The sequence below is a fragment of the Eupeodes corollae genome, chromosome 2 (genome assembly GCF_945859685.1).
Source record: "Eupeodes corollae chromosome 2, idEupCoro1.1, whole genome shotgun sequence".
Classification (NCBI taxonomy): Eukaryota; Metazoa; Arthropoda; class Insecta; order Diptera; family Syrphidae; genus Eupeodes; species Eupeodes corollae.
In genome coordinates this window covers 114373124-114517302 of record NC_079148.1, presented here as the reverse complement: position 1 = coordinate 114517302, position 144179 = coordinate 114373124, and the positions used below count along the sequence as shown (strand labels likewise).

The 144179-nt window shown below is 34.2% G+C and overlaps 7 protein-coding genes and 2 long non-coding RNA genes across 16 annotated transcripts in view; 4 read left to right on the top strand and 5 right to left on the bottom strand.

Moving 5' to 3' along the window:
- LOC129948580 (transcription factor dcp-66) overlaps positions 1-50014 on the top strand; it is a 67893-nt gene extending 17879 nt beyond the window's left edge. Inside the window, exons 2-10 of one of the 3 annotated variants that reach the window (XM_056059688.1) lie at positions 40854-41522; positions 41578-41839; positions 43244-43360; positions 43473-43574; positions 43645-43846; positions 43918-44033; positions 44111-45074; positions 45138-45224; positions 45316-50014. In XM_056059688.1, the coding sequence (XP_055915663.1) occupies positions 40894-41522; positions 41578-41839; positions 43244-43360; positions 43473-43574; positions 43645-43846; positions 43918-44033; positions 44111-45074; positions 45138-45224; positions 45316-45473 (2637 nt within the window). In that variant the 5' untranslated portion in view covers positions 40854-40893 and the 3' untranslated portion in view covers positions 45474-50014. Of the gene's footprint in view, positions 1-40853; positions 41523-41577; positions 41840-43219; positions 43361-43472; positions 43575-43644; positions 43847-43917; positions 44034-44110; positions 45075-45137; positions 45225-45315 lie in introns of all 3 variants that reach the window. The other 2 variants (XM_056059687.1, XM_056059689.1) reach the window with 2 other exon arrangements.
- Positions 50015-54567: 4553 nt separating this feature from the next.
- LOC129945326 (uncharacterized) lies at positions 54568-56336 on the top strand. 2 transcript variants are annotated; one of them, XM_056054996.1, is made up of 2 exons: positions 54568-55462; positions 55537-56336. In XM_056054996.1, the coding sequence occupies exons 1-2, from the start codon at positions 54887-54889 to the stop codon at positions 56089-56091; spliced, it is 1131 nt and encodes a 376-aa protein (XP_055910971.1). In that variant the 5' UTR covers positions 54568-54886; the 3' UTR covers positions 56092-56336. The 2 variants fall into 2 exon arrangements, with proteins under 2 accessions (XP_055910971.1, XP_055910970.1); XM_056054995.1 differs by having other exon boundaries at positions 55534-56336.
- Positions 56337-64347: 8011 nt separating this feature from the next.
- On the bottom strand, positions 64348-65129 carry LOC129945366 (NADH dehydrogenase [ubiquinone] 1 alpha subcomplex subunit 5). Its single transcript, XM_056055055.1, has 3 exons — positions 64988-65129; positions 64678-64839; positions 64348-64619 (listed from the first exon to the last, which is right to left on the bottom strand). Exons 1-3 carry the CDS (start codon positions 65006-65008, stop codon positions 64428-64430), a joined length of 375 nt encoding a protein of 124 aa, XP_055911030.1. The 5' UTR covers positions 65009-65129; the 3' UTR covers positions 64348-64427.
- A 6935-nt stretch (positions 65130-72064) lies between these two features.
- Positions 72065-73125, bottom strand: LOC129945704 (brain protein I3). Its single transcript, XM_056055567.1, has 3 exons — positions 72982-73125; positions 72812-72907; positions 72065-72745 (listed from the first exon to the last, which is right to left on the bottom strand). Exons 2-3 carry the CDS (start codon positions 72891-72893, stop codon positions 72444-72446), a joined length of 384 nt encoding a protein of 127 aa, XP_055911542.1. The 5' UTR covers positions 72894-72907; positions 72982-73125; the 3' UTR covers positions 72065-72443.
- A 1928-nt stretch (positions 73126-75053) lies between these two features.
- On the top strand, positions 75054-75902 carry LOC129945965 (tax1-binding protein 3 homolog). The gene is made up of 3 exons (XM_056055962.1): positions 75054-75258; positions 75382-75510; positions 75573-75902. The coding sequence occupies exons 1-3, from the start codon at positions 75205-75207 to the stop codon at positions 75759-75761; spliced, it is 372 nt and encodes a 123-aa protein (XP_055911937.1). The 5' UTR covers positions 75054-75204; the 3' UTR covers positions 75762-75902.
- A 3265-nt stretch (positions 75903-79167) lies between these two features.
- On the top strand, positions 79168-80588 carry LOC129947969 (arginine kinase 1-like). Its single transcript, XM_056058758.1, has 2 exons — positions 79168-79312; positions 79370-80588. The coding sequence occupies exons 1-2, from the start codon at positions 79248-79250 to the stop codon at positions 80517-80519; spliced, it is 1215 nt and encodes a 404-aa protein (XP_055914733.1). The 5' UTR covers positions 79168-79247; the 3' UTR covers positions 80520-80588.
- Positions 80589-84085: 3497 nt separating this feature from the next.
- Positions 84086-126868, bottom strand: LOC129944415 (voltage-dependent calcium channel subunit alpha-2/delta-3). Of its 4 annotated transcripts, XM_056053826.1 has the most exons (23): positions 126509-126868; positions 126358-126439; positions 119863-119967; positions 119534-119801; positions 119071-119462; positions 118559-119008; positions 118350-118490; positions 114581-114664; positions 114234-114290; positions 106541-106621; positions 106400-106474; positions 106231-106335; positions 106085-106156; positions 98653-98855; positions 98444-98586; positions 97771-97821; positions 86853-86949; positions 86213-86323; positions 85994-86112; positions 85793-85932; positions 85494-85736; positions 84959-85435; positions 84086-84892 (listed from the first exon to the last, which is right to left on the bottom strand). In XM_056053826.1, the coding sequence occupies exons 1-23, from the start codon at positions 126610-126612 to the stop codon at positions 84800-84802; spliced, it is 3693 nt and encodes a 1230-aa protein (XP_055909801.1). In that variant the 5' UTR covers positions 126613-126868; the 3' UTR covers positions 84086-84799. The 4 variants fall into 4 exon arrangements, with proteins under 4 accessions (XP_055909801.1, XP_055909802.1, XP_055909803.1 ...); XM_056053827.1 differs by lacking the exon at positions 97771-97821; XM_056053828.1 differs by lacking the exon at positions 114234-114290.
- LOC129944416 (uncharacterized) lies at positions 87904-92799 on the bottom strand. Of its 2 annotated transcripts, none has more exons than XR_008781431.1 (3): positions 91701-92799; positions 90228-91629; positions 87904-90176 (listed from the first exon to the last, which is right to left on the bottom strand). It is a non-coding gene; the product is annotated as an uncharacterized LOC129944416 (long non-coding RNA). The 2 variants fall into 2 exon arrangements; XR_008781430.1 differs by having other exon boundaries at positions 87904-90398; positions 90455-91629; positions 91701-92798.
- A 5208-nt stretch (positions 126869-132076) lies between the features above and the next one.
- On the bottom strand, positions 132077-133077 carry LOC129947999 (uncharacterized). Its single transcript, XR_008781814.1, has 2 exons — positions 132611-133077; positions 132077-132549 (listed from the first exon to the last, which is right to left on the bottom strand). It is a non-coding gene; the product is annotated as an uncharacterized LOC129947999 (long non-coding RNA).
- Positions 133078-144179: the final 11102 nt, after the last annotated feature.

Here is a 144179-nt window from a genome sequence, read left to right as displayed (position 1 = left end):
TCAAAAAGTACCTAAAAATTTGTTTTTTTTTTTCAAGAAAATATTTATTTGTTTTTGTCCAAAAATAACGAAGAAGCAACGACGAGCCATTAATTGTTTTTCTATGAATCTGACCCTTTTTTTGTTGGATTGTATCACGCAAACAGTGCATAACTTCAAAGTAATACTCCTTATTAACCGTACGATGTTGTGGTAAGAACTCTTGATGCACCTTTTTATTATAATCGAAGAAAACAGTAAGCAAAACCTTCAGATTTGATCGAACTTGACGTGCTTTTTTCGCTTTTGGTGACGTTGGATGCTTCAAGATGGACGATTGTGCTTTGGTTTCGACGTTATAACCGTACACCTATGTTTTATCACCAGTTATGACCCTTTCAAGCAAACTTGGATCGTCGTTGACGTCCTTCAACAGCTCCTGAGCGATGTTTGCGATTTTTTTTTGGTCAAAATTCGGGCAGTTTCAGCAAAAAATTCCGAGCTCATAAAAACACGTCGAACCTTGGCAACTACCACAGACAAAGTAAACAGTGAATATAGCTGAAAATTGCATCATACCTTAGGGGCGTCTATACCTACACAATAAAAACAAATTTTGACCTTCGGACCCTCCAGACCCGCGAAATTTAAAAATTTCGGGTACCTATACTTTTTGAACACACCTCGTATGAATGCATTTCATATTATAGCGAGTAAATCTTTTTTTCAGTATTTGACATTTCGATTAATTTTAAACACTTCCACAAATCACTAAAGTCAAATAAATAGGAGCTTTGCTCAGTGACTCAATAACTTTCAGTTAAATTTGCCCAACCTCTTTTGAATTCAATTTGATTTCAATCGAAAGTGAAAAACTTAACACTTCGCTATAAAATTGCAAATTTGCACTTTTTGTATTAGTGCACAGTTTGGCATCTACAGAAGTTCAATGAACTGTCCATATTTTAGGTCTGTTCAACGTTAGGACGTTATTGTTCATTTCTTGTTTTGTGTAAACGCCTCTGTTCGTTTTCATTTTAAGAATTCCAAATTCATTCTTTCACCAAACTTTAAAATTATATCTGTTTTCGAGAAATGTTTCTAATAAGATGAAGGTATTCACTCAACTCCAAATTTGTTGTTTAATCAGACTGATTTGGCAAGAATGTCTTCAATATGGAAAGGTATGCAACAAATTAAAGAAATTCAAAATGGAAGAACACAATTTCCCCATACTAAGGAATGAATTCTTGTTGTGCATGTTTGGAATGTGGTTTTAACTTAATTATAAATAGATGCATACCTAAATCCCCAAACCCTTTGATAGCCTTATGACCATTCAAATCGATTTTATGTTGGCATTTAAAAACCATTCACATAAAAGTATGAATTATAAATATTATTTCTTTTAAAGAACAACACAATAATTAAAAAACATAATGCATTCAAATTTTGTATTTTCTAAACAAATCCTTGCATGACGCAAACAACAAACTAAACTTTTGTGTATATGAACCAAAGAATATGAAAACATGTCTTTTGGCCTAGATCAAAAAGTTTTGCATCAAACTTTTTTCTTCCTCTCCCTAAACAGTTTCAAATATCAAATTGTGGACCTGTGGCCAAGACAAAAGAAAAAAACTAATTCCTAGGTAGGTACATATATAAAAACAAGTCTATAGGAACCTAAAGCAAGACCGAAACGAAAAACCCTTATAGATGCAATCCTACAAATAAAAACAACAACTTTGCAAAACTCTACTTAGAAGAACATCCTTCCGCTCCGCATGTGCGTTCTTCTCTTTTCGGTTCTATCGATTTCTCACCAAACATGAACTTCCTTTAACAAAAATCGATATACACACAAGTTGAACGAAACTGATATAAGAGTTCACGTTATTAAATTTCATGGCAGAAATGATGAAGAAAAAAAAAAAAACACTGAATGAAAATGAAAAGGAAAGAAAAAAAAGAAAGAGAGACAAGAAAAAAAAAGAAGAAAATGTGAATTGAATACGTTTTTGTACTTTGATTTCAAGAAATACAAATATATTATGTAGTTACCTAAATCTATAGAGAGTATATTCGTACACTGTAGAAACTTCGAACAACATTCTTTTCTTCCCCCCTTAAGTCGTTAATGTGATTTCCGTATAATAGTTGTTTCGTTTTGGGTGAAATTGATTTTGTTATTTGCACATCAGGACATTGCAAGAGTTACATCATTAATAGAAAGGATATTTGCATTGGAATTGTAAAGTACGGATTTGAAGTTAAGACCCAACTGTTTAATGTATTTATAAAAGTAATTTATTTAATAATATTTCTAATGTAATTCCATTTTAAGAGTAATTTACTTTAATGACTCATTTAAAAGAGTTTCTTCAATATCAGTTCATTTTTTAATACTTCGCTTTACAATTTATTCTTGGAACATAAATTGTTGGTGGAATTAGTTTTCTAATAAATTGGATTGGTTTTTGAAAAAAAAAAAAAAATATGAACTCGCCCAGAAGCAAGCAAGGACATTAAAAACGTGATAGAATCCTTAAATAGAAGATAAAGAAGTTCACACGTCAAATAAAGTATAAATGTCACAAACTAGAATCATTATTAGATGACAGTTCTACTTCTGAACGGAAGAGAATATAATCTGTATTTGCAGATAGATAAACAAACCAAAATATTATGTAGCTATGTTCGTGCTTCTGAATAACTCAAATGTCAAAATCTTGAATTATTGTGTTTGGTAGTTTGGGCTGTACCACAATTAAATAGAGAAAACTTATATTTTAAGGCTCAAAATCACCAAGGTGCAGAATTGGTTTTGATAGCAATTTAATGCCTTAAATTTTGACTTACAATTTAAAAAAAAAATGAATAAAATACTAAAACTAACCTGTTTTGCGTGTCCATCAAATATATATACACGCATAGAAAATCATTTCGGGAACGCGTCCTAATTTAAAATCTTCAACAACAAGTCCAAAATATGATTGAAAAATGTAAGGTATTAAACCCCGCTCTTTAATCAATAGACCGTATTTTTAGTACAAAATGTACTTTTAGAGAAGATACTAAAAAACTATTTATTATTAACTATTAAAATGGAAAATTAGTTTGTCCAATACCGCAAAAGTCATTTCAGTGAACATATCGATAATCGATCAAAAATAATTTTAAGTAAAGCCAGCCATTCGGTGTCAAACGTCAGTCGAGGAAGAGAAAAATAACAAAGCCGGCTGTCAGAGTATTTTTCGTCAAATAAATTATATGTAATGTTAAGTACCTTTCTATTCATTATTCGTAGAGCGAACATCAATAGTCATTTAATTATTGATTGAATTCTTTTTTACCACTCGAAATAAAAACGAAACCTCAAATGTGTTCCTATTGACAAAGTCATATCGCATAAGATGGCCGCCGTGTAATCAAAGGGCGCTCTTATTTCGTCATTTCGTGAACGTTCATTTTCCTTGTAGAAGATTTTGTATGTAATGTTTCCATTATAGCTTATTTAATATACATTGATACATAATACACCCATGTTATAAATCAAAGCTTAAATTATTTGTTATGTTTTGTTCTCGTTGATATTATCAAACTTAGAAAAACGTTCCCGAATTTATGGTTTCTATAAGATATTTAATACTAAAAAATATTTCTAATAAAGTACAGAATTCTGTGCACTGCCCTGTCAAAGTTATTAATATACAAATTTTAAAACAGTATAAGCTAAAAGCCATTATTTTAGCTTAATTTGCAAGCTTGGTGATTTTGACACTACTTACCATTAGGTAAGCGTCAAAGTCAGGCAAATATTATTTTGACACTTCTAGCAGAGGCAAAGATGTCAAAAAATCACTCTGAATCCATCCGAAGCTAATTTACCGAATTCTGTAATCAATTAATGGAAGTTACTAATTGGCTATCTTAGGCGCCAGTTATAGCTATCATTGAAGTCGACCCGGAAAATATGTTTGAATCGATATTTGATGTTGTTTCCCTTTGATTAGAAATGAAAATTATATACTGATCGATCGGAAATCACACAAAGAATTTTTTTTGGAAAAAAAGTGTAGCTCCGCATTTATTTTTCTATTTTCCGGACGGAAATTCATTTTTCTGAACAGCTAATAATTTTATTTTCAAAAGTGAAACGAATCATTCCACTAATTTGCGTTCCGATTCCAGACAATTCCAATGACAGATTTTTGTCAGTAAACATTTTTCGGTGAATTTCAATCGGGAAATCTTTTTCAATGATAGACATTTTTAAGGATAACTATAAACGACCTGTCAAAAAAATTCCAATGTTTGTTTTCAATGATGAAAACCAATGATAGTTATAACTAGCGTTTTATACCAATATGACACGTGGAAAGTTTGTGGATTTTTATGGCTGAATCACAAACACGCTTCGGCTTCACCTAACGTTCAGGAGTTCAGCCATATGAATTCAATACATGCTATCACAATGTAGCTTCGACCTCAAGTTTCGTTTGACAATCGTAACTAAAAGAACGTAAGTGTAGAGTAATGTTACTCCAAACGGAAGCTCTAGTTCAATTATCTGAACATTTGCTTTGTCTGACAGGTCAACAGCTGTACAAAAAAATGTCAACAAACAAAATATTTGCTCTTAAAAGGGTAAAATAATAGAAATGTCATTCAAAGCAACCTCGAAACAGGGCCACCGTAACGCTGACGAAGCCGAAGCTGAAGCGTGTTTGTGATTCAGCCATTGAGGTGCGTTCAGTTGAATTTTATAAATAAAATTGCTTTAATGCAATGTAACCTAAAAATGTTAAAATACTTATGTACTAGAATGACAATTTAAAAAATAAAATAATATATTAGGTTTTTATTTAGGTAGGTATAAATAAAAAGTCTTCTAATTTTACCTCTTATCCTATTTAGCTGAAAATCAAAGTCAATGCCATTTTAATTGTTATTACCTTTTTTATTTATTTCTTGAACTGATTTGATATTTACTATCCAAAAAAGTAAAACAAAATTCATTTCATCTTAATGACTGTTCTCTCAATAAACAATTTAGTTATTTTTTTATCGTAATACCTAATCATATTATTCTTTTTTTTTTTGCAGTAGAAAATTAATGTTCGTTTATTTTTTTGATAACTTCCTTATACATAATACTAAACAAAGCCCTCATATGTTTATATAAGAATATACAAGGTATATGCACAACCTTTTAAAATACTTTATAGCAATTTTGTAATTAATCTAGGCCACCACCGCTGGCATCAACGATGTGTAAAGTAGCAAATAAATTTACATATCTCGGTTCATCTGGCAGCACTTTTTCTCAATAAGCTAGTTAGATCTTTTTTTTATCGCCTTAACGAAGGTTTCTTTTGGCCTTTTTTGTAGAAGTTGTTTTTGTTTTCTATGCTCTGTTAGGCAAATGTTATTTTTTTTGAATAGCTTTTTTATATCTTATTTTATTTTCTTAGACTTTAACTGCAAGTGAAGGGGATTACGATATACACACATATGTACATTAAACATTGTTCAGGTCCATTTATAATTAGAGATTATTTGTTTTCCTAAGCAAACAACTCTACGCTCCATCATTTGTCCGGTTTGGCAGTCAAAATGAAAACGCTCATCGCTATATCAACCCTCTAGTCTAGATAACCGATTTCAGAACAAGCACAACATTTTAACTCAAAGAATTGAAATACAATTTTTATTTGACCGCAGATTAAAAATTTTAACTTATTATACATGACATTAAATCCGTAGCGCCTACCCTTTTTTCTAGAAGGTCATTTTGAATGTTCAAAGGCTATTTGTCCAAAAAAAGAACATTTAAAAGCACAATTATTTTTCTTTTTTTCCATTTGCACTTGAATGGGGCATGTTCAAAGACAGCAAACTCAATGTGACAGCTAACTTGCTGTTAACTGATATCAATATTTTTACCGAAAACTTGGACGTTACCATTATTAAAGGTGAACTTAAACTGTTCTGTTTATTTAGTCAAATGGTTCAAAAGCTATAGTTTGTGCATGTTCTATGTAACAAACATAAAGTCGATTTGTTGGCTTTTTGACTTTCCAAACTTACAACCATTCAATTTTTCAAACTTTTAACTATTTAACTTTTCGACTTTTTAAACTTTCAATATTTGTATACTTTCAACTGTTTGACTTTTCAACTATTCGACTTTAGGTATAATTGTTCGTCTTTTGTTTTTAAATCCTAAGCAATTTTTTAATATTCGTATGGAATGTTGGCATATCAATGTTATCTTTTCGATATGTTTGTTGATACATACATATGTATATGATTCCAGATAAGAAATAGAATTAAAAAGTAAAACAACAATAATCACATTGGATAAATCATACATAATTTCCAATCTTTTGAGTATTTCATCACGTTTTAGCATCTACATATACATACATACATACATTTTCGTACATTGCTGAACAAAAAAAAAACGTAGTAAAAAGTATGTGTGACTATTAGTCTCAAGTTCTGTCAATTTTGTATTTTGAATATGAACTTGACAGAAATTTGCATTAAATACAACAGGAAATCACACAGATTTTAAGTAAGGAAACAGATCTACTTCTATTGAAAATATTAATATAATATGACAGATATAAATTATAATCACCTGTCACAGAACTTCTAAAATGCCTTGGTTATGAGTTTATGACCATGTCCAATGGATAAGATGAAAGGCGATTTCTATTTCATTCATTTATTTAAAATAAATCTATTTTGTGGTATGAAAACCTATTCATTACGTTTCTCCTACTGATCTATGCATTTAAAAGTGACGAAAACACTTGTGATGATCTTTGAAACGTGAAGTGGATCATAATGTGATATGAAAGCTTCGTTAAATGACAGTTAAACTGTCAAAATGTCAAAGAATTATATTTGACATATCAGAAACGTGAATTGGTTATTGTTATGTGGCTCACTGGATGATGCATTTAATGACAGTTAATTTACCTCCATTTTTTGTTTTAAACAATGATGATGATATTTTTGTTGTTGTTTTAATTTATTGATCATGGTTGAATGAAATCTTTGATTGTGCGTGCAACAGTATTTAACCATGAAAAGTGGCAGCAATGTTTACCAACAAACAAAAAGAAAGATATAAATAAAAATACAAAAAAATATTCAAACGAATTTAAAACAGAAAAAGCAACTCGGTAAAAGTATGGAAATGTTTATACACATATTTTTCGTAATTTCAACTATATTTTCCGTAATATTTCGTAGATAGTGCGAAGAAGGCATAAGAAAAAGATGAGCGCCATTATCAAGTGTGTGTGAGATTTAAGTACCTAAATAAAAGCGAGTAAATGAGGTTTTCTTCTGAAGACACATCTGTGCATTTAAAATGGCAGTGTCTTTGTCATTTCCAATTGAACAATGTATTTTATGTTTCACCTACCTGTTTTAGTATTTTTTTTTAAATACATCTGGAAAACAGGATTTTGCAACAATTGTATTTAACAAAAATTAAGTAGATACAAATCTACCTACACGTATTTAAAACCTATTCTTGGAAACCCATTATTAAAAAGCACGTCTATTATTCATCATTACTCTATTGCGCGCTATTAGATAATCAATAAATTCTTTATAATTATTATTATTTTAACTGTATATAACTATAATAAACCTCTCAAAAATCAAATAAAACAAAACAGCAACAACAACAAAAAGTTGAAATCACCACAGAGTCACAGAATAATTGCCTTTTTTTAGTACCCTCAAAAAGATAACGAAAAAGTCGAGAATTCTGGTGTTACTCTATAAATATATACACGCACTCTTTTTCTGCTTATAGCCTGGTCTAGAGGTAGATAGGTAGGTACAGTCTCTGCAAAACGAACGAATCCAACAATAAAAATAACAAGAAATTGATTTCAAATAAACAATGACATGATGTAATAGACACAAGATGGGGAGTGTTTGTATAAATGTATATATTGTTGTTGTTGTGTGTCAGACCATAAATGGTAATGCACAAAATACATACATACATATATGTAGGTATATTTTCCTTTTGGAAGGGTGTTGAAATAAGATTTTTACTTTGTATTTTCTTGAACCATAACAGTGATAAAGGTAGAGAGATATTCGATTAGACAATCTTTTTTTTTCTAAAACCATTTAATTGGTCAGTTTAATTTAATGTAAAACTAAAAAATTATTAAATACCCTTGACATGATTGTTTTTTTTTTTCGACGATATTATAGCAAGCTATCATCTCAGAGATACAATCAAGTGCATTATGTAAACACACATTCAGTTTATATATATACAAATTAGCAGCAAGCACATAAGGTAGAGGGAGTGAGTACTGATGGGTAGGTAGTTATATACTTGTACACAAATATGTATACATATAAATCTGATAAAACTCAAGACAGTGCCGGAATAAAGCAAAAACAGAAGCCAGGCTATAAAATTTTAAATTTTATTTTGTCAAATCTATAAAACAATGCTTAGTAAATGTGTATGATGCTTCAAATTGTTTTCAAACAATCGAACAAGCCTTTTCTTAAAGAGTTCTGAACGCACTCAATAGAATATCTTTATTTTTTCATTCCGGAACATTTGGAACTCATCCATTTTATGATATGCGATGACCGCGTTCAGTAATGCAATTTATGTAACTATTATCATTAAGTCAGGTTTACACCGATGTTATTTTACCATATTAACTTTTTTGTTTCTTAACCTCTTCATATTCGTTCTTTTAAAGTTAATCCTCTTAAAGATTAAGTTAATCTTCTTTTTAAGGCCCTGTAAGGCACCTGCTACACCTCTGTTTTAAACAAATGGAAGCAACAACAAAAGAAAAATGAAAAGAAAAAGAAAAAAACAAAAACTCAAATTTGTCCACTGCTACGAGTGCTTCGATTAAATTGCGCTGATAAGCATTATTTCAGATAGAGGTTGTCCCGTAATAATAAAAAATAATAATAATAAAAAAAAACTCAAGTGCAGTTCACGAAGTTGATTCATCGTCATAAACTAATTAAGGGCAAACGATTTTTTTTTAAATAAAATAAAATTTTAAAATGATTGTTAATTACAATAATTATAAATATGTACATATGTATATGTATTTGAAGTCTAGAAATAGATGGAAATTCATGGACCTTTAGATAGTGATGGTCACCACATTGAAAATTGCTAATCATTTTTTTTTTTTAAATTAAGTATTATTGAAATTATGACTTTAAGGAGTATATTTTATTTTTAATTATTATTATTTGCGCATCGCGAAACAAAAAGAAAATAATCACAAAGAGTATAAGTAGGTAGGTAGGTGAAATCTATTTTTGGGAAATTTCACTCGATGATTGGTTTAGATGTTTTCGTTTTATTTATTCGCTCACCTCCTGCTATAGATACATAATGGAGTGGAATAGCATTAGCATCATCGCACTCGATCAATTGCTTTAGATATCTGTAGGAACAGAAAAAACTTGCTCCTCAACAGTTAATTTCTCTTCTACACATTGCATATGTTCCTATAGCTATAAAATAATATTATGCCGGTTGGTCGGTCGGTCTTGATCGTGGCGTACTATTATTTATGTACATAAACATACTTTATTGTATGTGGAATTATGTCATATAGGGTGACTCAAAATAATGTTTTTCCTTATGGATTTTAAACGGTTTATCTTTTATCTAAATAGAAGACAAAATTATGTGCATTTGCAAGTGAATATTAACTTGATTGCATTTGAGTAATTAAAGAAGAAATAAAATGTTTTTTTTTGAAAATTATTTGTTTTTGGATTTTAAAACTCAAGAGTGGTGGAAGCATAGAAAACATCGGTTTTCTTTTTTTCAACATTTTTGAATTACAATTTATTTGCTTCTTATTGTTGTAATTTATATATATTTTAAAAAAATGCAAAAACTAGCTAAAGAACTTATTGGCCAACGCACACAACACATTTTCTTCAAGATACCCCCAGGAACTTTAAACAAAATAGAGCACTTTCACCTTCTGAGTTGCTTCGAGCAGCTAAAGAATATTCTGTGAATGAAAACCGTCTATCATTCCCTTTTCATTGCTGTGCCTATCTTTGAAAAAGACCAATTTTACAACAAGTTATGGGCAAAAATCCATGTTCAAACTTAAAAAGCGAATATCTCGCTTAATATGCTTCCTAGAGGGTCAAAAGTCCGCTCCCAGAGGGCTATTTTTGAACTCCAATTCAGGATTGTGATCTAGGAATCATTCCCTTAATGCAATCTTATAAATGTCACAGATTGGTTGACAAAACTGCAGGTTCAGTGTCCTTGTCGCAATTGTTAATGATGGAGTTAACGAACACGATGACAGGAACTACCCAATGCAAATACTTAATGTTTTACCTAGTTTGGAATATTTTGATGGTATCCAAATAAACGATGACTAAGAAGACATCATGACAAAGTCAATTTTGTTTAACTCTCCTTAAAAAAAAAAAAAAACATTCAAAGAAAAATTGATTAGTTTTATTAATTTTCCAATGTAATTCCATAAAAACTATTTGTCAAAAGACAAGCTAATTGCTCATTTTATTGCTAAAAACAAAGGTTTCCGATGATCATAATCATAAGCATGGTTTTTATTTATATTTAAAATTAAATAAAATTTGTATGTTTTAAATAATGAAAAATTGTTCAAAAATTCTAATGATAATCTATATAGTAAAATTTAGAATATTTAATTCTAAGTTATATGAAATAGATCTAGAAATTGAATTTAAAATTCATTCCTTGAATTAGATATTTATTTTGAGAATGAATGATCCGATCAAGGTGACAGCTATATGATTTACTCATCTCATTATTGGCTTGAAGCAGTCCATGACGTGATACATATTTAGAAAACTAAAATGAGTAAAAACCAGAGTTTTGAGAATTAAGTGGAATACTGTGAAGAATAAAGATTAGTTCTTTTGTCGTACTACCCGAATGTGAAATTTCAAAACCAACGCACATCAACATCTCCTTTCTAAGCCCTTCAATATTCCTGTGTTAAATTTTCGCTGTCATATAAGAGTGTAACTGTGTGCTTGGAATATTAATGGGATATGTTTGTTTAATAATTACCCACTTAAGGCCGATTCTACACAACGTTTCAGAACGACTTGTTTGAAATAAAATAAATTTGGAGGCACAACAGTTTGCTTCGAAACAGACCTTAGTGACTTACTTCTCTCAACCATTCCTTTGAACAAGTGATGATAGGAATGAAAGGGACCTACTGTTTGTTACTAATCTAGGATTTGGCAGTTCTTTGCAAGAGGCGAAAATTAGCAATACCTCTGGATTGACAGTCCTACGCACTAAACGATGCACTAGAAGTACTAAAGAAAGGGCTTGTTTAGTTTACATTTTAAATCGTTTGACAAAATGAAAACAAAGCCATATAGATAAGCACAGCGTTAAGTGCATAGTAAACACAAAGCTAAATCCACGTGAACACTTTCTTTTCAACAATTGACATTCTGGATGTATTTTCGGCGTGTATTTTATTACACGTGTGTATCCGGGTTACGTGTAAATGCAAAGTAAAAATTTTGTTCACGTTATTATAAAATCGAATAAGTGTACATGTGCATTAAGAGGATCTTATTTTGACAGATTTATCTGACATTCGTTACTGATGGTATCTTTGGCAATAGTTTTACTTTGCCTCAGACATTTTTTAAATCAGACAACTTATGTATGTACATAAATGTGAAGTAATAATTTTGTACACGTTTAAAATACTTACATATGTCACTATAAAATCGAATTAGTACATTAAGAGGATCATATTTTGACAGATAAATCTGACATATCGATTTTTGATCTTTTATGTTAGCGTTAATAATGGTATCTTTGGCAATAGTTTTACTTTGTCCTGGACTTTTTTTTAAATCAGACAAACATACCTATGTAAATGTGGAGTAATAATTTTGTACACGTTTAAAATACTTACATATGTCACTATAAAATCGAGTTAGTGTACACGTGCATTAAGAGAATCTTATTTTGACAGATATATCTGACATATCGATTTTTGATCTTTTATCTTATCGTTACTAACGGTATCTATGGCAATGGTTTTAGACTGTCTTAGACCTTTTTAAATCACACAAAACATACTTTGAACAAAAAAATAAGATAAAGCCTACCTTATCTACTTGAGAGTTTGGGACACCCTATTGAGACGATCATTGTTGGTGATTGTCCACGTCAATCTCGTTTTTGCTCAGACGCCTTCTGCTTGCTGCTGCTGCTGTTACTTCTGTCATCCCCTTCTCTCTCGCTCTCTTCTATTTTTCTTCTTTTTTTAATTCTGTTTTATTCATCATCATCATCAAGTGATTTTGGAATTCAAAGTAAAATAAAAAAAAAAAAACTGCCACATAGGTATATTATACAGCACTACACGTATCACATAAATTATCATTTATTTATTTATTATTTATATTTTATGTAGCACCGTTTGTGTTGTGATATTGTTTATACATATGTACAGTTGTATATATGTATGTATGAATATTAGACCATAAGACAGACAGAGAGAGAGATATATATGTGCAGTGAGAAAGAGAGCGGATGAGAAGTCGGTACAACAACAACAACATAAATAGATATAAATTACCTTTAGTTTTATAGTGACACAAGAATTAAAACAACACAAGAAGATATATTTAAGGGGGAAACAGGCCAAGCAACAATATTCGTCGTGGACTTAGATTAAATTGTTTTCTGCTAATTAATTTTACTTTTCTTGAAAAAATAAAATAAAATACATAAAACAAAAAACAAAAACAAAATGAACACTGTAGGTGCTGTAGTGTGATGATGATGATGAGAGGTGTTGGGAGGTGCTATGGCGTAGTTTGGTGTACCATGTACATCTGTTTGCATGACGATATACGAAACGACTTCGAAAACGACGACGACTACGACTACGACGCGCTTAACTGATACTTTGTGTATTATTTCATGGGGCATTGGGTTTATTGAAGTTGAAGATATAAAACACTTGAATTAGATGAAATTGTTTTGCATGAAAATGTTTGCTTACTTACTCAATACTTACTTATCTGATTTAAAGTTTTTTTTTGGAGCAAAATATACGAAAATTAATCATACTTCTTTCTAATTTGTATGTTTTACCAAATTTAGTTCTATAAGCTTTGTTAAAAATTTAAAAATAAATTGTTAAATGTATATAGACAGATTTAAACAAATATTACAAACAAAACGTAACTCCCTTCAGAGTTATTCCCCTGTGGTTTTTTAACAGAGAAAAGTTTGTAATATACATTTGGAGTTAAAGTTCGATCACGTTTTTTGTTTTGTAAATTCATATTTATTAATGCAATTTTAAATCTACTTAAAGCTAGACAAAAATTCATAAAACTAGCCTAATTAACCATAACTTACAACTAATTTACTAGTCCCATACGGACACTCTAAGTTAAACGATAATACTTAATGCTAACTAACTTCAATTCCATTTTATTTATTTTAACTTAATACTTAAAACCAAACCCTAAAACTATATAAAACAAGTACGAAAGTCGGCCAAGGCTTAGAACCCCATCCTACACACTGTCAAGTGCCACCAAAACTGGTTCTCCTGCTTCACCCTATCAGTTCGGTCCCGTTTGGACACAGCCCTACTGAACCGAAGGAGCTCTACTCCGTACAGGAGTCGCCTATCCACGGTTCGTCGTTTCACGTGGTAGATTAGCGGAACTCGTCTTTCGGATAGAACGCCCCGAAAATTAAATTGTTGGTCAAAGACACAGCTCTTGCAATGTGACCTCGAACGAGTTTTATCACGAAATTGTCAATTCTGTTGATTCGAACCCCGTTGTATAGGACCTCGTTGGAATAGTTATGCACGTAAGAAGATTGGGCTGTTCGATATAAGCCGGTACAGCGTCGTAAACACTGCCACTCGAACACCCGAAACTTCTCCATCTGGGAAAGGGCAACGTTGAACCACACAGGACAACCATAAACGATCATTGGCCGTACGAGGGCCATGTAGCAAATTACCTTCACTCTGGGGTCAAGCCGACTGCTACAAGACAGCCCTGGTCAGAGCAGCATTTATATGTCTGACGAAATATAAACACTGATCAAACCAGATACCGAGGTACTTCTCTACACTTTTGCTCGCTAATGGCTGCCCGTGAAGACCAACGATAACCATCTTGCGCCAATTCTTGCACGTATCCCTCGTGGCCCTAGCCAACGGAGTCCGGAACAGAATTGTCTCCGACTTCTGGACATTTATTTTCAGTTTCCAGTCGTCGCAATATCGCTGAATCTTGTCGAAATCACGCTGCAAGAGAATTCTAATAACCTCAACCTTTAGGGCAGTTCTGTACGCAATAAGATTGTCGGCGTACGCAATTGCCTTTGTAAACTAACTATCAAATCGCTGGTGTAAATGCTGAAGAGAATCGGCGAAATTACCGCTTCCTGTTGAAGACCATTTTTAATTGAGAATTTTGTGGTAGAAGTTACATTGCCACTTTTGACAACAAACTTTCTACCGTTAAGCATACCATAAAGTATACACAACAATGGCTTGCTTATGATAAGCCTGCTCAGTTTTAGGTAAAGACCCTCTAACCATACGGTGTCAAAGGTATTTTGCAAATCAACCAGAACAGCACCTGTGCATTGTTGTTTTGATTTATTCGATTGGATATCAAAAACGGGTTTAGACGAATTGTGTCATGACCTGCCTTGAACCCGAACTGTTTGGTCCGGAATTATTTTGTTGTCCGCAGCCCACTAAGTCAGAGCACTATTGATGATCTTTTCGAAAACTTTGCTGATGCTCTGAAGAAGACTTATTGACCGAAGATTTGACGGGTTGGAGTTGTCCTTTATTGAAGAATGTGGTGTAAATGTCAATTGCCTCCATCGGTAAATGTCTTAGTACACCGTTGGATATACCATCGACACCTGCTGACTTTTTATTTTGTATTGAATTGAAGATGAGCTGAAGCTCAACCTTCGTCACTAACAAGGGACTTGGTCCCGTTTGCTCGGCGATTATGGCATTTGCCAAGGAATCGTCATTGAACCGCGTCAAACCGCTCAGATCGCTTTTGTGTTATATCGTTTCGGAGGTAAAAGTAATTAAGTAGGGCTCTGTTTTCCATGTCGTGGTTGGGGCGAATGCTAATATTCACCTTGTACATTTGCTGGAAAGCAGCTCCCATCGCCTCCACTTTTTTCTCCACATCGTCAAAGATGGCTTCCTCTGGAACTATTTGCGCTGTCATGAGTACGTCTCTGTTTTCTTCATTTCTTTGGAGTTTAAGACACGGAAGGTCATTATCGTTTTTTTCCTAAATATCACTCGAATTAACTGACCGGATCTTGCGGTCCCAGTACTTGTTAATTGATAGCCTGTAGTTCTCCTTAATCAACAGATTGACATTTTTTATTGACGACTTCAGTGTCCTTACCTCGCCTGTACCGGTTTTTGAGACTTGTCAGTAAGCCACTCTTGTGCCTACGTAGTGCATCAATAGTCCCGTTTCTTTTAGCGTCCATTTGGTCCCGTTCTTTGCACTTTGGTATTGTCCGTTCCATCGTTCGTTTTTTTATTCGTCCATCAGTTGTAAATGTTGGTCAATTTCTGTATTTGTCAGGTTTCTGTTGTTTGGTGGGGCTATGTCACTCGAACGAAGTTCTCTCGTTAGTGCGTTGGTGAGCTTAAAATATACATACATATACGTGATTTGGACTTGTTTTTGAAATCACTGAATTATAATTTACTACTCAAAGTTATTTCCGGTCAAAAAAAACCATATCTAGGTTGAACACTTCAATAAAAAAACAAATATGAAACCTTAGAAAATCCCCCATCATCAACTTAATACGTCAGACAAAGACTTTTGTTTGTATTTTTATATGTTTTCATGAAAACTCATTTAAATTTCAAAATCAAAGTCTATTAGGATACATTCAATGTTTCGTGATCTGTCACTATCAGGTTCAAAGAGTCTTTGCTATTTGCTTAGAGAATAAGACACCTGTCAGTATATTAAAAATGAGAATGATGACAGTTCAGTTTGGGGGTGTTGTCATATGTCTATGAACGAATTATCAAAGAACATTTGAAAGTTAGTTCAAATTAGGTGTGACGCAAGGCGGATATAAACATACATTCTCTTTTCTTAAATCCTCAAAATTATACTTAAACTGCGTTTTCCATTGTTAAATTTAAATTTCCATTAAAAAAAGTATATTTTTTTCGTGACATATAGAACAGCAATTCAAATTTTATTTATTTCATTTGATGTTCCCTGTCACCGACAGATGGAGATTTGCACATTCAAGTAAATTAATGCATTTTGACAAATAGAATAGAAACAAAAAAAAAACAGAAAAATCAGTGCTGTCACAGATTCAAAAATAAATAAATTTATTTTTTTAATGGAAAATACTACTTCTCTACTACTTTTTGTTTAAATACATGTTCGTCTTAATTATAAATTGTTTTCCCTTTTTTCGTATTAAATATGTTTAGGATAAATTATCAGGAACTCCTAAAGGTGTAAATCGGTCTTATGACATCAAACTGATGAAGAACTACTGATGAACATCAGGGCCTTTATGTCCATTACAATACTTTTTTTTTATTCTGTTTGCAAGGATTTCAATTACTTTACTAGATACATGTACATTAGGGTGGGCCACGCTTGTATGGAAAAAAAAAGAAGTTTGATTTCTCTAGGGGCACAGTGATGAAATGGTGCCAAACAATGAGGAAAACAATGGTATTAAGTTTGGCTGTCATCAGACTTTATCTTCTGCCCCCGGTTTAATGTTAAAGTTTGCTTGAATCGATTCTAAATTTCCATCTCCTTTTTGTTCAACAAACATTCTGAGATTTTCCTCGGTTATGGATTTTAATATCGTTGGCTCAGTAATTTTGTCTTGCCAACTCAAAAGTTCGTAATATGTTGAAGCATTGAAATTTACCTTCGGGAGTTGGAACAGGCCCAATTTTTTTGAAGTTGTTGATCTAGCTTTCAAAATTGTACGAGCAGCTAATTTACGAATATGGGGTTGGGGATCTGTGATCATTGCAAGCAATACATTTTCCGGATGTGCGAAAAAGCTGTCCCTTTGAATAAAAGGTTCGATAACAGCTTTTAAATTTGTTGGCAGATATCTGGTTTGCTCGATGAGTTTGAACAAGTGTGTAGAAAACCATTCCGAAACGTAAACCTTGATGATGTACGTTGGAAGGGTGATAAGATTTGCAGAAGCAGACTCTGTTGAAATATAAAGCCGAAGAATTCTGTTGCCACGAGTTAGCAATCGGGCATGGGACATTTTGCCTAGTGATTTGTTTGCTAAATCACTAGGAATTATGCCGGATGAAACCTGCTTCAACTATTTTCTATATGTATTTTTGGTCTGTGCTAATATCATCAGCATAAAGTGCAGTAAGGTTTTCGAGGTCTTTGCCAATAACGAATTAAAAGGTCTGTGGCCCAGAAGTACTGCCATCAATATGTTGAAAAAGATGCCTAAATGGTAGCTCATGGCCTATTTAATCTGTAGCAATGGCCTATTTAATCTGTAGCAATGGCCTATTTAATCTGTTTTCCAGCATCTGTATGATTCCACCGTTCTTACCAACAATAACATTTGTGCCATCACATCCAATTGCAATTAAACTATCCATTAACATATCTACATTCATATACAAAATGAATATTTCTTGAAGCAGTTGCAAGGTTATAGTTATAGGTTATAGTGGCTGTCCAAGATGGAACGGACACACTTAGGCCAGTTTAATGGCCCATTGTGAAGCAGTTGCAATGTAGCCTAAAAACTTCGCGTCAGGATCTTTTATCAATGAAATGTGTTCCTCAAGTATACGTTGTCTGTATTTTTTGCCATCTTTTTCAGATAAAGTTAAAGTCTGGTCCTTTCTTCCATCAAAGTACAATGCGGGAATCAGTGAAACAGGTTTTTAGTCTTTTATTTCGTCGATCTAACTGCTGAGGCAATGGCTGCTCCCGCCCTGTCTGCCAATCCAAATCTATAGCATGTTTTTGAAAGTAAAGCGAAATCAACTAAAATTTTAGAAATGCTCGCTGATTCAGTCACTGGAGTCGCCAACGTCTCGTAATTCGAAAAATTTTCAAATTTGCTACTCAATCTTTCCGTAAATGTTTTAGCTGCTTTTTGTTGTTTGTTCTCTTCTCGTAACGATTTTCTTTTCAGCGCGTTTTTCATCTCTTTTGTTGTATCACCATTTGCCTAGCTGTTCGCTTGTCTATTATGAAATTGCGCTCCCTAACAGGTACTTTTTTGTTTTTAGAGTTTTAAGTAAGTTTTGGCATTTGAAAGCCGAAATATCAAATAAGACTTCCAACTTCTTTTTCGGTATTTTTGGGTGAGACTTAAGAAGGTTCTTGTACTTCAAATGATATGTTTGTAGCAATACCTTGATTCGTTTCGATTCTGCTGTAGTAATAGAAGATTTCGGCCACATGTCTGCCAATTTTGCAACTACCACAGCTTCTATTTCTTTATATACTGGTTCTTTTTTAGTTTCCTTTTCATATTTAATTTAATTTCGGGTCCACTCATAAAACTGCATCATCTCTTCGTAGGTTGGCAATATGTTGTCTTTCAATTCGCCAATATTGATGAAACACAAAACAAATAAACTTTTTCTTTAACTTAACACAGAATTAAATCAATAATAATCGGATGCATTAAGAGCTCAAAATTACCTTTTTTTCTTAAATTCGAAGGCGAACAAACGGATTAACTAAAAGAAGTGATGAGTGGAATGAAAACTTATTTAGTTTTCTTCTTCTTCTACGTTTTAATAAATACTAATTCACAATAAGTACATACAATAATTAATGTTTTTAATTTAGTTTTCGAATTTTCGAAAGGTTTTACCAAAAAATCAGTCCTCACTTCTAGTAAAATCTGATAAAGGCAAAATTCAGATTTTCTTCAAAACTTAAACAAAAATCCGGAGGCACTTAGGCTTGAAATAATAAAATGAAACTTCACGTATAAGCTAACGTGAACATTTAGCAGCTTTTAATCGTTGAGCGCTGTTAAAAATCCAAGAAATTGAAATTCGGCCCACCCTAATGCACATATTTATGTATAACTACTTTCTCCAATTTCTTGAAATAAAGGTTTATGAATTAGAAAAATTGTCCTTTTTTATGAAATCTACACAAAAAACACCTACCTGTTAATGACCCATAACACAGCATAACATTTATTGATGTGATGTATTTTGTGTTTATTTCCCATTTTTATATTTTTTGATTTTATTTCATTTTAACATCTGCAGTTAATGTTTTTTTTGTTATCAGTTCCTTTTTTTTTTAAAATAAGAACAATACTACCATCTGGAAATATTTTTTGAATTTAATTTGTCCTGATGGAATCGGTATAGTTTGGTTTGAGTTTGGAGTATGCTTTGCTTTTTTTATCTGCTTATATTTATATGAATATTTGTTAGTTTTATTTTTATTTTTTGAGAAAAAAAATGATATTTTAAAGTTTACTTTCTCCATCGCATAATTCGTTAAAACAAAAAAATTTGAAGTTTCTATTCTGAATGGGCCTTGTGATTCATATGTCTTAACGCTGCCGATTTGTGTTATACACCGTTTGTTAATTTTCATTTTCAATACATAAACGGACGACTACACTGTTCCAAAGTGCTTACCAATTACTGATCTGACAATCCTGTAGTATCTACCAACCGTGTAAACTTAGCTTCATTAAGGTTAGGTTTTTCACAACTTTTTCAAATGTCAAACATATAAGTCTTTCCTTATTGATGGTCAATGAGATTCATAAAATAAATAAGTTTAATGACTAATTTTACATTTTACTTTACTTTGCATCGGACAATTCACAATAAAAATTAATGTGACACATTGCTGATAGAACTGTCTTCTTATTCTTCATCTGCGCATTAAATACATTTCATTCAATAATACAGATTTGCAGTAGCTTCTCAAGAATAGAAAACAACTAATATATGTATGTATGTACATATAGACATTTTCACTTATACATAGGTATGTACTTTTGAGTGCGGTCAGTAAATTGTAAAATAAAAATATCAACCTTCTACGTGACAGATAATCTTATGTGCAAAATATCGAGAGCAATTTCACATTATCATTTAATTTAATGAACACTTCAAAACATATTCATTATTCATGTACTAGATAGCTACTTGACATTGCTGCGTCATATTTCACTATAAGATAATGTGTACATAACAATAGGACACTAAACTATACTGTTTTGCAACAAGCTTGTTTGAAACTATTGCTGCATTTCTCAGAATTTTCGGTGATTTTTTTGTCTAGCTATAAAACAAATTTCATAAGTAAGACTATAAACAAACAAACCCAATTCTTATCCCTTAAAACATGATAAGAGTAATTTTGATTAAATTCTTGTTGTTTTTTTTTCGATCTCTACAAAAAGGTTATTTGTTCGTTAAGTTTTTATTTTTCGTCAAATAATATGTCTGTTTATCTCTAAACTGTCATTTGTTTGGTATTTATTTAATAGATAGTGTTTTTTATTAGGTAGGTATGCATTTCTAGTTTTTTTGTCCAAGGCCCAAATAATATCGACATAGTAAACATTGATATATAAGATGAATTAGGTTTTGTTCCAAACGAAGGTTATAATCGAAAATTAAATTAATTAAAATTCAATAATTAAATCATTCGAACCACATCGGAGAATAAGAAGACGACAACGGCAACAGCAACAGCAATAGCAACTACTACGACGAAAACGAAAACGACAACCAATTTTTAGAGTGATTGGAACCTGCTTTGTTCTTAAAAAAGAATGATGTCATCCGGGTTCATGGCGAGTCGTAAGCATTTTTCACCGCCCATTTCTGCCTCCCTCTGCTGCCCTACCTGAACAAACAGCCACCATCAACACCGCAACTTATAACAAAAACAGTGGCTTGCTATTTATTTAATCATTTAATTTGCGGCATAAGTTTGGCACTGATACAATATTTTAATAGCTGATATCGATTTTTTTTTTGTATTCTTTGTAGATATTAATAATATAAACGATCAATCGATAATGTCACTTTGTCTATTATACTTCATGATTCGATAGCAAAAAAAGTCATTGTGAATCAAATTTTGAGCTGTCAATGGATGAATAAAGAAAAGTCAATATGGCGTAAACCTAATCTTAGATGTGTCAAATATCTGATAATATATTCACTGTGAACTATTATTTACTCTAATAATAATAATACTTCTTTCCATATCCCTCTACTGTCCCGTTATTTACGCTATCGCTTTTTTTTCAATAAGAACCAATTTTATTGAATTTTCTCACAAAAAGCTACTTGCCTGCTTCGGAAAGTGTTTTGGCCAATTTCCAGAATTCTTCAGATGATTCGGTTAAATAAAGTATTCAACAAATTGTTGGCGGCTGTTGATGCAAGATATTTTCTCTATAAGCATTTTGCCGCACGAGTTTATCCTATATAACTTACCTTCATATATTAATGTATTCTTAAGCGATTCATGTTTTTATTTTGTATTTTGTAAATTTCTTTTGTTGTTTTTATTTTCCTTTTGGCTGCTTAATCTTTTGTCTCACTCATTGTTGTTCTATATTCCAACACAATTTGCACGATACTTAAACTCAAATAGGTGAACATTCTTTTGACAGAAAATTTATAGTTCACAATAGCCCATTATAGATGCGTGTAAATTTGCTAATTTTGTTCTGATACTTTTTTAAATTTTAACTTATGTACATATGTACATCGTATGTTTATAAAATTGTTGCTAATAGATAAAGTAAACACAAATTCAATTTCGTTTTGTTTTTATTATTTGTACTTATTATTATTAAACTTCCAATTGAGGGGTGTAGTAGAATATTCAATCGGATTTTTTTTTTGACAGATTGTTTGTTATTTTACCTTGGAGCTATTGGAGAAAGTGACAGCTGATTGTTTTCTGTTTATTTTAGTTGCAGCTTTGGTTAAAGTTCTTCTTGTTATTTTTTCTTTTGTTTATTTGAACAACTTAAGAATGTTTAAAATAAACTAATAATATTAGAAATGTGTTAATTTATAGTCATTAAATGTATTTTGGTAGCAGAGTAAGGTATGTACTGTACATACATAAGGATTGTAGGATTGTTAGATTGAAATAGTTCGTATTTTTGAAATTTTTGAGGTCAAAATAAAATGGATTTTCATTTTTTTCTTGACACTTGTGTTATGATTTTCATTTTTAAAGTGATTCAACACGTTTTTTTGCAAAGAATAAGTAGAATATTTTTTCGCGTAAATAATTCGGTCACGAAATTTTTGTTTCAATCACTTTTGAAACATGATAGTTTAATTTTAGAATTTTCATTACTTATTAAATGTGAGTAAAGTTTTTCACGGGTAGTGCCTCTTGCGAGGAATTGACAAATTCTCCAAGAGTAATTCTTGTCATGAAAAGTGCTTTCTCAAATTTGACGTTAGGATTCGGCTTAAAAACTGTAGGTCCCTTCCATCCCTGACAACAGTACTCGCACACGGGAATGGTTGAGAGTTGTCAGTCACTAGGCCATAGTTCTCAAACGGACTGTTGCGCCACCCAATTTATTTATTATATAGATTTTATTTTTCGCTCTCCAAGTAGGGTAAGGTCACTTTGTAATTATGAGAACCAGAACCGGGCCTTTCTCTACTCCGTCTTACTTTAAATTTAGATTCGAAGACTTGCTGGGCCTGATCATTGATGTCAATGTGCTCTACGTGACCCTGGCACCTCAGAAGTTGGACTTATCTTCCTGGTATTGCCCTACCTTCGGTCGTCGCTATACACTTTAAGGAGCTTGTCGTTCTATCTTATCATCCACTTGACGAAATAGCAAACAGCCCTATTAAATATATTGAAGAGCAAAAATGAATCACTTCACATAAATTAGTCCTCTCATATTTTAAAATCGAATTCTTCAAACAATTGTCTCCAAACACTAAGAAGGAAATAAAAGAGTTCTGTTTGTTTCACTATTTCCTCCACCAATTGATGTTTATTCATTTTATTAAATTCACAATTAAAAACACTTCATAATTAATTCATTTAAATTTATAATGTTTTTATGAATATTTATAAACAATAATTGAAATGTTTAACGAATTGATATTGAATAACGATGGGTGCTTTAAGATTCAAAATGATTAGCTTTGTTAGTGTACTTTAAAATCATCAACGCTATAAGTCGAACTATTAGCGAGTCATTGCTAATTATTTTTATAAGCGCAATGTCAAGAATAAATATTTGTTTTCTTTTATCCAAAGGATAAACCAATTAATTAGAGTGGCACATAGTGACAATAACCTACATAAAATATATAAAAGTAATTAGGTGGACAAGTTGAAACTCTTATTCAAGGATAACTCATTTCAAATTAATGTAGAAAACAAAACTAATTGACATGCATGCGCCTAACCAAAGCACATATGCAACAACTTTGCCTGAAATAAAAAGTATCGGTCCTAAAACACAATCTTGTGGAACATCTACTTAGGGTCCCATTGTCCGTAGAAAAATGACTTCAACAACCTGTGATTTTAACGTTTAACGAAAACTTATTAAAAAATTAACAAAATTAAATTTACCCATGTCAATAATTTAGAAAGTTTTTATTTTCTATACCTATTTGTTATTACTAAAAACCAGCACTTTATACACACAACAAAGGTTACAGAATGCCGGAACTCTATTACCAAAATAATGTTTTCTTCTCATGTAGAAAATTTAAATTTTTATGAATTATCATTGTGGATTCATGTTTTTTTTAAGGCCATTCATTTTTACCTTAACCATTCGCATCTCGCTTAATTTAACTCGATAAGCTTTAATGAAGTTAAGAAAGAATACAAAAAAATACGTAATGATTGACTATTTATTATTTAATTTTTTGTTATAACTTTTTTAAGTGTTACTCAACGTTAATGATAAAATTGTGTATATTCCACCTTCAAACCTACCAATCATCTCTTCAGAAAGTCTATACTATATACAGTGGTGGCCAACATAAAAGAGTCAAACCGATTTTTTCCATTAATTTGCTAAAAAGGCTTTATTTGTTTTTATTAAAATTAAAATAATACATTTACTTTTCCGAAATACTTCTTCTCCCTGATTGAAAATTTCGTTCACAATAAGAATAGTACCGCATTGCATCTTCTTGGCATAGAATCAATGAGTTTTCAGCATGTTTCCACAGGTGTAGAATACAATGCTTAGGTTAGGTTAGGTTAAAGTGGCTGCGGATACAGAGCCCACACACTTAGGCCAAAAGAAAAGGCCCATTGCGACACCATTTTGAGCTTATTATAAAGCGAAGAAGATATTTGATATCCTTTTTAGTTAGTTCACTGGGATTATCAAAAGAGTAGTCTCCCAGATGACGTCTGAGTCTTAGTGAAAGAGCAGGGCAAGTGCAGAGAAGGTTAGAGATTGTTTCCTTTTCTTCCCCAGATGAAATAGGTATGAAGCTTCCATTTTTAGCGAGTTCATCTACAATTTCCTGTGATGTCTCTATGGCCCGTCACTCAATAGAGGTGAATGTTAAATTGGTGCGCCATCTCCATAAGAGACGATCGACAATCAAGGGCTGTTTGAGATTTGGTTGATACACCGTTAAGAAATTTAATAGCAGCACTGTCAGAGAAGATACGGATATCAAAAGTTGATATCACGTTTCGTCTTAGCCAGGAGAGAACCTCTTTGATCGCTAAAATTTCCGCTTGGAAGACGCTACAATAATTAGGGAGGCGGAAGGAGATGCTTAGATTAAGCTTTTCTGAGTACACACCACTTCCATACTCCGTAGTATGTGACTTTGTCCAGTGCAGTCCACCATACTGCAACCCCGTACATAAGTATTGGTCGGATGACCGATGTGTATAGCCAATAGGTTATGCGAGATTGAAAACCCCATTTGCTTTTTATGGCTTTCTTGCAAAGAAAAAGAGCTACTGTAGCTTTTTTAACTCTTTCCTAAAAATTGGACTTCCAACTTAATTTTTTGTCCAATATCAGACCAAGGCTTTAATGGTAAAAATTAGTGGTACACCTTTTATTGAAGGAGGTACAATTATTGGGATCTTGTATTTCCGTGTAAAAAGGACGGTCTGTTTTTTTAAGATTAATACTAAGTCCGCAGTGATCAGCCCATCTAGTGAGCATATTAAGTATGTTTTGGAGGAGGTCTCTCAGTGTATTAGGAGGTTTTTCCTGTGACGGCGATAGCAACATCATCTACATACGGAATCACTCTGGAGCCTTCTCTCTCAAGGGTTATTAGCAGTTCGTTACCACTATGTTCCACAGGAGAGGGGACTGAACACCAATGGTTCCTGTATTTCTTTCCATAACGCCTGTTTATTAGTGGTTTTTTTTCAAGACCCTATTCTTCAATTCTTTCCAAAGATTCTCGATAGGATTTAGATGCGGAAATTGAGAACGTCATTGCAGTACCTGCACATTGTTTTGCTGAAACCACCTGGTCACCACCAAAGCTGTGTGCTTGGGGTCGTTAGCTTGCTGGTAGGTCCACGCTAAAGGCATTTGGAAGGATTACATTTTCCAAAATGTCCAAATAGGTTTCCTTGGTCATATTTTATCCAATAGATAGGACCTACTCCAGCATAAGAAAAACAACCTCGATTTTGATATTGCCGCCACCGTGCTTAACTGTTTGTATAGTGTTCCTAGGATTCAACTCTTCATTGGTCCTCCTTCTCACATAAAGTCCGCCATCAAAACCAAATAAATTTATCTTGGTGAAAGACTGACTTTTGAAAATCGTGTACGCTACTTTATGTTCTTAGAACTAAGTAACGGAACCTTCCTCGAAATTGGAACATGTAAATTTGTATCCTGCAAACGTTTTGCGGATTGTGCGAGAGCTGATAGCCAATGATAGATTTGCTTTTATACCGCTTGCTGTTGTAAAGGGATTTTTAAGAACCTCTCTAACAATCCTTTTGTCGATCAAAGTTGTTGTTCATTTTGGGCGGTTTTTTTTCGGTGACATTTGTTGGAAGACTTCGCTCCTTTAGCACCCTAGCACACATTGAGATCGGTCAAGACCATCTGCAATGAAACTGTATGTTTTGCCTTCATCTCTTAGTTTGAGAAACAAAGAGAAAAAATAAATGCACTTTAAGCACTTAAACAGAATTTAATAAATACATTTTTACCGGAAGTGAGAAATGCCAGAAATAATGCAATTCTACACAGCACTATTATTTGTTTGACCATTGCAAATCTGACATTTGTAAGTAAAACAAACGATTGGTAGCACTGGAAATGTTTTACAGTCAAGTGAAAAAATAATTGTTTGGTTAATTTGCTCCAATTAAAAAGGTTTAAGGCATAGATTGGATTATGGGAAGACAAAAATAATATCCACTCTTAATATTTTGGCCACCACTGTATGTACACGTACATATGTAATATGTTTGTATCTACAGAGAAAGATGAAAAAGAGAAACATGAAAACAGACCCATTAAGCATTTAAAAAACATCGATCATCTCAGACAAGAAACAAAATTAAAAAAAAACTAAAAAAAAACACAAAAAGTTAAATAACTGGTTTCTATGTTAATTTCCATACGTGTCGAATTGAGATTTTCATGGATGTTTTTGCTTCTAAATTCCATTGAAAACCTGCTGAGATAGATATATAACTTAACTACCTACCTAATATAGTATACCTAATTATTTTATTTTTACTTAACCTTTTCGCAACTGATAACAAAAAAGATTAAGTCATTTTGATATTAGAATTATTGTATGTACAAATGTTTTGCTCTTTGCAAACAGTCGATAACATTACCATCTTGTCAAGTTAATTAAATTTTGTATACCTATTTATTTTAAAACATAAATAAAACAAAACAATAACCTGATAATAAATTTAAAGAAGAAAAAAAAAGAGACAAAAATAGAATCAGGAATCTTTTGTTCATCTTTTTGTTTGTTACTTTATTTTGTTGATAAAGTGGATTTCTCCAAAAATATCATCAATACTACAAAAATGTGTCCTTCATTACATTCTCCGGTTTTTTTAATTTTATTTTTTGTTTAAAAAAAGAAAATCAAGAAACTGTTATCGATGCACAACTTCAACTAGGCACAACCATTTGCAATCATGGTTGAAGTGCATCGATGTCAGGCGAGGCGTGATGTGTGTGCTTTTTTTGTTTGTTTATTTTTAGATTTAACCAAAACATTAAAATATTTATTACACTCTGCTGCCGCACACCGCGTCGCGCGCTGTAATGAACTCTCGAGAATATTCTTTCGTACCTAGGTAGATGTATGTACATATGTATGGATGTACGTATGAATGTATGTGCATTTAATATATCATCACGATGATGGTGATTGGATGAAACTATACTCGTTCATTTGACATCATCGCATCGTTTAAGAAGATCTCGCGTGCAGTTTGCAGTATAGAACGAGAAGGTCGCAAGTGCTGCCCCCTTGCGTTGGGCGTTCGATTTAAATTTGTTGTTCGTTTTTGTTTTATTTGGCATCTATAAATCTTATCTCTTGTCATTGGAATCAGCAGAAGCGAATACAAATAACACAAACAACAAACAAAAGCAAATTAAAAGTTCGGACGACTAAGTGGTGATGAAGGAACGGGAATGAGGGGTCAGATACAAAACAAAAAAAAAACAAGAATTCGAGAAATGTGAATATACTTATGTGTACCTATACCTATCTATAGTTATACGCAAAAAAATAAAGAAGGCAATAGCTTTACAACAAGAGCAATGGTTGCCAATTGGTATTTGTTTTAAAATTCAAATGCTACTTTTGCTTTTAAACAGGTGCAATTCAGGCCAACTTGTCATCTTTCAAGATGTATTTTTTCTATTGTGAATGGTTCCAAGATACATGGAATTTATCAGGTTTTATTATGAATCGAAAAGTCTAAACATAAATCTTATCCAATTTTGTTAGGATTAGAAGTTCTTGAAATGAACTAACCTATCACAAATTTGCACTGAATGCATTCATTGCTATTAAAAAGGAGATAGGAGTATAAAGGTATCTATCTCCATCTGCTGTCTCTTTGATTCTGTTTGTTTATATCTGTTCGGTAATGTGAAATTTCCACCAAGATCCGGAAGTAAGAGTTATTATGGATTTTGACAGGAAATGGTAAATGTCACGTAACCAATTTAATTCAATTTATTGAAATTGCATACATTTACTTATATTTATTAATCCGCAAAGTGGCAACCGCATTTAGCAGCGCAATGCTGGTCTCTTTGTCCTGTTTTATTTTGTTTTTGTCTCAGCTGCTATTTCTACTGCCGTAAAACTGATATGATTTTAGGTCGTCGTCGTCGTTTTTTGTTGTCCGATGTCGTATGACGAAGAACATAGTCGGTGGAGTGGGCACTGTACCTCTCTAAATTGTTACCTCTGGTCAAAGCATTCATATATGAACATTCATATACACATTTGTATGTATATATAGAAAAGTGAGAGCCATTAGAAGGAAAAAAGAGTAGTAGCGGGGAAAGGAACACGAGTACAATACAAACAGGGTGTTTGAGATTTTTTTTGACTCTTAGTTAACTAGACATCGTCGTTGTAGTCGTCGTCATTGCACAGTGGACCGTCTATAATATCTTAAAAATGAAATTAAAATCACAAGACAAAACCATCGCAATTGATTTTCTTTTGTGTGCAATGTATAAAATGGTCCACTGTACCCCGTTGTCGTCGTTGTTGTCAGTCTGACGTTTGTCGCCGATGGGCTACTCGACATCGTGAATGAAAATCATCGAATCCGTTGGTAGGTTCATTACATACATATCGAGTTTTTTTGTATTCATATGCAATGCACAGGCTAGAAACAGAGGAAATAATCGTCGTCGTCGACATTGTGTCTTCACTATAAAGTTTTCGCTTTCTTGTGTATAAAAATATACGATATTTTTACTTTTTTTTTAGTTGATGTTTTTTATATTGAATATCTTTTGTCCTATTCTAAAGTTGCATTGTTGTTAGTGTTTTTGGGTAGATGATTAGTTTTATAATTGACATTGCCAATGATTTAGTGGCTTTCTATTCATTTTGTATAAGAAACAAAAAAAGATACTCGTACCACATATATATCTACTATATGTATCTATACTTGCTTGATGATTTCTATGGAAAACTACACATAACCCTTTTTGTTGAATAAATTATGCAGAAACACTTAATTTGCATAATTTGAAAACAATTAAAGTTTTAGAAATACGAATTATACAAAAAGTTTCGATCTTTTTTTATAAACACGTAGGCATATGTAGTTACCTATTTATTGCATATTTCTTTCTTTTTGTTTCATTTGTAATAAAAACAATTGTGAGTGCATTGTCATTCAGCTGAATTACCTACACGTGTCTATATCGAGGTTTTCTTATGCCATCATTTGAATATTTTGAAAAAGTTGAGTTAAGATGTCTTTTTTATTTTAATTTGTTAAATTAACACAAACAAATTTGTGAAACGTATTATTACTTTAGGATTTTTAGAAATTGATTTTTGGCAGCACTGTTTTAAAATGCAAACAATGCTCAATTATGAACTGAATGTTACATTAATCGAAACAATCGATGTTTTAATGAACGCATTCAGCCGGTTTGTTGATAGACTAGTTCGAATTTTAAAAACTGAGTTCAGAGACTTAGGTGGAATTAAATATCGCCGAATTTACTAATAATAACCTTGTTAAGGGCATATACCTATGCATTATTGTGTCGTGAGAAGTAGGAAATGTACCATTATTAGTCTCTTTGAAATAGTTTTCTTGTTACTTTTAGAAAAATATCTCAAAAATATTAAGAAACTTCTTGTCTTATGAATAGTTTATAGATTTGTAGAAACTGACATATTTCCGAAATGTTTATAGAGATTTCTGAGGACTTGAACTTCTAAGTAAAGTGCACACAACCATTTCTATCAAAATTTGTCACAAAACTTCCGGTGTAGTTCTGAAAGTCTAAAGCACGATAATGCCATTTTTATGTAAATATACATATATGTAAATACGTATTGTGTTAGGCACTTAAACATGTATATTTATTCTTAAGTAAACATAATCTCATCTAATACTTAAATATGACTTCTGAAAACAAAAAAATAATACGACTCATCAATTCGGGTCAGCCAATTAAGGTTCACTCTTAACAAGATCATTGTTTTGTTTCCCTTATATCCATTCAGCTAAACCGGCAACCTCTACTTGAATCTGCTTCACCAGAAACACTTGTCATAACAAGCACTCCATAAATACACCATGCTGTATTTACGAAGTACATGTGTATAATAAGTTTCCCTCTCTATCGCACTCATAGTAACTATATATATCGCTTGCTCCAAACCGAACTAACATATCCTACAAAAAATGACACAAATGATGCACATTGTTGAGACTGATTATTATTATGATGATATTTTTTTTTTCACAGCTCTCTATGGCTTATAGTATAAAATATGTACATTTATGTGGCTACAAGTATATAAATAAATATAATTTCCTTTTCCTGAAGCGAAACCGAAAGATTCTTTTCATTTACCAGTACGGAACCCGACCCGATGATCATCTAGATTCTAGATGACCATCATAAAACCTAAAAACATCTTTCATTCTGCAGTTATATCGGGGTCTCTTTTTATTTTTGTTAATTCATTTGGAAACGATCGCGATAATTCGATGAGGTCGATGTCGTTCGGTTCTTTCCGCCATGTGCCTAGTGCCTGGTTCTGGTTATGGTGCTGGTGCTAGTGCTAGTGCTGTGGCTGTGGCTGTCGTCAAAGTTGTTGCTTTGGTTGTCGCCTTCAAATTGTGCGACTGTAATCGCATACTGATCATTGTTATAACTTACAAAAAAGCAGGGTAGAAAAATTACTACATTATTCCCTTTGTTCATCCTCTGTCTGTATTTTACCTGTGAATGCACTTTTCACTTTTCTACTTAACTGTCAAGGTCATGTAAACAAATATCAATCAACAATACATTTTTTTGAAATGTTGAGGCTGAAAAAGCACTGAATAGATAAGCTCAGTAATGTTGAATTGACAGGTGTACCCAGTGGTTAAGATGAATAAGTAACTTCAAGTTAGGCATAGTTTTTAATTTCTGATTGGCTAGATGTCAAATGTTGGACTCGAAATCAATATTGACAATTCATTTGTATAATCATGTCGATATATTAAATGACATTCAAATTCTAGTTCAGTAAACTCCATTGAACTCCATTTTTCGGTGATTTTTGTATTAATTTGATATTAACTTACTTTCTTACTTAAGGTGTTGCTACAGTCCTGTGTGAACTGGGCTCCCAAGAAATGCCTCGGTTCGTAGCTAAATCTTTGACATAAGTTGTATCTAAAAAACTGACTTCATTTCTAATTATAAGTGCCAACTGCAATTGACTATATTATTAAATCTTGTATGTCCTCTGAACTTAACCAATGTTTCATGCAGTAGATAATATATGCATCACTTTAAGGTTTGACATTCACGCGCGCCGCAGCCCTTAGTTTTTAATTCATGTATTTCTTTTTCGTGGTTGGTAATGCCTTAGAACTTCGGAGGTGACAAATTCAATAGCTAATTTTGTTTGTTTATTTTAAAATTTTCGTTGTCATCCCTGCTTACAAACAGACAAGCTCCAAGAGTGCTACAGCACACGAGACGGGACGGAAGAAGAAAAGTTCGGTGGTGTCTTGTGTTGTTGAATTAATGAGAAAGACGTACACAAAAAAAAAGATAAAATAAAACAAAGTCGATCGTTGTTTTTGTTGTTGTTATTATTATATTTTCGTAGGTAAGTTCGAAACGGTCTTAATGTCTCTCATCTTGGGGTTTATTGGCTTAACCTGTTTTCTAGACTACTACTGGAGAATGTTGTGTATAGAAGTCGTTGTCGTCGTCTTCGTCTTGGTCTTGGTCTTCGTCGTCTGCGTTTGTCGATCGACATGCATGCAGCAGGCAAACAAATAAGCAAGCGGCGGGGGAGCAAGAGTGAAAGGTAGTTGGAGCAGGTCAAATTCGAGAGTATAGATTTATTTAATCGTTTTTATGAAGCTATAAAACTCGTATACGAGTCGAGTATATTATTATCTAGTAGGCAGGCATGTGAACGACCAACCATAAGAATGCGCATGCTAAGGAAGGTATGTGCAACTAAACATTTTGCGCACAGAAGAAGAAGTGTACGCATAGGCAGTATAATGATTTAGGTAAGGTACCTACCTACCTAAGCTAAGTTACTCGCTAAATGTGGGAGTTTGTTATAGGTTTATGATCCATCCACTTCTTTTAAACGTACTTACATAGTATAAGTATAAATATTTATCAAAGGTACCTTCAAGTTAGATGCAGTAACTTCCTTTCAAAATACAGACGTTACTTTCTACAGTTATACAAGAATTTGAGTTTTTTTTGTTTTGTTTTTGCCATGTTACATGTGGCCATGGCACAGGAACTGCAGTACATTAAAATTCATAAATATCACGCAGACAGATACCGACGAATGTTTTATTAGGCTATCTAATTTATGGCATTCTTCTTGTCACAAACAGGCCGTTTGTCGCCGTTACTTTCTATTATATTAGAGTTCCAAAGTCTATATGCATAGTAAAACATAATTTACATTATGATGTTTTTTTTGTAATGCAAAGGAGATGTAATGCACGATGGCTGGTTAAAAAACCGATTATATCAAAATTTTATCGAAATTGACAGACTGAAAAACTTGACAGTTGATAGGTATCTAACATACATGGGCTCTTTTGACGTGACTCATTTTGACATTGCTTCGTTTCATCTCGCTCTTAAAATTTTGTTAAAAAACATTGTTTTTTTGTTTCTAAATACAAAGATGGGACGTCAAAATATGTCGCCTCAAAAGATTCCAATGTGAACACTGTCTTAAATAAATTATGTGGTGTAAGAGCTTGAAAATCACCGAGTCCTAGTGCGAGTATTGTCATTGATGGAGGAACACTGTCTTGCGATTTTCAAACATGTGGTATCTTCCTTTGCGTGCATATACAGATGCATGCAAAAATGTGCTATTACTTTCTGAAATTCTGAAATGTAAAAAATTAAGTCTAGAGTTCTGGCAAAGTTTATATTTTAAAAGTTAAAATTGACAGAACTTGGAACTAGAAAACACAGACATTCAGTGAATTCAAATTTATTTTACACCGAGTTTCTTGTAATCCTCAGAAACCAAAATACAGTTAAAATCATGTCATTGTGTCATTTCTAGCATAATTTTCTCAATAGCTTTGGATACAAATCTGAACGCACCAAATTTCTCTGTTTAGCTACTGTCAGTCATTAGCAAAAACTTGTCATAAAGCTGTTATACATACATTCATAAGTTATTTCACTCATTATTCCTTATTAAGCAAAACTTAGTAATGTTGCCTTTTATTCAATAAGTATTTGATATCAAAAATCTTAAATATCCATCTCTCAACCCGTTGCGGTGCAAAAATTCATGCGCGCTTCACTAAGTATTATGATGCGTACATATTATATTTTCCTGAACGATTTACTCCAATTAAAATGTAATTTCAATTATTGCGTAGATATACCTACATATGTCTGTCGTTTCTCGTTTCCCCTATTTGGTTATTCTATCCATGATGTTTGTGTTTTTTTTTTGTATTATATATAAAATTTGCGCACCTCATTATCATTACCAGTCTTGCTTGCGTTCTTTGTACAAGATACCTGGTGTGTATAAAAATGTTCGGGATTTAAGACGAAGAAAAAATGGTGTACAGTAAAACCTACATAAAATAAAAATTGAGAATTAATTTTATCAAATTTTAGAAACCAGAAACAACCACTCAAACACACCCTAAATAGTGACAGTAAATGCAAGAAACTTTCTTAACACACCATTACACTTTTGACAATAAGATTGTCACATTGGCTGCGTTCTATCTCGTGTTGGATAGAGTATCTTGGATAGGTGGATTTTTAGATACCTTGTTGAACGATTAGGATAGCTGTATTGAGATAGCTGTCAACAAATAAAAACAATTTTCAGATGTTCATAAAAAGCAGAGAAACATTTAAGAATCGAAGTCAAAATTGTTGTACTAGGGAACTTATTTTTTTGGTGTCACTAACTTGTGCCTCGTAGAGTTAAATTTCAGCCATCATCTCAAAGTATGGCCACTTCATTCGCCCTCGACCAATTGACGTTTTCTTGTTATTGTCTATGATAAAATTGTAGCGCTTTTTTTAATTTCATTTCTAATTCCTTCTCATCAAAAATTGAATCGTGTTCTTCAAGAACTTTTGCAATTTCTTGAAAAATTGATTTTCGTGGCGTTTTTTGGTCTCAGAGCTGATCTTTTCTCTTTCTGCACTCCTCCAGGAAGAGCAAAATGGATTGATGTTCCCAATCTTAAAAAAAGGGAATAGAGTGGTTCTTATTTGGGTTTTTGAATCATCTGAAAGAATAACTTACCTTTCCTTTCAGCGACCTTTTTTGCTTGTAGCTCCACAAGCTGTCCGCCTCTGTCTGCTTTATTTTATTTATTTCCACAAGATTAATATATACATATTTACCTGTATTTTGTTCTACTTCTGGAACAGGATGAGGTCTTCAACTTCAAAATGCTGGACAATAGACTGAAGACAAATTGGTCATCTACAAAACGAAAAGACAATCTTGAAGTTTAAAAAAATAGATCATAATTACCTTAAAAAATTCGGAGGAGATTTCAGAACATCCTCCAATACAACATCAACTTACATTTTGTATCTTTTTGTTTACCAACAAATACAAAAAGCTGAAATCAATTTTCAAGTTTTTTGAAATTCAACCATGTCTTGAATCAGCTGTTCTGTCAGATACCTACATACCCCAGAAATTCTTGGATACCTTTCGATTTCTTTTTTGACATCTCAGGTGTTTTTAATCAGCTGTTATTTTACACGTAAAACACTAACAAAAAGGTATCCGGATACCCTATCTGTCTGAGATTGAACGTAGCCATTTATACATATGTAAGTGGAGTAAATATTACTTCTGTTCGATTACATCTGAAGCTTACGTCGGGAGGTCATATTTATAATAGTCACGGAACACAGTCATATTTAATTTCAATGAACCAAAGACAAGTTATATCTAATATTAAATATTTCTTATGGAAAGGTTTACCAATAAGAGATTTTATTTTGAGTATTTGGGTAGCTGTCACTCTTGAAGCTGTCATCTTTTTACATTTGGTAAAAATCAATATAAAAATGGCGCTACTTCCCACACAAGAAACGGAACAGTCGCAATTTTACAAGAAAAATTTCTTTGATATCACAAGAAAAATTACGTTTATGCCATAAATTGTGCAAATTGGTTATTAAAAATTTCATAAATAGAATATAGTGCTGCAATCTTAATCATTTCATACTCCCTTCTTTACAATGAAAAAAAAACACCCTTTAAACTTTCTTAAAAAATACTAGTTTCCTAAAATCCCTTTTATTTACGTAAGAGGCAATAGCCATGAAAAATTGATAAGATTAAAGACTTTTCTATTTTTCTACCAATACACGGGTGCGACTGTATGTCAGCATTCTTCTAAGCACATAAGTATCTCAATGCAGCCAGCCAGCGGTATAAGTATAGTCTACGGTACGAGTATATATTTCACTCTTCACGTTTACATGCGGCGAAAGCTGATGCTACTCGTAAAACTGCTGCTGCTCTTGCTTGTTGTTGCTGCTACTTCTGCTGACTGACCACAAGCACCAAAACCAAGCTCCTCTGGCCAGACCAGAAGCGATTAGGGTTGTTGCTCTTTTCAACTAAAACAAAAAGCAACAAACAAAAAATAACAACAAAAATACTTGTTGTATGCAAAGTTTTATATTATTTTATTTTTAATTTTTATTTTTTTTTCTTCTATAGGAAGGTACAACTTTGAATTGAATACTTGAACACTTATTTGAAAAATGAAAACTGCAATTATTTTTTCTCGATTCTTGCCCATTTAATTTAAATTTATGGATTTTTATTTTGGCTTTCTATTCATTTATTTTTTTGAATCTCACTTTACACTCTTGGTTTTGAGATTCTCGTAGTCGTCGTCTTCTCCGCGTCGCGTCGCTTCAGTCGGTTTGGTGGGTCGACGACGACGACGGAAGACACGACGTTGTAGATGATTTCAAAAAATATCTCACATCAAGACCATTACTCTCGTTCGAATACGCTTTTAGTAGTCGTGAACTACGGAAATTATATTTCGTATATTATGAACATGACTACATAATGATTTTGGCCAAAGCCAGCGCAGCACAGGCGGCTAACAACACGTGTATCATTTTTATGTGATCACATTTTTCTTTTGGGTTGGAAAATGTGAATTATGTTGAAAAAAATCCACTTATCATTTCTATATTGAGTCAATGTCAATAACATCGGATTATGAGACTTGAAACTGATGTACATACCTACCTTCCTATACCTAACTTATTTTCAATTGTTTATTGTTTTTTTTGGTCTGGTTTTGGCATAGGCACAGGTAAAGATGTTAATATGGAAGAGACATCGATATAAAGTGACATTTAATATGTTTAGGTAGGTAAACCTACCCACATATATATTTATATATGTATGTTTTCTTCGTTTCATTTCGTTTTTTTTTTTTATTATAATTTTATTCATCATTTCGTTTCATTTTTTGTTTGTTGGCTTCTTTCTTTTATAATAAAATATGTATATGTGGTTTTCTTTTGTTTGGTTTCAGTTAATTGACTTCGTGTCGTCTTTTACGTTTATTCTTTTTTTTCATAAGATTTGTTTTATTGGAGAGATTAGGTGGGGGAAATATGTTGCAATAGTAGTTTTTGGAATAACGTGGCTAGTTGTAAAAATCGTATAGTACTTTAGGCATATTCAAAAAATGCACTGAATATTTAATCTTTGGTAACAATACCAAAAACATAGACTTTAATGTTGGCCAATGTGCTAAGAAAATCCAAAAATCGTTCAAGAAGTGCCACATTCTTGACTTCAATTCTTAACTCTATCAAACAAAATTGAAAGATTTTATTCTCGAAAAGCCCAAAAACAGTCTTAGAAGGTCTATTTTGTTCTGTTACTAGTATCTGTGTATTGGGCTGTACAAGTCGCTGCCAGAACTCTATCCCTACTTGTTCCACCTTTAAGTTTTCTAACGCCTTTTGTGAGACGTTCAAATTTCGGTATACCTACTAAATTGTTATTGTTATACAAATTAAACCTAAAAAAATGATAAAAACTATACTTTTTGTCGTCCATTTCACTAATATTTAGTTAAATAGCCTTTGTTTTAAACGGCTTCACATCGCCTGATCATGGAATTGATCAAGCCTTGGCACCTTTGGACTGAAATACTCTCCGAAGACATCTTAACTGCATCCCAGAGTGACTGATTGCTCGTTGTTTTAATTTGGGAGACAGATTTCTTCACGTCAGTCCATACATTTTCAATGGGGCTTAGGTCACGCGATTGCGCTGGCCACTCCATTACATTAATTAAGTTGTCCGCAAACTATTTTTGTGCTTTCTGCTGGTCGTTATCCTGTTGGAAGACCCACAAAAGCGACATTTCCTCCTCTGAATAAGGGAGCATAACATTTTGGAGAATGTCAACATAAACATGTTGTTCCATAACTGTTTTTATCCAATGTATGGGCTCAACTCTATTGTATGAAAAAAATCACATACCATTATGCTTGCTCCCCAATGCTTTACGACTTTGGTTGTGAATTTGGGGTTATATTCCGCTTTCGCGGGTCTTCTCACATAGGAACGAGACTCCTTGCCTCCAAACATATTTTACTCTCGTCCGATCATAAAATGTTCCGCCATTTCTCGGTTGGACAATTTAAATGCTTTTTAGCAAAATTTAAACAATTTTCGCATATTTTGCAGTCAAAAGATGGATTTTTCGTAGACTGCATGCCTTTAAATTATTTTCCCTCAATCTATGTCGAACAGTTTCCACGCATGCTGTTATATTTAATTCCATTTTGAGTTCAGTTGCAGGATTGAAGGGATTTTTATGGATTTCTCGAACAAGGCATCTGATGGGAGCATATATTATTGCCTTCCTTATCATTTTGTTGGAGCACCCCACTAAACGCCGAACTTCACTGTAGGATTTACCTTCTGCAATAAGTTTTTGAATGAAAGCTTGTTTCTTGCCCGTGCAGTGCTTTCCGTGACCCATTTTTTTTTTTACACTAAATTTTGATTTTGAAATGGGCAGAAATCAATAAGACAATCAAAATTTGATATTTAATAGCTTTACCTTGAAAAATAATAATGGAAAAAGTATTTTTCTTCGGTGCTATTTTTATTAACCGACAAATAACTAATTTTTCGCCAATATGGCCGCATAGAAAAAGAACCGTTATCATTTTAAAGACAGAGTTGCACAAGAGAGAGAGAGAGATAACACTTTAAGCAATGATATATTACGGTGAAGGCCATAAATATTTTGCTGCAATTTTTTTGTATGCTTGAAATAAAACTTTGACTAATGGTGCTATTTTTTTTAACCGGCACTGTATATTTAATATTTTTTCCTTTTTGAAACCTACACACAAATTTAAGTACATATTTAAAAGCATATCAACTGTTTTCGAGAACATTGAAAAATATGTACTTGTGATCAGAATCCTTTCGAACTCAATAACATGTTTTGAAATCGAATATTACGAAAATTATGCCCTTTCCATATTTATTTTCGTCAAACCGCTGCAGAGATCCCAGACCTCTTTTATATGTGCTTTGATTTCTTCTTGCATATCGCTCTTGGATTCATCTGAATCTCTCCCGGGATCCGAATTGGAGATTAAGATCTAAAACCCCATGGATCTTATATTTTTGGGGTTACATGAAAATAAAAACAAACATATAAGGAATTCAAATCTCTGACAAGAGCCAAGTATTTTGTGGTTTCAACAAAATCCAGATTACTTAAAAAAAAAATTGCAAACTTTTGAAACTAATCTTCAAAACTTTGGTTCAACCTTTTGGAAACTAGGTCTTAGTGTTGTATATTTCCCGTTTCTTTGAATTTAAAAATATTGAACATTTTTAAACTCAATGAAAGCTATTCCTTCCTATATAAATGTATACATAATATACATCCATATCTATGTATATATTCAACTCTATTTAACTTCCCTAACAATTTTTTGCAAGAAATTTTGCGACATAATTTGAATATTGCATGTTAACGTGTTCATAATATCTATTCATCAAGATTTAGGTTACTCGCCAATTGACTAAAAACTACCTAAAACACGCTTTACCCATATGTATCAATGTACACAACACTCTTTGAATAAGAAATACATATGACATGTTTTACATATGTACAAAATATCGATTTTTTTGTAGTTGATTATCACGTTTTTTTTTCAAATAAACATTTGTATGTACATAGGAGAACATACAATATACCTATGTACATATTTACATATGTATCTTCATATTAGGTAGCTATGTAGGTACAGCTTTAATAAAAAACTTACTTCATCACTTAAAGACTTTTTATTTAAAATTCACCTTGCGCAGACTCTTATGGTGACGACGCGTTGTTCATTTTTCTTCTTGTTTTTTTTTATAGTTAAAGGAAAAAAAAACATGTCCTTCTTCCTGACAATAAATTTCAATACAAAAAAGCATTCATGCAGAAAGTTTATTTCATGTTTGGGGTTTCTTTCGTATAGAATCTCAAATACGCACCAACAAAACCAAAAAAAAAGAATATTCAAGGATTAGGACGAACAAAAAATCTTTTCAACCCTTATTTTTTAGTAGGCATTTGACAAAACCTCGAATTCTTCCTTTAATTACTTTCCTTTCCTAAAGAACTTCGTAACCCCTTCTGTTGTTGTTATCGTCTTTTTTGTATGTTTTTGTATATTTATCGTATAAATACCTACCACGCCATTAACAACCGAAGGCCAATTTTAAACGGGGTAGGTCAAAAGGATATAATAACGTATTTCGCACAACCAGGCAGGAAGTAACTAGACATGCAATGCTTGTGATGACTGTTAGACAATACTCATACCTATGTCTGCCTATAATAACAAAACAGCATATATAGTCACGTCCAAGTCCACTTCATTATAAGAAAAGGGTGTTAAGAGAGTTGAAATAACATGTAAATATATGCATCCTAACTACCCTGACAAAAAATCTAAGGAATTTCCATAATGTCCAACGTAAATTAACCCATACAAAAAGTGAACATCATTGCTATTAAATAAAAACTAAGTTTTTGTTGAAATAGAGGAATCTAACAACCATCCTCATCAAAAACACAATTACCTACATTCTAGTCTTTGAATTAACAAGTAACTTTTTAATTTCCAACTATGGATTCATTTTTTGTACGAAGAAACAATCTAGAACACCATATTGACTCCCTCCCCATAACCACATAGTGACAATGAAAACAATACACGACGAAACCCCTGACTGCGCAAACACTCAATTTTTTTCCTTCATTTTTTTTTTGTTTGAAAATAACTTCCTCAAACTATTATCCACCTTTGCCTACTTTGAATTCTTTCCTCACCTCACAGTATGCTGTGAGCAGATGTTGAAAACTATTACTTCAAATATAAAAAAAAAACATACATAATTCAAACAATAATTTAGTTGAATAGCTTTTCTAATTTATTTTGTTTTGTTTCTGAATTGCAGGGCGTCGTTTAATCGCGTCGCCGCCGCAGCCTCAAGTTAAATGGCTAAGATGGATGTCGACGATGTGGTCGACTTGAGTTTAGGTTCGGGAAGAGATTCTCTTACAATAACACAAGCGACCGTTAGAGATCTTCGTGCATTGACACAGAATGCTGGTTTAACAATAACCCCCGCACCGCCCCCGCTAAATAATTTCGTCGAACAACAAGATGAGAATAAAGTACAACGGAGAGTGTTACGTCCCCGAACTGAACCCAAATCATATGCTGAAGCACCTGATATTGTGCTATTGCCGGCCCGTGTCAATGGCCGGGCTCAAAATGGAAATATCGATTCAGAGACTGACGATGAAGAAATGCCACCATACTATCCGATAAAGGAACTCACGCCAGCTGAGCTGAGGGAGCGTGAAAAAGGATTACGGAAATTGCGAGAAGATCTGCGTAACGAAGAAACCAAATTGGTCCTGCTAAAAAAGCTGAAACAATCGCAACATGTTATGAAGGAAAATCTGGTGGTGACACCAACGAATGTCTCACCAACAACAAACAATAACAATCCTCTAGCTTCGATTCCAGCTGCCCTGACAAAAGGATCATTGAGTGTGACGCCGACGAATGTAGTGCCACTTGCTGCCCATTCAAAAGGACGACCTTCTCCTGTTCTCAAGTGAGTATTTATATTCTTGTTAAAAGTTTTTGTTTTCTTATAATGTACCTAAAAGTCTAAACTTTAATCAAATTTGCAGTAACAACAACACAAGTATCAGTCGTTGTCAGCCCCCATCTGGTCGGGCGAATACGACTATACTCCCGCCGCCACGCTCATCGCTACCAGGTGGAGCAACTTTGACAGCTGGTAGTAGTTCATCGTCGGCGCATCGGACAAGCTCGATATTGCCTAGAACCGGATCGAATCTCACCATAACACCATCAGTAACAATAACACCCACATCTGCACCACCATCGGGAATTAAACCACGCAATGTGAGTTATTGTAATGTATTCAACCAGATCGAAGGAGAATATTTAATATATTTTTTTTCTTTGGATTTTGTTTCGCAAACAAGAAATTTTTTTCTTTCATAAAAATAAACAAGACACATTTCTCAGAGTTAACAATTTAACACTTAATCATTTTTCAGAACAATCATGTAACTAACTATACATTCAAAAACATTCTCCATCGACACGTTAAGGCATACAAAAATAATACGTTTGATGTTTTTTGTTGGAAATTTAATTTGTGTATTCATGTGAATTTGACAAGGACTCTAGGGATATCGGAGATCCTTTCCAAAGACAAACTAGACTTCATTTCAAAACCATACAATTGACCTTGATTCATTAAATGATTTTAAATAATATTTTATTGAAACATGAAATCATTAATTGTTAAAAATGTATTGATATGACATACGAGAGCTTTTTAATCAGCTTTGAACAATTTTAGATGATGGAAGTTTGATTAGAAAAGGTGTGTGCGGTCAAACATTATGTTAATTGCCTTAATTATGGAGCGGTGCTCTTTAATTTATATTTACTTCTGTGTGGTTTTATTTTTCTGATGCTAACAGTATTCCAAAATCTGTCCTTCTTTTTTTCATTTTAGCAATAATTCTCATGGATATGTCCAATTTTTGCTTGTGTATTTACTTAGAGATGATATATTCGAACCCTTTGTACTTCTTGGCATTGAAAATGTGTCATAACTTAGTCCATTGCTTTATTTAGGATTACATACAAAATATTAACATTTAAAGACGAATGAGTAAGAGGCAATGAAATCATAACAGCAAGTTCTCAAATACGCAAATATATCAATTGACTATAAATATTTTGTTGCACCTTTTTATTTTGTAACTTTTCATTGATCTTTTAAAATAACAAAAATGCTTGAAAGCACTTATCAGCAAAATTGCTCAGTTCAAAAAAAAACTGCTGAAAGTTCCAAAATTGATCCCTGGTCACTTAAGAAGTAAGCTTTGGCAATTTTAAAATAGATACATATATATATGAATATGTTACAAAAAAAATATAAACCATTGTGTAATCAGATAATTTTTGGGAAATATATATTATTCTTTATTGCGCTAGAAAAAAAAAACAGGAAAAGAATTCAAAACAAAATTGGAATGCACTTTGAAGCTCTTGTTATTTTTTTTGTTACACTTTAACTATCAAAAATAAATTTTGAAACTTGAAAAACCATGACACTACACACTTTTCCATTCAACATCAAATCAATTAAACACAAAAACAACAACATAAATATTTTAATGCCATTATTTAATCATTCATCATAACCTCATGTACCTTGCATTGTTTCTTTCTAAATCAATTTTATATAAAAATATACGCAAGCAGCTAAGTATTTCGGATAATTCAAAGGTATCTTCTGGATCTATAAGTAATTCTGTGTCCATAACCCCTGCCCCACCATTGCTTTCGCAACAACAGCAGTCGCATCAACAGCAACAACAACAGCAGCAGCATAATGAGCTTAAGGTAATTTGAAACAGATCAAATTATTGCTGAGTTCTAAATTAAAAACTTATTATTAAATATGAATTTTTAACTAATTTTGTTATGATTTTTTGTTTGCTTTCGATTCATTTAGAGTGACCGCTCATCGACGAGAGAAGAAGTTCAAAGTCCCGCTCAAAGACAGGCAGCCGCCAAATTAGCATTAAGAAAACAGTTGGAAAAAACTCTTCTTCAAGTATGTGTGATATTTAATACAAGTAATGTTTAAAAAAACAAAATTTCATTAAATTTCTTTTGCCTTTCAGATACCACCCCCAAAACCTCCACCACCAGAAATGCATTTCATACCGAATCCAAGCAATACGGAGTTCGTATACCTACTGGGCTTAGAGACCGTGGTTGATTATCTTATGACAAAGGACAAGAAACCGTCGACTGTACTTCCGCCATTTAGATGTGCGCAGTGTAAGATTGACTTCACCCCTGTTTGGAAATGGGAGAAGCAAGGTAGGCAGATTGTTTAATTTTAAGTTTAATGAAGTTTCATAAAGCATTTATTTTTAATTTTAACTTTTTAGGTAATAAGGATCCTAAAGTTATTTGTGAACAATGTGTGACGACAAATGTTAAGAAGGCTCTCAAAGCAGAGCATACCAACCGACTGAAACAAGCTTTTGTTAAAGCTTTGCAACAAGTATGTCTGAGCTAGATGGCTCTCTTTAAATCCTTAAAGAATTTTGATATATATTTTTTTGTTTTAATTTTTATTAGGAGCAAGAAATTGAACAAAGGCTTGCAACACAAAGTAGTCCATCGCCAGTAGATTCTCATGCTTCGCATTCTTCGACGCCGGTTCCGCCCCCTTCATCGATGATAATGATACCGACTAAATGTCAAACACCAACACCGACTCCTACACCAACGCCGCGCCCAACACCACCACCACCTAGTAGTCAGCCGACACCACCACCGCCGCCACCAACAACACCGCGATCTTCGCGCCAGCAGCATTACGATCTAAGTCCAAGTACTCCCTCTCCGAGTCCGATGTCAGTAGCAGCAGCGGCTGCTGCTGCGGCTGCGGCGGCTGCAGCGTCAGTTTCAGCTCAACAACTACAACAGCAACAATTGCAGCATCAACAACAATTGCAACAACAACAGCAGCAGTTGCAACAACAAGCTCTTCAACTTCAACAACAGCAGCAAAGAGAGCAACAACTTCAGCAAAGAGAGCAACAGCTGCAAGCAAGGGAACAGCAGCAACAACAGCAGAGGGAAGCGCAAAGAGAAGCGCAAAGAGAGGCGCAAAGAGAGGCTCAAAGGGAGGCTCAAAGGGAAGCACAAAGAGAGCAGCAGAGAGAACAACAGAGAGAACAACAACGAGAACAGCAAAGGGAACAACAGCGAGAACAACAACAACAGCAACTGCAACAGCAGCAAAGAGAAGCCCAGCAGCAACAACATCAACAACAGCAACAGCAGCAGCACCAACAACAGCAGCAACAACAACAACAGCAGCAACAGCAATTCTCACAAACAGCGGCGGCAGCAGCCGCTGCAGCAGCTCAACTTAATGCACTTGGAAGTTTGCCGGGTCTAAATAATCTAGCCGGCTTAGGAAGTCTAGGTAACCTGGGCAATGTAGGTAACCTAAGCAATCTTGGAAGCTTAGCCAATAATTCACCTGCTGCAACAGCCGCTGCAATGCAAGTTTTCCAACAGCAGCTATTTAGAGGTAAATTTGTTGTGTAAATATGTCTAAGAATTTTTGTATTTAATCAAAATTGATTGTTTACAGCTTTGGCCGGCTCCAATCCGCAGAATATGATGCAGTTACCTTTTCTGTACTCGTACCAAATGGCAATTGCACAAGCACAAGCAGCTGGTAAGTTTTATTTTATAGAGAATTGTTTATTGTGTCTCTTGTGTAAAAATATTTTAAGTTATAAATTAAAAATGTTCCTTTTTTGTTACAGCTTTCAATAACAAGAAAAACGTCTCATCTAGTAAGAACGGTCCTAGTTTAGCAGATATTCAACGTGCAGCAGAAATGCAACGACAGTATTTACTCGAAATGATCCCTCCCCAAGCGCCGGGACCGAGCAACAGTCGTCAAAACAATTGGAAGACCTAAAAATACCAAGTTGTTTACTAACCCGACAATTAGAATACAGCACAACATCCATAAATAAAATAAATATATAAAGCAATAGAATTAAAACAAATCATACCATGTCCCACATTCTCCAACCAAAAAATGGACAAGGAATACATCGGGAAACTGTTTTCAAAAGAAAAACAAACAACACAAAATTAAACAAAAAAAAAATAAACAAAATAATTGCAAACAAACCAACAAATGCAATTAATCATTTATGAACTTTTAATAATTTCTCAAAACAAAAACAAAAGTTAAATTTTGTTTCTAGTTTGCTTGATTAAATTAAATTTTTCATTCAATCAGAAACATTAATATTACGTTAATTATAGCTCAATTCAGATGCAAAACATACTATAAATACAAAAACAGAAAATAAAAAAGATGCAAGTGAACATTAAGTTTTCTAAGTAATGTAATTATATATAATATATTGATATATATATATTGATAGAATTTTATATTTATATGTAAATGTATTGATGTATGAATGAATTATAAAGTTTATTTGGTTTTGTTTTTTATTATTCAAATAACAAACAAACAAAAAAATAAAATGCAAAACAAAACCTAAGTAGTTATAAACTTATTTGATAGTAATTTTAGAAAATAAACTTGCACTGTAATTATTATTATTACCATACTTTAATTTTTTAATTGAATTTTATTTATTTTAAATAAAACAAAAAATAAAGAAAAGCACGCACTTATAAACACGACAAAAACAAACTACTGATAAAAAGAGAAAATAGTTTGTAAACAAAATATAAATCAAAAACAGTAAACTAAACATTTTTACAGGCTAACTACAAAATAAACAAACAAAAAAACAAAAACAATTTAAAATTAAATTAAATAAATCTTAGTTAATATTAGTTATGTTTTTTCATTACAATGTAATTGTTATTTCTTTTTATGTAAATTATTACAATTTATTATAATTAAAAATCTTAGTACGATAAATAATTTTCCAAAAAAAATTAAATACAAAAATAAAAATAAAATGTTTTGCTTCTCGATCGTACAAATTAATTTTTAATTCATTTAATTAACAATAGACAAATGTTTTATTTTTAATTACAAACAAAAAAATATGGATATTAATTTTATGAAAAAAAAAGAAGAATTTCTACCAGATTTTAAACAAACAACAAAAAATACATAAAAAACATAATAGATTTTTTTGTTATAGAAAATATAGTTATCCAAGACATACAAAAATATTCAATCATCAAATAAATAAACAAACAAAACTTATGAAAATAATTGGTAAACAATACATTAAAAATTTCTTAAATCAAATCAAACAAAAAATTGATACCACCATATTTTTATTTGCTAAAAAACCTTAAAACGGAAATTTAAAATAATTTTTTTTTAAATTTACTTTATTTCAAAAACAATCGATGCCTTAGTTTTTCATTATATGTATTTTTTTTTCGTTAACTGCCTGTTTTGTTAAATTAAATGTTTTTGAAAAAAAAAAAGAATTAATTCTTTTGTATGTTTCGATTTATATAGAAAATAATTTGTGTATGCCATTGGCAAATAAATTTGATGAAAGAATTTTTTCATATTATGTTTATTATTTTTAGTTATGTTTTAATTTTAGCCTAAGTGTAGTAGATCTTTTTAAAACTTGTAAATAAGAAAATACCGGTGTTTTAAAATAATAAATATAAAAAAATTATACGTTTTTTGTTTTGTTTTGATTTTATTTTTATATTCTTTTTTCTGCTATGCAATGTATTAGATGATTTTTATCAAAAGAAAGTGGGGATCCATAGTTCTGGAAAACACAATAATAAACCTGACTTTAAGGGGGGAATTTAAATTATATTTTTAAACGAGTAATATTGCTTCTTAGGTATATTTTTTCCTAAAGAGGGTTGAAGTGAATATGAATTAAAAGTCAATTCCTTTCATTAAATTAAAAATCTAGTAGTAATCGTGGCTTGATGGTTAGTGCGTTGGAATGTCATACCAGAGGTCTTGGGTACGATCCCTGCCTATGCCCTCTTAAATTTTTTTAACGGGTGACGCCCCTTGCGAGAAATTGACACATCCTCTAAGAGTAATTCTTGTCGTGAAAAGTGCTTTCTCAAATTAGCCGTTCGGATTTGGCTTAAAACTGTAGGTCCCCTCTATTCCTGACAACAGTACTCGCACACAGGATTGGTTGAGAGTTGTAAGTCACTAGGCCCTAGTTCTCATCTTACTGTTGGGCCACCCAATTTATTTTATGTTTAAATTAAAAATCTACGTGAACCATCACTATATTCCCTTCTAGTTCCAATTTTAGACCTGTCACTGTAATTTTGTATTCTTTACAATCACTCAAATCTACCTACCTATCTTGTACTCGACGGGCTAAGACCATCTTAATTTGTTTATTTTTATAGATAAGTTATCTTCAGTTTTTATTCTTGCAATGCGAAAAAAGAAGCGTGGATTGATAAACTATTTTAAAACTAAAAACTGATCTAGTGTGTTCAAACTTTCGAGGATTTAATCCATGAGATTATCTCCCTTCATATTCCAAAGTATCCCTTTAACAACTGAAGGAATTTTCTCAAGGTTTTATTAGGTTCGGGTTATGATACTACAACATTTTATATATTTGGTTGTTTTTTATTTCTGTGGACAGAGGTGGTAGAAAAGTTTTATTTTTTGCATATGATACCTAAATTGAATTACACTTTTTTTTTACAATAAAACCAAAAATCCTATAATATGCCATAATAATTATTATTTTCGTTTTGTTTAAATTAATTGACTAGTTATACAAATACATATTATATATATGAATTGCAAAACTTAACAAAATATGAACGTTGTTTAATGTGTCAATTATTAAAAATAGCTAATAGATTGAATGATAAAGAAATAAAAAAAACGAAAGAGAATTATTATTATTAACAAAAGAAAACCTATTTATTTTAGTTCTTCCCACTATATACACAAATACGTAAATTATTTGGAAATCAATCAAATTGGAATCAGAAATGTATCAAACAGTAATAAATATATTGATCTTGTCTTGATTAAATTATATTTTTTAAGTAATCTACTTATTTTTTGACTATCTATACATAAACAAAAACATTGTGAAAATAATCCACGGCTTGTAAGCGCTTATTTGTTTAAAATGTGTTCTCAAGATTTGTCCAATTACCAATAAAAATATATAAAGAAAAGTAGAAAAAGTTCTGACCACCTACAAAGTCTTTGGGTAGTTATAGAATACTCAACTAAACTCTTGAACAAAAATAGCTAACAGAAGGGATTAAATGCGAGTAGAAATTAAGGCGATGTAAAACTGTCTACCGACATTAATTGGTGCGATATTTGATCCTGATTTACTTAGTGTACAACGGTTAACAAGCCAGTTTTTTTTTGTTACCATCTCCAATTTAAAAAGTTAAGGCCCTTATTACCAGAAGCGAATCGAACGTTCAACTGAAAGCGAACGTTTTTGAAATCACTCACTTCGTGAATATCATTTCAGTATTCACCTCAAAACTTAACTTGTTTGGAAAAAGAGATGTTAACCCATCTGAACGTCGAAATACACCCATCTTAATTTTGCTATATATTGGATATCGCAAACGTTCGTTTTAAGTCGAACGTTCAATTCGCTTCCTGTAATAAGGGCCTAATACTCCTTTCTTTGGCTACTAGTTTTCCCATATAGAATTTCTAACTTTCAACGACGTCGTCCTTACCCTTCAAAGTAAAACCGACAAATTCTGATAAACTACACTAAGACCATTTGGTTTCACAAGTATAAAGCTATGCATAGTATGATTTTGGAAACAGACCTAGACAAATCTCCTTTTCTCTATACATTTTTGAAACTTTTTGAACAAAACAAGCGCCTTTAGAGAAATAACTAAGCCGTGTTATTTACTTAATTTTATATATTTTTGAACCCAAACTAACTATTTATTACCTAAATTCAAACTTCTTAAGTATTTAATACATTTTTTAATTAAAAAAATTGTTTAGTATGTCGCTTACCTTAAAATTAATCCAATCACAAAATAAATGTACATGAATTACATATTTTTCAACAAACAAAAAAAAAAATATAAATCTTTTTAGAATTTAGAACAAAAATAAAAATCTCCACTTAGCACCTAAGTCTTAAACGTAAATCATTAAATCGCATATTAAATTCAAAATATATATGTATGCCGAAAAATTCAAAATACATAATAATTTAACTAAATATTTTTAAAAAATAAGTTTAAATGTAAATTCTTATATACGAGGCTTATTTAATAATTTAAGAAATACAAAATTTATACAAAAGAGCAAAACAAAACAAAACCAAAAAAAAAAGAGAACAACAATTTTAAATAAAACGAAAAAGCATCGAAATGTAAATAAAACTATTTTGTATTTTGACTGAGTATTTTGAAACAAAATTTAAAATATAAATCTATGAAATCAAGTCGCAAAATGTATTATTATATTTTATTTTCTCAAACCTTAAACTAAAATTGTAAGAAAAATTTAAACAAAAACAAAATTAACATAAAATTATAATTTTAATTTTTAGGCTCTATAACGGAAACATATTTTTGGATAAAAAAAAAATAAAAAAGTTAAAATTAAAATTCAGGAATGTTGGTTGAATAAAATAAAGAAAGAAAAGAGAATCAATCTGCGGAAACGATGGAAAATTTTGTGATCATGTAATTTAGGCAAAAAGAAACAAAAAATTATTAAAAAAAATAAAAATAAAACTAGAAATTGAAATTGAAACTGTTTGCAATAATTTAAAAACAAAACAAAATTAATTAATTACATTTTGTCATTTATATAAAATATTATGTTTTGTTATTTATTTATTATTTGATTTTAATAAAATAAATAGAACAATTTATGTTAAACATAATTGCATTGTATAAGTTTTAAGATTTCTCATTAAATACACAAATAGAGTTATTAGTATCAACATTAAATTTATATTAATGTTCAGCTATAACAATTAATATTAAACAAAAAGTAATAATAATAATAAATCAAATAGTAAAACAACTACATACAAACATCTCTGTGTGCTATTTTAAATTAAATGTAGATGTTTTTGTGCATCATCAACGTAAATTAATAAAAAAAAAAACAAAAAAATACAAAAAATGAAGTGAATGGATATTTAAAAAGAAAATAATAAAACAATTTTTAATTTAATTCATGTAGTTATAACTACATTGTTTTATTTAAAATATTCTTTGACGTTATAAACCAAGGTCAACGGTTAGAGTTTCAACTCATCTAAATATTGTACATACTATTTTGACAGATGTACATCTCTCGCTCTTGTGATAATAATTTATAACGGTTAAAGTTTGAAGAGGGGAAATCGATAACAAGTTAATGAGTATGTTATAATAGATCACAAACTCAGTCATTTGGATGGTGTTCTGCTGTAAGGCTGCTCTTTTTGTATTTAAAGTGCTATTTTCTGAGTGACAAAACTATTTTGACGGATGTTCTTCTATATGCTTAGTAAGTTAAAATAATTTGTTTACAAATAAAGCATATATCAAAAAGTTGAATTCATTAAGGCTCCGGTTTGTTTAAAAATGGTTAAAACGGCAGAACTAATATTGAGGTTAGAGCATCTATTGTCGCAAGATTTAATTCCGGCGTGTCAGAGAACTGAATTTATTAAGACAAACCGTACACTACCAAATAAACAAACATAAAAGAACGAATTCTGTACAAAATTTACCACGGAAGGGTAGAAAACGAAAAACTACTCTAAAAGAAGCCAGGCACATTTTGAGAGAATTCACCAAAAATCCTGCATTAACCCCTTAAAGCTTGGAGCTTGAAATGAAATTCCTCCAAAAAAGTTTTGTTAGTGAAAGAACAATTCGCAGACCTCTCAAAGAATATAATTTTGGGACGTATGCTTTTACTACTTTTTTACTTACTTTTTATAACTCCTAAGAACAAATTAAAAAGATTGAAATTCGCAAGGGAATATGCAAATAAGCCTCCTAGCTTCTGGAACAAAGTTTTATGGACTAATAAAAGTTTCTTTGAGTTTTATGGATCACCTTAAAAGAAATCTGTTCGGATGCAAAAAGAATTGCATAAAAAGTTTGCTCCAATCTTGCAGACCATGTCCCATGGTGGTGGATCAGTAATGTTGACTGACTATGACAGATTATACTGTTTTTGAGGTGAAAACTCTTTGGGAAAAATACCTCAAGAAATGCTCCAGAAACTTGTAGAATCACTTCCAAGACTACTCCAAAAAGTCATAGATGCTGAAGTAGGCTACATTTTCTACTAATTTATCAATAATTTAGTTTTAAGTTCTACAAATTGTGTTTTTTTTTAAGCTAAAATAAAACTGTCAAAATACTTATGCCGACCACTGTATGTACATAAATATAAATAACTTTATTTAGTGCCTCTCTAAGGTATTTCCCTTAAAGCTTTCATAGACTCCGTCGATTATGAAATAATATGGTCTTGAATAGATAATTTAACCTTTATTACTAAAACACTGTAGAATAGTTTCTTCTTAAGCTTTTTATTTTTAAGTGTGAATCACAAATTTAGGACCCATCACAAACATTCATTACAAGACTTTAACTTTTAGCTATAATATTGTTGCTTTTAAAAATGTTCACCAGTTTTCAACTTTGGCAATACTATGAAGTACAGAGATTATATATTAAGCCGTACTAAGCGAATGTGAAATGCGTTATCATTCTAAGTCTTTCTTCGACATTGCTTAAGAATTCAATATCTCTTCTAACCCCTTACAGTAATCCAAACTAATTATTAATCCTACCTTTATCAGGACATCACTAGATCGTGTTTTAATTCGTTAAAATGTTGAATACATTTTCTACCACAATTAATTTTTGACATTTGGTCAGAGGTAGAATTAATTGTTTGCTTTTGACTGTGGAAATTGTGGTTTAATGAATTGTTTGAACACAAATTTAAGCTTTAAATTGCACTTTGAAAATAGTTTTTCGTTGTATAATAAATTATATAAAGAAAGTCCAAGTCAGTCCATTCAACTACCACGCATATGTCAAAATTTAACCAGCTTTTGTCGCGGATCACACACGACATTACGTGAACAAATTTTAGCTTTTCAGCTGAAAGGTTTTTTTTTAAACATTCAAAATAAATGAGAAGAAAAGAGATGGGCGTATATTATTTGAACTCACAAACCATTTGACATCATCATTGTCATCATATGTCTATATAATATAAAAAATTAGCTTTCCGTATAATTTTTATTTACGTCAATTACAGAATTTGATGAACGAGTTGCAGATATATTTGGAGTGAATTGTTTGCAATGGGCAAGTTTCAGACGACATAAGAGACTGGAAGACCAAATCAAGTCTAGTTTTGTCAAAATGTCAGGTGTGCATATTTTTTTTTTCATTTAACTGATAGCTTATGATGGACTTGTACCTTTTTTTGTTACTTATTGCAAGTAAAAGATAATCCTAAAGTTTCAAATTTGAAATTAATGACATCTTTGTAAATAAAACCTAGTGTACTACGGTGACATTAGCTTATTTACTTGGAGTCTCCATTGAACATTTCCGATGACAGGACTATCGGCCTGTCATCACACAATCCAATAGAAACCAACAATCCAACATCCAGTCCATGATCCAATCATCGTAGTTTGGATTTTTTGATGGGATCAAAATTCTGTCAATAAAATTGACGTTTGTGTTGTATGTAGTGGTGAGCGTCCATTTGTTACAGTCTTTTTGGAAGTAAAATCTCATTTCGTTTAAATTTTCGTCGAGTGTCTAAATTCATATAATTCAAAGTTATCTTTACTTCAAAGTTGTCGAGCGACATCCTACGAAATTTCTTCTAGTCTGCACCGTCCTCATATAGTAAGACCTTGAGTCTGGAGGTGGACCAAATCATAAAACAATGGATTACGGATGAATTGGATTTTATTCTTGTAGAGCCTCAGGGTTAGACATTTTTGACGTAAACTCTATATATAAAACTTCCAAGGACACATTGCAGTTATGACGAACGTATTAAACGTTTTATGATAATGCTATAGATTTTATGTATAAAGACATCTGAAAAATGCATACCACGGAAATTTCAAATCTGATACTTCACTCCCTTAGGAACTTGCTAAGATTCCCTATGAATTTCGATTATTGAAATGAGGAATAAAGATGATTCATTTTACTAAGTGCAATATAAAATGTTTTCCAGTGTGAAGAACTGAATTGTGTTTCTTTTTTATATGAGATAAATCAAAACACTCAAGTTGTGTTTCTTGTTTCGCTCTATGAGCCCTGAATAAAGTTACAGAGCTAATGGAGTAAGAAGCTGAGCTCAACTAACTTCACGTTTGCTTCGTTTGATATGACAGAGACATATGGAAAATTCTAAAACTTTTGACAGTTCATTTCTCCAATTTCTTTCATGAATCAAACTCTGCCCAGAGCATCAAACTCTTTTCAATGCACTCAAAACCATTTGAAAGGGGCCGGTTTTAGCTATCATTGAAATCGATCCGGAAATTTGTTTGAATCGGTATTTGACAGTGTTTCCCTTTGATTAAAAATAAAAATTATATACTAATTGATCGGAAATCACAGAAAGAATTTTGTTTGAGAAAAGAAGTGCAATTCCACATTTATTTTTCTCTAAAAATGTTTTTTTTTATTTTCCGGACGGAAATTTTATGTTCAAAAGTGAAACGAATCGTTCCACTGATTTGTGTTCCAATTTCACACAATTCCAATGACAGATTTCGTCAGTAAAACTTTTTCGGTGGATTTCAATCAGGAAATTTTGTTCAATTTTGTTTGAAAGTCAAAATATAAATGACCAGGTGCATAAAGGACTATTTAATGTTGTTTTATTTAAAAATCTAGCCTCCTCCTTATTTTCTTGATACAATATATTTTTTCCCGACAGCACTGGTAGAAGTTGAATTTAGTGCACAAAACAATTTTCTTTTTTTCAAAATGAATTGCTATTGTGAATCGAGCATTTTAAATTCATTTATTTGACACTTCGTCAAACAAATGAAATTTTGACATTTATCAAAGTATATCGTCTTCGTCTGCTTTTGTTATAAAAAAAAACGACTAAAATGTTTTGTAAATAATTTATTTTAACGATTTTATTCTAATATTTTTAACTAATTAAATGATCAAGAGTTTGCCTAGTTATGTATTTAAACATTATAACAAATTGAATTCTCCAAAGCAGCTCAAATATTCGCCACAAAAATTGTCGAATTACGTGTTTAAAGTGTTTTTTCGTCAGATTGTCGTCATCATACGCCCAAAGCATACGAAACGCAACCACTTAGCTTGCTTGACACACAAAAAAATTAAAAAAAAGTAAAGATGCCGCGCCAGCATAGACGAAAGACCACTAGATGGATTAATGAAGATTGTATGCAATCGGCAGTTAGAGATATTTGTGAGGGAATCGAAACGCCGTCGACTGCGGCGCGGAAATATGGCCTTAAGCGGACGACAATCATATATCGTGTGGAGAAGAAACAAAAGATGGACCTTATTAAGAGGGGTGAAGGTCACGAAACTCAATCAATTCCAACGCCATTAATGGCTGAAATATTCTCGGTGACACAGGAAAAGGAATTGATGGGCTATCTGAATCGCTATACGTACTTGCCATACGACACAAGTGGCAGCTTCAAGGCCGCCCGACAGCTGGTCTATCAGTTTGTCAAGGAGCATGATATCAAACACCCGAAAACGTGGGACATAGAGCAACAAGCTGGTGTTGATTGGCTCAAAGGTTTTATTCTACGTAATCCCGGAACAAACCTCCGCCAATCAACAAAGCCCCCTGCCAATAAGAAGGTCAAACTTGAGGAAGCCAATAAGAAACCCGCGAATAAGAGGAAAATAAACAAGCTGCAGTCAAGTGCACAGCCCACAATAGAGCTCCCAAGGGTAAGTTTTTTTTTTGTATATCATATATTTTGTCTGTTTGTTAATTTCGGCTTATTGAAATTAATTTAAAGAAGATCAAATGCCAACCGGTGGCCTTGTCGGAACAAAGTCTGGAATCCACTAACTCATATGACAATTCCTACATGTCCTACATGGAAAGCAGTAATCTCCCGCAAGGCGGCCAGCTGCCTATCAATCAAAATTCCGACTTCAGTGATGCCGTTGATATGAATGAAAATTCCGAATTAGACCTTGAACCAGAATGTCACATCACAATGGTTAGCATAAAGGACGAACCCGCCGACAATGTCAACGATGAACTTATCGAAAACAATACACAAGACACCTTTGGCGAGACTAAAGCTCAGTTCATTCCAAATTTAGATACAGTACCTGAAAACGATGATGTTTTCAATAGTTTCGGCCGCAATATTGCATTCCAAGCTAAAGAATTATTCCAGCACAATCAGGTCGATGCCTTAGAGCTAATGCATGAAGTTCAGACATTGGTAAATCGACGTCTGACAAATACGTTGAGACTGACTAGAGGTAATTGCAGCAGGAAAATAAACGCGAAGCGTTCACGTCGATTATTTAACGGGGATGGTGAGAATCACGATGATGATTGAAATTAAGTTAGTAGGCGTCTTTTGAAATGCGACATTTTATTTTTTTTTTATATAGTGCATTTAGTTACCTTTTAGAGGTAGCTATTTTATTTTTGTTTTAACTTTTTAAATATTCATTATATTATTATATGCATTTTATGTAAATGTAAGTAAGTGAATAGTTTTTGTTTAATTATTATAGAAAATAATAATAATAATAATAAAGAAAATCCTGGTCTTCGAAAATTTTAATTCATTAATTTGAATTTTTTTGTTTCATTAAGTTTTAAAATATATTCAACAATATTAAAGAAGATTTTTAGACAGGAAATCGATTGAATTTGGTGATAAAGTTGAATTTACTGGAGTTTGTAAAAAAGAAGTAAGCCTAAATAAAGGAACCAAACAAAGAGTACATATTCAAACACGACGTTTTCAAACATCTGAAATGTTTTCCATCAAATTTAATTTTAAGGCTATTGTGTTTTCGCTTAGTTTTGGTTTATAATTGAAACATACAGTGTTGGCAAAAATAATTGAAATGCAACGCTCATGCTGCGAAAGAGAATCCAATACTTTGTACAACAATGAAAATCAAGTAAATACTTACGCGTTTTTAGATGATGGTTCGTCTGTCTATCTCATTGAATCAAAAGTAGGGGAAGAGCTGGGATTGGATGGTGAAAGAAATCAATTATGCCTTAATTGGACATCAGGTATTCAGCGATCAGAAAAAGATTCTTAAGTTGTTAATCTACATAATATATCTGGATATAAATCTACCAAAATTTTCCGCTTCTTCAAGTTCGAACTATAGATTCACTCGAATTACCATTTCAAACCATGGACTTTGATGACATCCACAAACGCTTCAAGTACTTGCTGGGTATTCCTGCTAGGTCGTATCATGATATTCAACCTCGAATACTAATCGGACTTGACCATTGCATTTTAGTTAATTACCAATAAATCAGAGAATCAAATGACGATGAGCCTGTAGCTGTCAAAACACGTTTAGAGTGAGCAGTTTTCGGACCACACCGAAATAATAAAAATGGCAAAGTTATTCACATTGAGTATGTAAGTTGTTTTATGTATAAGTGATTGTCAGGTTAAAATTGATAAGCGACTCAACGAGCTTGTAAAAGGTTCAGTACAAAATACATTTCTAATGAATTCAAATGATAAGAAGGCCCAAGCTATTTTGGATGAACCTACAATCAACAATGGAAAAAGATTCGCCGTTGTTTTACTTTGGAGGGATGAGAATACTATTTTACCCAACAACAGGTCACTAGCTGAAAGCAACTTTAAAGAAATTCCTATTATGTAAAGAAGGGATATTCCCGAAAGATTAGAAATAACGAACTGCTCGACACAAGATTATCTAGAATCTGGTATCTACCAATATTTGCGGTAGTCAATCCTAATAAACCAGCTAAAATTCGTCTAGTGTGGGATGCAGCCGCAACCTGTTCTGAAATATTTCTCAACTCAATGCTTCTTACCTGGAATCCGACCAATATGCCCAACGCTTTCTCTGGAGAAATAAAGACACTGGTCGAATCGAAGATTATCTGATGCGAGTGATGTCTTTTGGCTCTACGTGCCCGCCATACTGCGCTCAGTACATTAAAAAAAAGAATGCTTCGGCATACCTTTCGCAACATCCGAGAGCAGTGAAAGCGATTATAAAAAATCATTATGTGGATGATTATCTAGATAGTTTGGACACGGAAGAAGAGGCAGTGTTATTGGCTAAAGAAGCAACTTTATAAGCTTCTTCAAGAAGCTTGGTGATAGGTCAGCAAAAATCTATAAAATTTTCGAAAGTCGAAAAGGACTTAACGTGTCTGAGAAAATTTTAGGAATGTGGTGGTCCCCATCCGAAGATTTGTTTTCATTTAGCTGCATCCCACATAAATTAAAAGATGAAGTCTGGAAAGGTCAAAAAGCACCCACGAAGAGAGTAATTTTAAGGACGCTCATGAGTATCTTTGATCCCCTGGGGCTGATTTCAAATTTCCTGGTACTTCCTTAAATCTTGCTTCAGCAAATATGGCGGAGTAATATAGAATGGGACGAACAAACAAAATTTGAGCATTTCCAAATCTGGTGTCAGTGGCTTCAACTCTTACCGAAAATAGGCATGCTACAAATCAGGAGGCCCTACCTATTCAATATAACTTCCTACGACAAAAGCCACGTCGAGCTTCACACCTTTATAGATGCAAGCTTGTCTGCGTATGCTGCAGTTGCCTATTTGCGTCTCGTAAAAAGGGAACAAATCGAATGTAACTTAGTAGCCTTCAGAACAATAGTCTCTTCCTTGAAACTTATATCAGTTCCACGTCTAGCACTAGAAGCTGCCGTACTTCGAGTGAGATTGGCCAAATCGATCAAAAGAGGATATAGCGTGGAAAGACATAAACGTTATTTTTGGTCAGATTCGAAAACCGCACTTAGTTGGATAGAGAACGACTGTAGGATATTCAAACGATTTGTAGCTTTTAGAGTTAGTGAGATCCTAAAAGAATCTAATCCCAAAGAATGGCAATGGTTCCCAACCGGTGAAAATGTTGCCGATGAGGCCACAAAAATGGAATAACAAACATTTTCTTCAGTCCGATAGTCGTTAGTACAAGGGACCTCTATTCCTATGCCTACCAGAAGATAATTGGCCAAGAGCAATTGATAAGTTCTCCACAAATTAAGAGGTTAGGGTACTTATTCATCAACTCGCCGATCCATCACACATCATTGACTGTGAGAGATTTTCTAAATGGAAGAAACTTAAGAGATCAATGGCACATGTGCTTCGTTTTATTAACCTCGCAAGGAACTATTGGAGGATGTCTCTTTAAACCCAACAGAAATCGTTGCTGCAGAAAACTTCCTTTACGGACTCTGTCAATCTCAATCGTTTTCAAAAGAGTGGTCTGTACTCAAGAAAATCAAGTATTGTAACGCAAAAAACATAAGCCTGGAAAAATCAAGCCCCTTATATCAGACCAGCCCATACATAGACTCAAACAAGTTAATTAGAATTAAAGGTCGTATAGACGCAGCAGAACACGTCAACAATGCTTGCAAAAGACCTATCATCCTGCCTAATAATCACCGGATTACCCTTCTCATAATTCAAGACTACAACGAAGTCCGTCAAATATTCTTCATACCATCACTTAGAGCCACGGTGAAAAAAATCGAACTCGCCTTTCAGGTATGCCAAATTTGTAAAGCAAAACCTGAACACCCATTGATGGCCATCATATGTACCTCCTGCAAGACTCAAGTCATTTACGAATCTATTTTCTTATGTCGGTGTCGATTACTTCGGGCCTATGTTTGTCACCGTGGGGAGACGTCTGGAGAGTTCTATTTACCTGTTTAACTATCAGAGCCATCCATATAGAGGTCACACATATCCTGTCTAGCGACTCCTGTATCCTCGCGATTAAACGCTTTTATTCCAGAATAGGCAAACCTGTTGAGCTATGGAGTGACAACGGCACTAATTTAAAGGGGGCAAACCAAGAACTTAAGAATGAAGTTGCTGGAATATCGAATAGTAACGATCTATCGGAAATTCATCCCACCAGCTTCTCCTCATATGGGACGGAGCTGGGAGCGCTTGGTTCACTCAGTTAAAGAAGCCTTGGGGCAAACAACAACTACTCGAAACCCCAAAGATAAGCTACTCCTAAGTATGATAGCCGAAGTCGAACATATTATCAATTGTAGGCCTTTGACCTACATGTCCCAGTCGAGACTGAAGAGACATTTAACTTTTAAACACTTCTGTGAAATAGATGAGAGTTTTAGTTTGTTTATATGTTTGTCAGATGTTTGTATTAAACAAAATGTTCAAAAGTCATCTATAATGTTAATAAATGAGGGTCGTGGTTGAAATTGCAAAAACCTTAAACTGTTGGAAGGAAAAAGTATTTGAAGCTCTACATTTAAGTCCAGAAAAAGAAACAAAATGAAGTAAAATGTAAACTTCTTCGCGTTTTGATTCCCTATTGGTAGGAATATGTAAGAAGAAACCATTTCTTTCTTTAAGAGAACTCAAAAATGAATTAAACGGATCAGTGACAGCTAAAAAAACAAGAAACATACTTATAGAAGAAGCAAGTCTTCCTGGTAGAAGTCCACGAAAAGTAGCATTTTTTAACCAAGCAAATCATTATACAAAGACTTCCCTTTGCAAACACACACTTACAACGTTCTTATTGGAATAACCTTTTGTGGTCGAATGAAACGAAGATCAATTTTATTATTTCCGATTTAAAAATTCTGAGCAGGCCAAAGGACAAGAATTTTAACTCAAAATACACAAAGAAAACAGTGAAGCACGGTAGTGGGAATATAATGATTTGAGGGTACTTTTCAGCATCTGGTGCAGCTCCAATATTTTGGATCAAAGATAAGATGTGCCATGTGGATTATGTCCACATCTCAAGTTCAGTAATGCTAATATTAACTGAAGAGGAGGTGCCAATCGAATGGGGGTTCATGCAGGATAATGACCCGAATCACCCTTCAAAATTGGCTAACAAATACTTACAACACAAAAATCAATGTTATGGAATTGCCATCACAATCCCTCGGCCCCCAATTGAGCACTTATGGGACATCCTAAAGCGAAGGATTGGAGATTGTAAGACCAAAAAGAAAGACGAGTTGTGGTCGACAATTCAAAGAGAATGGTAGAGAAATGTGCCAAATTAGTAAATTCGATGGGGCGAACAGTGGAGGCAGTTATTAATAATAAGACTTCCACTACAATATACTCAAAGAATTTGAAATACTTTAACCTCTAAGTTACTTTCTTGCTAACTAGTTACTTTTTCATGTCATGAATTTCAAATTCAGATCCTTACTTGGCAAACCTTTACTTTAATTTCGTAGTAGAAAAAGTTAATTACTGAAAACAAAATTACTAATATTGTTAAAAATCTATCTGTTTAGTTTTTATTTTCCTACTCTTCACAAATACCTTTTTATGTGTTAAAAAGAATGAACACGAAGCTTGTTTCTATTATTTTTTCCAGCACTGTATGTACATACATATTTTCAAAACTTGCTCTTAACGGGTTTCGAATAACAGAATGATGAGTAGCCGGATTTAAACAATATGAAATAAAATAATTTTAACTTTCAACGCCTTCTGCAACGTATTCCAACTTGGGGTTTACATTTTTCACTCATATGGCTTTCTGGTTCTGAGATTCATCAATACAAAATTTTTAAAAACTTGAACAGATAAATCTTATGTTTCTGGTAGGCATCATTTTCAATTTATTTTGTTGTAGTTTTTCCTTCGAACAAGTATTGTTTTTAGGCAATTTGAGGAACAAAATTTAAATTGCCATAAGTAAATTATTTTATAGCCATGTTTATGTTTATGCAATTCAACCATATTGTTAAAAATACCTAAATTGTGCTACGATTGTGCTGAGTCAAAAATTAGAAATGATTCGAAACACTTCTGGAAATTTATAAATATTAAAAGAAAGTCTTTAGGGATTCCTAGCTATATGAAGTACTCCAATCGTGTAACTAGTGATATGAACGTTATATGCGATGTTTTTTCCGATTATTTTAAATCTGTTTATTTGCCTTCTGCTCCTTGTGAAAACTCTGATTTTTCGCCATCTTATGCTAAAAATATTGGAAGCCCCTGTCGCACAACTGCGCTGTTTCTTTGGCATTACCGCTCAGCTTGAATTTCAATCAGTCTTTAAAAAATGGCCAGTTTCATTGCTTATATAACTCGTATATTTAAGTCTGGCTCGAAGCAAAATCTGACCATTTATGGGCCTATCTGCAAATTATCAGTGATCCCAAAAAATTTCGAAATGCTTGTCTGTACAAAATTACATTTTTTGTTGAAGATTTAATATCTGATTACCAATATGGTTTTGTTTCTGGAAGATCTACTGCTACAAACCTTTCATTGCTATGCTATTCTGTACTTTGCGGGTATGAAAATGATTTACAGACTGATACTGACATTATCTTTACAGATTTTGCAAGAGCTTTTGATAGAGTTAATCAAAGTATACTAATTTTTAAGCTTTCAAAACTTGGTTTCCATTCTAATTTCATAAAATGGATATCTTCCTTTTTAAAAAATCGGGTTCAATTTGTAAAATTGGGAAAGTTTAAATCCAAAAGTATGTAACTTCAGGTGTTCCACAAGGAAGTGGCTCCTTGTTATTTATCACTTTTATAAATGACAAATTTAATATACATACATATTTGAAGTTTCTTATGTTCTTTTTTGTTAGAACGAATACTTTTTTACTTTCCATCAAGGACTCTCCGCTCTAAATTTCATTTGCAAGAGACTTTTAAAAGAAGTAATTATAGTAGAAACGAAACGTTTGCACGTTGCATAAGAGAAACGAATTCTCTGTTAAGGTTATAGATATTTTTTCTAATATTTCAAGAGATGTTTTAAAAAAAATGTTATTTCTAATTTGTTATCGCAATCTGTTTTTAGATTCTAATTTGTTATCGCAATCTGTTTTGTAGTTAAGATTTATCTATTGCTACCATTATTATTTATTTTTATTTTGTACATATAGGTACTTACATGTGTACATATATTTAAATTAATTATTATATTAACTTTTTAAAGTAGTCTATAAGAGTTGTACTTTGTTTGATGAAATAAATTAAAACATTACACTGATTTTGATTAAACCTACTAAAATTCAAATTTAATGTTTCTACATTCGCTCTCCTTTAAAGTTTTCAAAATTATTCCCTTTGCTAAGATTTTCGATCTCAAAGTATACAAACAAAGTATACGAACTTTTCATAGCACTTTCCTATTTATAGCTCGCAATTTTCCTGAAATCAACTTGTCCCATATTTGCTCCTCATATAATTTTATTTTTGTTCCAAACGATCTTAATAATACAATCGGACTTATCACAGCTCCCGTGGGAGGTAAAGTGTTACAGCTTTTATACAAACAAATATATTTGTCCCAATCTTCTATATTTGAATTTGGTAAATAAGGGTATCTAAAGTTTTGAATTCAGTTCTTATTAGGACTGAAACAATGCTCCTTTCTTACTTACTTACTTAAGGTGGCGCTACAGTCTGGGACCTGGGCCTCAACAAACATGCGTCTCCAGCCAGCTCGGTCCCTAGCTAGCTTTCTCCAGTTTCGCACGCCAAGTTGGTTGAGGTCTTACCCACCTGAATTCCCCAACCTGAGTCGCGGTCTTCCTCTACTGCGCCTACCCTCGGGATTGGATTCGAAGACCTTCCGGGCTGAAGCGTTGATCTCCATTCGCTCTACATGACCCAGCCATCTAAGCCGTTCCTTTCTCCTTCGTTCAAATTTGTCTCTAATATTTTGTTTATTAACCTTGGTTCTCTTATTGACTATTTAAATACAATCGCAGTTTTATTGATCTGCAAGATCAATGTAAAATTCTTTCAATTAAAAAGCGCACAAGGGTTTTATGTAAAATTATTGTTATATATTTTACTCATATTTTAAATAAAAACAATCAAACACGCAACAGAGGTTAAAAGTTTATCAACATTTATGGGATTTTTAAATAATCAATAATTTATTCGTCTCATTGTCGAGAGCTTTATGATGAGTGAATTTCATCTTATCGTCTATCAGATCGCACTTGTATTATTTATATTATCTATGTAAACACCACCTTCAAACCAACTTTATAATCCGATCCTGTCATTCCATTCCAATTCCAAAATCCAACATTATTGAACAGCAATTAGTTAGAAATACAAATAATAAAAAAAAAAACAATAGAAGATGGTATAGTAGGGATAGGGGTTGTTGATATTCTTTTTAATTTCTATCGATATTCACGATGCACATGAATTGATCCAGAAAATTTTGTATTACCCGAAGACATTGATCCAGAACGATGTATGACTCTGGCAGTGCCATCGACTTGTGTGTTTCTATCTTGACTCTTCCATAGTTTTGCAACAGCTTCGGCAATAAGTTCTGTATTTTCTTCGTCATGTTCGGCGGTAATAGTGAAATCGAATTGACGTTTATGACGTTTCAGGGGTTGACCCAAACCAAAAGCAAGTGAGATTAAAATTATGATCAAGAATAAAAAAGTAGTTCCTCTTTTCCACAGCATTGCGAATGATTTTTTGTATACTTTCCCAAGCGATCTAATTTGAACTGAGATGAATTTATAGCGTTCGATCATTCAGAAGAGATAAACAAAAGCTCGAGGCAGATTTAACTACAAGAAAAAAATCAACTGCTGTGAAAGCTTTTTTTTATTTTTCTGCTTCGAAGTTCTTAGTGTTGATGGAAACAAAAAAAATTCACTTTAAATTATTTACAATTGGGGTTCTTTGATCTGTGCTGGTGGCCAATCCCATTGTTTGGCTGGAGCAGGCTTTACTAGAGATTCCCATGGCTTCCAACCGAGCATTTTACGTGCAAGAATAAGTTCATTTTCAGCTTGGACAATTAGTTCTTCAACTTGACCACAACCAATTGCTTTTTCAAGAGCTGGGATATCTTTTGTCTGGAACATTAATATTGTCATTATTAAAGGGCTACAAATGCAATTATTAACTACTTACAGAATTAACCAAGTTAGCACGTTCGGTTACAATTTTTTCGGTGTACTTGCGATAGGCAGCATCTGATGGCATCTTTGTTAAAGCTCTTTGGATCTTTCCATATAATACAGATAGTACATGGTGAGGATTATGGCAAACGGCCAATCCTGTTAGGCCAGTTGACTTGAATTGGAAATAAGTAAATTGGTTAGGAATTGGATTTCCAAATAAGGTTATTGAGTTATGATGACATAACAACAACATTGCAAAATAACGGGAAGAAATGTTGATAGTTCAGGGATAATAAACCCTTTGAAGTTTGTTTACTTACCGCTTTAAGAACCTTGGACATTATGTTTATTTTGTTAGCACAATGTTCTTTTCTAATTTAATTATTTTGGTCAAAATAAACCAATTTACAAGTTGGCTGTCCGACCGTAAACGTAATTTTTTAATTTGCAAAGTGACGTTTGGCGTTTCGAGAATTGTCAAACAAATTTTTAAGTGATGCCAGAAAAAAATAAATCAGCACAGGGTGGTGTTTTTAATACCACCTTTTCGGATTTGTTTTGAGATCAATAAGTGTAGATGTGCTTAAGCCAATATTATTATATTATTTTTAGCAATTTATGGCACCAGTTATAGCTATCATTGGTTTTCGTCACTGAAAACAAACATTGGATTTTATTGACAGGTCGCTTATAGCTATCATTAAAAATATCTGTCATTGAAAAAAAATTCCTGATTGAAATCCAATGTAAAATTTATCCTGACAGAAATCTGTCATTGAAATTGTGTAAAATTTAAACACAAATCAGGGGAACGATTCGTTTTAGTTTTGAAGAGAAAAGTATCAGCAAATAGGAAAACACATTTTTAGGGTAAAATAAATGAGTAATTAAACTTTTTTCTCAAAAACAATTCTTTGTGTGATTTCCGATCGATCAGTATAAAATTTTCATTTCTAATCAAAGGGAAACACCATCGAATATCGATTCGAAAAATTTCCCGGATTGATTTCAATGATAGCTATAACTGACCCCTAAGGGCAAAGGAATATTTATTTCAACTTTTAACATGAAACACATGCAACCATGGTTTATTTTGACTTTTCCTCTTGTTTTCAATTGTGTTCACTTTTAAAATAATTTTTGATTTGGTTATATAGCTTAATTTAAACTTTCCCTTTTACTACATTATTTTTATTCCATTTCAACAGTTTTTATAAAGTCAGAATGGTATTTCTTGTGTTATAGTATTTATTTTTCTTATTATATAGGTCGACGTGTGTCAATGACATCTGGACAGCCACTCCAATCTAACCTAACGTAGGTCGAAGAAAACAATAGTTCTAGTTTTGTCATTTAAATATAAGGAGACTTTGTGCTAAATCCGGTATTTCAGATTTTTTGGTTACTTGTTTATGATGTGATTTCAAGCTAAACGAGTTTTCTTCATTTTGACCTTAACCCGTCTCTTTATACCCAATACTTTCCGAAGTATAATTTTATGGCAAATTGTCTATTTTTGATATTTTATTATTAATTCCGTCCATTTTTGGTAAAAGAATGTATTTAAACAAATTTTTGAACAACTGTATTCTGAAAACCTTTACAGCTACAGGAACAACATTAAGTTTATTTATATAAAATTGTTGTATTAAAAAAAAAACGTTCAGTGTAAAAATATAACTTAGCCGTTTTTTTATTTATGGACATGTTGCGTTTGGTTCTCGAAGTTAATTGGACAACATCATAAACAGATAACCAACAAATCAGAACTACAGAATTTAACGCATGGTTTACACTCAATTTGTGTAAGTGAAAGTGAAATAAAAACATAAATTATTTAAAATTAATTTTGTTTCTGTTTACATTGTTACTAAGAACCACATTTTGGAACTTCTTTTGGCTTTTCTTTACAACCAAGAATGCTCTAAAAGGATTTGAAATGAAATCCATTTTCGTCACTTTCAGTATTTAACCAGTGTATGAAATATTTAAAGCGTTGTTTGCCAATGAAATATTAAGCAAAATTAACTTATTACCTCACCACCATAATAAACACAAACAGAATATTTGGGCAGGTTCAGAAAACATAAGAGACTTCATTTGCAGTCAACTTCATTCTTTGAACGTAAATTTTGACCAAGAAACTTGTTAGATTTTCAAGTGTCATGAATTTCAAATTTAGAACTTTACTTCGCAAACCACTATTTTATGTTCATTGTACAAAAACTACCAAAAACATTATTGTCTAAAAAAATACTCCTCAGCCAAGCTACAAGTCCATCACGATTTGTATTTTTTATTTTAAAGAAATATTACTTATTTTCTTTCAAAATTGACAAGGAAAGCATTTACAGAAAACATTGAATGAAGTTGTGCAGAAAATAAATAAATCATAGAGTAATAAATTTCAGCTTTCAGTTGAATGAAAAAGCATGATCAACTGTCATTTTGATAGAAGTAGACTTTACTTAATAGACAGGGAGATTTTCCTTGACTAACTTTTCATTAAAGTTGCCTTAATTCGAAGGTAATTTCTTGGCAGCTGGCCAATCAAAGGCTAGAAACTTGCCTTACTTTCAAGTCCCTTATGGCGTCTGAACCTGCCCATTGGCAGGGACTTTATTTGCAGTCAACAGCATTCCTTGAACGTAAAATTTGACCAAGGCATCTAGATAGATTTTGATGTGTCATAAATTTCAAGCTTATACCTTTACTTCACCAAATTCTATCTTGACTTCATCGTACAAAAATTACCAACAATATTATTGTCTTTGAAACACTCCTCAGATAAGCTACAAGTCCACCACGACTTGTATTTTGTATTGTAAATAAATATTACTTATTTCTTTTTCAATTTGACAAGTAATCCTTTTTCACGTTGACTAAGGAAGCAATATTGAGTCGCAAAATGTGAACAAATGCTATGAGATTCTTAATAGCATTACCACGTTTAAATGCTTGAAGGCTAAGACCAAACCAAACAAAATTGCGAAGAAAGTGATTTTAAAATAGATTCTTATATTCATATGTATTTACGATCCAACTTTTTCGTGAACAAGGATTTATTAAATTTATCAAATGTATAGGATAAGAAAAAATGAAAAACTCTGCAATATCAATGTATTATTTTTAGTAATGGGAGATTATACAAAAGTTGGGTAACTCGATGTCATCACTCGATATACAAAGTTTTATTATATTTTATTGAGATTACAATTTATTTTTAAAACAATGGTCGCATTCACAAAGCTAGTGGCTACGTAGTCAAGGGATTCTAATTGGCTAAATCTAACTACAAAAGTAGTTAAAATTTCCCCTCCGACGTAGTGTAAGAAATTCGGCTACAAAGTTAGTGGATGATTTTGACGTTTCACAATCAGCTGCTCGGTAAAAACGCATGAATTCAAAATAAAATACATAAATCGTTCATCATTTAAATATAAATCATTCAAGTTGTGTCTTAAATTTGATTATATTGAATTTAAAACACAAAAGATAAGGTAAAGTTATCAAATCAAAAATGTTTCTTATTTTATATATTTGCATTTGTCAACAATATGACTGTTCGTGACTTCAAAGACGAAGGCGCAAGTCCCTTGGCGACAGAAAAATAAACTGGCAACACCTGCGGAAAAGATGAAATACAGCCGTCTCGCTCATCAGGCGCTTTCTGTCAACTACTAAATAATCTTCTTTTATTTTTATTTTTTGTTCTTTTGTTCACTCTCACTCTTGTTTTGAATTTACTAGTGACTGGTTGTGGCTCTTATTTCAAATTAATAATTAACTTACTCTTGAATAAATATTAAAGTTGTATAAAGTGTTTAGAGTATATAGGGAAGATAATAAAACAATTAATTTCCAATAATAACTTTCATTCCTCTGCGTGTGTGAAAACTAAATTTCATACAATGACAGCTTCAGATTGACTAGCTTTGTAGTGTAGTTTTGCATTCACAAAGCTAGTTGAATTTTGACTACGTAGCCACTAGCTTTGTGAATGCGCCCAATGAAAAGACCGTTATTTGGTCACCCAATTGCAGTTACTCATTTTGAATAGAAGTTATTAAAAATTCACAAATAGTTCTTTAAACGTCAGCCCTTTGGCATGTCACAACCCTGAAAACCAACAATTGAGTAGCTGTCTAGTAAAAATTATCATTGATTTGAGAAAACTTATCAATTTACTACAATCTGTGATGTATTGTGTATATAGTTAAATATATACTACATCTTTTATAATACAGTGTTCTTCACTTTATTTTAAAAAATTGGAAATTTTATGTTCAGTTTCATTCGTCATAGTGTGTTATTAAAATTGTGTTATTAAAATTTAAAATTCGTGCGAAATATCGCCGACTCATCGTCAAATCTTTATTTTTATTTTTAAATTTTAATGTTGGTAATAAAATTAGTTGTGGGCCGCACAATTTGACGGCCACCATCACCAGAGTTTGGGTTATGTTTGTTGACTATACCCGTGCTAAGCCAGTCAACATGTCAGTCCTATGGCGAGTCGTTATTTTTTTGTTAATCTAAAATTTATTTTTATTTATTCATATTTTTCTTTGATTTGTTAAAATGTAGTTTGTTTATATTCCCAATTACAAAAAACAACATTAGTTTTGATTATAATCTCAAATTTCGTATTTTTCGTCAGTCCTATATTAAGTAAAACTATGTGATAGTTGTAAAAGATAAGTGAATAACGTTAGGTTAAATGTCAAAAGTCTGTTTTGAAAACTGATACCTATAGTATTTTCTCCCAGTATTACATATTAATAATTATTTTTAATTCTTACCAAATGATTTTAAGTTATCATTATTAAATCCTAAGAGATTTTTACTAATTTGTATAAAATTCCAATATAATACTTTCAAAACCCTGTATACTCGTCAGTTCCCTGGCAGTCAAATTCTGAAATTTTCAAATATCTTACAATGTATTCAAAAAAGTGACTGGCCCGATTGGAAACAATATATTAATAAGATTAGCTGTCATATACACCCGAATTTGTAGAAGTTTGATTTCATAACTATCTTAAACAAAATATCCTCAAAAGTTACCCAACTTTTGTGTAATCACCCTTATATAATAAATGCTTATTCAAATGACTATACTAAAGACAATTTTGACCATGCCAAACAGTAAGTTATTTTTAACATTGTCTCGAAATTACTGATTCTTCGAAAAGTCTGCCTTTATAATTGAATAGGTGCGTTTTTTTGTCTAATCCATATAAATTATAGACGATAAACGTTAAGACTGTAAATCGAAGCCCAGATGTTTTTTTTTGTGTCTTATAATCATTTATCTTGCATTCTAAATAATGTCGACGTATCTGATTTCAGAATGTTTTTCAACTGTTCTACTTTAACTATTTTTTCTGGATAATAATAATTTTTTTTGCAAAACACTGTTTGTTTATTTGAAAAGTAGAACTAGTCACGTTCAGAATACTTTTCCATAAACAAAGTGTTATCTGAAAGTTTGATGGTCTGTGAAAGATTATTCCCATAAAGTTAATCCTATTTTTAGAATGGAAATCATTAAGTTTATAATAATAAGCAACGGATTTAATCTTTGAGCAGATTGATTCGATATTTTTACTTCGAACTACTAACAATGGATCATGTCAAAGCAGATGGTAAAGTGGCTATTCACGGTATTGTTGAGGATTGAAGATAAAAGCAAGCAATAAAATATTGTTAAGAATGGTATCGATAGATTTGGGACTTTTAAGGATCATACAAAATTTATTTGCATGCATTTGGGTGTCCCAAAATTAACGCAAGATTTGAATTAAATAGAAAACGCCGTTTTAAGTCTTTTGATAGTTATATTTTTATTGACTCGTAAAGTACATAGGATAATATTATGTATGGAATAACACATCGGACAAATGGCCTCCACGGCTTTGCATGCACATGCGCACTCTTTTGTTGAAATTTTCCATGACCATTCTGCATAAATGTGGCTGAATTTCCTCCTTTAATGCATGGGTGGTTGCGGGCTTGTTGACATAGACTTGTGATTTCAAATAACCCCATAAAAAGAAGTCTAATGGTGTTAAATCACACGATCTAGGAGGCCAATTTTGATCACCGAAACGAGATAGTACACGACCTGGAAATGTCTCATGCAGTAATTGAATTGTTTCACGGGTTGTATGAGATGTCTTGTTGAAACCACATATTGGACACATCAATATCATCCAATTTTGGCAGAAAGAACTGTGTAATCATGTCGCGATATCGAGCACCAGTAACAGTCACTGCTTAACCAGCATCATTTTCAAAAAAATATGGCCCAATTATGCCTCCAGCCCAAAATCCACACCATACAGTCACGCGTTGTGGATGCATTTGTTTTTCGACAGTCACATGTGGGTTCTCCGAACCCCAAATGCGGCAATTTCGGCGATTGACAAAGCCATCAAGATGAAAATGTGCTTCATCGCTTAGGATGATTTTGCTCGAAAAATCAAGGTCCATTTGTTGATGTTCAATAATCCATTCAACGAACTCTCTTCTCTGTCCATGGTCATTAGGCTTCAATTGTTGTGTTAATTGAATTTTGTAAGCATGAAGACACAGATTTTTGGTGAGTATACGCTGTAGAGAGGTTTTTGAAATTTGCAATTCTTGTCCACGACGTCGAATTGAGGTTCCTGGATTGTCAGCAACACTCTCACGCACTGCTTCGACATTCACATTTAAACGGCTTGTTTTTGGACGACCAGTGTGTTTGGCGTCTCCAACGAATCCAGTCTCCATGAATTTTTCAATTAATCTCTTCACAGTTGACGAAGTTAAAACACTATTCCGGCATATTTTGTATGAAATTTTCGAACTGCAGCCGCCACGCTTTCACTATTTTTGAAATATTCTTTAATAATGAAGACACGTTGTTCTATCGTGTAACGCTCCATTTTTAATAACCCTATACTGTTACCTGACAAATTGCTTTTTTTCAGGGTAGCCAACACTTCACTGCATAAATGGCGGCAAATTCAAATCTTGTGTTAATTTTGGGACACCCTTTATATGGCAAATCAACTTAAATGTACTTACTCGCCTCTTTGAAATCATGTAGACGAAACTAAACTTTCACTCTGGAGTAAAAAACACAACTTTCATCGTGGTATTCATTTTTGTGTCGTTGGAAAATAAAGTTTTGTGATTCTAACAAATTGATTTTGTAAGTCAATCGGTAATGTATTATGATGTATTTAATAAGCCCAGTAATATAAATTTAAAGAAATAGATAATAAAGTAAACTATTTAATCTGTTTACTCTCCTATTTGGCCAACAGAGAGTTTAAACAAAACATTAATGCAAGATCCCACCTTTAAACAAGCTGAATAAAAAATACAAGCATACTTTAGTTATTATATATGTAGTTAGTTACTTTGTGGTTTATTTTTATTTATACAAAAAGTGATTGCAAATTAGGTACGATATAATACATCAATACATTCGGTTGAACCACAAACATTTACATTCTTTTGCTTTGTTTCAACTTAAATCAAACTTTATTTTGTCAAATAGTATTTTTTTTTGATGATAAGCATCCAATTATCTATTTATAAGATTCCCATTGAACATCGTTGTAAACAACAACAACGAAAAGCAATTATCAAAATATATTATAATGAAAACACAAAAAAAAATAACACACAAAATATTCATGACATAGGTATATAAGAGAATATGCCTCAACATAGAAAGAAAGAATAATAAACCAAAATAAAATCTATGGAATGTGTTCATAGTTAAAACTCAGTTCCACAGTTGGAGCACCTTTTGTTCTTCATGGCTAAGCAACACAAAATGCCAACAGGGAAGAAGAATATCGCACAAAATAAACCCAAACAAGAATAGGAATCTTCAAGATAACCAATGCGACAACTTGGACATCCTCCGATAACAGCAATTTGTGGCGGCACTGCTACAGTCACAGTTGGAGTAATACCTATTGCTCCGTATGATGGAACATATCCGGGAAGTGGTTGTCCCACTGGCGGTGGAGCCGTTGCCTGTTGATATGTTCCCGATAATGGTGGATACATTATACCTTATTCGTGAAGAAATAATAAATAATCAGTGTCAAAGTTTCAATTGTGGGTTCTTTGTTACTTACCAACTGTGGGAGGATGAGCTGATACGGGTGAGTTGATAACTTCCGTATAAGTCGGAGGATTGTCATTCATGATCTTTGACATGGTTTTGGAGAAATCTGTGGGAATAAAGGTTTTTGTAAATAAATATTCATGCAATTATTATCCCTTAAATTGTTAAAAAATGACTCACTTGTTTGATTTTGTTCTGTTTTCTTCTTGTCTGTTTTGTACTCTTAGTGCACTTGTTTGTTTTCTACTAAATTTTATAATTTAATTTTTTATTGCATGTTTTTTTTTTGTTTTGTTAATGCAAGGCGGCAGAATCAGCTGACAAATGAAGGCATTCAGCACTTATGTGAAAGATTTTGTACCTTTTTAAATGTATGAGATTTTTCTTTGGTCAATTTAGAAATTTTGATGAATGATTTTACTATGGTACAAATGTCAAAACTGACAGGATACATATACAGCCTCATCAGATCCTCTAATCAGTATATTATTTATATTGAGTTGGTACAAGTATCTAGGCTTTTTGATAGAGTTGCCGAAATTCCGTCAAAATTTATATTTTCAAGAAAAATAATATTGAATCAATGTTCTGCACCCACATTTTTGACAAGTTATACAATAAACACGTTGATAAAATACCGGTACACGTGAATTTTGAATTTCTGCACACATTGCAATGAGAAGAAAATATTGAGTCTGTGAAAATATTACACATTCATGTAGTTCTGCTAAAGAAAGAATCTCTCTACTTAACAGTAAAACCAAAATATTAATGAAGGAAAAAATAAGTTCTATTCGTGATTTGGGAAGTTATTCTACAAAAGTAAAGAGTGAAGCATTTTGAATGAATTTTCGGTCTAAATTTAAAAAGAAATGAAAGCTCTTGGGGTTAGTTTGTTTATGGATGTCTAAGTTATTTACAAAACTTTAAGAGATCCCGTTTAAATAGCGTTAATTATTTAGAAGCAGCTGATCAGAATTATGTATAATTAATATCTCGAACTACAAATTAAATCATTAAAAAGACGATTAACAAGCGCATTCGAAAATATAGGAGCTGAAAATATTATGCATCAAAGATGGCCTTCAGTTAACACACTAACTCAAAATTAGTAGCATAGTATACATTCAGAAAATATCCATTGCAGAATTGTACACACGAATTTTAATGTATTTTTGATGGAATACATGTGGATGAGTAGAAGGTATAGTGAAGCCCATAACAGCTGCTATATAAATCATTTTAACTTATTTTAGTTAGGGCCTTAATATTTTTATAAGTTAAATATTAGCCGCGTTTTATTATCACCATGATCTGATCCGGATCTACATGCATTACAAATGAAATGACGGTGGGTTGTATGTAACACTTTTAAGAATTTTGTATGATTTTCTCTCGAAATTCTTGGAAGTGTTACATACAAACCACTGTCATTTCAAAACTACTCTCTTTATTGAGATGGTTTAGACGGTTCTGAGTTCTAATTTATGTCACCTAAGTGTTTCTTACAACCATTTTTAATTTAAAGGATGATTTCAAAAAAATCCCATGTAAAAGCATTTTCAACATTTTTTGATTTTTGTGATTTGCACATTTTCAGAAGTTGTGGAGCTACAACTGGAACTTGAATCATCATCGAAAAGATTTAATAGGGATAAAATAGAATTGTTTGATTCTTCGCTTTCATCACTTTAAAAAAAAAACTGCAAATTATAAAAGTTTTTAATAGAGAAAAGAAATAAAAATTAAAATGAATACTTCGATCAACCACAGCAGCTTCCATTTTGGGTATTTGTTTATATTTTTTTTGCTTCGAAATGTCACTTTTGAAAGAACGAATTTGACACTGCTACCAAACTTTAAATAATAAAAAATATGATGATCCAATGCTGTTTTATTATCATGATCTAATCCGGATCAGATCACGGTGATAATAAAACGCGACTATAATTAGCATAAAAACTATGGTTTTGGATAAAAACTTACATCTAACTTTATCTCCGTTTTCACCTTGACTATTTCTTATGATTAAAATTCAGAAGAAAAAGTTTAATCTTTTTCGAATCAACAACTTCCGAATTGCAAGAAAAAAAAAACAAAGTTGTTATAAAATGTCGAAAAGATTATCACCATGTGAACTTCCTCAACATAAAAATAAAGTAACCGCTCCGTTCACGTTCATTTAAAAGTGCTGCCAATCTACATACCCATCGACTTATGTCAGATTTTTATTGTTTTTGTTTGTCATCAACTTCCCAGGAATCATAAGCACCAGCTAGCCAGCTCGTCTTCCCTGAAAACAGAAAAAATCCATTCTCTGTACTTTCCAATTTTTTTCTATTGCAATATTTCTATTTCTCCAATACGGAATTCTCAAAATAACTTTCAATTAATTCCTTAAACATGGCGAAAATGGCTTTTCAACACCAGGCCGGTACGGCAATGGAATGTTTGAGTGTAAGTTTGTGTACAACTCGGTTCAGACTTTCTTCCAGAAAAAAGGCGAGCTCCGCCCAGCTATAAAGAAGAGAGTGTGATTTTAGGAAGTTACACTATTTTGATAAAATTTTCATTCAACAGATTCCAATTACATTACACAAGGAAGTCGACTATGACCAAGAAGGTCGTGAAATTCTTAAATGTGGCTTTAAAATAGGTGGTGGCATAGATCAGGACTACAAGAAAAGTCCACAGGGCTATACTGATTATGTGAGTTTTTTTTTAACTTTTCTCGAAAACATTTGTACATTTGGAAATACAATTTATTACAGGGCATATATGTAACCGAAGTGCACGAGGGCAGTCCAGCGGCACGCGCTGGTCTCCGAATCCATGACAAAATTCTCCAGTGCAATGGCTATGACTTTACCATGGTCACGCACAAAAAAGCAGTCAGTTACATTCGCAAAAACCCAGTCCTAAACATGCTTGTCGCCCGAAAGGGTGTCACATCAACGTAATCACTCAAATTCACGCATTTTAAACACATTCCACTTAGGTTGAGACGGGCGACCAACAAGAAAAAAAAAGATGATTTATGATGCTTCGCATATCCCATTCACCAGTAATTTAACACCAACATTACTCAATGTATCTTTAACTATATTTCTCACGCTTTGGCATAAACTAATTCTCTCTGTAGACAAATTTGTTTATCACATCTACACAAAGGTTGTTACTTATTATTTCATTTCCCTTGTATGACACTCATTATGAATCTTTTTTCATTCACGTCTTTTTACTTGTTTATTTTTGTAATGAGTAAGAAATCTAACAATTTTATTGACCCAATGTTTTATACAAAAAAAGATAAATTTAATTAAAAAACTGCCAAATTCTCATAACAATCAAATTATGTTTAAGTAAAAAAAAGAAAACAAAAAATATATAATTATTTTAAGCGTAAACAAAATAAATTAATGAAAATATACAATAAATAAAATGAAAGCTTTTTATACACACACAACAACAAAACATTCTTAACGTAATAATTATTGAATATATAGTATTTCAGATTTCTTTTTTATTTTATTAATTACTTAAGATGCAAATAAAATTGTTTTAACAAAAAATAAAAAAAAAAAAATACAATGAATACCACAAAGGATCATTCCAAATATATTTCATAGTTTTTTTTTGTTTTTGTGATAAGAAATAAATACATTATTTTGTTTGTTACTTTTACATGACATCTTTTAAATAAATGTTTGTATTAAAATAAAAATATGCCTTTTAAATGTTTATGCATAAATTCGGAGAACCTAAACACGTAGAGAAGAAGTCTGGGTATTATTTTACTCGGTGTTCTACTCGCTGCAGCTTAAGTATATGTTGTCCGGCTGCAAGAACAGCAGCGCTTTAACTCCTCCTGGAGCATAGGGCAACCACAAGATTCACCGCAACTTGAGACCGAGCCTTCTTCAAAACTGATGACCACCAAGTTGTCTTTGGTCTTCCAACGCGTCTATTACCCTGGGGATTCAATTGGACGGATTGTTTTGCTATATTGTAGTCAGGTTTTCTCAGTGTATGGCCTATCCAACGCCATTTCCGTTGCATGATGTCTACGTCCAATTTTTTCTGTCCGGTCTTATTCCACAGCTCAACGTTAGGTATGGTTTGCGGTCACCGGATCTTCAAAACAGAACACAGACAACGGTTAACGAAGGCTTGTAGGCTCAAGATGTTGGCAGAGCACTTCCATGTTTCAAAAGCATAAAACAGCACTGATTTGACGTTGGATTCGAACAGTTTCATCTTGGTGCGCAGCGATATTTTGCTAGAGTTCCACACAGGAGAAAGGATTCCAAATGCACTACGGGCTTTGTTTATTCTACTGTTAACATCCAGATCTGTTCCGCCATCGAGAGCTATAAAACTTCCCATATAATAAACCTGCTCGACCTCCTTTATGGTCCTCTGCCTTAGAATAACTTGTGTGCTTTGGCCCGTGGTCATTACTTTGGTCTTATTTGTGTTAATCCTTAAGCCAGCCACCTCTCACACACACATCTGATTTAAGCCTGCCTTGCTGTTTGCCATGAGACATATATCGTCAGAATAATCTATGTGGCTAAGCTGGTCAAACAGACTCCATTGGATACCGTATCTTGTAACGAACCCACTTGAGTGTAAACCTCTCCTTTCCTTACTACCATTTGAACCTCGGGCTACAGGCTCCCGGGGCTGATCCTGGCAGCAGAAAGGAGAGGGTGTCTAGGTCACGGTAGCTTGACATGCTTGCATGAGCACGAACTAGCTCGGCGATGGGGGGGTTCTTGCTAACGCAGCACTGGACGGGGTTACGACTTCATGCCATCTGTAACAAAATTAAGAAAAAAATGGGAATCCCAACTGTCCATGGGTTAGGGTAGAGTGATCCCTATAGAGGGGGAGGGTCGTTGATGGATGATCAGATGGTTGTTCGAGTATGATTGGCAAGGTGTTGATGTGGTCGACGCACGATCGGCCACTGCGAAACCCCGCTTGGTGCCTATTGAGGGTAGACTCGATCCTGGACTTAATCCTGTCGAGAATAATAGTTGCCATTAACTTCTGAAAAACTGACAGAACTGTGATACCGAGCCAGTTATTACAATTTTTGAGGTTTTCTTTGGTAACTTTACAATAACTCCATCCTTCCAGTCCCTTGGGTAAGTTTCACTCTCCTAGACACCCTGCACGAGTTTAAGCAAAATACAGGAAGCTGCCTCAGGGTCTGCTTTTAGGAATTCTGCGGGAATACCATTAAGTCCAGCTGCTTTGTTTTTCTTAAGAAGATGTATCGCATTACTTATCTCTTCACTTGTGGGGGATACTGCATGTTCCGCATTTTCCCCAAGTTTGTCCGCCCTTGCCCTCTTGTCACGTCTCACACACCGCTGCGCTGTCTTATGAGATGTCCGCTGAGCATCACTTTCTGAATTGATTCTAATTTTAAGTGTTCTTCGACATGCAGGTTAAGTGGGGCTTTGAAAAGTTTAGCCATTGAGATAGTAGGTTGACAATATTTGGTTTTATTTGCTAAATTTAAAGTCCTATCAAAATATTTTGCGGTACATAGACCGTTGTTTAGTTCTGTCTAAAAATTACAAAAGAGTTTATAATGGGCAGGTTCAGACAACATTAGGGACTTCATTTGCTGTCAACTGCATTCTCTGAACGTATATCTTGATCAAGGCTAGTTAGTTTTTCAACTGTCATGATCTTCAAACTTGGAACTTTACTTCACTAATTGTACATTATTGTCTACTAAACCCTCCTCAGGCAAGCTTCAAATTCATCAGGATTTATATTTTGTATTGTAAAGAAATATTACTTATTCCTCTTCCAATTTGACAAGGAACCCTTTTACACAAAAGATTAAATGCAATTGTGCAGAAAATAAATAGTTCATGGAGTAATAAAGTTCAGCTTTCAGTTGAATTAAAAATGATCATCAATTGTGACATAAGTTCACTTGACTTGATAGTTAGGGAGATTGTTCTTGACTAACTTTCCAGTCAACTTTCCAATAAAGTTGCCTTAGTTGGAAGGCAATTTTTGGCAGCTGCCCAATCAGATACTAGAAACTTGCCTTACTTTGAAGTCCCTTTGTCGACTGAACATGCCCATTGAATAGCGAATCAAATGCTCGACGTGAAGTCTAAAAGAAAGTGGTTGCTCTTTTGTCCTCTATCCCTCGCTTTCCTAAACGTTACCTTTAATTTCTTAAGTTCAAATGGTCGTTGACTATGAGTGTCAACGAAATGGTACACTCTCGGGCGGATACGCACTTATACAATTGTTCAATGTTTTTAGGGGTTTTACTGAATTGGTACATACTTATCATTTATATTTCTTTTAAACAATACTTTGTGGCTAGAACTCTAGACTTAATAAATCAAATAAATAAATCAGTCTCAGTTTGAATCAAAATTAACTAACACTCAAAATTTAAAAAAAATATGTTCTTTCGCTCCTTAAAAACTTCAAGGCTCAACTGGTGTATGATAATCAAACGTCTCAAATCGTAAGTCCTAAAGTATATTAAACTAAAATTGACACCAAACTTATGACCATTTTTTAGAAACAAATTCCAAATAGATCCCAAGGTTTTGGAACAACTAGATGAAGGCTACGCAAAACTCAAGTCATCGAATTCAAAGTCATTACTTAAAAAACATTTAACTCCGGAAATTTTTAAAGCTTTGCGAACAAAAACAACCAAAAGTTCAACCCTCTTGGACTGCATTCAATCTGGTCTGGTAAACCATGACTCTCTGTGTGGTGTTTATGCTCCAGATGCTGAAGCCTATAAAGTATTTTCTGCCCTATTCGATCCAATAATCGAGGAATACCATTGTGGATTTAAGAAAACAGATAAGCATCCTTGTTCGAATTTCGGAAATCCATGTGTTTTCGGTGATCTTGATCCGTTTAAGAATTACATTGCCTCAACTCGTATACGATGCGCACGATCTATCAAAGGTTATCCATTCCTTCCGCGTATGTCAAAACAAGATTACGATGATGTCGAGGATATAATCCATTGCACTCTATCTGGCATGGATATGGAGTATAAGGGTGTAGTACATTATTTGTATGGCATGAAAAAATCCATTCGAAGTAAACTTACCAAGGATCATCTGTTGTATAAGCCTGATGATCGTTTCTTGAAAGCAGCCAATGGTTGTCGCTTTTATCCAACCGGTCGTAGTCTCTATCATAATTTTGATAAAACATTTCTAGTATGGCCCAATGAGAAGGATCATCTTCGTATGATATCGATGCAAAGGGGTGGGAATTTAACAGAAGTGTTCAGTCGATTGGTAAGAGCCCTCAATGCTATGGAGGGTAAAATTCCTTTTGAACACGACTATCATTTGGGTTATTTGACCTTTTGTCCAACTGATCTGGGTTCAACAATTCGTGCCTCAGTACATATACGATTACCAAAATTGTCCTCTAATAAGAAGAAACTTGAAGAAATCGTCAAAAAGTACAAGTTACAGATACGAGGAACTAATGGAGAGCATACCGATGTAGAAGATGGTATTTATGATATATCAAATAAACGACGACTTGGCCTAACTGAATATCAAATTGTGAGAGGATTCGGTAAAGCAATCTCAGAGATCATAAGGCAAGAGAAAGCTGCAAAGGGGAACACGATCAGCGAACGTAAAACTAGCGACAAAAAAGTTCAAATAAAAAAGGGGAACAAACAAAAATCATAAAATTTAAGCTTACAAATAAAATAAAATAAAAAAAGAGCAAATGAGACAAAGTTTAATTCTCACATTTTACATTGATTCCATTTTTGAAATCCTTATTTTTTTAAATCTATATCAAAAAATACTACTTTATCCATGTTCCAGAAATTTACAAAGTTCACTGCGGGGTAATTCTAGTTTTAATTTCAAGGTTTTCTAATGTTTATTGTTTTGCAACATAATCCCTTGATATTTAAAGGTTTATATTTGCGTTCGTTAGCTTTTTCATAAAGTTAGCTAAGGAAGAGACATTTTAAAGCAATCGGCTAAGGTGATAATTGACTATTATTGGGCAGGTTCAGACGACATAAGGGACTTAAAAGTTAGGCAAGTTTTTAATATCTGATTGGCCAGCTGCCAAAAAATTACCTCCCAATTAAGACAATTTTAATGGAAAGTTGACAGGAAAGAAAGTCAAGAAAAATATCTTTTAAGTCAAGTCTTCTTCTATCAAACTGACAGTTGATCTTGTTTTTTCATTCAACTGAAATCTAAACTTTATTTTTGTATGATTTATTTATTTTCTGCACAGTTTCATTTAATGTTTTGTTTAAAAGGTTTCCTTGACAATTTGCAAAAGAAACACAAATCGTGATAGACTGAGGAGTGTTGTGTAGACAATCATTTGTTCGGTACTTTTTGTACTACGAACATAAAGTAAAGGTTTGCGAAGTTAAGTTCTTAATTCGAAATTGATGACACTTGAAAAACCAACTAGTTGCTTTGGTCAACATTTACTTTCAAGGAATGAAGTAGACTGCCAATGAAGTCAAATGGCTGAATCACGCTTCAGCTTCGGCTTCGCCTGACGTTTACGAGTTCAGCCATAGGAATTCAATGCATGCTATCACAATGTAGCTTCGACCTCACGTTTTGTTTGACAATCGTAAGGAAAAGAATGTAATGTAACGTAATGTGACTCCAAACGGAAGCTTTAGTTCAATTTTCTGAACATTTGCTTTGTCTGACAGCTCATCAGCAGTAAAAAAATGTCAACAAACAAAATATTTGCTCTTTGGAGGGATGAAATAATAGAAATGTCATTCAAAGCAACCTCGAAGCGGGCCTAACGTAACGGAGACGAAGCCGAAGCTGAAGCGTGTATGTGTTTCAGCCATTATGTTGCCTGAACCTGCCCATTTTTTTGATAATCAAATTGAAAGATGATTCAACTCAATTCAATTCGATTGAACAATTTCAGATTCAAATTGTCAAAATTCGTTGTTGAATTGGTGAAATTTTAAATTGATTCTTATAAAATATCTAAATAAAAGTATCAAATTGCCTGTTTGTGAATAAAATTCTTACTTTGCTTGCTTTTTTCGAATGTCGTAAGCTTTGTCGGTCACATTAATGCTTTTTTTTTAAGAAACAAAGTGAGCTAAGAAATTTTTCTATTCGTTTATGCAAGCTTCTGGTAGCTCTATGCGGAATAAACATGTTTGTTTGAAAATGATTATCACATTTTTTGTGACAGCTTTTTAGGTATCAATTTGACTATCACCTTACGTAGATCAAATTCGATCACTTTGATTGTCATATATCAACAATCACCTTATAGCCGATTCCACCCAGGAAAGACCACAGTCGATCACTTTACGGCAGATCCTGGAAAAAACCCAAGAACACCAAATCTACACCCACCATCTTTTCATCGATTTCAAGGCCGCATATGACAGCATCTACAGGGACGAGCTGTATAGAGCCTCGTCCGTTTGTGCCATAAAGGCTGGAAACAAATTAGCAGAACTTTTCGATATCAAAAAAGGTTTTAGACAAGATGATATGCTGTCATGCGATTTTTTTAACATCGTACTTGAAAGAATAGTGCAGAGCTCACACGTCAACACTAGATGCACTATCTTTCAAAAGTCTGTCCAATTACTAGCATATGATGATGATATTGACATAATCGGAAAAATTTAAGCATCTTGCACATGAGCTAGAAACTGAAAACTGCGAACTGTGGATGTTCCCACATTTTGACTTTTCTTTTACATGAGCTTTATTTCTATTCGCAGACAGCGACGAATTGTCAATTCATAATTACCCTTTTTCACACACAAAACAAGAATGGTATCATTTTGAGGTTAAGTTAAGCACGAACAATTTATTCGTTGCAGTGTGGATGGTATGTGGAACGCGATTAGAGTTTGACAGTTCGTAGCACCACACTGCAATTCGTTACTACCAAATTATTTTTACAAAATTGTCTTGTTTTAGAGAACAAAATGCAAATTTTACTACCCTAACATACATACATAACTGCCAATTGGTTTCTTATAATTTAAATGTGTTTTTGTTTGAAATTGATTTTTTGAAATGTATAAATCACGTTTGTTTGTCCATTCGTTGTTCGTTCTCATGTGCAAGGCCCTTTAGCGTGATGTCAATAGGGCTTTTGTGAGTATTGAGGCAAAAGCGCCAAAAATGGGTTTAACGGTTAATGAGGGCAAAACAAATTACATGATGTCGGTCAAAACGTCACCATCGACAGACGTAACTTTGAGGTAGTCAAGGATTTCGTCTACCTAGGCTCCGCTGTAAACGCAGAAAACAACACCAGCGCTGATATCAAACGAAGAATAACTATTGCTAACCGCTGTTTCTTTGGGCTAAAAAAGCAATTGAGTGGCAAAGCCCTCACTCTAAGGACCAAAGTGTCGCTTGATAAGACCCTCATCATCCCCGTCCTGCTATACGGTGCAGAAGCATAGACTAAGACAAAAGCACCTTGGGTTGTTTCGTGAGAATAGTTCTTCGTGTGATCTACGGTCTCATATGCATAGAAGGGGAGTGGAGGAGAAGATGGCTGTAGGGGCTGTACATCGACGTAGACTTAGCCAGAAGGGTAAAAGTCTAACGACTAAGATGACTGGGTCGCGTAGAGCGCATGAAAACCAATGCTCCAGCCCGGAAATGCTCCGAGTCCACACCCACAGGACAGCGCAGTAGAGAAAGACCGCGGATCAGGTGGCACGCACAAGTCAAAAGTGACCTCATCCAACCTGGAGCGTGAAACTGGAGACATCTAGCTAGGGACCGAGCAAGATAGAGAAGTTTGTTGGGTAAGGCCCTAGTTCACACAGGACTGTAGCGCCACCTTAAGTAAGTAAGCAAGACTTTACTTGATAATTACAGAGTTTTGTCTTGTCTCACTTTCAAGCAAGCTTTCTATTAAAGTTGACTCAATTGGAAATCATTTTTTTGGCACCTGGCCAATCAGATATCAGAAGCTTAACTTTCAAATCAATTATGTTGAATGAACCTGCCTAATGACACCTTGACAGATATCGAATGCCAGTGATTCCAACTCCAAAACCTGAAACTAATAACCTGTCACTCGTTGAAAGTTACCTCACCCAGCTTGGAGCACGAAACTGGAGACATCTAGCTAGGGACTGAGCTAGATGGGGAAGTTTGTTGGGTTAGGCCCTAGTTCACACAGGACTGTAGCGCCACCTTAAGTAAGTAAGTAAGTATATAAATTACTTAAGTCATAAAAATGAATGAAAACAACTCTATTTTTTCAAGTGTAAATTCAAATTTGTTTCTTTATTAAGTCTTCATTAATCCAAAGCTTTAGCACATAGTTTATTTTTGTTTTTTTTTTTAATAAAAACTTATTATTTCTAAAGGCTAAAGGTCTTATATTTGACTAGAAAAAAAACTTACTATAATTTAATAATGGCATTTTTAAATAATTTTATATTTGAGTGTTATGTTTAGTTTTCTCTAAGTAAGTGATAAAGTGTTAAAATTAATATATATATTTTTTAGATACTTTTTACAAATTATAACAAAAAAGAAAAGAAAATAAACAATTAAGATTTGTATTTAACAAAAGGCTTGGCAATAAATGTATGCTCTTTTTATATTACGTTTAAATAGTTAGGAATGAATTCAAGTGGATAAGAGCTTTTTTTAAATAACAGTTTTTTTTGTATTTATTTAATATATAATATGTATGTATGTAGGATATCAAAACAATTTTAAGTTTTTATAATATAATGCTTGGTAGGTAGGTAGGTACACGATTTTGTCTAGAAAATGTCTTACGCACTATGTGTTTTTTTTTCTCTTATTTTTTTTTATTATATCGTTTGTTTTCTTTTCTTCTTTATAATGTGAAATATACAAAAGCTAAGATTACAACAGTAAAATATGAAAGTATTTTCTTTAAAAAAAACCTTTTATTATATTATAATTATTATATTTAACTATATAACAATTAATATTTAGTGTTAGAGATAACGAATTAAAATTGTACTAATTAAAATTAAAACGTAATTTATTATTTGACTAGTGGCATCGCCGCACAGCACAATGGCACTTTCCTGTAAGTAATATATTTGATTTAATTTTATTTTTCAAAAAATTATTTAAATTTTGATTATTATTACATTCATATGTTTATTAATACAACTGCCTGGTCGAATTCTCGAAAGAGGACGATTTCGTTTATAGCAAGCCAGGCTGAAATTTGCATCGTAATCGTATTGAACTTCAATTGGATCAACTGTAAGGCGAAATGCTGATTCCTTCGGACACAAAACATCTAGTACGAGTAGAATCAAATTACTCGCCGGTATCGGAAGTACGACAAATGGCCGTTCACATCCATGTGCTGTCATATTGTATACAACATTTTCTTTATCATTATATAGGGTATACAAATGACGTCTATGATCGCATGACTTAAGTCGCGTCCGACGTAATGTAACCCTAGACTCCCACTCTTTGTTAGGAACGATATATTCTGTAACATTTTCATCGAAATAATGTTCCATAACATTGGCGGCAACAGTATGAAATTGCACAATATACCACAGCAATGTATGGATCAGCCATTTTGCGAGGCGTAAAATATGTGTCATTGGCTATAAAACAAAAATTATGTACAAAAGTCTTATGAGAAACAATAAAGGAAAAAAATACCGAAAACAAATGACTCGAAGAATTATTATCTCCAGTGAATTCAAAACACACAGCTTGATAATCAAAAATAACGACTTCTTTATAAACTCGTTCTTCAATTAGACGACGCATAAGGGCGCCATTAACTTCTCCAAAGAATTTTCCAGTCTCTCCTTTCCTTGGAGAAATAACCACATAGCCATTATTGTCCAAGAGGAAACAATCAATTTCCTCAGATGTGCATGTTTTTGCACAATCGGGACACTAAAACATACAAAATATGGTATAATATTCAAAATTAAAGACATTTATATAATTACAGTGCCAGTTATATTTTTGAATAGTGTAAATAGAGCCTTGTGTTGGAATTGGAATCCAACAACTGCTGCTGGTGCACTTTTGCCACCTTCTGTGTGGAAAATAGCATGACTAGCGGTTACTATAATTTCAGCACTTGTTTCTAAAAAGCAACATAATAAATAATCTGATAAATGCAAACATAAGTAATGAAAATAAAAAACCTCCGCTATCAAAAGGAACTGAGTAAACAAAACTCTCTTCCCGTATAAAATGTTGCTCCACTGCACGTTTGTACCAGACTTCATCTATAGCTCGCCGATTGTTGTCTCCAAATCGTTCTCTGAAATAATTTTTCCAAAAAGCAGAACATATAAAAAATCCACATTCAAACACGGCCTTAAATTGTAAATTTGAATTTTTTCAGTTTAAATGTAACTTACCCTGAATGCGCTTCTTCCGTTATATTCGAGTGGAACTCCTGCCATCTTGTCAATCCACTATGAGTTGCCAAAAATGCAACAGTGATGCCAAAGCGCTGTTTGAATTCATTCCTAGATTAAAATTATAGTTCGTTTTATTAAATTGTGTAAAATACATTGTATTTAAAATTCACTGTATAAAAACACTAAAAAGATTATAGTACAATATGAACACATAGTATAATGTTTATTTTTTTTAGAAGAAGTGAAATATTTGTTCAAAATACACTGATATTACAATCCCGATGTATTTATTACCTTGGCAACGCACCCATTAAAACCGCAAATGGGCTTGAACTTTTCCATTTAAAATTGTGCAAAATAGTATTTTTGTTTGTATGTTTTTAACAACACACAAATTGTGCAAAATATGGTGATTTAAAAATAAATTAAAGAAGTAAAAAAGTACAAATGGAGGAAAGAAATTCAAAATGAAGAAATAAAATGAAAAAAAAGTAAGAAAATCCTGTTATGATTCTTTGTTCTAGTACAATTTGGTTAACGGTATAAAGTGCAGTTATTATATAGAAGTGTTAATTAGTAAATTAAACTGCCAATCAATATTGTATATTAAAATAAAAATATCCTTATTCTTGCTTACCCTTTGGTATCGTCCTTTGAATTAAAACTTGTATTTTTTGAAAACCATTCAGTTACACGAGCATCGAACACCAAAGACTGCATTAAACTGCGATCACCTAAAATTTTATTTAAAATCTATTTAGTATTGAAATAAAAATGTTTATTTAAGCAACGGTATAGTAGGTATATAATATGAGATTAGTGAGTTTTTTGCATATGGTGCAGGATCAACAAATCATCACCCATCTTGTTTTTGCAAAAAACACAAGACGATAACGGTGCAGGTGCCAACTTTCATGCAGTTTTTCAGCTTTTATACAGGTGCTTCATTATACAAAACGGATATTCTCATATATTTATTTATTATTCGATGAAATTCCGTGTGCAATTCCTCAGCTAACAATTTGATTTGATATTTTATTTTTTTTGTTTGTTTTTGTTGATTATATTTAATGCGTGTATTTACATAAACGTTTAAAACGGTATCGTGCGTATGATTTAAAAAAAATATATTAATATTATGAGTGTGAAATGTGTTTTGTATATTTTGTTAATGGTTATTTTGTAATTGAGTATAATTTGCTTAAAAAGTGCGAAACATAGAATTATTCTACTTGTTTATGTTTTGAACAGGTGTAAATATTTAGTATATTAACGGGTTGAAGTGTCTTGAAAGAGGAAAGTAATAAAGAAATCATACAAAAAGAAATATATAAAAGAACAAAGAAAGACAAAATATTTTTAAATAAATTGGCAGTTGTAGTATAAAATTAAGGCAACTATCATTAATAATGTGTAATTCCCCTTATGTTTAGGTTTCAGAGTTTCGTAGCTAGATGTCGCACGCTGAGCGCGAAACTCTGAAACCTGAGACATAGAAGCGAGACAAAAGGTTGTTTGGCTCGCTCTCATAAAAATTTGTATTCTAACGGCTATTCTATTCAACGGACGCGCCCAAGCCAGTCGAATTAGATTTGTAGTCTTTAAATAAGAGTTATATTTTAATAAAGAAATTATATACCACAACGTCAGATGTGGGGTAATACACCAAAAGAAAACTAAATTATTGTGTATATTACCTCTTTTTGCGGATTTAAAGCCAGCTATGACAAAACTCAACAAAGCACAATTGGTTGAAGCACTTCAGAGCGCTGGAGTAGATGTGCCAGACACGGCTTCTCTAGCTCAACTTCGGGCATTGTATGAAAGTACAGTTACAGTGGCACCCCAACAACCTTCTGGTGAGTTAACTGAGAAAACTCCACCTTCTGCTGAGCTAACCGAGGAAACTCCACCTTCTGCATCTCCGAATGGAGAGAATACTTCCGAAACACTGACCGCTTCTGATAACAGGCACAGTAATACAGCTTCTGATGTCCAAGACTTGGAAGAAGAACAAGAGCTGGCCAGACTTGAGCGTCGGAAAAAAATCCTTGAGCTAAGGAAAGAATTGGACCAGATGGAAGCGCCCACAACATCTTCGGTTGCACCATGGCGTGCAGTGGACTTCTCAGACATCGAAAATGCTGTTCCTGCATTCAACGGTGACGATCCATACAGCATCACTAAATGGATAGTTGACTACGAAGATGTGACCGACTCGCTGGGATGCGATGACCGATGCAAGTACTTGTCTGCACGCCGTCTCATGCAGGGAACTGCGAAAATGCTGTTACGCACGGTCTACGTTGACAACTGGGATTCTTTGAAGCAAATACTTATCAAAGAATTCGACCATAAGATGAGCAGACAGCAGGTCTATCGTCAACTGAGTGAGAGAGTACGTCGTCAGGGCGAGCCACTTCTTCGATATGTCATATGTATGCAAGAACTTGGGTCACATGCTGAAATCGATGAGGCAGAGTTGATCGAATTCATTATCGATGGTTTGAGGGATTCACCAGCAAATGTCTCTATTCTTTTTGCCGCCAAAACTATAGTAGAGCTCAAAAACCTCTTGCCACGATACGAAAAAAGAAGAGTTCCGAGGACTATGGTTGCTAGGGCAACAACTTCTGGAGGAAATATGGTTCCCTCAACTTCAGCATCAAACAACGAGCAGTCCAAGAGATGTTTTAATTGCTCAAAGTATGGGCACATCGCAGCAAAATGTCCAAAGGAGCAACGACCAGCTGGATCCTGTTTCAAATGTGCTGACGAGGGGCACACTTACAAAAACTGCCCTTATATTGTGAAGACCAGAGTTGGAGCCGTGAACCGGGATGCCCTACATGATGACACCAAGGAGCTGACTCAGAGTTTGGATGCTGTTCAGATGGTGAGTGTCGCCTTTATGACAAATAAGAATAAGTGCACAAAATTTATCGATTGTTGTTCTCTTTTGGATACCGGTAGTCCGATTAGTTTCATACGAAAGTCTGTTCTGCCTGAAGAAATTAACGTTCAAGAATCATTAACGTATTCAAGATTTAAAGGATTAGGAAACATTAAACTCTTTACGTACGGTACGATTAATTGTTATATTAATATAAAAGATAATTTAAATCTTGTTTCCCTTATGGTTATTCCAGATGAAGTAACTCCTATACCTTTACTTATTGGTCGTGATCTCCTTGAAATCTTTAATATAAAACTTAACATGAACTGTAATAAAGTTAATATAACTTCTGAGCAGTGTCAAAATGAAATTTGTTCGAATAAAGTTTTTCTTTCTAACCAATTGTATATGTGCACTTATTCTGATGAAAAAACCGAACCTTCAGAGTGTAGTCATTATAAGAACAACATAAATGATGTTTTTGGGAGCAGCGTATTAGCCGGTGAATTAAAGATACAACCTAAAGAACTTAGTGATTGCTTCAAAGACAAGTTGAATACATTTGATCATGATCGGATTAAGCTTAAAGACGATCTTGATGTGAAGAGAGAATACAATAATGTTGAGGTAGATAGTGATTTATTTGGCTGCCATGCTTTTGAGATTATATGGGATAGAAAAGATTATATAGATATTGATTCAAATCTTAGTTTAGACATTTCAAAAACTATTAAAAATATAGTATCTCAAAATTATTTGAATTTTGATAAAACTATGGTTTCACCAAAGGATTTTGAGATGCACATTAGACTTACATCTGATATTCCTGTTTGTTTTGCTCCGCGAAGGCTATCAGTCTCAGAAAAAGGTACTGTGAGTGAAATAATAAAAGACCTATTGGAAAAACGAATTATTCAGCCAAGTAGTTCTCCGTATGCTGCACCAATAGTTTTAGTTAAGAAAAAATCTGGTGAAACCAGAATGTGTATAGACTATCGAGCATTGAACAAACGTACAGTAAGAGATCCTCATCCAATACCATTGATAGACGATTGCATTGAATACCTGGAGGGGAAGAAGGTTATGACCTTATTAGACCTTAAGAGTGGGTTTTACCAGGTAAAGGTAGCAGCAGATTCAACACAATTAACATCTTTCGTAACCCCGAACGGTCAATGGGAATTTCTTAAAATGCCTTTCGGCCTTAAGAATGCGCCCAGTGTTTTTCAGAGATTCATAATTCAAATTTTTCGTGAATTTATAGACAGAGGAGATATAGTTGTCTACCTAGATGATATATTAATTGCTAGTAAAACTATTACTGAACATTTTGAGATACTTACTAAAATTTTATGTTGTGTAGCGAAGAATGGGTTGGAGCTCAACTTGTCAAAATGTCGCTTTGCATATTCGAAACTTGATTACTTAGGGTTTAAAGTAACGGAACATGGCATCCAACCTAGTGATTCCCATATTCGAGCGATTGCTCAATATCCTGTGCCTAAAGACAGAAAGAAATTGCATTCATTTTTAGGACTTTGTTCATACTTTCGCAGGTTTGTCGAATCCTTTTCAAGAATAGCAAGACCTCTTTATAATTTATTAAAAGCTGAAACTCCTTTTAGATTTACTTCCGAATGCGAAGATGTTTTTCAGACTTTAAAGGAACGGTTAACATCTCCACCTGTATTGGCAATCTATAGTCCAAGGAAAGAAACAGAACTGCATTGCGATGCAAGTTCATTAGGGTATGGTGCAGTTCTACTCCAACGACAAGAAGATGATAAATTACATCCGGTAGCATTCTTCTCTAAAAGCACCACTGATCAAGAGGCCAAATACCATAGTTTTGAATTGGAAACTTTAGCCATAATTTCAGCTTTACGTCGGTTCCGTGTTTATTTGCAAGGTATTCCTTTTACAATCGTAACTGATTGCAGTTCTTTAACAATGACACTGAACAAAAAGAATGTTAATCATAGAATTGCTCGATGGGCCTTAGAGCTGGAGGATTATGATTATAAGGTCAAACATCGTAGTGGTGCCAATATGAATCATGTTGATGCCTTAAGCAGATGTAATGTTATATCCGTTATTGACTCTGAGGATGTTGATTTCCAACTCAGAGCAGCCCAAAATCGAGATGTAAAGATTTTGGAAATGAAAAACAAACTATATTTAAAAGATAATAATTCGTTTTTAGTTCAGGATGGTATTGTCTTCAAAAAAAATAAAAATGGTAAACTTCGATTCTATGTCCCATCTGAAATGGAAACTAATGTTATAAGAATGATCCATGAGAAAATTGGGCATTTAGGTGTAACAAAAAGCTCTGATCAAATTGGCCGTCACTATTGGTTTCCGAATGTTCAGGAAAAAGTTGAAAAATACATTAAAAATTGTATCCGTTGCATAATGCACTCAGCACCAGTTCGATCTAATATACGCAATTTGTTCAATATTCCTAAGGAGCCCATTCCATTCCATACAATACACTTGGATCATCTTGGTCCTCTCCCTTCAATAAAGTCAAAGAGAAAACATATATTAGTGGTAATAGATGCATTTACAAAGTTCACTAAATTATACCCAGTTGTATCTACAAGCTCAAAAGAAGTATGTGCAGCACTAAGAAAATATTTTGAGTATTACAGTAGGCCATCAAGAGTAATTACTGATAGGGGAACCTGCTTTACATCACTAGAGTTTAGTTCATTTGTTATAGACCAGAATATAGATCATGTTAAGGTGGCAGTTCATTCGCCACAGGCCAATGGTCAAGTAGAGCGAGTCAATAGGGTATTAACTGGCATGCTTGCTAAGCTTTCGGAACCAATCGAGCACTCAGATTGGGTTGTTACTTTAACACAAATAGAATTCGGACTAAATAACACTATACATCGCGCTATTCAAAATACACCAAGTCAATTGTTATTTGGTATTAACCAAAGGGGAGTAGTAATCGACAAATTAACAGAATTTCTTGATGATAAACAATTAAGTCAACTGGAAAGAAATCTTGAATTGTCAAGAGAAAAGGCTTCAGAAGCAATCACTAAGATTCAGGAATATAATATTAAATATTTTAATGAGCATAATAACCCGGCACGTATATACGATGAGGGTGATTATGTAGTAATAAAAAATGTAGATACAACAACCGGTGTAAATAAGAAATTGGTTCCAAAGTTCAGAGGCCCATACGTTGTTTACAAAATTCTACCTAATGATAGATACGTAATACGCGATATCGAAGGTTGTCAAATCACACAGCTGCCATATGATGGCATTGTCGAGTCTCGAAATATTCGACTTTGGAAGAATCGAGACTCTGAAGGTTCGGTTGATTAAGGGCGACACCTACCATCTCATGATTATAACTTAAGACTTGTTTGTTTAATTTAATCGTGGGCGATCAAATTGTCAGATTGGCCGAGTTGTAGTATAAAATTAAGGCAACTATCATTAATAATGTGTAATTCCCCTTATGTTTAGGTTTCAGAGTTTCGTAGCTAGATGTCGCACGCTGAGCGCGAAACTCTGAAACCTGAGACATAGAAGCGAGACAAAAGGTTGTTTGGCTCGCTCTCATAAAAATTTGTATTCTAACGGCTATTCTATTCAACGGACGCGCCCAAGCCAGTCGAATTAGATTTGTAGTCTTTAAATAAGAGTTATATTTTAATAAAGAAATTATATACCACACAGTTTTTATTTTTGTTGATAAATATGCATCAACAATGAGATTATCTTTATCAGATGACATGTTAAGCTCCCTCCGCACTAGGTAACTAAAAGATTTCCAGTGCAGCGCTATACTCTTTTAGCGGGAAAGACGGAAAGGATTAAATGTGAACAAAATAAATATCAGAGGCTTAGCAATTTCACTTTCTGCAATAAAATATAAAAAAACCTATGGGTAACTTGTTTTTTATTCGTAAAAAAGTTACACGAAATAAGGTAAATTAAAGTTAGACATGCTAAACTGGGAGAGCAAGGTAAAGTTGCTTTAATTTTCTCTGAGTGGGGAGCAACTTAAGTTCTTCGCTGCTGCCGGCAATTTAATTTCTGGCCTTAAGAATAAAAAATGAAAACACCAAAAAAAGTCTATAAAAAAAAACTAAGTACTTTTAACGAGGACTTTATTTAAATCGTTTTTGTTTAGCAAAGTCTTGGAATAAATTTAATTCAATTGTTATTCCATTCCTTCAAGTGACTTAAACAAGACCCACATATTCACAGCCTTTAACAGGTCTTTCAAATTCAGATAGATACACGCCTATTTAGCTGGTCATACATGACCGAGCCAATTAGCTCCGAAACATTTGGACCTGGTCCAAATCTGCATAGCATACATAACCAAACCACAGCCATTTTGATAGATTGATTATTTTTATTTCATTTTTGACCGGCTCGATTCCATTTGACCCTGTAGTTTACAGCCAGCTTAAAGCTTAATTCATTTAGTGTTTTAATTACAGTCGTGGTCATTCAATTAAACCACAAACGAAGGCATCCTATTCTCTTCAATAAAGATTTTCTGTATTTTTTAACGATGTCTGTTTTTTTTTAACGATTAACAACTAACATTATCTCAATATGAAAACCGTATGTCACCCAAGGTTTAAATATGTTTTGCTTTTAAGCAAATCGCTTTATTTGTCGTTAAGTCGCAGTGTAGGTGGTCACATAATTAAGCCATTGCAGTTTTATATTATTCCAGCTAGATATTTTATCAAAGTGTATTAAAACTGTTTTATTATTAAGGAAATGTATTATTGAAAATTAAAATATTTAATTGATAACAGTTATGGGAAAAAATAAAACCTCTACTCCATGTGGAAGAAAAATTATTGTCAAATGCTTCAAAAAGTACAAAAATGTTATGAAAGTAAGCAAAACTAGGTTTTGCTAGATGTAAAGTTAGGAAGGCAGTTCAATATTTAAAAAAAACACCAAACCTTTGAGAACCTTCCTCGAAAAAGCCACGAAAAACGACTCCGGCTGAGGACAGAACATTAGTTAGGCTTTCTAAAGTGGATCCATTTTTAGGAGGAGAACTATGCTGTACAATTATCAGCAAGAAAGATACGAAGGCGACTTCAAGAAAAAACTTTGAATAAACTAATGGCTAGACGTAAGCATAACCTGTCATTGTTTGACGTTAAAAACGTTTATAAAAGTCCAAATTTTTGGAATTTAGTTGTGTGGAGGGACGAATCCAAGTTCAACGTTATATTCAACCCGAAATACACAAAAAAACTGTTGAGGGTTTTCCGTTATGGTTTGGGGATGTTTTACATCCCCAGGAGTTGGTCCATTGGTGGTGAAATATGACAGGAGAAATGTACAAGGACATTTTGTACAGTCATTTAAATAGGGATTATGCTGACAATTTACCGTTAGCCTGGATATTTCAACAGGACAACGACCATGGTTTGAATCAAATTTAATCCAAGTCCTGGAGTGGCCTGCTCAAAGCAGCAGGTTTGGGGATGTTTTACATCCCCAGGAGTTGGTCCATTGGTGGTGAAATATGACAGGAGAAATGTACAAGGACATTTTGTACAGTCATTTAAATAGGGATTATGCTGACAATTTACCGTTAGCCTGGATATTTCAACAGGACAACGACCATGGTTTGAATCAAATTTAATCCAAGTCCTGGAGTGGCCTGCTCAAAGCCCGGATCTGAAGCATAAAAAAAGCAGTTGCGGCTAGAAAACCTACGAACCTTCTCTTTGGAACATTGTTAAAGAAGAGTGGTCGAAAATAACTCCTGCTCAGTGTTCATTGCTTGTACATAGGTACAATGCAAAAAAGATGAACAGAAGTAATGAAGCAGAAGGATATTCAACTAAATACTAGCTGCACAGAAAGTAAAAAAGTTGCCGTCAATAAGGTTAATTATTTATAAACGTACTTCATAAAATAAATAATTTATTGCAGATGGCTTAGTTACATGTCCACTTCCAAAATCCATTAAAACAACATATCATAACTTTAAAAAGTTTGTCAAAGATATTTTTTAATAACAAAATATCATCTGATCTTCTAGATACTAAATGAATATTTTGCACAAATAAATTTATTTATCATTGTGTTAAGTTTCTTCATATTTAACGAAATCTTTTACTATACATTAATGGCTTAATTGTATCACCACGACTGTGTGTGTAAATGGGGTTTTCCATTTGTAAATTCAAATTTCAATACAAAATATTGATTTTTGTGTGGCAAATCGATGTTTGTGTAATCAAACCTGCTGTTCCTTAAAAGTCAAACGATAAACTGAAACAGACTATTTTAAATAAAAGCATAATCAATTCATTTAAAATATCATAAGAAGGTAATCCAAGCATTTTATTTTATTTCATTTAAAAACACTTCAAAAAGACAATCAAGAGATGAGAAAATTGCATTTAATGATATACCATGAATACTTGTTTTCAAACTATTCGGTAAATATTTTTTAAACAATAGATTAAAATGCATAACTCGTTTTTTACATCACTTAGCTTCGAAAGCAAATAATTTCTTGATCGATAATTTGCTTTATTTAGCTGACAATAGATTCAAATAGATGACATTTGAATGCAGAGCTGGATTTAGGGGAGAGCAACCGGGCGAAAGCCACGGGTCCTCTACAAACGGGGGCCCCCACAATAGAGGCTTGAAAACATTTTTGTTTCAAATTCCAACTAATAAACACTAGTAAACATCTTTTCCTTTGATATCTATTTTTTTTATTTTTAAGGAATTCTGATAGAGAAATTATCGGAAAAGAAAAGCGGCCAGTTTTTAGTCTTGAAAAAGTTCAGCGGCACTCGTTGATCTTGTAGAGCTGAAGCTACGACGGCTATTCGGAGATCGAAAAAGCTCTAACCAGCATATCATCTTCTATTGAACGTGAGAGGTCTCGAAACCGCTTTGTTTGCAAGTTTTTGGAATGATATCTTGGAGCGATTCAACACTACAAACAAGATGTTGCAAAACCCGAAAATGATTCTTGAATCGGCAATGCGTGCACTAGGATCATTGAAATCATTCGTGGAATCCAAACGAAATGATTTTGATAAATACAAGGAAGCAGCCAAAAAAATATCCCATACCAATGAATAATATGTACAATTACGCACCCGCACCGGAACAAGAAATGTGAGGTTGAATTCGCTCGATAATGAGTTTGTCTTACTGAAAGATTGCATGCCATTTAAGCTCTACGTTCGAGATTTGGATTCCTGATTCACATCGAGGAGATGGATGCTAAAAATTTGCACGCTGAAACAAAGGCATTGGTGAAAGTTTATCCGGATGATTTAGAGCCTAGTCTTAGTAATGAGTTGCTTCAATTTGTGTCTTTGATTGACTCATACAAAAAGGAAAAGGACTATGGAACAGATCATTCACCGGAACTATTTTACAATCAAATTATCGAAAATCAAAATTTCAGACCAACATTCCCAAACCTCGAAATTCCATTGAGAATGTATTTGCTTCTGATGGTAACAAATTGCTCTGCAGAGCGCTCATTTTCAAAAATAAAAATTATAAATCAGCATAAATCAAATAGATATCATCAACTATTTTTCGGCGAAAAAAGCTCAAAAGATTAAGTTCGTTAATCCTAAAATTTAGTTTTAGATAATTCTTTTTTCCGTTCGTATTTATATGGGTTAGTTCAATACTAAAGGAAGATACTTGGTTTCACAGTAAATTATATATTGAAAAACTCGAGTGAAAAAATTGTTTACTTTATTTTGAAAATATTTTGGGGAAAGGGGCCTCTGCTTCTTTACTGGCCCGAGGCCTCTGGACCTCTAAATCGGGCCCTGTCTGAATAATTTTACCGAATCATCAAAACAAAGTTTGACAGTTTTGATATCATGTTTTCCCAAGGAGTTCATAGATTTGATGTCCCTGTCAAATGTGTTTTCAAATTTGGTTTCACCTGAATAAAACTTACGGATAAACCCCAGTTGTGCTTTGATTACAATTTTTATAAATGAATTAAACTAGACAAGTCGCAAGACAAGTTGACAGATAAAATTTGTATTGCAAATTTTGAACTTAAAACTGATGGATTTAGTAAATATAAGATCAATGGATTTATTTTACCAATAGAAAACCCCCTTAGTCTTGTTTTTATTTTGTTTTTAATTGGATTTATTTGATTTGACTATTTATGTCATTTGGGATAAAAAAACATACACATTTTTGACCGTGTCCTTTTCGTAAATTGCCTCTGGTTAATTTATTTTCAATAAATAAACTCAAATATTAAATTGTTATTAACAAAAAACAAGTAGAGTTTTAAAACGAAACACAAAGAGAGATTCAACCGATACATAATACATTAATACATAATACGAGTAATATGTAAAAAAGAAATTTTAAGTGGGTAAATTTAAACGAGTATATATTTTATGAACTTCTGTAAAGGGATTTACTCAAACAATATAGGTTTTTAGTTTTGTTAAATATAATATTTCATATAAGGTTTTTTTTTTGTTAAGAATCTTCTCAATTTTTTGTTTTGTTTATATTACAAGTTCAATTAATAAGGTGCAATTTTACAAGAAACCAAATAAATTAATTTTACTTCTAATTTTAAGAATATTGTACCAAACCATTTAAAATGGATTGTAGGAGTACTCACAAAAGTACGATTCTTTTTCAGTAAGCGGTATTCGCCCAGAGCTTGTGTTAGCTGTGGATTTGCATTGTTTAGAAAAACCATTATTTTTTGTTTGTTTTTAAATTTGAGAAATAGAGAGATAGAAAATATTGATTACAATAAAAACTATATGCAAAATAAAATTTTTTTAAAAAAATATATAAAATCCCGAAAATTAAAAATTTAAATTTATATAAATTAAATTTAAAAAAATATAATATTCATGTGAATGATGAGGATGATGAATATCGCCATCGAATACTTCTTTGAAATTATGTAGTTGAAGACGATTTTAGAAAAATAAATACAAAAATTATAAAAACATTTTATCTATACCAATTCAAACGGGTACAAATATCTAAGCAATAATCGCATGCGCATCTAGCTGCTGCGTTAAATACAATACATGTATATATAATATTATTTTTCTTGCTTCAGTACAAACATTAATGTTAAAACCAGCCCTTTTATTATAGCTCTATTGATTTAGGCCTTGAATGCCAAACTTTTTGTTTAAAAATAATGTTATCAATTTCATGGCAAAACTTTCAAAGTTATGTAATTTTTTGTTTTTTTTTTTTGAATGTATTTATGGTTTTATATAAATTAAAAAATTGAAAAATAAATTAAACAAAGTTAAAATATTTTTACTTACAAAACATTGCAGCTGTATGTTCGGGGGGCAGTGCGCTTCTACTAAGTGGCCATTTCCACCCTGGTTTTGACATTTTGTCCAAGAAGTGAAGTAATTCCGCTTCTGGACTTGTAAATGTTATATTGCTATGTTTACAAAATAGCCTAAGAAAAAACAAACAAATTGTAATAAGTAATATATATATATTTAAGAAAAGAATCGATATTTACCAATCAGGATGTACTTTCCATTTTTTACCACTAAAGTAGCTTAGCGTATTACTGCCCTTAATACTGAGCCGGTGTATTTCATCTTCAGTACGAATTTGTAAGCGATTTACACCGTATTGCTCAGGATAAGTTATGACAAGTGTGAAAGGAGTATTTTGAACAGCCGTCCAGTAGTATTGACGTTTTACTCGGATTACTCTTTTCTAAAAAATAAGAATTATTATAGGAAAATATGTTATGTTTATTTAAAAACCAGTTCATTTAAAGTAAACATAAAGAGAAGTCGTGATCTTTTGCACAAGTTTGCATATATGATATACAAAAATATACACATCGACGGTTATTTTTAAAACAGGCACCTTTTTTCTATTTACCCCTCTTAAACTTCAAACAAACCAGACCAAGTTATCAAATAGATTTATGTATCAGTATTCCGAATATTGAAGTCTATAGACATTATAACACATTTCTAAACAAATACAAATTGACGTTTATAAAACTTTTGATCATATTGTAATTAAAATTTGACAGTCTTCTGAGGACTTTTCTAGCTAAATGTAAATGGGTAGGTTCAGACAACATTAGGGACTTCATTTGCAGTCAACTGCATTCTCTGAACGTATATTTTGACCAAGGCAACTAGTTAGTTTTTCAACTGTCACAATCTTCAAATTTGGAACTCTACCTTCAGTTCATTGTACAAAAACTATCAAAAACATTATTGTCTACAAAGCACTCCTAAGGCAAGCTACAAATCCATCACGATTTGTAGTTTGAATTGTAGGGAAATATTACTTATTTCTCTTCCAATTTGACAAGAAACCCTTTAACACAAAAGATTAAAAGGAATTATGCAAAAATAAATAATTCATGGAGTAATAAAGTTCAGCTTTCAGTTGAATTAAAAATCTGCATCAATTGTCATTGTGACATAAGTTCGCTTGACTTAATAGTTAGGAAGATTTTTCTTGACTAACTTTCCAGTGGACTTTCCAATAAATTGGAAGGCAATTTTTTGGCAGCTGCCTAGTTAGTTTTCCAAGTATCATGAATTTTAAATTAAGAACTTTCTTCACAAATCTCTACTTTAAGTTCATATTACAAGAACTACTAAACACATTATTGTCTACAAAACACTCCTCAGACAAGCTACAAGTCCATTACGATTTGTCTTTTGTATTGTAAAGAAACGTTACTTATTTCTTTTTTTAAATTGACAAGGAACCCTTTTACAGGAAACAATAAATAGAATTGCATTTACTTGAATGAAACAAACATAATCAACTGTCATTTTGACATAAGCTGACCTGACTTTAAAGTTAGGGAGATTTTTATTGACTAACTTTCTAGACAATTTTTCAATAAAGTTGCATTAATTGGAAGGCATTTTCTTTGGCAGCTTGCCAATCAGATACTAGAAACTTGCCTTACTCTCAAGTAACTGATGTCGCCTGAACCTGTCCAATGTAAGAAAAATCAATATTAGGTGTCAAATTTACAACACATTTATAAACAAATATGAATTAAAAGTTGTACACTTCACGTTTCTTAAACTATTGATTAGATTTTAATGAAACTTTGATAAATTCTTCTTGGAAGTCCCAAGTAAATGTAAGAAATATTAATAATAAGAGGCAAATTTACGATTTTGAGGGATAATATTGAGAAAAGAGGGATCAAAAATCTCTTGGAGGCCTAAACTTTAAAAATAGTAAGTATTTAAATTAAACAGCTGTCGTAGTTCCAAAATTATATTATTAAAAAAATGAGACACGCTACCAACATTAACGTATTCCTTTGTTGTGCCCGTAATCAACATTTGTTGTGGTGTTGTTATTTGTACGAAGGGACACAAACAAGTATCCATCTGCAAACCATGAACTTGTAAGTTACTTCAAAAGTCTAGGAACGCAAGAATTAACAATTCAAAAGTCCAACAATTTTAAATAGAACAATAAAGTTGCACGAAACTTACTTGATTTGTTGAACATAAACTATCGTCAACTAGTTTCAGCGTCCCCTTTAGCATTCAAATTAATTTTTTTTTACGGAATACTAAGAGCTCAGTAAAATACATTAGTAAATTATTGGCTTTTCAATTTTGAATTTATTAAAACTTTATTGTAAAAGATTGACGACCTAAGATGAATTCTTATTTCAAGTATTTTTCAAAAAGGAACATTGCATTTGATGTTGCATTTATTTCGTAAATCTGTCTTAAAAATGTTGATGATAAAATTTCATCATGAAGGAACATTTGACAGCTAAAAGCCAAAAAATACATTTCATTTTACTGATAATTTCAATTTTTAACTGAAATCAACAGCAAAAAACAAAAACAAAACTATTTTCGTTCGATGCACTCCCCTCGTAATTATTTAACAAATCTTATATAATGAAATAATTTAACAGATTTCTATAAACGCTCATCAGTCAAACATTTAAGATTCGTCCTGTTTCATTTTTAAGTGATGAATTTGACTGGCCCCTTAAGTGCATCATGTGAATACCCTTTATAATCCAAATGCAGAAGAAAAACACCTTTGACAATCAGCGGAAGTCGCCATTGTGTTTTTCCTTTTCGTTTTATCCAATTTATCCCATCTCTTTTGTATCATACTCAGCAAATACCACACCCACCCACCCGTTAACACTAGCGACAACAAAAACAAAATCGAGTCTAATGAGAACTTACATGATTGAACAAGTTTATGAACAGTTCAATCTTCACCCTCATCTCGCTAGTTTGTTCCGCGATCGGTTCGTAGAAAAAATAATATTAAAATTTAGTTTATTTGTTTTGTAAATTTTAAACTAAATACAAATGTTAATAAAGTAATAATTGTTATTCAATTGTGTTTTTGGTTTTATAAATTAATCTATTGAAAGTGATTTGGTGTTTTTCTTCTTTTTTACATAATTTTTATTGTTGAGTAGAAAAATGTACCGTTTAATTTTGATATTTTCGGTATTGTCGGTTTATGTAGTGGAGTGCACAAGAATGAATTGGAATTTGAAGTATATTTTTTGGCGGTAAAATTTGAAATTTAAAAAAGGTAATTTTAAATTGCAGAATGTGAGCAAGGACAAAAATGATTATTTTTCTGAAAGCAAATTATTTTTCTTATTTATTTGAATTTTGTAATAATTTTAATTCTTTTTTTATTCTAGGTAAGTCTTTTGGTTTCTGATAATTATTTATTGTTTAATTAAATCAATTTGGTGAGTACATTTTATAATTCTTGTCGTTATTTTTTTATTTACCAAAAATTAAAAGACGTTAATAGTATAGGCGTAACCTTGTTGAAGTATTTTGTACCTGTTTGAAATGTAAGGTTTCCAGTTAGCGGTTTCTAAGTATTTTCTAAGAGCAATCAATAAATCGGTTATATTCGTAAAACATCGCCCTCAGATTTCTTTCATATCCATTGTACTCAATAGGATCTGGAAAGATGGTGTAAAGTTTAGGAAGATTGGTATTGATACATGTTGCCCCTATTTTTGGCATTATTTCCGAACTTCCTTAGCTGGCAAAGATGAGACGCCGCTTTGGTTGTCGGAAAAGTATTTTCCTAATACTATCTTGACTTTCGAAACTATAAACTTAGCGGCAAAATGTTCAACATTTTTGTTGTTAAATAGTTAATAGTCGTTAGCGACGTTTTTTCGTCATCCATAGCTCAAGAACCAGAAAAGAAATCGCCTTCAAATAAATTATGTAATACAGATAATAGTGCAGAAAGATGCAGAAAGGGCTCTCAATAAAATTGCGTGGGTGGTTTTTGTTTACCATAGCAGCCTAAATATAGCCCTAATATCTGACGAACCAATGATGCTAGACACTTGAATTAAATTTTATATAATATATTGTAATGTAATACCAACTAAATATAATACAAATACAAAATTCGGTAAAATTTTGAGAAAAATTGAATTGACAGTTTTTTTTTTAAATAAAAACTTTAAAAAAAATTAACATAAGTTGGTAAAAATTGACTTTCGACGCAAATATCTTTTCAAAACTGTGAGACAATTGCTTCCAACTTATTTTCACTTATACGAAATATTGTTTGCAACTTTCGGAAAAATTTCCATAAAAAAATTAAATCTTGCAAAAATATTACGCAAATTTGGTAAAATTTGATGTTCGGTTCTTGATATCTCTCAAATTAACTTCATTCATCCAATTTGTAAAAAATTTAAGAAATGCAACTAAAATTGGTAAAAACTTGTTTTCGACTTAAAATGTATTTAACAAAACTAAACTATTTCTTTATTATACAAAATATTGTTGGTAATTTTATTTATTCTAAGAATAATTCAACTGACAACTCTTTAACCCTAGAAAGATAACCTACGTCAAATCGACGTATAAACCATGTGTATCACTTATGGTCCATGAAATATGGTTATCTTTCTAGGGTTAAACCCAACACAAAAACCTACAAACTTTTAAGCAAGAAAAATCGACAAACGGAATGGGAAGTTATCAGTGTGGGTTGCATCCCAGCCTCTTTTTTGCAAATAACAATTTCTCTTTGCGTATTACTGAAAAGGTTTACAAAATTTTAAATAAAGTTTTCAAATTTAATTGTGCGGTGAAACAAAAAGAACAAATACTTTGCAAGAAATCAAAATTTTTCACTTTCCAGAAAAGAATTTGCAAATTTCAGTTTGGTAACACATATTTTGCAAAGAGGAAAACTTTTCAATTCGATAACATCCTCCTTGTTTTTGCATCTTAGCCCTTTTTTCCTTCCCTTCCCTTAAGGTGGCGCTACAGTCCTGGGCCTCAACCAACATGCGTCTCCAGCCAGCTCGGTCCCTAGCTAGCTGTCCATGGTGACGTTTTGTCCAAAACCACGTTGTTCAATGTCCTTTTTTGATGACATAATATACTTAGTCTTGCTCTCATCGATCAACTAAACCCATCTTCTTCGCTTCCGTCGCAATGCTCAAAATCGTTGTGCTGACATCACGCTTTGATCTTCCAACTATGTTAACATCATCTTCATATCCGAGTAATTGGATGGTCCTTTGTGCCTCTAGTGTTGACGGTTGAGTTTTGCACAATTCTTTCCAGACCGATGTTGAAGAAGTCGCATGACAGTGCATTGTCTAAAACCTTTTTTGACATCAAATGCATCGGTAAGATATTTTACGACCTAGATAGAGCAGCGTGCATTCTCCATCGTCATTCTGCATAAACAGGTTTGACAGGGATGCCAAAACTAGACATTGCTCGGTAGAGCTCTTCCCTAAAGATGATGTCATACGCGGCTTTAAAATCGATAAAGAGATGGTGGGTACTGATTTGAAGTTCCTGGGTTTTTTCCAAGATCTGCGTTAGTGTGAATATTTTGTCGATAGTGGACTTTTCTAGTCTGAAGCCACACTTTTAAGGACATATAAGGTTGTTGACGAATATCTTCAGACGTTCACATAATACGGCAGAGAGGATCTTATATTTTATATGTAATGTTTAGGAGACTGATGCCTCTGTAGTTGGCGCAGTTTAGAGATTCTCCTTTCTTATGTATCGGGCACACTATGCTGAGATTCGACTCTTCGGGCATGGTTTCTTCCGACCATATTTTGCAGATGAGTTGGTGCATGCTCCTTACCACCCTACCAAATCATCGCCTGCTGCTTTGAATAGTTCGGCACCGATGCCGTCAGCTCCAGCAGCTTTGTTTGACTTAAGTTTAGATATAGCTATCTTCACTTCGTCAAGGTCGGGTAGGCGGAATTGATGATCTGCGTCGCCGATGTTGAGTGGTTTTATATCCCTTACAGCGGAATTCGGTTAGCCATCGCCGTTATATAATTTGGAGAAGGGATCTTTCCATATTCTCAGCATGGACTGCGGTTCTACTATAATGTTCCCATGATCGTCTTTACAGGCTTCAGTTCGTGGCTGGTACACTTAGGAGGGTTTTTTTACCTTTTGATAAAATTTACGAACCTCATTTTTGTTGTGACATCCCTCTATCTCCTCGATCGCGCGCTTTTCATGCTCTCTTTTTTTCCATCTAAGAAGCCGGTGTTCCTCTCTCCTTTTCTGCTCGTAGAGCTCTGGTCCTTCTGTTCAGCGCCATGAAACCTAGCACTTCAGAGGCGGCATCTCTGATGGCTTCAAGGCAATGTTGCCACTGGTTTTCAATGCTTAATGCAGGCAGCATAGGACTTCTTAAGAGGTTACTAGAGACTCAATGGGAAAAGAACATGGCAGTCTTTTGCGATTGTAGCCGACTAACGTCGAAACTTCTCACAGTACTTCCTTGTTTTGGCTTGGACCGGGATATCCGTAGCCGTATCTTGGCTAAAACGAGGTAGTGGTCCGAGTCGATATTGGCCCCTCAAAATGTTCGGATATCCTGTATACTGGAGAAGTGTCATGCGTCGATCGTAATGTGGTCAATCTGGTTGACGGTTGATTGATCAGGAGATTTCCATGTCCCCTTGTAGATATTGAGATGTGTGAACTGCGTACTAGCTACCAGAACGTCTTGCCCCACAGCGAAATCGATCAGCCTGAATCCGTTGTCGGAGGTAGTGTCGTGGAGGCTGTATCTCCCGATTATGCCACCAAAGATGTCTTCTCTTCCTAGCTTGGCATTAAAATCTCCTAAGACAATTTTAATGTCATAGCCAGGGAACTGCTCATATGTCTTGTCCAAGAGCTCGAAGAATATGTCTTTGGTGTCTTCATCTTTCTCCTCTGTTGGGGCATGCGCGCATATTAGACTTATGTTGGCAAATTAAGCCTTGATGCGGATTGTCGTGATGCACTCGCTCACACTGTTGAAACTCAAGACTTTTTACCTGAGTCTAGTTCCAACAACAAATCCACACCCAAATAGACGCAGTCTTTGTTCTCGATAGCAGCCGCCGTAGTAGATATCGCAGTCTTTTAGTTTGCGTTTGCCCGGTCCATCCCATCGCACTTCTTGGATGGCTGTAATATCTGCCTTGCAGCAGTTTAGGGCTTCCGCTAATTGTTCGACTGCATGGGTCTGTTAAGCGACCTAACAATCCACGTACAGATCCGAAGTTCGTTGTCCTTATTTCGTTTGCTTGGGTTATTAATAAATAAATTGGGTGGCGCAACAGTCCATGAAGAACCAGGGTCTAGTGACTTACAACTCTCAACCATTCCTGTGTGCGAGTAATGTTGTCAGAGATGGAAGGGACCTACTTATAAACTAAGCCGAATCCAAACGGCTACTCTTAGATAATTTGTCAATTCCTCGCAAGAGGCAGTACCCGTGAATAAAACTGTAGGTGGCACAGGCAGGGATCGAACCCAAGACCTCTTGCATGATAGTCCAACGCACTAACAATAATGCCCAGGGTACATTTTAAGCATAGGAACTTGTGGAAAATAACGACTTCTTTTTATTTAATAATAATTAGTACCACTAGCACTTACCATTTCATCGAAATGATTTTTCACCAACATCCACTTACTTCCGGTGGATTGATTTATTATTTCATCTCGAATCTTTAAAAAAAATCAATTGTGAGGTTAGAAATACTCAAGGTCAGAAAAATAGTTATGCGATAATGTATACTTACACTTATCAATACTGGATTAAAATCTCTCGGCTCTCGGTCGTCATCTAACAATTCAACTTCAATCATATCAACGCTATTGTAAGCTGGTTTGAGAATATCTTGAAACTTTTCCATACAAAAATACAAAAAGTTAGTCTTGAATAAAATAAAAACTAAAGAAAAGACTTACGATTGGACGAAAGTCTGGATGGAATAGAATATAACCGTTGTTGGTCACAATAAACGCATAACCATTTACTCCCAACTGCATTATTATAAAAAAATAAATAAATATGTATTATTATTTAAATATTAAAAACAAAAATTTTACCAAATACGGTGATAAGAGTTTTTTAATATCTCTAATTGGCACATCGGTTCCAGCAACACCAAGTAAATTAGCAATCCGGGTCTGAGTTCCATTTTGGATAAAGAACATAAATAAAATTAATTGATTAATGAAATTTCTTGCAATTAAATTTGATGGCTTCGATTACACATATTTCACTACGGATTTATCTAAATTGTATATATAGTTGTTTCTAGCTATATTTAAAATGTTTTTATATATTATAAACAAAAAATTAATTTAATAATTTTTTCGAATACGATTCAATCAATTAATTTTGTTATTGATTCTATTTCTTTTTTGTACTATATAATTCCGGCAAGCTACGGAAATATGTACGGACATTTGTTTACATCGATTATAATAATTATTTTATATAAATTACAATTTAACTATCAAAATATATATAATTCTGTATATAGACACATTTTTACAATACCACTAAGAGGCTATTTATATTTAACTATTTTGTTTTTCTACCAAATTAAATCAAAATGAAGCTTATTGATCACATCACTAATTGAATATGACAATTGGATTGAGTAATATCAAACCAGACTTAAATTTATACACCTACATAAGTTACAAGTATTATTTTATAAAGTTTAAAACAATTACCGTTTCAAAAAAAAAACAACTAAATAAAACAAATCCAACATTAAAATAATTTTTAAAAAAATTTCTAAAATTCGATATAATTTCTTTTTGTGTCATTACTCATTATTATTAATGTACTAAAATATGTTAAAGAAAGCATGATAATATTTTAAAATTAACCAACTTCTAATTTAACTAGCAGTAATTTATAACTGAGCAAATTATTGTAGATTAATGAAAAATCATCAATTAAATTTTTAATATTTGTATATAAAAAATTAAATTGAAAAGCATTTGAAATTTCAAATTGATGCAAACTAAAAAAGCATTAAAAGTAATTGATTTTGTTTTCGTAATTAATGAGTGCAATCATATCTTTTATCTCCTCCGCATTCAGTTGAATTCAAAAATTTATATGAGTAGCAGACTTGGCAGTGGAATTTTTAATAAAATATATATTTTTATATAATTTTTAGAAAACGAATACAAAAAATAAATTAAAATAATTAAATTCCTCAACCTTCCCAAAAATAAGTGAAATGGTTTTGAAAAGGTCCGCCATCTAACTTTATTTTTCAACTAGTGCTTATTTCGCGAATGGTAACACTTATTTAGCTCATGTCTGATTTGCAATAACACTGGTGACACTACAGTAAAAAAGTATTCGAAATAATTTTAACTTGTCTCCCAATGCTAAATAAAGTTTATGAGTAAAAGTCATTTTTTTAGATAAAGTTTTTGCGATATTTGCATTTTTTGGATTTAGTGATTTTTGCAGCTAGCATTATGAGAACCGCTCGCTCAGAAGAAAGAAAAAAACCCATGAGCAGCGCGAAGTCGAGGAAAACCAGGGATGTTTTAACAGAAAACAGGTGCGGAGCTTTTGTAGAAGAGTCAAAACGAAAACAACGGGATTCATTAGCCGCCCTGGAGTCTGCAAAGATAAGAAGTGGAATACCGTAGTCGAGATGCAGTCAATGCTAAAAATCTGGAAAGATCATTTCAACCAGCTGCTTTATGGTGATGAAGTCAACGATTCCGTCAAATTCATTTGGTTTATGATCTAGAGTTTTACCCACCCGGACCCGACTAGAGTGAGATCAAACTAGCCATCACCAGGCTGAAGTCGAATAAAGAGGCCGATGATGACGGTATGCAGGTGGAGCTTTTTAAGCACCAGCTAGTTACTAAAATTTGGTCGAAATAAAGCATGCTCGACAAGTGGAACTTAAGCACCATCTGCCCGATCCATAAAAAAGGTGACCGCCTTCCCTGCGTCAACTACAGAGGCATAAGCCTTTAAAACATCGCATACAAGAACTTGTCCAGCGTATTTACTGACGAACTAATTGGCCCTTAACAGTGTGGCTTCAGGGCTGGAAAATCTACCAACGACCAAATTTTCATTCTACGCAAAAACTTGGAAAAGACCCAAGAACATAACATCGAAACATACCATCTTTTCATCGATTTCAAAGCAGCTTATGACAGTGTAGACAGGAAGGAACTATACCGTGCCATGTTGAGTTTTGGTATCCCTACCAAGCACAAACGACTTATCAAGATGACGCTGGAATATGCTCGTTGCTGCGTCAAAATTGGAAGAGAGTCAACCGGAACCTTTGAAACCACCAGAGGACTTCGACAAGGCGATGCGCTGCCATGTAGCTGCTTCAATATTGTTTTTGAAAGAGTGGTGCGCAACATTAACCCCAATATAAGTGGCACCATCTTTCAAAAATCCGCACAAAATCTTGGATATGCAGATAACATCGACAATATGGAAAGAAGGAAACGAGCAGTGACGGGTGCTTTCTCTAATGTCGAGTGTCGGAAATGGGTTTTGACATTACCGAGGACAAAACGAAGTATTTACTGTCGTCAAATAGAGTCGATTCACACTGTAGACTTGGTCAAAATGTGGCAATTGACAGGTTCAACTTCGTGGTTGTAAACGAATTTGTTTATCTGGGCAATGCTGTTAATTCTGCAAGTGACATCAGCTCGGAGATCAAACGCAGAATTACCCTTGGTAATCGCTGTTTCTTTGACCTAAGCAAGCAGTGTAGGAATAAGGCCCTATCGCGAAGTACCAAAGAGTAACTGTACAAAACATTAAACATTCCAGTCTTGCTGCATGGTGCAGAAGCATGTAACCTCTCTCAGGCGGATGAAGGATCTCTTGGTATCTTCGAGAGGAAGGTTTTGTGTACGATCTATGATCTGATTTGTGTAGACAGGCAGTGACATCTGGCGGAGAAGATTTAATCAGCAGTTATACGAGCTGTACAGCGACTTGCCACTGGTCAAAAAACTGCGTGTTCAACGCTTAAGATGGATATAGGGCTTGTCGATCGAATGAACATCGAAGCGCCCGTAAGGTATTCAACGCCAAGCCTGAGGGAACAAGAAGCAGAGGCAGACCTCATCTCCAGTGGAGTGATCAAGTTGAGGGCGACGCACGTTAACTTGGTATTCGAAACTGGAGGCAGCAAGCTAGAAATCGAGTAATCTGGCGAAAGTTATTACTTGAGGCCCAGGTGCACCATGCGCTGTAGTGCCAACTAAAGTAAGTATTATATTTACTTTGGTTATTTTCTTGCCAAACTTTCAAACCAAAACCCTATAATATTGAATTTTTTTTTCTAGTACCACAATTAACAATTGTTTTAAAATAATAAAGAATGTAAAATTTAAATTGCAATAAATATTTAATTTTATAGTCCTTAATTTGTTTTAGAACTACCTGCACTGCCAACCACTAGAGTAAGGCCACAAATTTTGCAGTCGACTTTCGGTTTTGATATCTATTGGAAGTTTATACCCGGAAAACTTTACGAGCTTTAAAAGGGTACCCATTTCCCCATTACAATAAATGTATAGGGCTAATTGGAAACGAGCGTTGGAATTCCCAAAGATCTTTCAATGAACTGCTAAAAGTCCATATAAAATGGTGCTTCACTTGGATCAGTTTATTGTGAATATTTCCGTGCCGGAGTTTACATTGTGCCATCTTTTAAAAACTTGTGTATTTTGATTTATTCTGTTCTTTGCATTTTCTTAGAAAAAATAGTAATGATTCTATCCTTATTTCACTGGTTGGCATCTAATGGTAAATATATTGTGCTTTAGTGTTCTATTCTGTGTTTTTAAGTGTTAAAATTGAAAAAAAAAGTATTTAATTGGAAAATGTCACCAAAATGTGTAAGAAATCCCGTAAACTTTTGCTACATCTGCGGTGAAGTGGTATTTTGTAAGCAAAGGTGTTCCATATCGCCCACAATAAAAGAAGCATATTCCTACTAGTTGCGAAGCAGCAACAAGCCTCGGAAACGGACGGATTTACTGTAGACAACCTACGCGAACGAATAAAGGACAACGAACTTCGGATATGCACGTGGAATGTTAGGTCCCTTAACAGACCACATGCGGCTGAAGAATTTGCGGAGGCCCTAGACTGCTATAAAGCAGACATCAACGCCATCCAGGAAATACGATGGGATAGGCCGGGTAAACATTTACTATGGTGACTGCTACCGAGATAACCAACAGCGCTTATTTGGATGCGGCTTTGCCATTGGAGCCAGACCTAGGCAAGAAGTCTTGAGCTATAGGTGCATCAACGAGCGCAAGGCTAACTTCGGCAACATTAGCCTGTTATGCGCGCATGACCCCACAGAAGAGAAAGATGACAACCCCAAAGAGTTGTTCTTCGAGCTCTTGAGCAGTGTGCTAGCTACGGTATTAAAATAGTCCTGGGCGATTTTAATGATAAGCTATAAGAAGTAAAGACATCTTTGGTGAAATAATCGGGAAAAACAGCCTCCACCGCAACACTTCCGACAACGGATTCAAGCTCATAGATTTTGCTGGGGGTGAAATCTCATGGTAGCCAGTATGCGTTTTCCACACCTCAACATCCACAAAGGAACTTGGAGTTCTCCAGATCAATCTACCGTCAACCAGATTGACCATATTGCGATCGACGCCAGACACGCTTCCAGCATTGTGGATGTCCGAACTTTCCGAGGAGCTAACATGGACTCGGACCACTACCTCGTTGTAGCTAAGGTAGCACTTCGGGTTTCCAGACCCAAGGCAAAACAGGTAGGTGCTTGGAGAAGGTTCAACGTCGAACGGCTACAATCGCAAGAGATCGCCAAATCCTTTTCCGACCGAGTTACAAGTAAACTCTCTCGAAGTTCTCTGCCGCCAACACAATGTATCGAAAACCAGTGGCAACATTGTTTGATGAGGAATGTCGGCATGAGCTCTATGAGCAGAAGAGGCGAGAAGAACACCGAATTCTCAGAAAGAAAAAGAGAGGGCATGAGAAGCGTGCGGAGGAAGATGTTGAAAGGTTTAAAAGTAGGAATGAAGTTCAAAAGTTTTATGAACAGGTGAAACAAAATTCACAGGTACATAACCCTAGAACCGAAGGCTGCAAAGACGAAAGTGGAAACATCATGGTGGAACAGCAGTCAATGCTGAGAATATGAAAGGACCACTCCTGCAGACTGTATAACGGCGACGACGAACTGAATTCCGCTATCAGGCGGGATGATCCATTCAACATAGACGACGAAAGCCAACAATACCGTCCTCCCGACTTAGACAAAGTAAAGATTGCCATATCTGATAGCTGAAGTGTAATAAAGCCACTGGAGCGGATGGCTTGAATGCCAAGCTCTTTAAAAAACAAAAGATCACCAAATCGACACCCACCATCTTTTCATCGATGCCGCATATGACAGCATCTACAGGGACGAGCTGTATAGAGCCATGTCTAGTTTTGGCATCCCTGCCAAAGTCATCCGTTTGTGCAGGATGACCATGGAGAATTCACGCTGCTTCATAAAGGTTGGAAACAACTTAACAGAACCTTTCGATGTCAAAAAAGGTTTTATATTTACAAGGTGATGCGCTGTCATGTGATTTTTTTAACATCGTACTTGAAAGAATAGTGCAGAGCTCACACGTCAACACTAGAGGCACTATCTTTCAAAAGTCTGTCCAATTTCTAGCGTATGCTGATGACGTTGACACAATCGGAAGAACTCAGCGTGATGTCAATAGAGCTTTTGTGAGTATTGAGGCAGGAGCGGCAAAAATGGGTTTAACGGTTAATGAGGACAAAACAAAGTTAAGGACATACATGCTGTCGTCAAGAAAGGACATACAACACCGACGTTTTGGGTCAAAAAGTCACCATCGACAGACGAAATTTTGAGATAGTCAAGGATTTCGTCTACCTAGGCTCAGCTGTAAACACAGAAAACAACACCAGCGCTGAGATCAAACGCAGAATAACTCTTGCTAACCGCTGCTTCTTTGGACTAAGAAAGCAATTGATGGGTAAATCCTCTCTCGAAGACCCTTATCATCCCCGTCCTGCTATACGGTGCAGAAGCATGAACTATGACAAAAGGGGATGAAAGCACATTGGGTCGGTTCGAGAGAAAAGTTCTTCGTGTGATCTACGGTCCTGTATGCATCGAAGGGGAGTGGAGGAGAAGATGGAACGACGAGCTGTTCGGGCTGTACAGTGACGTAGACTTAGCCATAAGGGTAAAAATCCAACCACTATGATGGGTCACGTAGAGCGCATGGAAACCAATGCTTCGAATCCACACCCACAGACAGTGCAGTACAAGAAGACCGCGGATCAGGTGGCGCGCACAGGTGGAAGGATACTTCACCCAACTTGGGGCGCGAAACTGGAGACATCTAGCTATGGAGTGAGCTAGATGGAGAAGTTTGTTGCGTGAGGCCCTGGTTCACACAGGACCTTAAGTAAGTAAGTAACATAATTTGGCCATTTTTCTTCGAAAATGAACAAGGAGTGGCCGTTATAGTCAATGGCGATCGTTATCGTTTTTGTCCACAAAATTGAAGAGGAGGATATTGGCAACATTTGGTTTCAACAGGACGGCGATACGGGCCACGCAGCCGAAAAAAAGAAGTTATTTGGAAGACCCTATATTTGTCAAATAGACAAGTGACATACAACCCAAATCGCATATGAATTAAATGTCAGCTTTGTTGTGCATAGAACACAAACTTTGACAACCAAAGGAAGCCAATCTCTCCAAGAATGAAGGTTGTCAAATTGTATTTAAAATTTTCGTTTTCCAAGAATAAGTATGAAAAGGGAAAAAACGGCTTCAAAATCTTGCAATGAAAATATATAAAACAAAAATACAATACTTATTGTTTATTTTTGTAAAGTAGGTGTAACCAAGTCTAGGAGTTGCAAATATTTCTCTCTTAAAAACAAATTTAAGAGATATCAGTTTGTGTTTGTTTTAATATTTAATAATAAATGGCTATTAAAAAAAACTCAATGTTATTGATTCAGAACTTCTAGATTCCTAGATTTTTACTTTCGTAGATAACATTTGATCCAAAAAGTATACAAAAACTCACTCTCAATAAAATTTTAAAATTAAAGAAAAGAAGTTTTTAGCTAATGTTTATTTTTGTGAATTGTACTCTACAAATTTTATGATTTATCCATCTATAAATTAAACAAGCAAAAAATAACAATTAAATCTTTCGATAGAAAACAATTTCTAAAACTGTTGAAAACAAATAACTTACATTTCTCTAAAAATGTCAATTATAACTAAACGTACGTATTCTTATGATATCAACATTTTCATTTTCTTTCTTTAAACCAAAACCAAAGAAAAAACTTTTTACTAAAAATCTATTGTATATATTTTGACTATTTCATTTGTATCTATAGCACTAAGTTTTACGATTATATATGTTATGTATATAAGTATTATAGCGGCGTCAATATGAATAAAAATATTCATTTCTAAATTGGCCCAATCATCATCGAGATTAGATCGAAAAATATAACACTACAAGTTACGAGTATATATATTTATATAATAATGTATATAATTGACTTCTAGGAATTTTGTTCGGATATATGTTATATAATTTTTTTTAAATTATTTTAAGTAATCACTAAACGTAGTCTAAGGTATATTATAGCGCAAAAAAAATAACGATTACTTTTGATTATTCGTTCGTTAGGAACTTGATTTTTTTTTGTTTTTTGAAATACCTCACGAGTTTGTGATTCCCAGTACGCTTCGTTAATTAACACATCTTCGGTGATATTCTATATTATATAAGTTAATTTTTGTTTTTTCAGTGATACAGATACAATTTTTGATTTAAAAATTGATTTTATGTATGTATATATTTTTTTTTGAAATTTTTAAAGGCATAAATGTTATGAATTTTTTATATTTTAAAATTGATGAGTAATTTATAAAAAAATCAAATAAATAAAAATAAAATTCACGTTTCCATTGAATTATATGTATTGACTTAAAGATTTTATTTTTGTTTCGAAAAAAAAAAAATATTTAAACAAAAATTAATGTGAATAGGGTAAAATTTACTTACAGCATTTTCTCGACGGTCGTACACGGGCATGGAAACAGTGGTTAGAAAATGGTATTTTTCCGATTCAATAGGCTGATCCCAACTCTGAAAATTTAATTTAATTTTGTTCATTAGAGATAATAGGAAAAAATAACAACAAAAAATGTTCATTAACCGTAAATAAAATTATTTATCGATACCTAAGACAAAACGTTGGGCGCCACTTAAGTAATAACTTAAAACTCTTAACTATTTCGGTTCTGCTCACAACTTATTATAACTACTTTTCTTGTTATATTTCGTTGACTTATTCTCTTAAGTACCTTGATAGCTTTAAGACTCTTTGGTAGTTTTTCAATGAACATTCACTCTTAGAAATGTCCATTAAGTATCATGGATCATAATTAAAGCTTTCAACATGCCCACATTGACATTTTCTAAAATTAACTCAAACATTAAGTGTCCTTACGCTTTGTATACTTTAGTTCAAATCTCAAACCTATCCGTAATTGTCTGAGATTTGATTTAAAAGAGAAGCGTTGGGCGCCATTTAAGAAGAAATTATAAAGGTCTTAGAAATATTTTTTTAATTTTCCTTTTCAATTCTACTTTTTATCGAAATGTTTAACCTTAATCTGATTTGTAACACCTTATAGGGCTTCTACGACTTATTCGGAGCCCAGGCCTATAAGGCGCAGTTAATTCGGCTTCCCGTCCTTGAAGTTATACTAAGGATTTGGCCCTCCAGGTTGGGGGTTGTGCCGTCGGGGTGACTTCCTTTCCACGTAAACAATACCTTTAGTTGCGAAGCACCAACAAGCCTCGGATACGGACGGATTTACTGTTGACAACCCAAGCAAACGAAATAAGGACAACGAACTTCGGATCTATACTTGGAATGTTAGGTCAAAGCAGACTAAAAGACTGCGATGTATACTACGGCGACTGCTATCGAGAACAACGACAAAGTCTATTTGGGTGTGGATTTTTTGGACATTTTGCATCAAGGCTAAATTCGCCAACATAACCCTAATATGCCCGCATGCCCCAACAGAGGAGAAAGATGAAGACACCAAAGACATATTCTTCGAGCTCTTGCACAAAACTTAAGAGCAGTACCCTGGCTATGACACTAAAATTATCTTAGGAGATTTTAACGCCAAGCTAGGAAGAGAAGCCATCTTTTGGTGGCATAATCGGGAGATACAGCCTGCACGACACCACCTCCGACAACGGATTCAGGGTGATCGATTTCGCTGTGGGGCAAGACGTTCTGGTAGCTAGTACGAAGTTTAAACATCTTGATATCCACAAAGGGGGCATGGAAATCTCCTGATCAATCAACCGTCAACCAGATTGACCACATTGCGATCGACGCACGACACTTCTCCAGTATACAGGATATCCGAACATTTTGAGTGGCCAATATCGACTCGGACCACTACCTCGTTTTAGCCAAGGTACGGCTATCGATATCCCGGTTCAAGCCAAAACAAGGAAATACTGTGAGAAGCTTCGACGTTAAATTGCTACAATTGCAAGAGACTGCCATGTCCTTTTCCGATCGAGTCTCTAGTAACCTCATAAGGAGTCCTATGCTGCCTGCATTAAGCATTGAAAACAAGTGGCAACATTGCCTTCCAACGATCAGAGATGCCGCCTCTGAAGTGCTAGGTTTCACGGCGCTGCACAGAAGGACCAGAGCTCTACGAGCCGAAGAGGAGAGAGGAACACCGGCTTTTTAGATGGAAAAAAGAGAGCACGAGAAGCGCGCGATCGAGGAGATAGATTTGTAAATTTTACCAAAAGGTAAAAAAAAACTCCCAATGGTGCAAGTCACGAACCAAAGCCTGTAAGGACTATCAGGGCGATGACGATCCGAATTCCGCTGTAAGAGAGATAGAACCACTCAACCTAGGCAACGCAGATCAACAATTTCGCCTACCCGACCTCGACGAAGTGAACTGAACTGAATTCAAACAAACCTGATGGAGCTGACGGCATCACTGCCGAACTATTTAAAGCAGCAGGCAATGACTTGGTAAGGAGCATGGACCAAGTCATCTTCAAAATATGGTCGGAAGAAAGCATGCCCGCAGAGTGGAATCTAAGCATAGTTTGCCCGATACATAAAAGAGGATACCCTTTAAATTTCGCAACTACAGAGGTATAAGTCTCCTTAACATTGCATATAAGCTCCTCTCTGCAGTATTTTGTGAATGTCTGAAGCCGTTCGTCAACAACCTGATAAGTCCGTATCAGTGTGTCTTCAGACCAGGAAAGTCCACTATCGACCAAATATTCACAATGCGGCAGATCTTGGAAAAAACCCAGGAACTTCAAAACGATACTCACCATCTCTTTATCGATTTTAGAGCTGCGTATGACAGCATCTATAGGGAAGAGCTCTACAGAGCAATGTCTAGTTTTGTATACCTGTTAAACTTATACGTTTGTCGGAAAAGATCTTTCCGATGCATTTGATGTCAAAAAAGGTTTTAGACAAAGCGATGCACTGTCATGCGACGTCTTCAACATCGTTCTGGAAAGAATTGTGCAAAACTCAACCGTTACGACTAGAGGTACAATCTTCGAAAGGTCCATCCAACTACTCGGATACGCAGATGATATTGACATAATAGGAAGATCAAAGCGCGTGATGTCAGTGGAGCGTTTTTGAGCATTGCGGCGGAAGCGAAGAAGATGGGTTTAGTGGTCAATGAGGGTAAGACCAAGTATATGCTGCCATCAAAAAAAGGACATTGAACAACGACGTTTTGGACAAAACGTCACCATGGACAGCTATAACTTCGAGGTAGTTAAGGACTTTATCTACCTAGGCACCGCTATAAAGACAGGCAATGACACCAGCGCTGAAATCAAACGAAGAATAAAAATCGCTGCTTATTTGGACTTTGAAGGCAATTGAAAAGTAAAGTCCTCTCTCCGGCATCAAAAATCACCATCTATAAGACACTCATCATCCCGGTTCTCATTTATGGCGCTGAGGCCTGGACCCTGTCAAAGAAAAATGAGATCGTCTAAGGATGCTTCGAGGGAAAAATTCTTCGTGTGATTTTTGTTCCCGTATGCATCGATAGAGAATGGAGGCGAAGATATAACGACGAACTGTACGGGCTGTACTGCGGCACTGACCTAGTTAGTAGAATTAAAGGCCAACGGCTAAGATGGCTAGGTCATGTAGAGCGGATGGACATCAACGCTCCAGCCCGGAAGGTCTTCGAATCCAATCCCGAGGGACGGCGCAGTAGAGGAAGACCGCCACTTAGGTGGCGCACTTAGGTGGGTGAAGACCTCAACCAACTTGGCATGCGATACTGGAGACAGCTAGCTAGGGACCGAGCTGGCTGGAGACGCATGTTGGTTTAGGCCCAGATCCGCCACGGACTGTAGTGCCACCTTAAGTAAGTAATTTGTAATTGGCTGAATTTTACATAAAAAAGGGAGCATTGCCTGAAATTGTATACAAAAAAAGAAGCGGTTGGACGCCATTTAAGGAATAAATTCTAAAGATCTTAGAAATTTCTTACCAGTTTTTTGCACTTAAGTCAAATTTTTGCTATTGCAAAGTTTAATCTCAATCTGTATTGTAATTTTTAACCATTAAAAAAGTTGAGCGAGAATTAGAAGACTTACTCATTTATTCTTTAAGTTATGACCTTTTATAACATGAGGAGTTAGAAAATATATGATTTTTGAGTTTGTAGCTCTGCTAAACCTCCCACAAAATATTCATTGAAAATATTATTACCAACAAAATGAATCTTACCTTTCTCCTTCGTTTCCAATAGCGCTTGTCTAATTCTTCTTTAAGTAACATTTTGGTTTTAAGACGCCGACCAATTTCCACATCTTCCTTTTGTTGTTCGCATTGTTTGACTTCCCAAAGCCAATCTGTCATTTTAGGATCCTTAAACAAATGATTTTTTAAATGTGAATCTTATTCCGTAAATCTTTAAGTAAACTGTTTAAACTTACAACTTCATCAGCATAAACTTGTGTCCAAATCACCGGATGATTATGTCGCCCCAACACCAAGGGTCTCGCCATAACTGGTATATAATTCAAAACCATTTCACGAACTTCAGCCATGTCAATTAAATGAACAAAATATCCTTGATTTGCACAAGCCATCCATTTGATTTCCTTGGCATCAGCAACTTCTTTACCAATTAAATACGTAAACACCCTAACCGGCATATACGGCTTATCCTGCCAATTATATTGTTCAAAAATATCTTCATATGTAAATGGTGCTCCATCGGAAATAATCATTATCGCTTGATTACAATGCGCCCCCTTTGTATCAGATCTGGCAATTTCCAAGACTTCAAATGCTTTTGTTAACGATGCTGTGTAATTAGCAACAGAATCGGTCTTAACCAATTCAATTGCTTCCTTCAATTCACGAACATTTCCAAGAGTTGCCTAGTTAAATAAAATACATTTGTGAGGTTCTTTTTAGTATGGAAACATTTTCCAAAAAATACCTGAACAAGATAATCCTCAAAACATCGTACCACAGGTTTTACATCCTCACCAAAGGTAAATATATTCACAAAGTCATTTGGGCCCAAAGTATCGAGGATGGTTCGAACAACATGTTTAGCAATATCCAATCGCTGACCCTTCATAGAACCCGATGAATCCATTAAGATGACAATATCCTTGGGACTTGTTGCCGCTTCAATGAACCACGAACGCAAACGGCAATCATAAAGATCCACAGGATCCTGTTTCCATTTTGACGCGGGAAATTGTCTCATAAAGCCAGAAGCACTCCCATAGAATTGCCACGACAGAGTTGGATCGTTTTTATAATTATCTCGGAAAATCTGATCTAAATTTTCCGACCATTTTATTGCTTGGATAACTTCGCTTGCTGAATTCAAAAGAAAAATTTAATATCGATTTTGAAATGAAGCCTCTAAAAATTAATGACGTTTAACAAACCTCGGTCATAGACATTTGTTGGAACATGAACAGAACTTAAGCTTATATTAACTGGTGTATTGAAGAATTCAGCTTTGGGTTGTAATATAATTTCCTTGGGAGGGACTTTAGTTTTTTCCATAATAACATCTTCTAATTCCGGTGGTGGTTCTGTTGGTGCTTTTTCACCGGGTTCAAGCATTTCCTTGGCATTATAATATGAAAATGTTTTATCTTCGACGTCATTTTGATGTGATAATGCTGTATTTTCGGCAGTGTCCATTATTCGCTTTAGAAAGGTATGAAGCACATAAAAACCTTGAAGAACCAAATAATAGTGTCATACTTACTCGAACTGCACTTATTTTAAGATCCATCATCATTTTAATCTCATTTGCCATATTTTCGACAATTTTTGGTCCACTTCTTGGTAAAATTGTGGCCTGTTTAAAGCTCTGAAAATGATTTTTAAATATTAATTTTAAAATCACAGAATTTAAGGAGTTTTAGTAGTCAGCAAATTTTCAAAAAACTTAATAATAATATCCCAATATCCTTCTTATTAGGTGAATAGTCTTTACGGTGACAGGAAAAGAGAGCAAACAAACCCAAATGGACCTATTAATTTGAAATGTCAGAAATTAAGAAATTAGACTTAAATTGGATTTAGTAAATTTCTAAAATCTCTCAATGTTAACATGAGTAAAATGTTGAGAGATATTAAAATATAGTTTAAAATTAGTAATTTCAGATTTCAGCTAAGTAAAAATTTTTTAATCTTTTAAAACTGTTTGCCGATTTGTTTATTTAGAATTATTACATACAGTTAAACAATATTTCTATGAAACATTGCAATAGAATTAAAATTATCAAATTTAGTCGAATTTAGAAGAAATTTAGCGATGGAATTTGACACCTGTCCAACACAGTTATCATTTGAAGTATCATGATATCAACTTAATCATCATCATCAGGTACTCTAACCCTGACGGGGCATAGGGCGTCAACAAAACGTCTCCATCCTTCTCGATCTACAGCTAGATACCTTAACTGTTACCACATCTTCCCTTGGAGTTAGCTTCCGATAGCACTGTAGATTTCCATGTTGGTCTTCGTCTTCCAACCCGCCGTGAGCAATGAGGATTCCATTCAAAGGACTGCTTCGCAATATCATCGTTTGGTTTCCTCAGTGTGTGACCAATCCATTGCCATTTGCCCTTTCTGATGTCGATGTCCAAGCGTCTCTGACCTGTCTTACGCCACAATTCCTGATAAATATTGTTTTTGGCCAGCGAATTTTGAGGATGTGACGCAGACAGTGGTTCACAAAAGCCTGCGATTTTCTCGAGATGGTGGCCGAGACTTTTCATGTTTCACAAGCATATAATTGCACGGATTTCACATTGGATTCGAAGAATCTCAGTTTAGTGCGTAAGGAGACTTGACTGGATTCCCAAATTTGGGACAGAGAACCAAAGGCAACGCGAGCATTATTTATTTAGCTTTTTACGTCCAGATCCGTACTTTGTTGTTTAACCACTTCAACAGGCGTGTCATGCAGAATAATACGATGTTGTGTTGTGGGGCCTGTTAGCATTATTATTGTCTTTTTGCTATTTATTTTAAGACCGCACGATTCTCCTTTCACACGTAAAGTTTGACACATCTCGTTCAGCCCACTGATGTTATTTGCCATGAGACATATGTCGTCGGCATAGTCTAAATGGCTAAGCCTTTCAAACGTTCTCCATTGAATACCTTGCCTCTCAGTTGTACCGACGCTGGCCGTCAGAAAACATCTATCGCCAGCAGAAAAAGAATTGGCGATAAAACATCCCCTTGTCTCACACCCTGACGCACTTCGAAAGACTCTGATAGCTGCCCATTATGCAACACGAAACACCTTGCATTGTTGTAGGACTCCTTTATAGTGGCGAACATTTTTGGCGGAATTCCTTTACATCTCCTTATACATCCTCGGTTAACTCGGTCAAAAACCTTCTCAAAATCTACAAACATCAGGTTAAGCAGACTGCTCAAGAACAATGCGGAAGCCAGCCTGATTCCTCTTGAGTGTAGTCTCATTTCTAGCCTTTATCCGTCCGAGGATTAAAGTTGCCATTAGCTTTGGGAAAACGGCCAAAACGGTACCACCACGCCAATTGTTGCAGTTCTTGAGATCACCTTTTTTTGGAACCTTAAGAATCACTCTATTCTTCCATTCCCTGGGATAGGTTTCGTTTTCCAAATAAGTTTGTATAAGCGGATGCAAGATACTAGCTGATGTGGCGGGATCAGCTTTCAGGAATTCCGCTGGTACTCCGTCAAGTCCGGCTGCTTTGTTGTTTTTGAATAGATTAATCGCTGTTTCAATTTCCGCTACTGAAGGGGGTTCGATGTCAATACCCCTGCAGGATCTGCGCATCTCGTTAAGTTGGGGCACTTCAGCACTCAGCCATTTTTTCCCATAACTCGTTCTAGACCGTAATTGTCTGCACCGACTTGAGCGTTCAGGTCTCCCATGACGATTATGATATCGGCTCTCGGAACACTGCTGTAAACCGAGTTAAGATGAGTGTAGAACGCGGTTTTGTCTTCTTCGGTCGCTTCATTTGTGGGGGCATAACACTGAACGATTGTGATGTTGCGAATTTTTGGGCGGAATCTTGCACCCAGGAAATAAGACTGCGCTTAGCTGCTTCGTTCAACATAATTCCAACACCATGCAGCCTTTGGCCACCCTCTCTTTTATCCTCTCCGGAATACAGCATTCTCGTCTGTCCAGTGTCAGATCTGTATTCTGCTCTTCCTCTCCACTTTGTTTCACTAATGCCCAGGATACTTATCTTAAGACGAAGCATTTCGCGCTCTAGTTGTTCGTATCTTCCTTCGCCATACAAGGATCGAACGTTCCAAGCTCCGATTTTTGTACGTATACCATAGCCAAAAGTATCCATTGCATTTCTTGAAAGACTTCTACTCATTGTAGACGATTTATTTATTATTTTGGCGTCTTGATTGACGCTGTTGCATGAAAGAAGCCGCACCCCCAAATCCGATGTGCGGTTTACTGCAGCCGAAGCTGTAGAAGGATTCTCCATAAAAAGGTTACCTCTTGGGGACTCGTTTCCAGTTGTTGTCATATTTCATTTAACAGCATATACCTTTCCACCATGGTGTTTTTCGAGATAAAATTAATAACATACATAAGCTCAATTTCGACAGTCACGTCCGCCCTTTGTATGGTCGAATACATAACCGATTGAGGCTGCCCACTCTGGGAAAACAGACGCTTTTTGTAGCCGCCCATTCTTTAATACAGACGCTACTTGCTGCTACCGTTAGCCTTCTTAAAAAGCTCATCCGCCACCAGACTTCCATGCCGTTGACCGCAAACTGCGGTTCCTCCGCCTTTAGGGAGATTTTCTTCAACCCAGGGACATGCCAGTGCCCTGTCCAGCAAAGCTGTGTTGGTTGCTTATTCCGGCAGTTGTTCGGTCCCCTTGTGCGTTAGCGTTACACGCTTTCTACTGCGAGGAAAGTGCAAATAGGGATTTGCCCTTCATTGAGCCTAGGGCAACCGAAGTACCGTTACCTAGAACTCTCCAGTACTTTATCAACTTAATGCCTGCGTTCAATCTTAGACAGATAGGGTATCCGGATACCTTTTTGTTAGTGTTTTACCTGTAAAATAACAGCTGAGATGCCAATAAAAGAATCCAAAGGTATCCAAAAATGTATGGAGTATGTACGTATCTGACTGAACATCTGATTCAACACATGGTTGAAACTTGAAAATTGATTTCAGCCTTTCGTATTTGTCTTCGAAGCTTAAGTGTTTCTCTGCTATTTGTGAACAGCTGAAAGTTACATTTATTTTTTGACAGCTATCTGAATACAGCTACCCAACTCGTTAAACAAATTATCTAAAAATGCACCTATCCAAGCTACGCTATCCAACACGAGATTGAACGCAGCCAATGGGTAGGTTCAGACATTCTTTCAGCGCACATTAAGGCAACCAGTTAGTTTTTCAAGTGTCATAAATTCCAAACTTGGAAATTTACCTCACATATCTCTTCCTTCAGTTCATCGTACAAAAACTATCAAAAACATTGTTGTCTACAAAACACTCCTCAGGCAAGCTACAAGTCCATCAGTATTTATAATTTGTATTGTAAATAAATATTACTTACATATTTCTTTTCTGATGGAAAATGGAAATGGAATTGTGCAGAAAATGAATAAATCTTAGAGTAATAAAGTTGAGCTCTCAGTTGAATGAAAAAACATGTTCAACTTTCATTTTGACATAAGTAGACTTGAATTATTAGTTAGGGAGATTTTTCTGGACTAACTTTCCAATACCGTTGAATTAATTCGAAGGCAAATTTTCGACACTTGCCTTACTTACAAGTCCCTTACATATGTCACCTGAACATGCCCAATGTAACATGTAAAAAGCCTTTTTATGATAACAAACTGTTCTCTTAACACAAGACACAGTTAGTGCCAACATTACTTGAGATATGGCCGAAGAGGAAAGAGGGTTTAAAAAGAGATGTCAATGCACATTGGTTTTGAATTCCTGAATATTGCAATGACTAGAAAAGACAGAGTGTGGTAAGGCATTCCACATTCGCGTAGTACGGCTAAGGAACGAATCCCTGTTTTTGACAGTACGGCCGAAGTGGGACTCGAGGGTATACTGATGAGCATTCCTAGAAGCGCGAGTATTACGGTTGAACTGTTTAAGGGGAGGAATGCAACTGGCTATTTCACTACAGCATAAACCGTTAAAATAACGGTAAAAGAGAGTGAGACAAGAAACCTTAGGACGATGTTCGAGCGACTTAAATAATCTTATGATGGCAATATCAACAATCAATCTAAATGCTCTACGTTAAGTACTGTCCAAGAAGCTTAAGTAAGTTGCAGGACCACAAGCTCAGATATGGGAGTTATACTCAAGCTTTGGACGTATAATCTTGTAGATAATAGCCAAATCAGAAACATTTTTGTATGGCCTAAGGAAACCCAAACACCTTTCGGCATTTTTGGCGACATAGCGTTTGTGATCGTTCCCAAGAGGTGGTTGGTGACACGCGTACCAATAATATCGAAATGTTCAGTCTCGTTAATGCAAGTGCCATTCATCGATAATGGCAAGGGGGGCGTATTTCGCTTTAACGATACAAGACAGCATTGTGTTTTCAAAGCATTAAATTCCACTCGGTTTTTTGGTCCCCATTGTGCAATGCTGTTTAAGTCGGAATTTAATGGGCTTACCATAATTTGTCGTTGCAGTTCCACATCCGAAGAAGAGGGATGTAATTCTGAAAACGAATATGAAAAGCTTAAGAGTACTATCGTCAGCGAAACAATGTATTGGAATTGAAGTTGCAGACAGAAGATAATTAATAAAAAATGAGAAAGAGTGTTGGAGATAAAACAGAGCCCTGGGGCACACCAGCATTTATTTTATAGACTTTAGACTTGAATCCGTCCAATACTACTTGTATCAAAAGGGATCCGTGAAAACCGAAAGCACGCATTTTCTATAAAAGAACCTGATCAAATGCTTTTGAAATATCAAATGTATTAATCTTACTTTCTTCAAAACGATACAGAGATTTGCTCCACTGTTCGGTAAGATGAACCATGAGATCACCAGTGATTCTATTGCTTTAAAAGCCGTACTGACGGTCATTAAGAAGCTTTCGATCTTCGAGATATTTCTTGAGCTGATAATCAATCAGCGTTTCCATGACCTTGGAAAGAAGGGGCGTAAGTGCAATCGGACGGTAATTAGAGTGTGGGGAAGATTCGCCTTTTTTGGTAATAGGCTGGACAAATGCGAGACCTGAGGAGTAAGACAGATGAAAAAGCTTAATTCAGAACAATAGCGGCGATACCATCCAGACCAGCTGATTTATGAGTGCTTACATCTCTAAGGACTCTTGCGACAGTACGAGTGCCAAAAAAAATTCTTCCCATAGAATCACTTACTCGCTCAAGTACAGGCGGAGTCGTAACGCTAACTGGCAGCGTAGAATTGGCGGTGAACTGCCTAGCAATTCCCGAAATGTGCGAAAAAAGGTTTACAAATTATTTATCTCAAAAGAATCACAACTTGTTAATCTCAACGAGGTGGCTATTTTAATCATATTGCCTTAAATGCAATATTTATAGCTAAGCATTCGAAGCCGTAAGATGAATAGCCCCATAAAAAGTTATGAAATTGAAGGGTTGAGCAAAATAAGAACCTTGTTTGAAAGTTTTTCATATTTGGGACATAACAAGGTTCTTGGTTTCGAGTTTCGAGAGTCTGTGAATTTCTATTTCTCCATCCCTTATAAAAAGTTAAGAAATAATGACAAATATCACACCATTTTGCCTATACTCATGTCTATGAACTAAATCAAAACTAATTTTCTTAAAACCATTAACATCCCACTAGCTTCCCATTTTATTAAAAAAAATTCAATCAAATTTCGAAACTTTTAAGTGCTCGCATGTTAATTTTTTAAAAGCACAAACAAACTTACCAAACAAGACAAGACACACACTCGCTGTCATAATGAGGACATCTGTCAGTTTTGAATTATTAAAAGCCATAACCGAAATAATGTAAGTGTAAGACAAGAAAACATGTAACAAAACAAAACTTCAACGACCTAATTTGCCGATAACCTACATATAGTCATTTTGTCGGTACAGTAGGTATGGGAGGCACATTTTATTTTTTTTGTTTAGGGAAAAATCAATAAAAATCTTACATGGTACATCGGGATTCCCTTAAAATCTTAAAGAAAATCCAATCTTCTGATGGAAGTTGTACTTACTTCTTGGACTTCCTTTCTCCTGGTTATAAAATCACCCAAATGGAAGAGTTCTACTCCAATTTTATCGGCCCATGAGTGCACTCTGGAAGAAGATATCAGTTAAAATTCCAGAAGAAAAAAGAAATCTCTGAAATCGTTCTTAGAAACTTACATGTTGTATCGGATATTTCCACCAGGTGAAAAATCAGCTCCACTCGGAAATAGACCCACAAAGGACAATAAAATTGCAAGGATATGGTTTTTCCATCGTTCCATTGTAGTTTAATTTATGATTTAATGAATATTTATGCACTAAAATTCTAATATTTTACGATGAAAAATGTGTGCATTGCGTTCTCACTGGAATGTAACTGATGATGTTTTTGAGCTATTCTAAGCACATTTTGAGTCGTATTGAGACTTCCAATGTGCTTTGCTATTTATTAAATACTATTGAAAAGTGTTAAAACTATTTTAAAAAACACTTTTTCCACAGATAAAAGCTATTAACAAAATTGTACGTCTGTACACTTTTCACAATATGGCGTATTTTGGAAAAGTCAAAATGAATTTTTTCACAAAAGTCCTTTAGGAGCGTTAGTTAGAGGGAGATATTGGGTGAGCTGTCAAGTTATATGGGGTCATCACTTTCAAGGATCAAACTGCGTGTGCTCGAAAAGTATTTTATGACATGCGCTTTAAAATTGTTTACAAATTTTCGAGCACGTGTAGAGGAAGTTGCAACACGTGATAAACCACGTGCTGATGGGGCTGCAGCCAACAGGTTTATAAGCAAATTCTTTGAGTTGCGCTGTTGGAATTGTTTATACTTTGTCATGTGTTATTATTATTTAGAACTTGTTGATTTTGGAATGTTTTTGGGTTGGTGGGTCGGGTTAAAGTAGTAGTTTATTTTGGGATGGCATCACAAGTGATATCTGCATATAAAGCGTGACAAAGAACAATGACGCTTGAGTCAAGTAAATATATTACATTAGGTCATTTGAAGTTAGTAGTATTTAAATTTTTTTAGTCAAAATTTTCAAGCTGTGTTTTCTTAAATTTTCCGATAGTCCTTGGACTTCGAAAAATTCTGGCAAAGCTAAATTTTGTTTAAACCTTTTAATACTTCGTAGATACAACCCTAATTTGGAAGTGGGTAAATTACGGATAAATTTCAAAGTATACGGTCGAACACTAGCAATTGAACTTTTGTCATTTACCACAATGGATCGCTTAGAAATCGAACAACGCATTCACATTACTCACCGGATATGCATAAGCAAACAAACAGAATTGTTGCATATGGGGCGATTACGGAGGTACTGACAGTAAAATTCCTCCGTCCTGAATATGTTTATTTTTTTTTTTTAAAAGATGGCGACATATTACTTCTAATCAAAATGGTGGTTGGATGATGTTAGACTTCTTGTTTTTGATACCTACAAAAGTGTTGATTTTGTGGCATAATACTTGAAGATTTCTCAGGTAACTTATTCTAATAACCCTTCATTTTAAGGAAAGGCTTCCAATAGCGACTCAAAGAATTAACACAAAGTCAAAAACAAGGTGTTTCTTTGAAAACCAAGTAAAAAAAAACTTAACAGGCTTGCGCTTTCTACCAAAACGTAGGGGGACTGCTGACATTTTTCTTAACTCCCAATCAGTTCCACACGACGGACGTATTCGTTATGACAGAACTTACTTACTTAAGGTGGCGCTACAGTCCGGGGCGGACCTGGGCCTCAACCAACATGCGTCTCCAGCCAGCTCTGTCCCTAGCTAGCTGTCTCCAGTTTCGCACGCCAAGTTGGTTGAGGTCTTCACCCTCCTGAGTGCGCCACCTGAGTAGCGGTTTTCCTCTACTGCGCCGTCCCTCGGGATTGGATTCTAAGACCTTCCGGGCTGGAGCGTTGATGTCCATCCGCTCTACATGACCTAGCCATCTAAGCCGTTGGACTTTAATTCTGCTAACTAGGTCAGTGTCGCTGTACAGCGTCGTTATATCTTCTCCTCCATTCTCCATCTATGCGTACGGGACCAAAAATCACCCGAAGACTTTTTCTCTCGAAGCATCCTAGGACACTCTCATCTTTTTTTGACAGGGTCCAGGCCTCAGCGCCATAAATCAGAACCGGGATGATGAGTGTCTTATAGAGGGTGATTTTAGATGCTCGAGAGAGGACTTTACTTCTCCATTGCCTTCTAAGTCCAAAGAAGCAGCGATTTGCAAGAGTTATTCTTCCTTTGATTTCAGCGCTTGTGTAGTTGTCCGTGGTAATAGCGGTGCCTAGATAGACAAAGTCCTTAACTACCTCAAGGTTATAGCTGTCAATGGTGACGTTTTGTCCAAGGCGTCGTTGTTCAATGTCCTTTTTTTGATGGCAGCATATACTTGGTCTTACCCTCATTGACCACTAAACCCATCTTCTTCGCTTCCGCCGCAATGCTCAAAAACGCTCCACTGACATCACGCGCTTTGATCTTCCTATTATGTCAATATCATCTGCGTATCCGAGTAGTTGGATGGACCTTTCGAAGATTGTAGCTCTAGTCTTAACGGTTGAGTTTTGCACAATTCTTTCCAGAACGATGTTGAATAAGTCGCATGACAGTGCATCGCCTTGTCTAAAACCTTCTTTGACATCAAATGCATCGGTGAGATCTTTTCCGACCTTGATAGAGCAGCGTGCATTCTGCACAAATGGATAAGTTTCACAGTCAGGCCCAAAACTAGACATTGCTATGTAGAGCTCTCTTCCCAATGGATGCTGTCGTACACGGTCTTAAAATCGATAAAGAGATGGTGGGTATCGATTTGAAGCTCCTGGGTTTTTTCCAAGATCTACCGTAGATTAAATATTGGGTTGATAGTGGACTTTGCTGGTGTGAAGCCATACTGATAAGAACCTATCAGGTTGTTGACGAACAGTTCAGACGTTCACGCCTAGGTTGAGTGGTTGTGTCTCCCTTACAGTCGAATTCGGTTCGTCATCGTCGTTATATAATTTGGAGAAATGGTCTTTCCATATTTTCAACATAGACTGCGGTTCCACTACGAAGTTTCCCTGATCGTCTTTACAGGCTTCGGTTCGTGACTTGTACCTTTGAACATTAATGAACCTCATTCCTGTTGTGACATACCTCTATCTCCTGGATTGCGCGCTTCTCATGCTCTCTTTTTTCCATCTAAGAAGCCGGTATTCCTCTCTCCTCTTCTGCTCGTAGAGCTCGCGAGCAGCTCTAGTTCTTTTGTGCAGCGCCGTTTTGTATGCCTCTTGTTTCACTGCGTGCGCTTGCCGGCATTCGTCGTCAAACCAAGGGTTTCGCTGTGGTGGCCGTGTGAAACCTAGCACTTCAGAGGCGGCATCTCTAATGGCTGCAAGGCAATGTTGCCACTGGTTTTCTATACTTAATGCAGGGAGGATAGGGCTTCCTAAGAGGTTATTAGAGATTCGATCGGAAAAGGACATGGCAGTCTCTTGCGATTGTAGCCGTCTAACGTAGAATCTTCCGTACCTTGGCTACAACTAGGTAGTGGTCCGAGTCAATATTGGCCACTCGGAATGTTCGGATATCCTATATACTGGAGAAGTGTCGTGCGTCGATCGCAATGTGGTCAATCTGGTTGACAGTGGATTGATCAGGAGATTCCCATGTCCCCTTGTGGATATTGAGATGTGTGAACTGCGCACTAGCTACCAGAACGTCTCGCCCCGCAGCGAAATCAATCAGACTGAATCCGTTGTCGGAGGTGGTGTCGTGCAGGCTGTATCTCACGATTACGCCACCAAAGATGTCTTCTCTTCCTAGCTTGGCATTAAAATCTCCTAAAACAGTTTTAATGTCATTACCAAGGCACTGCTCAAATGTCTTGTCCAAGAGCTCGAAGAATATGTCTTTGGTGTCTTCATATTTCTCCTCTGTTGGGGCATGTGCGCATATTAGGGTTATGTTGGCGAATTTAGCCTTGATGCGGATTGTCGTCATGCGCTCGCTCATACTTTTGAAACTCAAGACTTTTTGCCTGAGTCTAGTTCCAACAACAAATCCACACCCAAAGACGCTGTCTTTGCTGTCGGTAGCAGTCGCCGTAGTATATATCGCAGTCTTTTAGTTTGCGTTTGCCCGTTCCATCCCATCGCACTTCTTGGATGGCGGTTATATCTGCCTTGCAGCAGTTTAGGGCTTCCGCTAATTGTTTGGCTAAACGTAGTCTATTAAGTGACCTGACCTTCCAAGTACAGAACCGAGGTTCGTTGTCCTTAATTCGTTTGCTGGGGTTGTCAACAGTAAATCCGTCAGTATCCGAGGCTTGTTGGTGCTTCGCAACTAATGTATTTTTTACGTGGCCAGGAAGTCACCCCGACGGCACAACCCCAATCTGCAGGGCCAGATCCTTAGTGTAAGTCCAAGTTCAGAGAGCCGCATAAACCGCTCCTTATAGGACTGGGCTCCGAATATGTCGAAGAATCCCTATAAGGTGTTCACAAAGCAGTTCAACCTTACTGGAACTGTAGACGTCCCCGTTGATTCCATCTCGAGAATTCATCCGCTGTCGACTGGATAATACTCTCTCGTTTGTTTTGACAGAAACTTTGGTTAATTCAAGCTATTCCGACACAGAACTTTTCAGTCGAGAGTTCGAAGTTTACAGAAACCAACGTCATGTTGGTAATGCAAAGGATTTAGGTAGAGGTGTTCGGTTTCTCTTTTTCTGCATCTTTTCCATTTGAATTATCAATTGAACTGGTACGTGTAAAGATAATTGTGCAGACTAAGAATATATTTTAATTTCAAACGTCTATATTCCTCCAAAAAGTTTAGAATCATCTTAAATCATATAAATTTGCCAGCTCTGACACCAATATTTTACTTCTAGGTGATTTTAATTTACCACACACTGACCATCCACGATTGGAACTATCTCCTCTAGATAAAGTCCTTCCTACTGCAAACAAGCTGTATTAAAAACTCAAAAAATCGAATTCTCGATTTAGTCTTTTCCTCTGACGCTATTAGCACTCTTGTTCTAGAATCAAGATCAGGAATTACTAATATTGGGCAACGGCCTAGTCACTGATAAAGCTTCGGTTCCCATCGATCACCGAAATCAAGCATCAGTGAGCGTGGTTAGTAGAAAGATGGGGGACCGTCTCGAAACCTACCGCGTGCTGTTGTCATGTGTTCTTTCTTTCTGTTGTTCTTTCTCTTCTGTCCTTCTGTCTTGTATTAATGTCTTGTGTTGTTATCACCTTACATAGCCTTAGTTGCTCAAGGTGCTGTGTTCTCTACCCTGCACATTTATGTGCAGTGTAGTGTGAAATGTAATGTAATGTAATGTTACTAATATTGATAAATATCATCCCCCCTTGGATATTTTTCTTGACTTAAGTAATCACCTTACTGAACACAGTAATTCCTTTGATTGCTTATATAATTTTGACTTCAGAAGAGCTAATTTCCAGTTGGTGTCTGAAGATGTAACCATTTCTGGAATTGCTGATACTTTAGCATTTTCTAATGTTGGCGAAGCAGTTTCATATTTTTATAAGATCCTTAATAATTGTTTAGAAAAAAATGTACCTTTAAAGAAATCAAAAAATACAAACTTTAGCCACCCTTGGTACACGAAAGAATTGCGTTTACTGCGTACTTCAATCAACTTCTCTTTTTATGATGAACTTCTTAACCAATTTAAGTCTCTTTCTAATTTTTGTGTAGTTTTGTAAAATTATAGTTACATTTTAAATTTTATTTATTGAACTAAAAAACTGAACTCCAACCAAATCAATCCTTTAACACAATTAGAAATATGTCAATATTTTTGACAAGCTGTTAAAAATTTGATTTGGTTAAAATCAAGTTGTGATTCACATACATACATACATACATAAATATTTTACAAAATCAATTTACTATCTTAAATTTACATGTCTTCATTGCTTGAGAATACAATGCTTTATATATGGCTTGAAAATTCTTAACATTGCAAGTTTTCCAAACCATTTACAAAGATTGTTTTCTAGTCTAAGCACATAAACGAATAATTTCGGAAGTTTATCAGGAATTACACATGCATGTTTTTAAAACTTGAGTTTCTTCTTTTTCAATTGGTAAATAGTCAGGTGAAATATTACATATACTCAAAATTGTAAAAAATATCGTTTTTTCAGAGCTATGCAATACAAATCCAACCCAATTTACGGCCATCTTAAATTAATTTGAAAAGAAAAAAATAACGACATTCAATTTTATGACTTTCTGTACTTACTCTGAGCATATAAAGGGATAAAAAGAATATTTTTGCCGTACATGCGATAACTGCTGATAGTCCTAATAAGATTCCAAGAATTGAAATAAGCGTAAGCACTTCAACCAAATGAACTGCTACTGCCATAGTTTAAAAAAAATTCTTCTTTAAAAAAATTCGAGCTTTAATTTTGAAAACAAAAATTTATAACAACACACAAAATGACAAAATAGTTTTTTTTATAAATAGTTTTAGTTGAATACTTCAATATTTTGTTATATTGTTTTGCCTATAGCAGGTTTTTTTTCTAGCTTGAAATTTTGAAATTGAGAACACATTTTCAAAACTCGCTTGTTGCTGCATGCCAACCTAATGACATCATCTAGGTTGAAGTCCGTAAGCTTGTTTCGGTTGTTAATATTTTTTGCATATTTAATTCTGGAAAACGAAGATTCGCAAGCAAATGTAGATCCAAATAATGTCAGCAGAATCTGTGAACTTCTTTTGACGATTAAATATTTTTCGGGGTTTTGCTCCAAAATTCTAAGTATTCCCCTTTTTCCGATAGCTTTTTGATAGCTCAAGAAGCAGAAGAGATATCGACTTCAAATGCATTTTGTTATACAGATAATAAGGCAGAATATCGAAACGGCGCACTAATTGGATCTCAGGCTAGGTTGCCTTGAGATCGCTGCCACTTCTAATAAGGCAGAAAGATGCAGAAAGGGCTCTCAAGAAAATTGCGTGGGTGGTTTTTTTACCATAGCAGTTTAAAAAAAAGGTGAACATTTTGGTTAACCCTAAATATCTTACGAACCAATGACGCTAGAGACTTGAATTAAATTTTATATAATATATTGTAACGTGATATCAAAGAAGTATATTGTTTGAAAAAAATCCATTTAATTGTTTTTTTATAAATCAAAAAAACTGACAAAAAAAATTTGTCACCTCCAAATTTTTACGACTAAAATATGATTTCATCTCCAAAACAATTTTGTGCAATGAAGAATAATGTTTTTGAAATCTGATAAAATTTTGAGAAAAATCGAATTGACAGTTTTTTTTATAAAAAATAAAAATCTAAAAAAAAAACTTTACTCAAAATTGAATATCGAATCAAATATATTTTCAAAACCTTGAAATTTAGGTTTCAAACTTATTTTGTCTTATAAGAAATATTGTTTTCAACATTCTCAAAAATATTTAAAAACATGGAATTGACAGTTTTTTTACAAAAAATAAAAACCTAAAAAAAAATTAATAAAAGTTGGTAAAAATTGATTCTCGACTCAAATATCTTTTCAAAACTTTGAGATATGGTCTTTAATTTGATTTTATCTTTCAAAAAACATTGTTGTCAACATTCATTAAAATTTTGAAAAAAATCGAATTGATAGTTTTTTTTACAAAAAATTAAAAACCGAAAAAAAAATTTAACAAAAGTTAGTAAAAATTGATTTTCGACTCAAACATCTTTTCAAAAATTTAAAATATTGGCTTCAAACTAGTTTTATCCTATAAGAAATATTGTTTTCAACATTCGATAAAATTTTGAAAAAAATCGAATAGACATTTTTTTTACAAAAAAATAAAACTCAAAAAAAAAAAACAATTCTTAAAGTTGGCAAAAATTTACTTTCGACTCAAATAGCTTTTCAAAAATTAAAAATATTGGCTTCAAACTTATTTTATTTCACAAAAAATATTGTTTTCGATATTCAGTAATTTTTATATAAAAATCCAATAGTCCGTTTTTTCATAAAAAGTGTTTTAAGCAAGACAAATCCACAGACGGGATGGGAAGTTATCAGTGTGGGTCGCATCCCAGCCTCTTTATTTTTATAATTAGCAAACACTAAAAGGGTTATTTATACCTTTAATATGCCAAAGACACAGTGTGAGCATTAGGAAAATAGGGAAGGGTTGGATAGGAGGTGTCATTGGTTTTAAATTTCTGAACATTGCAATGACAGGAAAGCCGTACTCCGCGAATTTAAAGCAAGGCGTTCCACATTCGCGCAGTACGGCTAAAAAAAGAATCTCTGTACTTAATAGTACGGCCGAAGTTGGGCTCAAGGGAAAACTGATGGGCATTCATAGAAGCGCGGGTATTACGGTTAAATTGTTTAAGGGGAGGAAAGCAACTGGCTATTTTACTAGAGCTTAGTCCGTTAAAATAACGCTAAAAAAGGGTGAGGCAAGAAACCTTGCGTCGATGTTCGAGTGATGTAAACGAGTTGATAATGTTAATGTCACCAATCATTTTAAAAGATCTTTTTTGAATTCTGTCCAAGAGGCTTAAATAAGTTATAAGTTTCGGATGTATATAGGTTTTGTAAATTGTAGCCAGATCAGACGGAGAGACAAATTTCTTGCAACGTCTCAAAAAACTTAGACATCTTGCGGCATTTTTGGCAACATCGCGTATGTGATCGCTCCATAAAAGGAAGTTGCTGATGCACATTCCGAGGATGTCAAGATTTTCCGTTTCTTTGATGCAAGTGCCACATAGATAGTGGCAAAGACGGTTTATCTCGCTTTAAAGATGCAAGACAGCATTGCGTTTTCAAAGCATTAAATTCCACACGATTTTTTATTCCCCATTGTACGTTGCTGTGTAGGTCGGACTTTAATTTTGCCGTTGCAGTTCCACATCCAAAGGGGAGGGTTGTGAGTCTGGAAACGAATATGAAAAGCTAAGAGTGCTATCGTCAGCGAAACAATGTATTGGATAAGAAGTTGCAGACATGAGATCGTTAATAAAAACGAAAAAGAGTGTTAGAGACAAAACGGAGCCCTGGGGCACACCAGCGTTTATTTTATGAGTTTCAGACTTGAATCCGTCCAAAACAACCTGTATTGAACGGTTCGAAAGAAAATTTCTAATCCAACGGAGAAGAGATTCGTCGATACCGAAAGCACGCATTTTCGATAAGAGAGCACGATGCCTTTGAAATATCAAGTGCAATAATGTTACTTTCTCCAAAACGATGTAAAGATCTGTTCCACTGTTCGGTGAGATGAACCATGAGATCACCAGTGGACCTATTGCTACGAAAGCAGTATTGCCGGTCATTTAGAAGCTTCCGTTCCTGAAGATATTCCTTAAGCTGATAATTAATCAGCGTTTCCATGACCTTAGAAAGAAGGGACGTTGGTGCTATCGGTCCGTAATTTGTGGGAGAAGAAGGTTCGCCTTTTTTTGGGATTGACTGAACAAATGCAGTTTTCCAACTACTCGGAACGAGCACAAAAGAATAAGATGAAAAAGCTTACGCAGTGGTTTTGCTAGCGTGGAAGAACACCTCTTCAGAATAATAGCGGGGATACCATCTGGGCCAGCGGATTTATGAATGTTGAGATCTTTAAGAACTCTCGCCACAGTTCGAGTACGAAAAAAGATTGGTCCCATAAAATCATTTACGAGTTCAAGAACTGGGGGAGTCATGACACTATCTGGTAAGGTGAAATTTTCGTCGAACTGCCATGCAAATAAGTTGGCTTTATCAATAGAGCTAACAACAAGCGAAGGAACCGAGGAAGGGGAAGAATTCCTCATGTCTTTTACAAATGACCAAAAATTCTTACTGCCTTTGGGAAATTGCAGTATTTTTCGATGTCATGTAAAAATTTGGTCCTTCGAATATAGGCGTTGCAGGCCTTCCTGGTTTACTTAAACTTTTTCCGGTTTTCCTCAGTTGGGTTGGCCTTAAAACACCGGTAGCTCACCTCTTTCTCCTTGATAACCTCTTTGCAGCTCGAATCGAACCATGATTTAACCTTCTGTTTAATACTTTTAACCCTATTCGGGATAAACGTTTCCATTCCCAGATGAATGATACTAGAAATCATATCTGCACTGGAGCCTACGTCGCTACCGAGGAAGCATAGCGACCAGTTGAAGATCCTGAAGAAATTATTGAGACCGTCCCAGTTGGAGCTCTTTCTTTAACTGGATTTGTTTGACACGAGAAATTAGCAGATATGACACTGTGGTCCGATGTGCCTAGAGGCGTCAATACACTGATTGTGTTGTGTACTAATCAGGATCAGAAGTGAGAAACAAATCAAGTGTATTTTCTGCTCGGCCGTTAACGTCTGATATACGTGTAGGCTCATTGACAAGCTGAGTAAGATGGTTAAACTCAGCAAAAATCTCAGTATACATTCCTTCGGGCGTTGTCTGGCCCGAATGGCGAAGCCACGAAGAATTGTAAACATTGAAATCGCCCGTAATTACGATTTCAGTGTGAGGATACAGGGAGACAATTCTTTGTATGGAGTCTGACAGAGCATCAAATTCCTGAGAAGTAGAAACTCGGTCCAGGTTTGGGCTCCGATAAAGAAAACAATAGTGAATGATGTGCTAATTCAAAGAAAGTTTTAACCACATGAAATTAAAAAGGGAGTTGGTACAATGACCGTATTGTGGTAAAAGTTGATATGCAACATCATTCCTAATATATATGGCGAGACCATGGTGTGAGAAGAATAATGGCACTAAGCAATACCCATGAATAAAAAATTCAGCAGGATCGGAATCTTCACTTACTTGGGTTTCACTTAATGCCAAAACAGCTGGTCTGTTAGAATTAACGAACATTACTATAATCTACTCTAAAATTACCAGTCATTGCAATATAAAAAAAAATCTTAAAATCAAAACAAACGAACTTCTAAGTATATTACTGTGTTAGAAAACACACGATGTCCACTTTTCCGCTGATGTGCGTTCTAGTATTGCTTCCATTTTGAAAACTCAAAAGGATATATTTTTCTCACGTTTTTTTGCAGTCAGTCGATATTTTAAGAATTTATTTAACCACGCTGGGGGCCAACTTTTTTTAGCTAGAGGGCTGCAGGTTGAGTATAGCTAGTCTAGACTATTTGTCTGGTTAATATAAATAGAAACGTTCAGTTCTTGTAGTTTCAAATGACAATTCTTGAAGAATCTTGGCAGAAGTCAAGAAGACCTGTCAAAATAGAAAATATCCGCCACAGTTATGGTTGCAAAATTTAAATGACCAATTCGTATAGTAACTTGATAACTTCACTACTGTCTTCAGCGTTTGGAAACGGGTTTGAAAAATTCATATAGACTTTATCCTAAAGCGAAAGTCTAAAATTGGTAAATCACAAGATCTTAAGTTTTACCTGATGTCATATGTCAAAAGGTGACAGTTTCAAAAGTGACAGCTGCACAAATGCGGGATATTCAAAATGAAACCGCTTATTTGAAAACCCTTTCCAAGCTTTGAGAAAATTATTGCATCAGAAAGTAATCATATCTTCGTGGTTGTTTAGATTTTGGTTTCTGGGTTCTAAAGTAAAATTGTCTGTCTAATGATAAACCGAAAACTCTTATTTCAGCTTTTGTAAACATTTTCGATTATAATCAAATCAAGTTTATATTATACATTAAATTATGGGCACATGTAGAAATAGTTTGTGGGTACTTTTTTCCAATTAATTGATGGCTTGATTTTCTTTGGACTTGAAGCATGTTAAAGAAAAAAGCACAACAAAACTAACCGATTTTCAAACACAATTTTTGTAAAAAAATCAACTTTTTATGTGAACTTTCTATTAAATGTTTCTTTTCTCACACTTAAACAAAATCAATTGTACATTAATTTAAACAAATCTACACTTATAAATTTAATATGTCAAGGCAAGTGAGCGGTGAGTGATAAACTGATAATAATATCAACGAGATCATCCACCAAACACTTTGTGTTTAGATCAAGAGCAAAAGTGCAACTAAATTCAAACAAATATAAGTCACTGTGGTTTCAGCTTAACCAATTATTGTCACCAGTATATTACACGCTTGTTGTTTATATATATGTAGAGCAATACAAAATATAGGACGGCATTTACATTTATCGGATATATTGTTGACATTAAAAATTATATTTCGAGTGAGAAGGGGTCTACTTAAGACTGTTTAGGTGGTACGAGAAATGTTCTAACAAAAAATAACTTAAAAAAAGAAAAGATAGTATAAAAGAGTCAGACTACAGCATTGACTGCATTCAATCTCAGACAGATAGGGTATCCGGATACCTTTTTGTTAGTGTTTTACGTGTAAAATAACAGCTGATCAAAAACAGCTGAGATGTCAAAAAAGGAATGCAAAGGAATCCAAAAATTTCTGGGGTATGTAGGTATTGGCTGAATCACAAACACGCTTCATCTTCGCCTTCGTCTGTTTTAAGGTGGGCCTACTCCGAGGTTGCTTTGAATGACGTTTCTATTATTGCATCCCTCCAAAAAGAGCAAATATTTAGATTGTTGACATTTTTTACAGCTGTTGAGTTGTCAGACAAAGCTAATGTTCAAATAATTGAACTAAAGCGTCCGTTTTGGAGTTACATTACGTTCTTTTCCTTACGATTGTCAAACGGAACGTGAGGTTGAATCTCTATTGTGATAGCATGCATTAAATTCCTATAGCCTAGAACGCAGCTGAAGTGAAACGAATTTTTCAGCGGTCTCCAAGTGCGCAGCAAACATTTTGTTTAGCAGTTAGTAGGGGAAAGTGGGGCATATCGGGTTCCCGGGGTATAATGGGCCTCCCTTGTATTTAATGGTTGAATAAAGTGGCAACTCCGAATTTGCCGTGGCAATACGGGGGAATCCCCTTTTTAAATAAAAGTGACATCTGTGGCTCGTAGTGAATAAAAAAAGCTTTTTTACTCACTTGATGTTTTTATGAAGTGAAGTAAAGTGCGTGTTTTTATTCGAGCAGTGAATTTTAAATTTAATTTTTTTCATTTCACAGCAAAGTAAGTTTATTTATTCGTTTTGAACAAAATTTCATTAAAAAATAAGAAAATAAGTTATTTTCTATTTGGATTTTTATATATGCTTTTCTTACAATATACTTTCTTAGATGGTTTGCAATTACAAAAGAAAAACGAGTCATCAGCAATAGCACAAAGATAACATACGGCGAGCTGTTGAAGCTGTAAGAACAAATAAAATTAGCTGTAAGGCAGCTTCCGTAAATTATGAAATTCCCGAAGCACATTGCAAAATTAAAAAAAAAAGCCGAATTAAAGCCCGGAGTTATACTTGCAATAGAGACCCCGGGAGGTTTTAAACCTGTTTTCTCGTGTCCCAGGAACAAGAATCAAGCAATTATCTGAAGGATATGGAAGGTCGTTTGTTTGGGTTCTCTATGAAAGAATTTCGTCAACTAGCATTTGAACTGGCAGAAAAAATACAATTGCAAATAACTTCGACAATGAGACACGAATGGCTGGAAAAGATTGGGCTGATAATTTTTTAAAACAAAACATAACTATTGCATTGAAAAAGCCGGAAACAACGTCTGCAGCTCGAGCGATGGGTTTTAACCGTGTTGCTGTCACGAACTTTTTCCAGCTGCTGGAAGGATGCATACAAAACACGGATTTTCATCCGACAGAATATTTAATGTGGATAAGACAGGGATCACAACGGTCGCGAAGAGTCTGGAAAAAGTAAAAGGCTCAACCGGCCCGTTATGCCCCGCTTTCCCCTACATGTTGTTTTTTTATTTCTGCAGCTTTATTACTCCACAGGCTCGCAACGCAATTTATTTTTGTGGAATAGCTTTAATGGCTTCAACCTTTCTTCTTCTTTTTTCTTTTTTTTCCTCCGAAGAGAATTAATTTTTTTTCTTCGGTTTATTTTTTGGAAGTTGAAGTTCACTACTCGTCTTCATCACTTCTTGCACAGCACCAATAACATCTTCACCATCCTGAGTTTCCAAATCAGAAATGTATTTTTGGAACACATTAGATAAATCCATTTCATTTTAAATCAAACATAAATCAAAGTCAAAACACCGAAAATCACGAGTAAACAATTTTTTTTTCAATAAAAAAATTAAACGTCAAAATTTCGCAAAGAATTGTACTAAGAAATCTAGTACAGCTATCCACTAAAATGACACATTTCGTCGTTCAGCAGCGTACTGAAGAACGAAAAGCACAGCGAAATTTTTCGTTTCTGATTTTGTCATGTCATTTTTGTATGGGAAATGTCGTTTTGCATCAGCAGCATACTAGGCGAAGCCGAAGTTGAAGCCTTTGTATATTAATTTGAAATTTCAAAGACGTTATTTACGAGATACCACTAATGCGTTTGAAATGCCTGGAGAAAGATTTCGTGAACTTTACCGACTCACAAAAGCCCCAGCTAATATTTTATTAGAGGAATTAAGTCCCTATATGAAAACAGGGGTTCGAAATAACTTTATTCCTAAGCCGATCCGAATGTGGGCTGCTCTGCATTTTTTTTTTCAAGTTTAAGTCTCGAGGAGCATCTGTTGAACTCCCACCGCCAGTTTTATTTAAAAAATGCGGCTTTGCATTTAGTTGCTTTTTGACAGCAGCCTTAAGATCTATCGAACACTAAAAAGAATCTTAGTCATGTAATCTTAGTTACAAAACGATGTCATTGGAAAAACAAAACAAACGGGTATTACGGTTGAATTGTTGGAGGGGAGGAATGCAACTGGCTATTTCATTAGAGCATTTTTTATGAAAGTAGTGATAAATTAATGACAGGCCTGATGAAACCTTACGATGGTGCTCGAGAGATACAAAAGTTTCAGTTAGACAACGGTCACCTATCATCTTTAGAGCTCTCTTTTGAATTCTGTCTAGGAGACTCAAGTAGGTTATAGGAGCACCTGCCTAGATGTGGGAATTGTACTCGGGTTTCGTACGAATATAGGCTTTATAGATTATAGCCGATCCGTAGGAGTAAAAACTTCTTCCACCTTCGAAGAAAACCTAAACACTTAGCAGCATTTTTGGCGATGTCAAATATGTGATCACTTCACAACAAGTGGTTTGTAATGCACATACCTAAGACTGAAAGCTGTTCGGTCTCTCCGATGCAAGTACTACTCATGGATAGTGTCATAGGGGAAAGGTTACGCTTTTGTGACAGTAGACAGCATTGAGTTTTCAAAGGTTTTTGATTCCCCATTGGACAATGCTGTCAAGATCAGAATTTAATGAGCTCATCATACGCTGCCGTTGGTAGTCCACATCCGAAGAACAAGGATGAGAATCTAGAAACGAATCTGAAAAGCTGAGGGTATTGTCATCAGCGAAACAAGTCGGTTAGAAGTTTCAGACAAAAGATCATTTATAAAAATAAGGAAAAGTGTCGGAGACAAAACGGAGCCCTGGGGAACACAGATTTGAACCCGTCCAAGACTACTTGAATTGAACGGTCCGAAAGGTAATTTCTAACCCAAAGAAGAAGGGATTCATCAATACCAAATGCACGCATTTTCGATAAAAGAGCTTCGTGCCAAACTCTATCAAATGCCTTTGAAATATCAAGTTAATCTTACTTTCTCCAAAACGATGTAAAGATTTGTTCCACTGTTCGGTGAGATAAACCATGAGATCACCAGTGGATCTATTGCAACGAAAGCCATACTGCCGGTCATTAAGAAGCTTCCGTTCTTCGAGATATTTCTTAAGCTGAAAATTTATCAGTGTTTCCATGACCTTAGAAAGAAGGGACGTAAGTGCAATTTGACGATAGTTAGAGGGTGAGGAGGATTCGCCTTTTTTAGGGACAGGCTGGACAAATGCAGTTTTCCATCCACTCGGAAATAGACCTGTAGCGTAGGACAGATGGAAAAGCTTACGCAGTGGTTTTGCCAGCGTTGAAGAACACCTCTTCAGAACAATAGCGGGGATACTATCCGGGCCAGCGGATTTGTGAATGTCAAGTTTTTTAAGTACTCTAGTAACTGAACGAGTGCGAAAGAAGATCCGTCCCATAGAATCGTTTACGCTTTCAAGTACAGGTGGAGTTATGTCACTCATTGGCAGCATCGAATTAACAGCAAACTGTGCTGCAAGCAAACTGGCTTTATCAATCGCGCTTACGTAGGGAGTGTCATTGTAAACGAGCGTAGGAACTGACGATGACGTAGTGTTGCGCACATTTTTTACAAATGACCAGAAATTTTTACTACCATTGGGACATTGTAGTATTTTTTGCCGTAATTTCTGATCATGCAAAAATCTTATGCGTCGTATATGTCCGTTACAGGTCTTTCTAGCTTGTTTGAACTTATTCCGGTTTTCCTCAGTTGGGTTGGCTTTGCAATTCCGCAAACTTGCATTTTTGGTCCTAATAACCGCTTTACAGCTGGAGATTTTACCCTATTGGGGATAAAATTTCTCATTTCATAAAGAATCAAGCTTGTAATTATTGTTTTTAATATTTGAATTTGGTCCACCGAATTTTTCTTTTCGATTTTTTGAGATCCTTTGAATTTTCTACGGATAAAAATAATAATTTTCCTGATCAAACAACATACAAAATAAGTTATTTACCTTTTGTTTATTTTCCATCATATTTGTCACTTATAATAGAGTGATCGAATGATTTTGACAGAAATACGAAAGATTGTATCGACTTCAGACTTACAGATACACTTTTTTTCACATTTTTCCAATGCTTCCAATAATTTTTTCCATTTTGTTCGTGGTCGAGTGAAAAAAGTACCAGAAACAGTTGCGTGTGAGAAACAGAATTGTGTGTCATTCCGCAGTGTTTTTGTTCTGATTCGCACCGTATATGCGAAAACTCACTCGATGTGAGAGTTACAGAACATGGGCTGCTTCAAATTCAAAGCTCTACATTAGTAAATTCAAGGCAGAAGCTGGAGTAAATGCGATTAGATCGACAGTTATTCGGTAATGCAGAAGGCAGTCCATGTAAGAAATGAAGAAAAAACTACTATAGAATGCTGCACGCAAGAGCCAACGCCTTAATTGTGCAACAAATCACCGTAGGTTGAATCCAGATTTGCATACCATCGTCTTTTCCGATGAAAAAAAAATAATTTGGACGGACCTGATGGATAAAGCTAATATTTGTATGATTTAAGAAAGGAAGAAATATATCTTTAGAAACGACACAGCAAAGGAGGCGGTGTAATGGAATTGGGAGCAATTACCTACCTATATTACGGGACAGTGGAGCTGAATTATTAAAGCTCTAAATTTTTCATTTCAATCACTTAAAAATCAATTCTGGAACGAGCTTTTCCACAGTTTTCTGAATTTTTTGGTGTACAACGATGGACTTTTCAACAAGATAATGCACCCATGCACACCGCACGGACAACAAAAACATGGACCATGACCCAAATATTCTACACCATAGAAAACGGGTGGGGTTGGCTTTCAAGAAAAGTCCATAAAAGAAGATGTCAATAACAAAAACCGACAAAATTGTTGAAGCCATAAAGCGGTCCTGGGCCTAAGTGTCGCTTGATGTTGAATCAAGACCCGTTCTATAGGACCTCGTTGGAATAGTAATGCACGTAAGAAGATTCGGCTGTTCGATATAAGCCGGTACAGCGCGCATCGTAAACACTGATGCTTAAACAACCCAACCTTCTCCATCTGGGAAGGGGCAACATTGAACCACACAGGACAACCATAAACGATCATTGGGGTCAAGCCGACTGTTGTGAAACAGCCCTTTCATTTCGGAGTGAAGGCTCCCATGGCCCTGGTAAGAGCCTGTCGAAATATAAATACGGATCTAACTAGAT

Bases quoted from the DNA above. Each gene is read 5' to 3' on its own strand.
- LOC129945326 (XM_056054995.1), top strand. From the start codon at position 54,887: ATGCCGCGCCAGCATAGACGAAAGACCACTAGATGGATTAATGAAGAT. The intron at 55,463-55,533 runs GTAAGTTTTTTT...ATTAATTTAAAG, and splicing joins CCACAATAGAGCTCCCAAGG to AAGATCAAATGCCAACCGGT.
- LOC129945965 (XM_056055962.1), top strand. From the start codon at position 75,205: ATGGCGAAAATGGCTTTTCAACACCAGGCCGGTACGGCAATGGAATGT. The intron at 75,259-75,381 runs GTAAGTTTGTGT...TTCATTCAACAG, and splicing joins CGGCAATGGAATGTTTGAGT to ATTCCAATTACATTACACAA. The intron at 75,511-75,572 runs GTGAGTTTTTTT...AATTTATTACAG, and splicing joins CACAGGGCTATACTGATTAT to GGCATATATGTAACCGAAGT.
- LOC129944415 (XM_056053826.1), bottom strand. From the start codon at position 126,612: ATGGAACGATGGAAAAACCATATCCTTGCAATTTTATTGTCCTTTGTG. The intron at 86,950-97,770 runs GTGAGTACTCCT...ATAAAATTTTAG, and splicing joins TGAAAAAGAATCGTACTTTT to GTGATCGCAGTTTAATGCAG. The intron at 86,113-86,212 runs GTAAGTTACATT...AAATTATTTCAG, and splicing joins ACGGAAGAAGCGCATTCAGG to AGAACGATTTGGAGACAACA.
- LOC129945366 (XM_056055055.1), bottom strand. From the start codon at position 65,008: ATGTCCAAGGTTCTTAAAGCG. The intron at 64,840-64,987 runs GTAAGTAAACAA...TTCCAATTCAAG, and splicing joins TGTCCAAGGTTCTTAAAGCG to TCAACTGGCCTAACAGGATT. The intron at 64,620-64,677 runs GTAAGTAGTTAA...TTAATGTTCCAG, and splicing joins GTGCTAACTTGGTTAATTCT to ACAAAAGATATCCCAGCTCT.
- LOC129945704 (XM_056055567.1), bottom strand. From the start codon at position 72,893: ATGTCAAAGATCATGAATGACAATCCTCCGACTTATACGGAAGTTATC. The intron at 72,746-72,811 runs GTAAGTAACAAA...TTCACGAATAAG, and splicing joins AGCTCATCCTCCCACAGTTG to GTATAATGTATCCACCATTA.
- LOC129947969 (XM_056058758.1), top strand. From the start codon at position 79,248: ATGTTCTTTCGCTCCTTAAAAACTTCAAGGCTCAACTGGTGTATGATA. The intron at 79,313-79,369 runs GTAAGTCCTAAA...ACCATTTTTTAG, and splicing joins ATAATCAAACGTCTCAAATC to AAACAAATTCCAAATAGATC.